Raw genomic sequence first — 144179 nt, 5'->3', positions numbered from 1 at the left:
TTCCCTCTTGGGAGGGGCAGTGAGGCCTCTGCCAGATATCTAGCTCTGATTGGTCTTTTTGGGTCAAGAGTTTGCCACTGATCAGTCAGTCATGGGCAAATAGGTGGGGTTCTGTAGGGTGAATAAGGATGACACTCACTAGATATGTCTGAGGCAGAACAGTGAGGCATAGTCATTAAGGGACCCTTTTCCGAAGCCTCGGCACTTCTCATAATGTCATCTCAGAAGCCAGAGCCCTGTGCTGATAAAAGGTTTGGAATCCTGAGACCAGTCAAGCAGACAGGCACCGCCCCCTGAAAGAAGCCCCATGCAGGATGGTTGGTGCCAGACCCCTAGCTTCTCTCTGCCTCTGACTGAGAAGTGGCCCTTCCACGCCTGAGGAAGGGACTGGACTGAGCAGGGAGAGGCTCCCTGGAGAAGATGGACTTGAGTTTGGCCTAGAACTGGGAATCTCAACTCTTCATCCCATGATACCCCATTGGCAGACTGGTGAAGCCTATGGACCCTTTCTCAGGAAAAAGAAATTTAAATATATAAAATAAAATGGGACTACAAAGAAAATAAGTTTGTTAAATTTTACGTTTTTTTAATTGATGGTGTCCAACAGGGAATCAATTCTATTGAAGTACATTCTCAAATGTTACAAGTACTTGTGATCCACGTACATGTACAGATTCATTGTGGCAGTGTAATTACCATAATTTTAAAGCAGTGAAGACTAAATGATATTTTGAGATACCTGCTACAACTGTAAGAGGATATGGCAGTGTCTGATTTTAATAGGTTAAAAGGTCACAGGAACTGCTAGTGCTATTTTGGTTTTCTATATTCATAATAGAGATGCTATATTTTGCTAGGGTTAGTGAAAATAAAGAGGTAATTTTTTTTTTTTTCCTTCAAGATGAAGGCCTCGAATTCTGTGTAATCACTGATAGAGAATTCCTGGCCTAAGAGGTTAGGTAGTGCTGGGAGCATTGAGAAGGGAAAAGTGTTTTGGATGGGGGTGGGTGACATGAACAGAAACCTGAGGTGAGAAGTAGAGTGAGGAAATGGGCGACGGACCTGCAGGGGTAAGATCATGGAAGTTGGGGTGAGGTCAATGGGCCTTACTTTCTTAGCTTTTGGGGACTGGCTGGAGAGTTATCTGATGAGAAGAGTGGATGATAGAGTAATGGGGAATCACTAACAAATGGTGATACATGTTCTTTCATTGGAACAGGTCATTCAGATTCTAGGAGATAAGTTTCCATGCACTTTGGTGGCACAGAAAATTGACCGTATGTCTCTATTTTGCTTTACTTTTAAAAAGATGGTTCTATTTCTTGATCTCTCCATGATCCGATTCTCTGTTTGTTTCCCTGATAAGTGCCGGAGTACCAGGGAGAGCCTGATGAAATTTCCATACAGAAGTGTAAGGAGGCGGCGCGCCAGGTGCTTGCTCTGCACATGTCCTGGGACTCAATCCTCTTGTCCTGGTAGCTTCTGGGGCCTGTGTCTCTAGGGGATGGGCAGAGAGCTATAGGGTGGGCACAGTTTGTCATGTCTTCAAGGACCTGCTCAGGAATAGCTAGGCTGGGTCAGTTCATGTTGCCTCTGGAATAGTAATACTGCCTTCCTTTCTCAAGCTAGCCTGCAGAGTGTCTCCCAGACCACCATCAACCCCCTACCCCACACAGAAATTTATTCCCTGGTTTTCAGATCCATACATCCCAGCCCTTATATTCTCCCCAGACACATCCACCCCGCACTTACACATCCCAGAGAAATAGAGCAAGAGCACTTTATGAAGAGTCAGCCTTCCTGAGTATGAATCCCAGCTCTCTTGCTGTATCTGAAACAAGCTTTAAAATCTGCCAAAATGTTGGTGTCCCTACCTCTAAAATGAAGATGAGAATTAGTCGAAAGCTGTTCCCTGTGGCAGATGGACATCTTGTTGCTGCTGCTGCTATTGTAGATCCCAAATAGCTGTGGGCCTGACCCCAGCCTGGACAGCGTGGGAATTCAGGGCAGGGAGAGTGTCTGCTTCTGCTGACAGGTCTCAGGGCTACCTGTCCTTCTGCTGCAGGTGCAGGGGCCTGTACTGGTGGAGGACACCTGTCTGTGCTTCAACGCCCTTGGAGGCCTCCCTGGCCCCTACATGTGAGTGCTCCCCCACTCCCTTGCAGGGCCCTGGCCTGAACCACCTGAACTTCAAAATGATTGGTTACTTGATACTGCGGGTCATTCACTATCTTGGTATCAACGCTAATCTTACAGATTGTCCTGAGGAAGGATTAGAGATGAGGGAGAGGTGTACTTTTGTAAAGTGTGAGAATTTGATTGTGTAAGTGGAGATGGGCAGGGGGAACCCACCCTTTGGAGAGGTACGTTTATGGGCAGATCGATTTCAGGAAAGAGGAAATAAGCAAGTTGAGAACTGACAATGGATTTCCTTAAAATTACCCAGTACCAGGGCCTCCCCGGTGGCGCAGCGGTTGAGCGCTGGGTTGCAAAGCTGCCCGCAGCCTCTGCAGCGCAGTTTCCATCCCTGGCTGCTCCCCGGCCACCGGAGGAGGGTCCCGCATGGCGCGCAGACTTCTCCTGCCGCCTGCTGCTCCCCTCAGCAGTGTACTTCAGTCAGTCTGCTTGTTCTGCTCTCCGCTCTGGCTCTGGTGAATTCTCTCACCCTCCCGTGCTTCTGACTGTACCCAGTGCTTGTATATATAAATAAATAAATCTTTTTTTTAAAAAAAATTACCCAGTACCATAGACCCTTAGAAGGTCTTTGTGTGTCTCTAGAGTTCAAATAACCCTGATTGGATATCCCTGCCTGCAGTTGGAGGAAATACCCACAGAAGCACTGTTGCTGGGTGTTGGTAATGTGTATCTCTAACTTTTGGGTGGCTAGTTTCCTTGCCAAGGCAGTAGCACCCATATACACTTATACTTAGAATGTGTGTTGCTCCCTATGTTCACCAACACTGAGTATTAGGACTGTAATGTTTTACACTGTGGGGAGTGAAAATATCACATGCAGTTTTAATTTGCATTTCCCTAATTACCAGTATGGTTGAGACCTTCCTGGGTTTATTGATTCTCTGCATTGCCTGTTCACCTCTATTTCCTTTTTCCTGTTGGATTATTTCTCTTCATTTTGAATTGAAACATTATTTATCATGTACCCATGGCTGTTGGGGCTGTATGAAATCTGGTGGGGCACAGCCCAAAGTACAGGATAGGAAAGTCCATGAGCTGCTGAAGTCTGATTCACTTTTGTTTCTCTTGCAGAAAGTGGTTTCTGGAGAAGTTGAAGCCTGAAGGTATTACCCCTTTCTTTTCTGTAGGAGAGAATCTGGGGGAGGGTCCCCAGCTAGTAATCAGGAAACTTAGATTCCAGCCCCTACCATGGAGCCTCAGTTTTCCCATCTGTAACCTACAGTTTACACTTGCCCTACACATCTGACGCCAGGAAACCCTGAGATGTGGGAGAAGTGGCTGGCTGGGTGTGGAGAGTGGGAGTTTGAGGGACACAGGGATTATAGTTGATTCTGACTCTGAGTGGGACTGCTCGCTTGTCCTTGCCTGAGGCTGGGTCTGGCTGGGGCTAGCAGGCTCTCCCTCTTGGGCAACAGCAAAATGCATACTTATCCTGTCACCCACAATTGCCAGCCAAAATGTTTCCTCTTTAAGTGCTTCTAAAAGCCCTTTATATTATGGAATACTTCAGACATGTACAATAGAATAGTATAGTGAGCCCCGTTAGTAATTTGGTTCATTACTCAAACTTCAGGGTTATCAGCACAAGGGCCATCTGGTGACACAACCCCCACAATTTGGTGCTGCACCGCTTTCTGGTGCCTGGGGTGGGGAGGAGGTTGGGGGGAGGTATAGAGCACACTGCACTCTTCCGCAGGTCTCTACCAGCTCCTGGCTGGGTTTGAGGACAAGTCAGCCTACGCCCTGTGCACGTTTGCGCTCAGCACTGGGGACCCGAGCCAGCCGGTGCGCCTGTTCCGGGGCCGGACTACGGTGCGTACCCGCGCTCGTTCCCCCGTGCGCCGCCAGAGGGCGCCGCGACTCAAGCCCACGGCCCAGGGTCTACTGGGCTGCTAGCCCCAGCCAGACCCAGCCTTCTATTGGAAGGGGGGTGGCGGGGAGGGCGCCCCAGGCCAGAGGTGCTTCCTGGGGCTGTGCCCACATTTGCCCCCGACACCACAATTAGAAGTGACGTCAGTCCTGAAACCTGTTTCACTCCTGAGGCTGATGTTTCGGGGAAACGCACAATAGCTAGCAGCTGTTGAGAACGGTCCAGCCACAGAGAGCTCGGAGCTGTGTGCCCTCCTGAGAAGCAGATGTGGAGACTGAAGGTGACAAGGCCCGAAGCTACATTTACAGCCCAGTTTCTCCAGGCTCTGCTCTCCGTTCTGCTGCTGAGACTATGCTTCCTTTTTTGTGTGTTTTTTTTTTTTTAAAGATTTCTTTATTTATGCATACAAGAGCTTGGGTACAGGCCAGAGATGCAAGGGTGAGAGGATCCACCAAAGACAGAGTGGGGAACGGAACAGGCAGACTGACTGAAATACACTGCTGAGGGGAGCAGCGGGCGGGCCAGGAGAGTTCCGCTGCGCCATGTGGCCTACTCCCTGGCTGGCCAGGGATTGAACTCGTGCTTCAGAGTCTGCGGATTGCTTCATAGTGCTGTGCTTAACCCCTTGCGCCACCAGGGAGGCCCGACTATGCTTCCTTGAATAGCTGTGGCCTAGCCAACTTTTCGCATTTATTTAGAATCTTACTTGTCCTCACCTCATTCCTTCCTCAGCTCCCCTTCAACACTCCCACATCTACATACCAGATCTTAAGTTCTGTTGCTTTTCACAGGTCCAGACCACTCTCTGGACTGGCCTGTTCTTCCCACAGCCCAAGCTTTCTCCTTGTGACCTGAGTGTGCCTTCTGGCACATCACCCCTTGCTTAGTCCCTTCTGCTCAGGATAAAATGCAGAGTCCTGACGCAACCCACAAAGCCCGACCCGAGGCTGCACCAGGAGCTGTCCACAGATGTTTCCTGTCACCCTGCCTGGTTAGATTTCTTTGTAGTAGTAAAAAACACAACATCAAAATCACCATCTTTGCCATTTTTAAGTGTGCAGTACAGAAGTGTTAAATACATGCGTACTGTTATGTTACGGACCTGTGGAGCGTTCTCAATTTATGACTTAAACCACCCAGTGAACAGTAACTCCCCACCCCCAACCCTGCTCCTGGCACCCACCATTTTACTTTCTGCATCTAAGTGTTAGGACTACTCTGGGCACCTCGTGTAGGTGAGATCGTGCTCTTTTTTTGCAGCTGGGTTATTTCACTTTGTGTAATGTCTTCAAGTTTATGTTGTAGCAGATGACAGAATTTCCTTTCTTAAGAGAGAATAATAGGGCCTCCCCGGTGGCGCAGCGGTTGAGCGCTGGGTTGCGAAGCTGCCTGCAGCCTCTGCAGCGCCGGTTTGATCCCCAGCTGCTCCCCGGCCACCAGAGGAGGGTCCCACATGGCGCGCAGACCTCTCCTGCCGCCCGCTGCTCCCCTTAGTCTGCCTGTTCTGCTCCCCGCTCTGGCTCTGGTGAATTCTCTCACCCTCCCGCACTTCTGACTACCCAGTGCTTGTATAAATAAATACAAATAAATCTAAAAAAAAAAAAAGAAGAAGAATCCATTATATGTGCATATCACATTTCCTTTATTCCGTTATCTGTTGATAAACATTTAGCTTCCATATTTTGGCTATTGTGAATAATGCTGCTGTGAATGTGAGCGTGCAAATATGTGTTTAAGATCTTGTTTTTAGTTCTTGGAATTACACACCCAGAAGTGGGGTTACTAGATCATCTTGCCTAGTTAATTTTTAAGTTAGTTAGGGTTGTCTGCTTCTTCACAGAAATGTTACCCCATAAATCTGAAGCTTGAATAACCACAATCCCAACTTCCTGCACAGTGGCTCACAGGTCACTGCAGTTCCCACCATTTCCTGTTGTCTCCCCAACTTTGGTTGTTTTGTGCACTTTGTTGTTTGAGAGCCCCCACTTTACCTGAGGTGGCTTTGTTCCTTGTTCTGTTCTTGCTTGTGCACTCTAAGCCCAAACCACATTGTCCTTTCATCAATGAATATGCCAAGCCCTTCTCCATCTTAGAGCCTGGCACCAACTATGTCCTCCACCTGGAATTTTCTTTATGTGACCAGTGTCCCCTCCTCACTGAGGCCCTTCCTGAGCTCCCCATATAAGCCACTCTACCTGTTATTCTTGAGCCCAGCTCTCTGTTTTTTTTTCTCTTTAAGGCACTTTGCATTTGGTAATCATTAATTTGTTTACTGGTGTAATGCCTGTTTTGTTTAAGAGGTCCATTCTCTGAGGGTAAGGCTGGATGTGCTGTGGCCAGTGCTGAAAACACTACCTGCCCACTGTTCAAAACAAATATATTGTGTGGGTGAGGTTCCGAGTGGGTCAGTAATGGCCTCAGTACCATCTCTTCCCAGAAGCAGGATCATTTGTTTTTGGCCTGAATTTAGCGTGTGCATGGCTAATTCCCATCCTCTGCTGCTTCTCTTGCATTTTTCTTTTTTTTAAAGAGCCTACCTTGTATTTTGAGAAATAAGGTAGTATCTGGGCAGGGCTGTTGGCAGAATGAGGCAGCAGGCATGGTACTTGTCTATTAAGTTCAGGGCCTTGGACTTCTTGTTAGGAGAAAATGTTTTCTGCCAAATTTTCAAACTTGACTCTTCAGTGACATTAGTTGTTAGAGGTCAGGAGAAGGGGTAGCCCCAGGGGCATAGGTGGACCAATCAGGTGCATGGTTCCTCCATGTGAGGAGACAGCTTTCCCACCTTGCACTTAATTTATGTGTTCAGCAAACGTTTGCAGGCACCATGAACCCCTCGAAACTATGTTTTGAGTAAATAGGTGTTAACCAGATTCATAAACTAACCAAGCTGCAACTCTGCCTACTGCCCCCCCCCCAACACACACCCATGACACACCTGTCCCCCATTTCCTCTGGCAGGGCCAGATTGTGGCACCCCGAGGCTGCCGGGACTTTGGCTGGGACCCCTGCTTCCAGCCTGATGGATACGAGCAGACGTAAGGAGCCCCAATTTCTTCCAGGGGTGTGGGGTTGGGTGAGCAGTGGTTTGGGTTGAGTCAACACCCCGCCCGAGTGCAGGCACGCGGATATGGCTTGAGGGTGCCGTTCTAGCTGAAGGCAGCTCTGCTGGGGTGATGCTAGGAATCCAAGTGGCTCAGTCCACGGAGGAAGGCAGCCAGGTGTAGCTGGGAGTCCTAGGCTCTCTGCTCCAGCTCACCTCAAGTCACTATGAATTCAGCAACTTCCCCTTTCTGGCCTCAGCTGGTCATATAAAAACCTGACAGTGGATGACCTCTAACCCCGTTCTGGGTTGGAGAAATGTTAACATGTTGGCAGCCTTTGGTGGGCACCATGTTGACCTCCCACAGTGCTGGATGTTCTCAGTATTTCACTCTTCATTAAACAGGACATGTTGCCCATTATTTGAATGAGGCATTCTGAGCTGGAGGGCCCTTTCGTGAGCTGAGGCTTTTTAGTGCCCAGACTGAACTGAGGTCAGTGAAGCAGCTCTGTCCAAGAATGCTTTTTGGCGACAGGAATGTTCTGTAGCTGCACCATCCAGTTTGGTAGCAACTCACCCTATGTGGCTGTGCAGCATCTAAAATGCAGTTAGGGCCACTGAGGAACTGAAATTCTTTTTTATTCATTTGTAATTGATTTACATGTAACTAGTTACACATTGGGCAGTGCCTGCAGGCCACGCCTGGGTGTGAGGTTTTCACTGCCTGGAGTCTTGGTGTAGAGGAAAGCCACTGACTGCCTGTCCCGCCCCCCTCCTCTTCCCGCCCCACTCACCCCCCTTAACAGTGCATTAGAGGAGACTGTGTTTGTTCTATCAGGCCCCACTGCTTCCTGTCAACAGATGACAAAGCTGATCAAACATGCAGCTCATCCCCCTGTTCCTGGCTTCCCTTAACGCCTTTTGGGCACACCAAACAACTTTAATGTCCTTCCACACTCATTAATATGGATCTCTACCTACAGGGGAGTTTCACGCTGATTTTTAAAATATTGACTTTGGCTGCCAGGAGCTGGTGGCCCCTGCTGCTCGTTGTCAGGGACCCCCCGAGCTTTGGGTCCTGGATGGGGTGGGGAATGCACACCCTCCCTGGACTTGGGCTCTCCTCTGAGCTGCTCCTTGTTGTTGCCCCTCAGGTATGCAGAGATGCCCAAGGCTGAGAAGAACACCATCTCCCATCGCTTCCGGGCCTTGCACGAGCTGCAGAAATACTTCAGCAACCTAACTCCTCCTGGGGCCGGTGATGACCACTGTGGCCCGGGGTCCTGAACCCCTCCGGCCCATCAGACAGACATGCCTCCAAGGACTTCCTTCCGGGGTACCACTTCCTGGGGGTGAGATCAGCCCTGTCTGGAGGAGCAGCTGGCTCTGCTTGGAGAAATGTAGGACAAGGGACATTATTCTCTTGCCCTTGGGGATTCAGTGGTCTTTCCCACAGCCTCCAGGCCTGGGGCCCTAAAAAGACCTGGCATGTTAAACTGGCCCTAGGCAGGAAGAAGTTTTGGGGAAGAACCATACAAACAGCCTTAGGTGATTTTACAATGCAGCAAATAAAGTTTGTAAGGTACTTGCTTCCAAAATAAACGGGATATATCTGTGTTGAAACCTGCTCCAGGCGGGCATGTCTCCTGAATCCCCTTCTGGAAGCCTGTTGAGTGGGATGGTGGCAGGGCCAGGGCAGTACTGTATAGAGTGTTCACATGCTGGATATTACATCTTTCCTTTAATCCTTCAACACTCAGATCCTGGCCTGACCTCTTCCATGCCAGCTCCTGGCTGCCCACCCACCCTTTGATGCCACTGCCTAACTGGCCTCCATGGTTTTTGCTGTGGTGGGGGGTAGGTGCTGTGCGATAGTGAATGCTTTTGCTTTATCATTAGAGCAGCTAAAATGTTGGCTTGTGGTTATAATGGCAAGTTGTTTATGGCAGGGCTCACCCTAGGGCCTGCAGGGCCCTCAGGAGGCCTGGCTCAGCAGCCCCAGGCCCTCATTGTCTCTGGTGAAGCCATCTCCTGGAAGGGACTGTGGGGACCTAGTCTAGCTCCTTGTCTTTCCTGCACATGTTTCTCTGGTAAGGAGGTGCCCAACCCCAGGACTCTCAGAAAAGCTGAGTTACTCCCAGGCAGCTCTGGAAAAGGGCAGCATGGCCCTGGCCTGGACTGGACAGTTGTTTTCTCTTCAGCTCTATCAGTGCATCTGGGCAAAGTCACTTCTTTGAGCCTGTCTTTCGTGCAAGGCACAGCTGGGGTGTTTCCTCAGGAAGTGTGGGTGGCAGGGCCCAGTCTCCTCTGAGTACTTGGTGGTGGGTGCTGTCTGACTGGGATCAGCTGGGGCTGCCTGCTCCTTGCCTGGCAATTTTTTTTTTTGAAGATTGATTTATTTATGCATACAAGAACTGGGGTACAGGCCAGAGGTGGGGGGGTGGGGAAAGGTGAGAGGATTCACCAGAGACAGAGTGGGAAACAGAACAGGCAGACTGACTGAAATGCACTGTTGAGGGGAGCAGCGGGCCAGTCAGGAGAGGTCTGCTGCGCCATGTGGGTGGCTCCCGGCTCCCTGGCCAGGGATCAAACTCGCGCTGCAGTGGCTGTTGATAGCTTTATAGGTTGCATCTTAACCCCTTGCGCCACCAGGGATTGCCTGGCAATTTTAAACAGGACCCTACTTGTAGGGAATGCCCAGGCTTCTGGGGAGGGGTCCCCAAAGAAAAATCACACACCACCTCCGTGAGGTGGGGAAAGGAGCTGGGGGCAGGACTGCTCCCCCCTTCCTTAGAGCTATCGTGGGCACACAGTACACTTTGCCCCACCCTTTTAAATTGGCTCCCCATCCCCACAAACAGCACTGTGGAGAAGCTGCTGGTACCCACTCTCAGCTGCCCAGGAGCAATTGCTTGGAGGGTGAAGTGTCTTGATTGCACCCCAGTCTCCCACTCCAGCATCATCATTCCTTTTGACCTGGCAGTCTGTGGGTGGAAGGCCCAACTCCCTTGCCTGCCTTTCTCAGGTTATTAGGAGTGTGAGCCTCTCCTGCTATTCCTGTTAGTACTTTGGGTTCCCATTCCCCCTGTTCACTGCCCTTGCCTCTTTGGAGTTTCCATCTTTCTGTTGGCTTGCAGGAATTCTGTGTCTCTTCTAGCCACTTGTCCCTTTTCAGTGAGCTGTGGGTGATGTGCTGGGGTGTCTGAGCCAGGAGCTCTACTAGGACTACTGCGCCTAAGTATGCACAGGGGTGGCTCCCCTGAGCCCCAGATCTGTATTGCCTGCTGCCGTTGTCATGCACCCTGGCCAACCACCAAATTTCCAAGCTTGAAACATGGCACCTTCTCTCCGCCACCAAACCAACCCCCACATCCTGCATCTGGACCCCATCCTACTTCCTTCCATCCCCACAGGCACGGTACGCTCACTGCCACGGTGCAGGGTGGCCCTACCCACACCTCCTGCATGTAAAACCTAAGACCCGCCACAAACAGGATAACGAGAACGTCTGCTCTGACCCCTGCACTCCGGTTTTCCACTCGCCATCAGGCTGCTCTGCAGCTCCCCAGGCAGTCGGCCCTTCTAGCATCACCCCCCACCCCGGGCTGCTGTCCCCAGCTGCGGCTCTTCACTGGCCCCCAGCCCTTGCCCTGTTCAGCCCACTTCCCCTGCAGGTCTCTGGCAACGGGCCTAGATCTTCCGCTTCCCCATTTTGGGCTGACATCACACACTCGACAAATATCCGTCCCTTTGATTCTGCTTCCCCAGGGAGGGATTTCCCCCTCCCCAGGGTCCTCAGGTGGCCTTCCAGGGGCATGGGATGGGTCAGCAGGGGTGCAGGCTCACAGAGACAGGAGCGTAGAGACAGAAGCTTTATTCTCTAATGTGCATACAGCGAGTTCCTTACACAATCAAGGAAATGGTTTCTCTCTCAGGCATCTCTTTTATCAAAAGAAAATCCGCCCTGTTTAGCCCCACCCTGGGCAGAAGCTGCCCTGAACAGTGTTCTTAGCCCAAAGCTAGGGGAGAGGGATGGACATACAACTTAACCCCCACAACGCCCAGATGTCCTAGGCCAATCAGGAACTGTGAAGGGGCACAGCACAGGGCAACACCCCAAAGACAGTCACCCCCCCCCCCCACATAGTCATAGAGCCAGCCTGGGAAGGGCCCGAGGGACAGGGGGGCAGATGTGGCCAAGGCCTGCCAGTCAGGGTCTCAGTGCTCAGCATCCATGGCGTCCAAGTATTTGGCTTCAATGATTTGGGGCAGCAGCTTGTAGCTAGGGTAGGGGGAACAGGTGGGGAACAGGTGGGTCCAGATGAGTACTGGGCCATGGAGAGGACACCCCCAGCCCTGGCCCACCCACTCCTCCCCCCAGCGGGGCCCGCCTGCCCGCTGGTACCGGATGGGGATCATGGCAATCATGATGAGGGGGAAGATCATCTTCATGTAGGGCAGGCTGCTCACGCCGAAGGCACAGAGCAGCAGTAGCTGCAGGATCTGTAGGCCCGTGAAGTAGTGGATCTTCCTCTGGGGCACGTGCCGGATGTAGTGGGTGGGTGGGTATGAAGTCTGTGGGCAGCAGGGACCACGTGTGGGTAGGTCTGCCTCCCCCGGCCCACCCCCTCGCTCTCAGGGCCAGACCCTCACCTGCTCCTTGAGTAGCAGGGCCATGCGCTCAAAGAGCTGGTTGCTGTCGATGGAGGTAAACGCGATGTAGAGGAAGAGGCCGTAGAGCACCGGCTTGGGGATCCACTGCAGCGGGAAGGGCAGCAGCAGGAGGGAGAAGCCCACCAGGATGCTGGCGCCCAGTGTGGTCAGCCGTGTCTCCTTCACACTCACGATGCTGTGTAGTCACAGAGGGCAGGTCACCTCTGTCCGGTTCATGGTGACATGTCCTCCCTGGGTTCCACATAGCCCAGGCTTGCCCACCCTTGGTCCACATGACTGGCCCCTGGCATACTCACGTCTCATAAATGTGCCCGTTCTCCACACGCTCCTCCACCAAAGCCAGTAACCGCACATGCAGCGGGGAGTGGGGGTAGGCAGCGTGGATCCAGGGCAGCCCAAACAGAGACAGCCCCGTGTTGATGATGGCGATGAGCAGGAGGTCCCAGTGGTAGGCAGTACCTTTCACCAGCCTGGGCAGACAGGGGCACGTATGGACAGGGCCCCAGTGGCCCCTTGGGGGTTGGGCACACACCCCTCCCCACCTAGCCCTGCAAACCTGTTCTCTGGTGCATTAGCCAAGGCGGCCACCAGGTTCTGCTCAATGAAGAAGAGCAAGGAGAGCAGGAAGCCAAGGCCCATGGCACCACCAATGGCCGCCAGGGACAGCGAGTGCATCTGGGCCATCTCAAACAGGCTCTTGCTGGGGTTGTAGCGGAACTTGCTCACTGCAGAAGGGTACAGCCTCTTGCTCAAGCCTGCAGCCACCCCAGGAGCAACTCTGCACACCCCCCCTCCAGCCTGGTGGACTTACTCTTAATTTCCCGGAAGCCATAGGAGCAGATGAGGGAGAAGATGAGCACCGAGATGGGCAGGGCGCAGTCTGACAGGATCTCACGCATGTAGGGGTGCAGGTAGGGGCTGGGACACAGGTCAGTGTATCAGCATAGCTGGGAGGTTTGTGTCCCCTTCCCCTCGCCCCTTAGGCTCCCCTCACCTCTTCTTGAATTGGTAGAGGGTGTAGCCCAGCCACAGTGTGCCCAGCATGATGAAGAGGCTGAGCACTGCAGTCTCTCGGCCTGCGTTCTCAGGATGGCTGCCTCCTGGGGTCAGCTCCATCGGGCTGGCCAGGAGGCTGGTGTTGAGGGAAGTGTGGAGGCTGGTGTTGAGGCCCAGCAGGCTGACCAGGGAAGTGCTTTCTGCATGGTAGTTCCCAGTGTTAGGGCCATAGTAGTACTTCTGGAAGACTGTGGATACAGGCCAACAGGCCTCAGCCATCTGGGCTGTGCAAGGCTGCGCCCAGTTTCCTCCTGGATGTGGGTGGAGGGGCCCTGTGGGGAGAAAGGGCTTCTGGGGGAAGGAGGGGAAGCAGTGGGGTGGGGCCTGGCCTCTGGTAGCCAGGACCCCATCAACCTGTCCATCCCACCCGCCATTCCCACACATTGACGTCATCCATCTGCTGTATGTGACATCCTGCCTGGCCTGCTGCCTGGCCCGCAGGTCTGAGCAGACCTGTTATCCTGCAGTACATGGAGCTGCTGCCCTGTGCCAGTCATGACTCCCCAGGACGCTCTGGTTCCTGGGGCAACTAGCTTGAATACTTGGCTGCCTCAACCATGGCCCATGGCCCCCCATCTTGGCTCAGCTGCCCCTACAGCAGGTGGCCAACAGCTGTACACTCACTTTTGACCATGCCCTTGACAGCATCCAGCACGAATGTGATGGAAATAAACAGGGCAATGATCTCCTCCGTCGACCTGCCAGGGAGTGATATGTTTCATAAGATGGGGGTGGCTGGTCCTTTTCGGGGGCACAGGGAGTCCCCTCAGCTTCTGCGTGGCTTCCTCCTATCACAAAGAGGACCTGGGTTCCAGGCTTTACCCCAGGGGCAGTGATTTGGTGGGCACCCCATTGCTCTAGGGCTATAGGGTTGAGGAGGCTGACCCCAATCCCTGGCGTTGGTTTCCCTGCTATTTTGAGGGTCCTCGCAGCAAAGGGAAGGCCCTATCACCTCTTGAAGAGACTCATGACCAGGCTGAGGTTAAAGAGGGCATAAAGCGTGAGGAAGAAACTGTTCCACAGGCCCGTCCATGCATAGAAGGCATTGAAGTCCAGATGGTAGTCGTCACAGATGCCACGGATCACTGCAGGCAGTGGGACAGGGGTGGGCAGTGAGGCTCAGCTGGGACAGGGACTGCAGGAGCCACGTCCCTGCCTCAGCCACTGCACCTTGGATGTAGAGGGCCAGGGGTGCGGTGGTCAACAGCACGACCAGCGGCTGCCCGGAGAAGAGTGCATACAAGAGGCCACCAATGCTCTGCCCAGCGATGGTCTTCTGCACATCTGAGGAAGTGGGGAGGTCAGGAGAGCCCGCAACCCTGGGCCCTGCCCAGACACACCCCTGCCGTCCGCCGTCCCTCACCGATGGCCCCGTTAGTGTTCTCATCATTGAGGGACCCAAAAGCGATTGTGGGCAGGAGGCAGGCGAAGTAGAGGAACAGGGTGGTGGTGATGTATTTACCCACACTCTTGTTCTTCCCAATAATGCCTAGGTGTGGGGCAAAAGATGGAGGGTTCGTTAGACGGGCAGGACAGGCAGGGCCTAAGCCACAGGCTGGACTCTGTGCCGATAGGCCACAGGGCTACGTACCATCAGTGAAGTCCAGCGGGTACACAGGAAGCCTGCGGGCAATGTCCTCCCGGATGCCCTTCCCCACGGGAAGAAAATCCTTGTGCTGTGGGGGCTGGGAGGACAGTGCCTGTTAGTGCCCCTGCCATGCCCCTCACTGCCCTCCCAGGCCTACCTCTCCCTTGTACCTGAAGGGGTCTTTGCACGCAGCTGGAGTTCATACTGGGTACCATCATTGGACACTGGCTCACCCGGGACAGCAGGTGTCTCTGATGTACCAGGGCCTCCTTGAATTCTTCCTCTGTGCGGGTTGTTAGGAGCTTCTGGCGGAAGGTGATGTCCAAAAACATGGTGGCGAAGGTGCGCCCCACTTCTGACGCAGTCTTGGTGCTTTTCTGGGGGATGAGAGGGTTATATCTGCAGCCCTTGCAGAGTAGAGGGACCCTGCCCTGCCTTTGCCATTCCCAAGCACGGAGCAGGCACTGTCCCCATAAAGTAGAAGCAGGGTGTGTCCCCCAATTCCAAGGCTGAGCATGTCCCCCAAGTGCAAGCTCGAGCAGACCCTGTCAGGATTGCCACCAGGTCAGCAGATCACTCAAACATCCATCTAGCATTTTCATAGACTCCTGAGTTTTTATAATCTCAAGGACTAGTCTTGTTTACAGAACATAAGTCTGCAATCATGGACCGTGACATGGCGGTGATGGAGGAATGCCTGCCCAGCTGCCCGTCACAGTGCTGTCCACACTGTCTGCTGCTTTGCCTGATTTGCAGGGAGCTTCCAGTCGCCCCAGGACTTCTCCCTCTTGTCTGGCCGAGGTCAACCCTGCCTATGAACTCAATGTCCAACCTGCCCCTCGGCAACCTTTCTTACCTCCCCAACCTGGGTCACTGAGCTGCACCCCCCCTTCACACTGTGTTGTTGCTAAAAGAGAAGATCTGAGAAGGAAAAATCTGTAGCTATGTGTAGTGATGGAAATTAACCAGAGTCGCTGTGATCATTGCACAAAATATCCAAGTACTGAATTATTATGCGGTATAACTGAAACTAACACAATGTTATGTCACTATACCTTCATTAAAATAAACAAAGAAGGAAATGCAACCTTTTAGGCATTTCCGGGGGAAACTAGGGCCTGCCAAGGACCTAGCAAGCACCCTTCTGAGGAGCTGAAGGAGTAGGGTGAGAAAAAGGAGAGCCTTCAGAGGACAGCTCTCTCTGGGGCCCCACACATGTGGAAGATGAGCCTCCAAGGAGTACAGCGTAACCTGGAGCCCTCCTCCCCAGGAAACGGTGGCAGCCCACGCCCCTACTCACCATCTTGGGTGGGGTGAGCACCAGAATGACGAAGCGCACCTCGCAGGAATTCTCCCCCCAGTTCTGCGGGCGAACCAGGCGGCTGATGCACACGTGCCGCTTCACCAGGGCCTTGGAGGTACAGCTGCAGGGCCGGGGAGCACACACAGCACACGGCTGCCATCCTTGGGAGCTGGGGTGCTCCCACCCAGAGCCCACAACTTTGACAACAGAACCCCTCACAGTGACCTCTGTGAGGGAGACTAAAAACCACGTGTTGGGGGCCTGTTCACCCCTCTCCCTGGAAGCTGGGTGAGTCAGCCTCTGCAGGGACACAGGCCGCCTGACTCCCATGTGAACACCTGGGGGGCCAAATGTGGAGGGCTGGCAACTCACGTGATGCAGAGCCACGACTGCTGGTATTGCAACCCCGTGACAGTGGCAGTGACGCCTTGGATGGTTTCCGACAGCAGGTGGACTGAGGGCAGAGTGGAAGGGGGCAGGGGTCAGCAGCCCCCTCCCTAACCTTCCTAGCCAGGGGGAGATAGGCCTCACCTTTACCCCCCATGGGGGTCCCGGCGTCTGTGAAGAGGATGGCCATGAGCAGGTCCAGGTTCCAGTTGGGCTCGGTGTTGTGGGGGTCGTGGGCTAAGCGGTGCAGCATGGCCCGCAGCACGTCGTCCAGCAAGGTGGCTGTCTCGTTCAGGATGATGCTGGCCCGGGCCAGGAAGCCGTCTAGGTCACGGTGCGCCCGGATCTCTTCCTCGAAGTTCTTTAACTTCAGGTACTGCGGGGACCCCACGGGCAGAACCACGACTGAGACCCACTGTCACTGCCTGGTGGTCTCAGGCTGCCCCAGGACCCGCTGCCGGAGGGAAGGCTCGGGCTGGCATGACAGCTCTCAGGAAGCAGCCACCTCCACCTGCAGCGAGTGGCCGGGACCAACGGCCTGGGGGGGGGCACTCACCTTTCGGGAGGTGTGCAGGAGCCCGCAGCCGCCGGACGATTCACTGTCAGCTAGAGAAGAGCGGGAGGGTTCAAGGGCCCACCTCTTCAGGTGTCTCTTGGTGGAGTGAGGCCTTCACTGCCCAGTGCCCTGCCCTCCCCCGAGGGCTTGCTGCAACCAACATACCAGCCTGGGTGGGCGGCACCTCCAGGTTGACGTTGACAAAAAAACGGATGCTCTCAGCAGACACAATGGAGGAGTTGACCGTGTCGAAGACCTCATCCCCCAGGCTCTCACGAGTCTCAGAGTTATCATCGGTGTCACACTTGAAGTAGCCTAGACACCCACCGCCACCAGGAGAGACCCGAGACCAGGAGGGCTTGGCCGCCAATGGCACACACGGCAGGGAGACTCCAAGCCCAAGAAGCCGGGACCCCTGGAATGCGCCACTTGGCACTCTGATTGGTGAGGGGGGCCGGGAAGGAAAGCGCAGGCCCAGCAAGCAGGTTGATTATCTAGTTCTAGCTCAGCACAACATTCCTCAGCTGCAGGAGCCAGGGCCTGGCACTGTTCCGAACCCTGCACACCCTCAATTACATTCGTTTCACAAACTCTGGGCCAGCACACAGTACAACGACTCAGCTAAGATGGCCTGGTCCCTGCCCATGCAGATCCCCCAGATTCCAGGGTCCAGACCTGGCCCCCTCCCTGTCTTGCTGCCCCACGGTCTTAAAGCACCTTTCCCCAGGGATGGTAGTTATGGCAAAACACAAAGGCTGAAAGACCCAGGGCAGGTATTAGACAAGGCTCAAGAAGCAGGAGAGCCAGAAAAATAGAGCCAGGGAGTGACAGGCAATAGGATCCCCAGAAGGAGGCGCCATCTCAGGCCTCCACACATGGTGGCTGAGGGGTATGTCATGGTGTCTTGGGGAGTCCTGAGCACAGAGCCTGCTGCCCCTTTCTCCTAGTCTGCCCCTTTGTTCCTGCACCTTCCCCAGGCCACAGGTCCCTCCCATGGGAAGGCTTCTTAGTAACTTGCAAATGTTCCCGTCGTCTTCCCAGAGCCTTGCTGGTTCGCCCCTGTGGAAGGACCTGCTACTCCTGTTCCCTGGGGCCTTATCCCATGCTCCACTGGAATCTCTCATCCACAGGCCTATCAGGCACACCTGACCTCCAAGCTGAGGGCTTCCTCCTGGGTCAATAGATCCCTCCTCCTCTAGGAAGTCCTTGTAGGGCTCTGCCTCACGCTCCATCAGCCAGCACCTCTTCCTAACTGTCCTGTGGGTCTTCTATGATGCACCACTTGGGGGCATTCCCAGGAAAGGGGGCCCAGACCTCACCAATGTCTAAAAAACACCTGTGCAGGGACAGGGAGGGTCACAACACGTCTCCGCCGCCAGGCAGTGACTCGCCCTGACTCACTTCCATAGCTGCCTGCCAGTTTCCTCTGCACATCCAGGCCCTGTCCCCCCAGTGCCTGTCCTCAGCCAGGCCCCCTTCTGGGCAGGAGGCACCAGGCAGGCCCCTGCTACCAAGACTCCCCAGCCCAGAGTCCAGAGAAGAGCTAATTGAAGTCAAAAGATTTAATTCCCACTTTGATCATGGAGTTCGAGTCTATAAAACTCCTTCCTCCCCAACTGCAGGCCTGCTTTGCTTAAACTGCCTGCGTCCCCAGTCCTGACCTGCTCCACCTCCCTTGTCACCCCCACCAGCACCCACTATTCCCCAGCACGCCTCTCACAGCGCTCCCTTTTCCCCACCCTGGGCTCTAGCTGGTCAATTGTCCAGCTGACACTATCAGGTTCCCACAAATGTTCTGGGGTGCCATACCTAACATGCCTCGGGGGCTCTGAATAAGAGCACATCATCACTCTGTCCAAGCACTGTCCCACTAAACACCCGCTGCTGACCAGGCCATTTCTGGGGCCAAGGTATAGCATGGGTGGCATGAAGTCTGCCTGGAGTCATGGGGGGGTGGGGTGGGGGGCTAGCCTGATGCAAACAGGGAAAGCTAAAGCACAGAGAGTTTATTTAGAGGTTCAGTGGCAGCACCCCCCCCCACACACACACACGGGGTCAGAAGGCCAGGAACTGAGGGATGTGGCCATACCCAACACTTGGCTGAAGCCCGCTCAGGTAACCAGGGCATAATGATGGTGAGCCATGGGAGATCACCAGGTGGAAAGGGCGTGCCTGCTCCCCCAGGACTGGAGACTTGCTAGGACAGTGCCAACTGCCCCTCTGCCCACACCCTACTTCAGGGGAGGATCCAGAGGCAATGAGCATCGGCAGAGGACCAGGCAGGGCAATGCAGGGGACCCAGGTGGATGGACCAGTTCCCAGAGAGACTTTTGACCAAGGAGCTCTCTTCTCTACGAACACACCCACACTGACACTACTGACCTGTATCCTCCAGGAATCTATTCTGCGACATGATGGGCAGGTGTTCTGCAAGGGAAGCCAAAGAATTGTCACCATGACCTGTCCTGCAGTTTCCAGGTGTCCATCTGCTTAGGAGGTGGAGAACCACCTCCCAGCTGCTTCCTTCTCACCCATCCCAGGGACTTTACCCAGGCCACGCTGGGAAGGAAAAAAGCAGAGGATAGTCCTAGGGAAGGATTTCTTAAGGAGCCGGGGAAGCCTGCCTGTTACTTCTCAGTGCATCTGCTAGGCGCAGCCCAGGTGGAAAGGGTAGAGGAGAGAAGGAAGATTTTCTTTGCATGTTTTCTCCAGGAGTTAATAACAGTATCCTGAAAATTTCTGCAGGATTTCCTGACTGTAGAATTCAGCCATCAGGCCCGGAGGAAGCAATCCTGCCAGGTGAGATGGCAATCCTTTGTCTCTCCCTGTAACAGGCAACCACCCTCTCTCCAGCCTCGGGCTCCGGGCTCCGCTGCCAAGTCCCGGTCCTGGGCTGGAGCCTCTTCCCAACACCTTGCTCCTTGCTCTCAGGTTGGTCCTTGGGGCCATTAACACCATCACACGCGCATTCGCCCCCAGCCTCAAGAGCCAGGGTCGCACGGGGACAGACCCAGCAACTGCCTCCTCCCCTAGGTGCCACCCACGTTCCAGGCCTCCCGGCAGGAGGCGTGGTTGGGAGAAGGGGGTGGGGGTCAGCTCTGCGTGCTCCCCACGTCGGGCCCCGAAGGTTGAGCCGCGAGGAGCTAGGAAGGAAGCGACAGGAGGGGCCGCGTGCGCGAGAGGAAAGCGCCTCCATGCTCCGAGATCCTGGGGTGCGGGGTGGGGGTGGTAGAGGATGCAGTCCTACGCGAGCGGCAGGATCCAGGGCTGCACCCAGAAGGGAGGGGTCAGGGCAGTAAAGCTGGCAAGCGGGGCCGCAGAGGCCACAGGGCTAGGGCAGCGAGGGCCTGGAAGGGTGGGGATGGGGCCGCCCTACCCCCCTCCCGGGCTTGCCGCGTGCAGGTAAACGGTCTTACAAGCCCCACCCTGGCCCTCAGGTGTCACGGCCGCAAGGGAGAGACCACTCGGCCACACGGAGCGAGCCAGCACCCCGGGGTCTGCTAAGCGTGGGCAGGTCCCCCGGGCAGGGCCAGAAGGCGTCCCGGCTGACTGGGACAGGCTTTCCGCGGCGGCCGCGGGCAGCAGAGCGGGCGCCGCCGGGGGTAAGACGCGAGCGCCCCGCCCCGCCCACCGCCCAGCTCCGCACCCCGCCACTCACCACCTCATTTTTTCAAAAACTCAAGAATTTCAGGTCGGCGAGAGCAGAGTATTAGATCAGCGCGCAAAGCCCACGAAGCCGTCCCAGGTCCCACAGACACAACCGCGTGCCCAGCCGGACTCGCGCCCCTCCGTCGCCAAATTCACAGCCGAGTCCCTCGGCCCCAAGAAGGAAGCCCCAGGGCCTCTCGCCGCCGCCCCGCCCCGCCCCGCCGCGCCCCGCCGCGCCCGCCCGAGGCTGAGCCCCGACGGCCTCCCGCTCGCCCGGGGCTCCCGCACCCGCCGCACGCTGGAGACGCGCCGTGCGCCCGGGGGCCGCGGGGGCCGCCGCACACGGAGCGCCCACTCCCGGGCCCTCACCCCGAGCTCTGGGACCCCCAGCTTGGAGCCGGCGACACACCCCCGCGCCCGCCCGGGTCCTAAGGCCGCCAGCGCCCCGCCCCGGGCCGAGCCGCCGAAGGCGGGGTCCCGCCGGGCGCTCACCGCGCTCCTGTCAACCCCCGGCGGGCTGCTCCTGCGCGCCCGCGGCGACTCTGCCGGACTGTGCGGACCAGGCGCCTTCGGGGCCGCGCGCCCTCGCAGGCGTCGCCGGGCTGGAGGCGGGGCGGGGCGGGGAAGGCTCTGGGAAGGAGGTCAGTGGCCCCCGGACCACGCAGCCGTGCCCCGCCGCGGGTCGGGGGAGGCGGCCCTGGCGTCCGCTTTATGCGCGCGGTGGGTCCCCGCCCCCTCCCCTCGGCCGGGCCCGGCCCCCCGCCGCCCCGCCCCCTCCATTCATTCCCGTCGCTCGGCGGCGAGCCCTCCTCTCCCCGCCTCCTCGGGACGCACGCCCCGACTCACTAGACGGGCCGGCGCGCATTCCGAGGCCACGCCCGGGCCCGCCGAGCCCGCGGCCCTCCCACTTCGGCGGCGTCGGGTTTGCTCGCTGCGCGCCTCGCGGTTTGTCTCCTGGTCTCGTCGCGCGTTCGCCTTCTCTGGGGTCTAGGTCTTTGGTCTCCGTGTCTTCCAAGATGGCTCCGGAGCGGGGCGCTGAGGTCGCGCCTTCTCGGGCGCCTCGTTTTCTTCGAGTGGTGCGTGCGTGTGTGGCGGGGGCCGCGGTCGTTTCTGCAGGAAGGCACTGGGGCGCACGGGTAGGCGCGCGCGCTGCCATAGGTTTTGGCAAACACTGTGGTACTGGTGACTTCTCGGCAAGTGACTCAACGTCCCTGGGCCCTGAACTGATCAGGAGCTCGCCGCTCCCACAGTGTAAACCCTGCACCGCCTCCACATTGGCAGCTGGAGGGCTTGGAAAAGGGTGAGCGGGACAAGGAGAGCAAGAGCCCGCCTCGGCAATCCCAAGAGTTGACCGAGTGAGCTGGGCAGCGATTTCCCCTCCCAGCAAGATAAGAGCGCGTTAGGAGGGAAGTCCCCAGAGCTGGGGGACCGCTGAGCTACACGCTCCCTACTGATCTCCAACGAATAGCTGGAGGTTGGAAGTTTGCTTCTTTCGTGGAGGGAGGGGGGCGAGCAGGGCTTGGAAAAAGATGGAGTCATCCAGGCAACCCCTCCATTCTGCTCTTGGGTCTTTTTAAGATTTTTTTTTTTTGCATAGAACTGGGGTGTAGGCAAGAGGTGCGGGGGTGGGGGTGGAGATGGAGGGGGGGTAAGAAGATCACCAGAGACAGAGTGGGGAGCAGAACAGGCGGATCTACTGAAATACACTGCTGAGGGGAGCAGCAGGGAGACAGGAGAGGTCTGCTGCTGCGCCATGTGGGTCAGCTCCCTGGCCCAGGATCAAACTCATGCCCCAGTGGTTGGTCATAGCTTGATAGCTCTGGGACTCTAACCTCTGTACCATTAGGGGGGCCTCTTGGACCCTTCTTTGGACATCCTCTAGCTAGACACCTGGCCAGGACACTGACTCCCTTAGTCACTAGGGGTGGAGGAAAGTTAAAGGGGGGAGGGGAATGGAGGTTGAGGGAAAGCTGCAGAAGGACAGGGGACAGAGCAGGATGGGGAGGGGGTGTTGCAGAGGGTGGACTTTTGAAAAGCCACCCCCTTGGCCTGCTCCCAGCCTCTTCCATCTGGGAATGTCTAGGCTTCTGGGTCTACCTCCCTGCGTCAGCTGGCAAATCCCAATCATTTGAACCTTCTTAGCCACCTGGTTTGGAGGGGCGGCACCTTGCCATTTAGCTTACTGAGCACACCGAAGCCCCCAGCCAAGGCCTCCCTCAGTGATCTATGGACCTGACTCCCAGAGAAACTGACACTGTGACCTACGCTTTCTAGCGTCCCTTGCCAGGTTGCCCCGAAGTGAGCCCCTGACCCCCACGCCTCTGCTGCAATGTGAGAAGCTGGTTCCTTCAGTGCTCCACCCACCACCTTCCCTCTATGGCTCAGAGGTTGAGGGCAAACACAGGTCCTAGGATGCCCCACCTGTGTTCCACTGTGTTGTCAGACAGACAGTTGAGGACCCACACATAGGTGGGGACTTCTGCTCTCCTTCCCTCCCTGGGGGCTGACTTCACTGGGCTTGAGCAAAAACCATGGGCTCTGTGTTCCAAAAGGAACTGCATAGCTTTCCAAAGTACTTTCACCATTTCCCCTTAATCCATTGATGCCTGTAGATTTTAGAGTCTGGAGTGAGGTGTAACTCTATAGTATCTCATTAAAAATAAAACCCTCCCTTAAATGAACTCCCCCCCCCCCCCACTCCTCAGCTACCCTTCAGAGTCATTCTCCAAAGCATCTCTCTGTTCTGGAGCCTCTTCCCCACACAGGCCCAGCTTTTGTCTCCACCGCTTTCCCGAAACTGCTCTTGTCAAGGCTGCCTTGCCTCAGTTTTCTTGCCAGTCCTTGTCCTGCCCCCTCGGCAGTGGCTAGCACTACCAATCCCTCCTTTTTCTTGTAACCTTTGCTCAACCCCATGAGTGAGGATTTGCCACCTGTTACTGCTTATTTGTGGAAACTCCATGTCGGCTCTGAGCCAGGCTGTGGCTCAGTTGTCCACTAGGTCAAGTCCCTGATGCTCATGGTGGTGTGAGTGGACAAGGCAACACGCCAGTCTCTTACTGACTTCCAAACATTCGTTTGGACTGTCTTGCACCCTAAATACCTCTCCCCTTCTTCCTTTTGCTTTTGATGCAGGGGAGCCCAGTATGAGATCGGTGAGTTTGGTGGGGGTTAGGGGAGGGAATATGGCCACTTCTCTCTCCTGGGGGACTTCTCCAGACCCTATAGTTGGCACAGAGGAAGACTCTTTAACGAAGCATTAAGTCTCTACCAGTTGCATCTATCCCTATTGAGAAAGCCCCAGGTTCGTTTAGGTGCAGCCAGGAGGGCAAGATGCCCAGTGGAGGGCCACCAAGGAACTGCTCCCCTAGGATGACATCTCTCTACGCCCCCTCCCCCAACCCCAGTCAGAATTTAGCATTGGACTGAGGTTTATGGCTCTCAGCTCACTGGTTCTATGTGGCAGGGAGATTGTTAGGCAGGAAGGTTCTGGGCTGCTCCATGGCCTTCACATGTCAAGCCCTCTGCCCTCTGACCTGGGTTCCAGTTTCAGCTTCTCAGCCAAGAAAGTTCTGGAAGTGAGTCACCAGCAAACATGGGCTGACCTTTGCCTGTCCCCCTCCAGGGACTGAAAGAGCCACTCACCTACCACTCTGCTGTGTGTGTGATGATGCCCGATGGCTTCCCCAGGCAGGACCCCTCCAGGCAGACACACATCATATTATCCCCATCCTCCTAGAAGCTTGCTGAAATGCAGATCTCTAGGCTAGGCCCAAGGACTCCACTGAGTAGGTCAAAAATCTGTATTCCCAACAAGCTCCCCAGGGCATGCTGAGGAACTGGACAGTCTTGGGACAAAGGGCTCAGGGCTGGCTCTACAATGCCCCACCCCCTTCTACTCCCAGGCATTTAAATCCCTTTGAATCCCATCACAGTCACCTAAGGCTTTCTGGCCCTGAGTCCAAGCAGCCTGTCTCCCTCCTAGCCTTCCTTGCTCTCCTTGGCTCTTCATGTACCTTGTGTCCTCCATCCATGTCTCTGTCCCTGGGTTAAGGAGCTACCCAAGATCTTGCCTGAGGTTCACCTTTCAGGGCTGACACTGCCTGTGGCCCATTTCAGTCCCTCCCTCAGGCTCCAGGCAGGGCAAGTTAGAGGCAGGCACAAGGCAACACCCTCAGGCAAGACCTCCAGCTCCTTTGGGGGGGGGGGGTCTCATCATTTTTATCTATAAAACAAGTCTAAGTCTGTAAGCTAGAAAATTCCATGAATTTTTGGTTATCAAACCATCTTTCCTTTTCCTGTTGTCCTAATCCTGCTATTATTTGTACAATCACTCAGGCATGACATTTCAGAGTGAAGATGTAAAGTTTCTTAAAAATTTGAAGCTAAGAATAAATTTGAAGCCAATAAAACATCCTTATTGGAAAAAGAAAAGCAGTAGTAACTGTGGGATAAAATGAAAATACATTCATACTTGATTTGGTTAGCATTTTAATTTTTACAGATTGAAAGTCACTTATTAGTTGGACATAAAATTGATTATCCCTGATGCAATTTTTTTAACCAAATTATTTTGGCTGGTCAATTTAGCAATGCAGAGGCCTGGGAAAAAGCAGGAATCATTTGTGGCTAAAGAAATTTATTTTTCTTCAAATTTTTGGAGAATGAAACAAAAAACCAGTTTTTGGAATTGTTTCAAACGTTGGGGTTTTTTCCACTTCGGCTTTTTCCACTTCTACCTTGAGGTCATCCCCTTCGCTCCTGTCTAGTTAGTCATTGGGTCTTGCCAATTGTTCCTTCAAAGCCATTCTCTAGTTGGTCCGCTTCTAGCCCCACCAATGCAAAGCAGCAGTGCACCCCCACATGACAGTCTACGTGATCTTGCTTTTTGTTTAGGCAATAAAGAGATTCTCAAACAGGCTCCATGGAATGCTGGTGTCCCTGCGTGCCAGAGGCTCTCCAGCAAATAATGGGGACACCTCTCAGTCTGCAGAGGGAAATGATCTTGGTGGACAGGATGTTTTCGACTTAAAGTGCTTCTTCCCTTGGTTAAAAGTCACTACGCCACAACAGAAAAACAGTGCTTGCTGTATCACTTGTATTAAAAAAAGACAAATAGAAAGCAAAAAACTTAAACAAAAAAAATCAAGTAAGTGTCTGTAACAAAAGCTCAAAACAGAACCAGCCAGGAGGGTGTGCAATGCTGGTCCAGGGGAGCAAGCCCTTCTTTAGGAGACCCAGCTTCTCAATGAGCCTGCTGCTGGGGGCCCTTAGAAGTGCAGTGGCCTTGGCTAGGTCAGTCAGACACCTGTCCCCGCCACTACTGTTGCTCCAGTGGGAATGAGTCCCCTTCCCATAAAGAACTTATAGGTTCCTTTAAGTCCTCCTATCTCTCAAAAATCGCCCAGCCTGGTAGCAATTCTTTGCGGGCTATCCTCAAATCTCCGGTTTCCCAGAAGTGCAAGAAGTTAATACCTGGCCCAGCAGGACGGGAGGCAGGGGGCTGGGGAAAGAGGTTGGGGGTGGGGGGCTGCCGGCTGCCAACCCGCGCCTCCAGTTCTGCCCTCCCCTAGGATGCTGCCTTGCCTTTGGTTTGTACATTGCTAAGTGATCACATAGAACCTCCAAACCCAAGACCACCACCACTCGGAGAGAGGCTGCCTGTAGTGGCTGCACCCTCCCCCTTGGCCCGGCTCCCACATCTTCCCAGTGGGGGACTTCCCTTATCCGGAGGCCATTGCGCTGAGCCTGGGACAGGAAGCAGGGTCTCTAAGAACTGGGGGCCTCATGTGGCGCCCCTCCCTATTCTGCCCTTTCTCCAAGCGCCAGGGTCCTCCTCCCAGCACCAGCGTGGGATGTGAGCGGCGCCCTGCTGTGGACGCCACCTGCGGCAGGAAGGGAGCCCGCAGGCTCGGGGGCGTCCGGCACCACTTGCCTACGGAGTGAAACCTGCTCGGCTCCTTTGGGGCTCAGGTGCTCGGTCAACCTCGCCCTAGGAGTGCACGCAAGTGCCCAGGTGGGGGCTATGGAGAGAGGTTTCGGAGCCAATGCAGGTAGGGGCACTTACTGGACCCGTTGAGCCCTGGTTGTCCCCCATTTGTAAAGCGGGAGGAGCGGCCGCCTTGCAGAGCTGTATTCCTGGGTTACAAGAGCTGATCAGCCTGTAAAGCAATGGTTGACATCTCAGCCTGGCCATGAACCCACAGGGGAGCCCCAAAGTCTGGCACCTGGGCGCATAGCGGCTTCGCACAGGGACCTGTGTTGTAAGGGTGGGCTTTTTCTCTGGAGTCTGGGGGGCACCCCCCCATACCTCTGCACACCCCCGCCCCCCAGCATCTCATATGGGGCTCATGCAAGCCTCTCCTTGGCCCCTCTGGGACCCCCAGAAAATGCCCACCGCCAACCCAGGGTGATTTCAAGTGAATTTTATTCTTCGAAGGCTGCTCTCGGGCTTGGGGAGGGGAATGTGAGCCCCAAGGATCCTTCTCACAGCAGTGCCTGCAGAGGTACCCCGGGAGAGACAGAGTCCCAGAGGCCAGCCTTCTCACCAGGCCCTCTTGGGAAAACTCAGGTTCTCCCAGTCTACAGGGACAGGTAAGCAGCAGGCCTTGCTTGTTCAGTGATAGTTTATTGGTCCTTAGCATTACAACTCAGTTACCAAGGTAAATGAACACACAACTGCAGGTAAAAACATGTAAAATAATATAAAAATAAATTGAAAGCTACTTTTATATATTTACTGAAGTAGTGTAATAAATACTATAAGCAAAAAGCTTCAATCACACAATTCAGTTTCACTGAAGTTACAGTAGTGTTTGTAAATGTTTTAAAATTTAAGTTACAAATATTAAAGCACTGAAAAACTATTATAAAAGTGAATTTTGGCACGTAAGTGAGCTCTTATGTCATTAGTAGTTGACAACCTGGGACAATAAGGAAGTCATTTCTCACCTACTTTTTGAGGTAAAACTATCCAACTAGGTCAGCAACACAGCTGAAATACTTCATATATTTTGTTTATAATCTTTGAGTTTAACATTTCCCTTTTGAGAAGCTCCAAGAGCAACCCAGAGCTTATTACTGTGCAAAAATTCTCCAAAATCCTAATGAAATTTAGGAGGAAATTTTTCTTGTGACCTGCAGGACCCACTGTCCATGGCTCAGGTCACAGAGCCCCCAGGACTCCAAGGAGCCAACTCGACTTCTTGCCTGGGACCCCTTCCTTGGGTAATCCCCTTTTCTCCAATTTCTACCGCCTCCTTTCAATTACAAAAAGAAAAATCCCACATCAAAACGTAAAAGAACCCATAACTTCAGCGACTTCAACATTATCACACTCATTCTGGGTGATATAAAACTGAAGCTGCTAATAGGAAAGTTGGCAAAAAGCATGTAAGCCCCTGGAGGACTTCTGCCTGTCCTGGGAACCTTCACCTGATATCGTTGCTGGGTCCCTGGTACATCCACCTTTAAGGTCAAATCTAAAACACGGTGTCATGGCCCTACGCCTGGAGACAGCCTAAAACCCTGCCCTCCACCGGGAGCACCCACTGGAGGAATCAAGTGGATGGTCTTCTCAGTCAGAAGACAGAGGGCCCTCAGGTTCCGGAAGGGGCAGTGCCAGGAAGGAGGAGGCATCCTCCTGGCTTCAGTCCTCAAAGAGCTGACATTGCACACTACTAGTGTGTCTCTTCACCAGGGGCACCACGTGTGCCCTGAGGAATGCCCTTTCGCCAATGTGCCCCTCTCAGACTCCTGCGCAGGCTGAGGAGCACCTATGGAGGCCTCAGCCAGTTTTGTTTTAGCTTTGAAACTTTATAACGTTTTGATTTTTCTCAATCACAGTTTCATATTCAAGTTGAGGTAATCACAGTTTTCCCTCTGAGAGGAGGAATTAGGACCGTGGGGCAGATTGGTGAGAGAGCATTTCTATGAATAAAACGATCAGAAACCAAGACCACCACGTAGTATACAGCCCCACGCAGTGGGAAAAGACCCGCTTTTACGGGCGGGCTCCGACCCCTCTTTAAAAACTCTTTTGTGCAGCAGCCAGGTAATGGCTCCAGCTCCTAGATCTGGAGCATTCACTTACAACTTCACAGCAACCTAGAGGAAATGGCCTATGGTTCCCCCTATCCCCACCCCACCCCCCTTTTCTAAGGCTGCTCAAGTTCGAGTTTTTAGAAAGAGCTCGGTAGAGCTAAAGGAAGCTACAGTAACTCATTGCTTATTTAATCAATTGCACTTAAGATCTATGTTATTGATTCTGAGGCAGAGGCAGGCGCTGCAGATTCAGCCTCTGGCCAGCCAGAAGTGAGGGGCAACCACACTGGATGCCACAGCTGGGCCCTTGTCACCAACACCTTTGGGTGCTGGGACTGGAGCACACAGGCCTTTTCAGAAGCCTTTCTTCACACAAGATTTCTTATTCAATGGTATTTGGAGTTTTGTTCATTTGGCTTTAAATAAAACTGTTGTGTCTAATACATTTTACTGACAAGCCTTCTCCTCTGCTCTGCTACTTGCATGCAGGCCTCTGCGTGACCAGGCACACACACAATACCTGTGCTCCATCCTTCCTGTCTGTCCTCTGCTTCAGGGGCCTTTCTCAAAACCCCTTTACATTACTAGAAACTTTGCTGGTTTTGCCTATGTGCTTTTTCCTAAGGCATGCAAAAAATATGTGAAATTCAGAAAGCATTTACAATCTAGGCAGCTAAGGCGCTAAAGTCCTAACAGACATCACCTAAATATCAGTACTTATGACCTCCTCTCCCACTAATTCTGGAGGTCAGGCATGGGACACACTTCTGCTTTATGGCCCAGCTGAATACAAAGTCCCTGGAAGGAATCTAATTTGGATATTGGAATTCTTTGAAATTTCTGGTCCTCAGCAGCCAAAAAGTCCATGACCAAGAACAATGCTTGAGGAGCATGTGTTTCCTGAAGTGTGCCTGAAAACCAGACCTTCCCTGGCTAAGCTGAAGGGAGGGTTGAGAGCTAGAGACTGAACTCCCTTCAAGGAATCCATGAGCGATTATAGCCTGGGCCTAAGACTAACGAGCTGCAGAACTCTTCTCAAATGCAGGCAAAGCGCTAGCAAGAGGCCTGAGCAGCAGGTCTGCACTTGTCCCTGAATTAGGCAAACCAGAGTGATGCCACTAGGGAGCTCAAGCCCAATCCCAAAGGGGACTGCTTATGTCAATTCAGAAGCCACACACTTCTGGAAAACAACATGCCTTCCCTCAGTTTAGTCTGCTAGGAAAATGGTCTCATTTTAGAAGCAGCTGTTGATCTCAGCCCAAGCTGCTGGCTCTGTGGCTGGGGCTTGTATTCTCCATCCCCAGGCTGCAGGGTCCAGCTCCTTCAAGGAAGGGGCCTGAGCAGGGAGGCAGGGACTTCACTGGGAGGAGTACTCTCCTGGGGCTATGTCTGAGGCGTGTGGCCTGTGGTGACCTAGCTACCCAAGGGCAGACAGAGTTTGGGCAGCCAGGGTTCTGTCCTGCCCCAGCAGCTCCTCTGTGCAATCCAATTGCGTCTCCCACTCATACAGTGCCTCAAGAGCTCAGAGATGCGACACCAGAGACCCAGAGGTCCTGGTCTCCCAGTGCACACAGGATAGTCATTCCCTAAACCCCCCTCCCCCCCCAATCAGTGGTGCAGGTGATGTTCTCAGAGCTGGATAGAGAATAAAGACGACATGCACTCAAGTCAGCACACAAAGGCCAAGGAGAACAAATGATGGTCCCTCCAGGAGACTGGGGTTAAGACACCCATTTTGTCCATCTCCAGGGTGGACACTCTGCAATCTTCCTTTAGGGCCTCTGCTCAAAGAGGTCGTGATATTCCTGCTGCTCCAGCTCCCGATTATATTTTTCAATTTCCCGGTTGGCTTCTTCCACGTAGTCATTCATGAACTGGTCCATGACTGCCATCTCATTAAGGAAGATAGCACTGAGCCTTGAGGACAAGAGGGACTGCCCAGGATCTGTGGGCAGTGAGGTGGGGGGACACTATGAGTGTCCAGTCCACACAGGGTACCTGACCGGCAGTACCACAGCTATGACAAGACCAGAACTGATGCACCCTTCCTGAGCCCCTCTGCACACAGCAGCACCCCAACTCACCTTTTCAGGCCCAATCTCTAACCTGTAAATTATGAACCGTGACTACAGAACTCAAGATGCCACCACAGCTGTATCTAAACTCATTAGCAGTAGCAGCAGCAGCTCTCTGTCCGCCTATGACTATGCAGGTGAGACGCTTTCTTTTGCCTTTTCCTACTAAACCTGTCCTTTTAAAATGTTTTAAAAAATAAACTACAGCTCACAGAGTAATATCAAGATATCAATAAATGAAGGCGATATCTGATTTTAATGACTTTAAGAGGCCAGAATGAAAAGTCTGCCTCTCTGTGCCTTCTTGTGTGTTCCCAGAACCTGGCCTGTTCCAGGGGTTCACACTTCCCCAGATTCCAAGGATACGTGGGTGAAAATCAGTCTTGTCACCAAAGAAGTTAACAAACTGGGTGCCATTATAAAAATAGCCTGCAGGTAGGGGGTCCAGGTGGCGTTTTACCTGTAGGAAAAAAGAGTCCTGTTAGAGTTATCTAACCACTTTCTATCACTTGCTCATTCATTAAAAACAAACAAGTCTATTGCCTTAGTCAGACAGCCCCACTGTGCCCAGTGAAAGGCTAGATGTGCCAGGGAATTAACACCTCCCTGCCAGCAGGCCTCAAGCAATGACTGACGGAGGTTCCCCACCTCCCCAGGAGGAAGTCAGGAGTCCCTAATAAGATTAAGCTCCAGTTGCCCACAGTGGTACTGGTTTGATAACACACCCTTTGTTGGCTGTCTCCCCTTCCCTTCTCCCTTACTTTCCCACTTCCCTACTAGTATCTTCTAGAATCACTTCCAAAATAAGCTCCCTGCACTCAAATCTTTATTCAAGGTTTGCTTCTGGGAAATATGCATTAGGATTGTCTTCTGAAGTGCCCATGTTATCCTCCCCAGGAACACCCTGCAGATGTTCCTCAAGTCCAAAGCAGGTGATCCTGAAGTCTCAGACTCCTGTCCCACCTGCTTATTCCTAGGACTGGCTGGCACAACCTCTGCTGGGGCTGGGACTTCTGTGCCCTTTAGCCTTTACCACCAAATCTGTCAGGACAAGTCCACAGTGGGGATAAGGACTGGGGTAGAGTCCTCAGATTTGAAGGGCTCATCAAGGGGTTTCTTGTTCTGGCCTAAGGATTTCCCCACTGCCTATGAGCAGTTTCTGGATTGAGACAGTTTTATACTGGGATATCACTGGTTTAATTGTGGTTTATCTAGGATAGAGGAGTGGGAGGAGAAAAGGACTTGTGCAGTTAGTTGCTTGTTTGAACAGAGTGGCAAAGCAGGGCTCCGTGTCAGCAGTTCCTCCCACAGGCACTGGTTCTCCTTGATTTCACACCCAGCTCACACCGGAGGTCACCCCACCCTCTTCCTCACTGAGGCTGCAAGGTCAGATGAATTGAGGTTTTTCTTTACTCAGCTTCCCTCTGTGACCTGACAGAAAGCAAGGCCTCCAGCATGCCCTACCACTGTCCCCTTACTCATGTCATCCTGAAAGACAGGAGCTGTGCAAGCCCAGAAGGACAACCTTGGGAAGAGTTTAGGCCCCCTGTGCAGAGTACTCACGTGGATGTTCCTGATCTCTTGCTGGGTCAGCATCCCCCTGGTTTTCAGGGCTTTCCTCTGAGGCTTCTGTGCAGAAATAGGAGGAGTCAGGTCTCATCAGAGCTGATGATATACACAACACAGGGGTGGGCTCAGGGCCAAGGGCCAGTTACATGATTAAGATCCCAGCTGAGGGGAAGCACAAATGCTGACATGGCCTAGACAAAATATCCTGCCTGTGTGCCCTTTGGGAAGACCACCTTCCATCACAGAGCTTGCATGCCAGGATGCATGTTGCCTCTTTGCAGATCTTAATCCTAAGTGCTACCAGTGACAGACATGGAGCAAAGGGACAACCAGAGGTCCACAGCCAAGTGCCATTTAGGTGATCATGCAGGAGATTATTCTGTTTAAGAAATATATAGCCTGCAGACAGCCAATTCCCAGTATGAAAGAAAGGACCCTATGAAGGGCCTAGACACTATCTAACTCTATTTTAGAGTTCTGGATGAGCTTAAACCCTTGAGGCTGTGCTGAGAGAATTAGTACCCCAAGCCTGCAGAATATTGGAGGCCTTTAAGTCCAGTTTGTTTTCATTTTCTTTGTGGTCTTGAGCTAAAGATGCTTGTGTGAGATGCCTCTCCCCAAGTTCCTGTCTCCAGGGCCCTATGCTCACAGCCCTCCAGGCCTGGGAGTCTTGGTTTGCAAATAGCTCTAAGCATATCTTTGTTTCCTTTCTAGAGAGAGAATGAACTCAAGCACAGGAAGATTCTGGGCTCAGAATAGAGGACAGTGTTTGTATTGGGATCAGTCAGGAAAGACATCTTGAGTTTTATTTATTTATTTTTTAAAGATTTATTTATTTTATTTATACAAGCACTGGGTACAGACAGAAGTGCGGGAGGGTGAGAGAATTCACCAGAGCCAGAGCGGGGAACAGAACATGCAGACTGACGAAATACACTGCTGAGGGGAGCAGCGGGTGAGACAGGAGAGGTCTGTTGTGCCATGTGGGACCCTCGCTGGCGGCCAGGGACTGAACCTGCGCTGCAGAGGCTGCAGGTAGCTTCGCAGCCCAGCGCTCAACCACTACGCCACCAGGGGAGGCCCCATTTTGAATTTTAAACACCGGGTTAACCCAGGGTCCACATAGAACAACTAGGTCTTACCTAGGTTCTAGGTAGCCACTTAATAACTCTAGTCTGCCTTGGGAATAAAACTGGAAATGGGGGGCCTCCCTGGTGGCACAAGGTGTTAAGCACCGTACTATGAAGCAATCCTCAGCCTCTGCAGCACGAGTTCGATCCCCGCAGCTGGCCAGGGAGCAACGCACATGGCGCAGCAGACCTCTCCTGACTCTCCCACTGCTCCCCTCAGCAGTGTATTTCAGTCAATCTGCCTGTTCTGTTCCCTGCTCTGTCTCTGGTGAATCCTCTCACCCCCCACATCTCTGACCTGTACCCCAGCTCTTGTATGCATAAATAATCTTTAAAAAAAAAACCAAAGAAAAAAAACCTGGAAATGGTTATTAAAACAAATCGGCCTTAAGTGGGCTGCCTCCCACTCTCAAGTGTCCCTGAAAGCACTGGCCAACCCCATGAGGAGACCAGTGGGGAGGTACCAGGGAAGCAGTGGGGGGCTTCTACCATAGGGCCATTAGCTTCCCCAAGGTGTGCTGGTTACATTTGTGCCAGGTCTACTTTAGCTTCAGAAACTACCTGCTTGGCTGACTGACGTAGCCAGTCCTTGACACTCTCTTCTTTCAGGGAGCAGCCAATGAACACAAGGTAGCACTCCTGCTGTCCACTGCTGTCTTGAGTTGTGCTTCTGGAGTCAGGCGGTGGAGTGGGTCCCTCCAATACTGGAATGATGCTCAAGGAGTTGGCCAGAGTGTTGTGGCAGACCTCCATGGTCCTCTCAGAGTCTGCAGGAGAACATGTTACTCCTGAGATCCTGACCCAAAAGGGTAAGGTCACACTAAGACTGCAACAGTGCAGGTGGCCAGGGATGAACTCATGAGACACATGCAGGAAGGAAAATTGACACGACTAGCTGCAGGCTGGAAAGGATGAAGTAAAAGAGGGAGAGCAATGCCCATTTCTAACCCAGAAGGTGACTGCAAATGAAATCTAGGAGCTAGAGGGCAGGCCATGAGGGGAAGTAGGCTTGGTCCTTCACTGCAGACCAGGAGAACCCATAGAAAGGTGGGTCTCTGGCAGAGAGGGGTGAATGCAAGAGCCCAATGGTGTAAGATTCAAAAGGGAGGGTTTCTGAGCATCTGAGAGGCAGCCATTGTCTGCAGGGCACCAGTGGAAGCTATGGATGTGAATCATGAGATGTGAGCACTCCACAATGTAGGGCTCACCAATGCAACCCCACAATTACCTGAAAACTTCACTTTGCCCAGGATATGGTAGATGTTTCCAGAGAAAGGACTTGGCTTAATGGAGGACTGAATTGCTGGTGGAGAAAGAACAAAAGGCTGTCACCCACCTGGGAGCAGAGGCCAAGTTAAGGGCAGCACAGCTACCATGAGTTAGGGACAGGGAAGGCCTTGCTCTAGGATCCAGGCTTCACAGGTTCTATTCCCTCCAGCAGTTTCTCCCCAGTGGCTCTGCCACTCTCCCCAGGATAGGGGGAAACGTTCAATCAAGGAGCAATCAAACCCTATGGCCACCCAAGATCTGGGATAGGGTCTTCTGGGTTCTTAAATCCCCCTGCCTGCTTTCAGACTGGAGACCACACACAGAACACTAAACTGGGGCAGGAAGCAGGGACTACTCTGGAGCACTATTTACCAGTCTACTTACTCTTCTGTGATATGTTCCAGTCAAGGAATTACCTTTACACTTGGCCACAAAGCGGTTCTTCTCCAAGGGACGACCAAACCATACACAGATCTGAACCATTAGTGGAAAGACGGATCCAGCATCAAATTTACCTTCATACCTTAAGAGATTTCAAACATGTTAAGTACAAGTAATTGGGACTTGGAGAGTTATTATAAGGACAACTTTGGGTTGAACTAAACTTACCATTGTATTTGAATTCTCCCTTACTTGTATGCCATTTTGGGTACAAAACGCTTATTTGTAAGTGGTGAGTGAGACTGGGAAGAAACATGTTTGCCTCATTAGAACAGGGCTTTCTGAGAATGCAGGTCTTACCGCCTTTAGACTAGCTGTTCTTCTAAGTCAAAGACCTCATCTATCTTTGGTGGTTTGTTTTTTTTTTTAAAGATTTATTTATGCATACAAGAGCTGTGGTGCAGGCAAGAGGGGCGGGGCAGGGGGTGAGAGGATTCACCAGAGACAGAGTGGGGTACAGAACAGGTGGATCTATTGAGATATACTGCAGAGGGGAGCAGTGGGCAAGACAGGAGAGGTCTGCTGCACTATGTGGGTCACCTCCCTGGCTAGGGATCGAACTTGTGCTGCAGTGACTGCAGATAGCTTCATAGTGCTGTGTCCTAACCCCTTGTGCCACCAGGGAGGCCACTCATTTATCTTTGAAGCCTAGTATCCAGGGAGTTCTTCCTCAGGATCTCCTCTTGCTCCCTTCAGGGTTCCAACTATTGCCCATCATCTTGCTGATGGCAGCTTACCAGACCATATATTTGTATGTGTACTCTCTCTCCATAAGGAACTGATGGGTTTTCTTTTTCTTTTTCTTTTTTTTTAAATAGAGGCATGTTTTATTTATTTATTTATTTGTTTCTCTGTTTTGTTTATACATGCACTGGGTACAGTCAGAAGCACGGGAGGGTGAGAGAATTCACCAGAGCCAGAGCGGGGAGCAGAGCAGGCAGAAGGACCGAAGTACACTGCTGAGGGGAGCAGCGGGCGGCAGGAGAGGTCTGCGCACCATGTGGGACCCTTCTCCGGTGGCCAGGGAGCAGCCGGGGAATCGAACCAGCGCTGCAGAGGCTGCGGGCAGCTTCGCAACCCAGCGCCCAACCACTGCGCCACCGGGGAGACCCGGGTTTTCTTTTTTTTAAGTAATAAAAAATTGTGTTTACTTAGAAGCATTCAGAATTTCAACAAAACAGTTGCAACTTTTTTTTTTTTCAATTACAGAGTGGCATTCACTTAACAGAACAATTTTTCATATAAACTGCATCAAAGACAACTGAAGCTGAAAAACTACCATTACCAACTATACATAACTCATTTGTGCTGTGCACCAACAGAACATGCTCTACATTCCCAGGCCAATTTAAAACCTCTCTAGTGAGCCAGGCAAGGTTAGTGGCTACTGAAAAATACCACCAGGCCAGGGATGTCTAAGCACACGTTCCGTGGTGTATTAACTAAACAAAAAAAAGACAGTCTACAGTTTAAAAACAAATCTTATGCAGACCTACACTTCATTTTTGTTTCTTTAAAAGGAGTGAGTTGCATACAGAGTGTTAAAAGCTTTATAGGCAAGGAAAAAAAATGCACTAGAACCAAACCAACTATTCATCATTATTATCTTCTTCATCTTCCTCCTCTTTCTTGCTTTTTCAGCCTAGACGACTCCTTTTTTGGCCTTGACAGGTTTTCTTTTAGCCCGGTATGTAGTAATATCCTTTTTGTAATTTTCCTTTAGCTTAGTGGCCTTCTTTTCATAGGGCTGCTTCTCATCTGCAGTAGTGTTAGTTTCAGTTTCTTTGCAGCATCACCAAATGGATAGGCCAGGATGTTCTCCTTTGGTTTTGTTGTGTTTTTTTTTTTTTTTTTTTTTTTTTTTTGCTATACTCGGAGCAAAACAAGAAAAGGGTAATGGAGGCCTTGGGGAGCATCAGGATCCTTGAACTTCCTTTCTTGTTTTCCCTTTAGGAAGGTATATGTTTTCATTTCTCTTCCATAATGGGCCTTGCCCACCTTTGCCATGTCATCAAGCTTTCCTTTCTCTTTAGCAGACATGGCTTTCTACCTGAGCACTTCTTACAAAATTCCAAGAAATTGAGTGACACATCTGGGTGCTGTTTCTTGTGCTCTTCCTGGCAAAACTGCACTAAAAACACATCTGATGACATTCTGCCTCTCGACGTCCTAGGATCTCCTTTTGTCCATTTTTAATTATTTTTCCTTAGCAAGGCACAGTGTTGCCCAGTGCCTAGTGACTCTCAGTGTCTCTACGGAGCTCAATGTACTGAAATTGATATTTTTTCCCCAATTTTGAGTTATAATGCTTGTCACACACTCATAAAAACACAACCATTATTTGGAGCATTTAAAAAATTAACTACTGGGCTTCCCCGGTGGCGCAGTGGTTGAGCGCTGGACTGCGAAGCTGCCTGCAGCCTCTGCAGCGCCAGTTTGATCCCCGGCCGCAGGCGAGGGTCCCACATGGCACGGCAGACCTCTCCTGTCTCTCCTGCTGCTCCCCTCAGCAGTGTACTTCGTCAGTCTGCCTGTTCTCTCCCTGCTCTGGCTCTGGTGAATCCTCTCACCCTCCCATGCTTCTGACTGTACCCAGTGCTTGTATAAATAAATAAAATCTTTAAAAATAAAATAAAATAAAAAATACTTCTTATGAAAAATTTCAAATATGCAAAGGTAGAGGACAGTATAATGAACTCCCATTACCAGGCTTCCAAAGTTATGGTTTTGTCATTCTTCCTTCTGAGATACTTCCTTGAGATGAATCCCTAAGATCAGAATTCAGTCCAGAAGAGGGTATAGCCATCACAGGTAATAACTTACACCAATCCCACTAGTAGGTGAGTATACCAGCTTCACAACAGTTCTCCCAGTAATGAAAGCATCTATATTTTTGGTGAAGTGTAAGAGGTGTGTAAGAGGTGCTTGTCAAAAACAGCAGTGAGCCACTGTTTAATGTTTCTGAATATTAGTGACATGAATTCTGTTGCCATGGTTGCCATTTACACTCTTAAATCAACTGTCTCCATCTATACGGACTGATTTACTTTTCTTCAATATCTAAACGAGCTGCCCAAGTATATTAACCCTTTGCCACATTTGATACAAACATTTTCCTCCAGTCTACTGCATTTTTTTGTTAGTTTTCCTTATTTTAAAATAGTACTGTAATTTTGATTTTATATTGTTGAAATTATTTTATTCTTTGTGATTTATTTAAAATAAAATTGATGATATAAGTTTTGAGATTGACATTCTTTTCATTCTCTCCCCATCTAAACAAGTTATGTGGATATCAAGGGCTTCTCTGACTGCTCTGCTCAAAGCCCAAGTCCTTGAAGAAATTTGGAGGGACCAAGGAAGAACACAAGGTTTTCTCTCAGACTAGAAACAAGTCCTTCTACCAAGGAAGGCAGAGTGAGGTCTATGAGAATACAGGACTGTGGGAGGGCAATGGCTAAGTCTGTACATCACTGAGCTGAACACATCCTGGAACAAAAACCTGTTCACTACAAGGTGGGAGGAGAGTAATACACAGGATGAGTAGGAATCTGATGACTGCCATATTGCTAAGATTAAATAATCTGATTCTTAGGCATGATCTCAGAAGGGAGTGCCTGTAGGGTGATTTTAAGGCCCCACCATTTCTGATTCTCTACAAGGACTGATCTTCCAGATAAAGGGAATGTTTCAAACTCACTCACAGAGCTTTCTAATAAACCTCTCATACCTGCTCTCTCCTGGATCAGCCTGCCTCCAGGAAAGTCTGTGCCCTGAGCCAGGTTCACTTGTACCATGGCCAGAATGAGTCAGTATGGAATGGAGAAGGGTTGCTTCCCTAGGCACCAGGTGGAGTCTTAGAATCACACCTGGAGGTGTGGGCAGCAAAGGATTAGTAGCTGTAGATACTGAAGAGGAGGGTTTCAGCCCAGAAGTTCCATTTCTTTTTAGTTAATATATAGCTGTCTTGCTCAGGTTAATAAATGGTCTACTTACCAACTGTTTAAGCAAGCAAATTGGAGGTCCCCTCTAAAAAAGTGCCTGAAAACCTCCAATTTTATGTATTACCCTGTTTGTTTTTTTAAAGCATAGTAAATTCCAGTTTTTTTGTTGGTACAACATACTGGTGATGGAAGGGGTGTTGTGGAGGAAGTAAAGAGGTGCCTAGGGGAAGTGAGTAAGGATAATAAAGATATCCCACATCAACATGAGAGATTAATTTTGGCTAAGCTTTACTGATTGTGTTCCTCTGAAACTCCAACAGAATAGTTACTAGTTACCCATTCTATACAGGGACAGGACAAAATGGTGGTTAAGAGTATAGGCTTTGGAGCCACATGTCCTGGGGTTAAAATAAAGTTTTCATTTACTAGCTGTGTGACTCTGGTCAAGTCACTTAACTTGCTATTTCAGTTATCCCTAAAATGGAGAAAATAATGGAACCCGCCTCAAAGGCTTGGTTTGAGGATTAAGGATACATATCTAGAACCTGCAGAGTGGCACTGTCCAACAAAACTTTCTGAGATGATGGAAACGTTCCGCCTCTGTACTGTCCAATGTGGTAACTATTAGCCACATGTGACTACTGAGCATTTGAAGTGCGGCTTATGTGGCTGAAAGACTGAAATTTTTCATTTTATTTAATTTTTATTAATTTACATTTTAGCAAATAGACCAATGTGACCAATGCACTTCTTACCATACTGGAGAGTGCAGTCTTAGAGCAATGTCTAGTACACAGTAAACATGCAAGTGATGCTGGTGTGGTATGATTACAGTGTACTCTGCACTCTCTTTACTCGTCCGCTCCCCTCTAGAGGCGAGGTTCATTGGCTGGGAGGCAGCCAGGAGAGAAAAGACACTGTATGGACAAGAGACACAGGGAACCAACCTATCAGTCAGGAACCTAGAGGACTGACAGTATTCTTAGGACTGACTCTCTCACCTGGGAAGGTATAAATCCTTGGTTTCACACTAGCCACCTCATCTTCACTAGAGGCTGGAGGAAACACAGGACACCATTATGCTTGGTGCTCACATGATGATCCCTCACCTCCACACCCTGCCCCCACCAACAACCAGCAAAAGTCCTAATTTGGAGCTCAAGACTTGGAGCACTGGGCTCCTGGAAAGACCAAGACATGGTAAGACCAGGTGCAGGGACATGGCAGGCTGTTCTGTTGCCACTGTCAAACTTGCAGGGTGCACGTGGTATTTTTACTTTTTTCCCCCTTTCACTGTTGTTAAAGAAATCACTGGGTATACAAAGAAATCTTAACTACTTTTCACTGATGATACTTGCCAGCCAGGGTACATTAAATATCGAGATCGTAGCATCGGCGGACTTGAAAAACTATTTTCTGAGAGAATCAGCTCAATATCTTCATTCCTTGGAAAATACACAGAAAAGCCCAGGTTAATTAGGACTATGTATCTTAAGCTACCATTCTGCCTCCTCCCCTTATCCTCTATAATCACATACAAGCACACATGCATGTATTTCTTCCTGTCAAACCACATGTAAGTAGACTGTATGTTCATGTTATTTCACCTCTAGATACTTCAGTGCACTTCTCTTTTTTTTTAAAAAAGTTTTATTTAGTAGAAGGCCAGAAGTGTGGCAGGTAAGAGGATTCATCAGAGACAGAGTGGGGAGCAGAACAGGCAGATTTATTGAAATACACTGCTGAGGGGAGCAATGGGTGAGACAGGAGGGGTCTGCTGTGGCATATGTGGGTCACCAAACTGGTTGGGGATAGAATCCAGGCCATAGGGGTGATAGCGCTGAGACTTCACCCCTAGGTGACCAGGGAGGCCCCTTTCAGTGCACTTCTTCAGAACAAGGACATTCTCTCACAGAACCATGATATTACTGTGACATCCAAGGAACTTCATTGTGTATGCTAGCAGTACTGGCATCACCTGGGAGCTTGCCAGAAATGCAGACTCACAGGCCTCACTCCAGATCCAGTGCCACAATTTAATAAAGCCCCTTAGAGATTCCTGCACACATTAATGTTGGGGAGGTTTGACCTAATATACATCCTTTTTTTTTTTTTAGATTTATTTATTTATTTATTTATATAAGCACTGGGTACAGTCAGAAGCGCAGGAGGGTGAGAGAATTCACCAGAGCCAGAGCGGGAAGCAGAGCAGGCAGAAGGACCGAAGTACACTGCTGAGGGGAGCAGCGGGCAGCAGGAGAGGTCTGCGCGCCATGTGGGACCCTCCTCCGGTGGCCAGGGAGCAGCCGGGGATCGAACCGGCGCTGCAGAGGCTGCGGGCAGCTTCGCAGCCCAGCGCTCAACCGCTGCGCCACGGGGGAGGCCCTACATCCATTTTTTAATTTCCTCCTTTTTTTTGGGAGAAGGGGTATAGGAGCCAATCAAAGATTGCACGTTATAGTTGCAATCTTTATTTTCTTTTAATCTGGAACAATTCCTCCAACTGTTTTGGTTGTTTCTCATAGCATTGACTCTTTTGAAGGCTATGAGTCAGTAAGCTGTCATGTATCCCGCAACATGGGTAGGTTTGATTGTTTCCTTATGATTAGATTCAGTTAAACATTTTTGGCAAGATTAACAGCCAGGTAATGTTGTGTCTCCTACAGCATCACATGAAGGAGGCACATGATGTCAGTTTTTCTGTAGTGTTCTTGCTAAGTCTGATCACTTGATCAGTGACCTTGCCATTGTGAAGGTACTTTCCCTCTTTGTGAACAGTCATCTATGAAGTGACACTTCGAGATTGTGAATGTCCCTTTCCACAATAATCTGTCACCCACTGCTTTTAGCATCTACTGATCATCCTTGTCTAAATCAAATATACACTGAAGGTTACAAAATGGTGACTTTCTACTTCATAAATGTTTATTTATGAAGCATTTATTTATTCATTAAGCATATTATTAAGCATTTTTCTGCAGAGAATAGTCTCAGTTTTCTGCCCTGCCCATTTTATTTTTTAAAAAGATTTATTTATGTATGCATACAAGAACTGGAGGGTACGCCAGAGGTGCAGGAGTGGGCGAGTGAGAGGATTCACCAGAGACAGGGTGGACAGCAATGGGCAAGACACGAGAGGTCTGCTGCTCCATGTGGATTAGCTCCCTGGCAGAGCCAGGGATCAAACTCGTGCTGGCAGTGGCTTGATAGTGCTGTGTCTTTAACCCCTGAGCCTTCTGGATGGCCCTGCCCTGCCTATTTGAAAAAAAAAAATTACAATGGACTCATTTCACTCCTTGCGCTATAATCCATTATCATCATTGCTCTCACTTATGCTCACATTGTCCCAAATTTGGCTAATGGGAGCTTCTTAAGCTGCCACTAATCTTTAAGCACTTCCTCACTTATATGCTATAAAATGTGCCAGGCTTGCCTTATCCTTTCACTGGTATCTTACAATGGGGATTGGTACTTAGAAACCAAGATCTAGAGGTTTGGGTGTTTATTGCTACTGAAGTATTTGTATTTCTGGACCCCTTCAATGGAAAAAGCAGGGAAATAACATTTTTTTTTAAAGATTTATTTATTTATGCACACAAGATCTGGGGCACAGGCTAGAGATGCAGAGCATGAGAGAATTTACCGAGACAGAGTGGGGGGACAGAACAGGCAGATTGACTGAAGTACACTGCTGAGGGGAGCAGTGGGCGCGACAGGAGAGGTCTGCTGTGCCATGTGGATTGCTCGCTGGCAGGCCGGGGATCGAAATTGTGCTGCAGAGGCTGCAGATTGCTTCACAGAGAGGTGATTAACCCCTTGCTCCACCAGGGAGGCCCCGGAAATAATATTTTTAAATATAACGAGTTCATAATGTCCTCCAATTCGAATCCTGTATTTGCAGGTTTTCCACTCCCCTTTCCTATTTCATATTTACAATCTCACTTCTCTAATCATTAATATTGGTTGGAATCAGGGTTCCAAGAAATTTTTGAAAAGATTTTCGAAAGTGAATCAGGGTTCCCACAATTTTTTTTGTTATATATATAGATGGATTCACTGTCTTGTTTATGTTTAATTTTTTCCCTCCTTATAGTTGAAATATAAAATATTGTTGAAATATAAAATTGTTGAAATATAAAATATTCCCATTGTTGAAATATAAAATATTCCCATTACTTACAAGTAAAAACCATATTAAAAGTAGACACCTTTGGGCCTCCCTGGTGGCACAAAGGGTTAAGTCTCAGCACTATGAAGCTATTAGCAGCCACTGCAGCACGAGTTCAATCCCCGGCTAGGGAGCTAACCTACCTGACGCAGGAGATCCAGTCTCCCCACTGCTCCCCTTGGGGCAGTGTATTTCAGTAGATCTGCCTGTTCTGCTCCCCACTCTGTCTCTGGTGAATCCTCTCACCCCTCCCCTTTCCCCTGCACCTCTGGCCTACATCCCAGTTCTAGTATGTATAAATAAATAAATAAACCTTTAAAAGTAGGCACCCTTTAGCATCTTTTTTGAGCAAACAAGATGATTATGATCAGATAGTTTTTTTAAACACACACATACACACACACAATCACTCATTCTCTAATTTCATCTTGTAATTTGGACCTAACTTTAGGGAGTAAAAAGATAACATCTATTTTTTCTGTGCCATATCTCTCACATCTTAAAACAAGAAACATTAAGTCTTGACTTCCATCTATTAAAGGATGAGAATGTGAATGGGTATCCCAGAACAATAGGGGATAGTGACACATGGGGTCCTCTTGGTGATTTTTACATATAGCATCAAAAGCATTTCAACAACTGCTTAGGTCTTAGACACAGTAGAAAGATTCTGTGGGTCATAGCCAGAGTTCTGTATCTGAAAAAGTGGTTGGACATGCAGAGTAAAGAGAACTTGGTAGGTTTACCTGGTGACGATCCCATTTTCTGCAAGAATGAAGGCTGCAGTAGGATTCGCTGCCCTGATGAGGCTCTGCAGCTGGACAAGAAGAGGGTGTCTCTGCTCTGTGGTGTGACTGGTGAAGACCACGTTACTCACTAGGCCTGGGGAATAAACAGAATGAATGGTCCAGTCTTCAGTGTCCTGACTGGGGTTGATGGCTCACATAAAAACATGGGCTCTTGCTCCCTCCCCTGGTCATCCTTTCCAGTATGTCCCTCGTGTAGCAACTCTCACCCTCATAGCCATCATTCTGTTCCCCTTTCTGTCATTACCATCACTTGGGGTAAATGGTCTCAATTCTGCAGCTGCCTCATTTCTGAAACGCCTCTATCTTCTTAATCTGCTTTCTAGTGGATAATGGAGCTTCTTCAATAAAAGACCCTTTCCGCATCCCCTGTATTTAACCTAATCAGTCATGCCCCTGACCTTTATCAATTCAGAGCACAGACATTTAGCAAGCACTAACCATATGTCAGTTGCTATCCATTAGATTCTCAAAGAGTGCACAGCGAAGGAGGAGTCACACACACAGACCCACAATTCCAAGTAAGGCCTTATAAAGATATTCACATAAAGACTAAGGAAGAGGGGCCCATATAATGAGAGGTTGTAGAGATGGCCGTAATCACTCCCAACTTTTTTGTGAAAATATATTAGTAAAAGCCATAAGATAACAGAGAATATAGGAATCAGGGAAGTTATGTCACCCCCTTTGCTAACTTAATTATAATGCCTCTCCCATGCCCCCATTCCTATTTTCACAGTTATGATCATAGTGTATATACCATTTCAACTCTAAGATCACTTGCACTTTTGTTATGCAACCTCTTCTATACACTGCTTAACACTGAAAATTACAAGCATATCCAAAAGTAGGAAAAATAGTGTAGTGAACGCCCATGTGCCCATCATCTGGCTTCATGATGACTGACACCTGGTTAACTTGGCTAACTACATTCCTTTCATACCACACCCAGCTTTTTCACTTTTCCTCTCCTCCCACACTGGATGAATTTTATCCCATACAAAATATTTCAGTGTATCTTCAAAAGATAGGGACCCTTTGGGTCTCCCCAGTGGTGCAGCGGTTGAGCGCTGGGTTGCGCTGGGTTGTGAAGCTGCCCGCGGCCTCTGCAGCGCTGGTTCGATCCCTGGCTGCTCCCCGGCCACCGGAGGAGGGTCCCACATGGCACACAGACCTCTCCTGCTGCCCGCTGCTCCCCTCAGCAGTGTCCTTCGGTCCTTCTGCCTGCTCTGTTCCCTGCTCTGGCTCTGGTGAATTCTCTCACCCTCCCGTGCTTCTGACTGTACCCAGTGCTTGTATAAGTAAACAAACAAACAAATAAATAACTCTTAAAAAAAAAAAAGAAAATAAATTTAAAAAAAAATAAAAAAAAAGATAGGGACCCCTTTAAAAATATTAATGATCAACAATAAATTTTTAAATACAAAAACTGTCTAGTACCAAACTTCTTGGCCTGTCTACCGGGCTGCACTTCCTCAGTGCCCTGGAGTGTTCTGGTCACCATCAGGTCTTCACTCTTGCTGTTCATCTGCCTGGAGTCACCCTTTCATTCCTTTTTGTTTGGGCAACTCCTTCCTTAGGGTATAATTTGTATAGTGCCTCTTCCAAAAAATTCCCTAATCCCCCAAGATTGGATTAGAGCAGGCATTGGATAAAGATTTGCTGTATAAATAAATGACTGAATCAAGTGTAATAAAAGATACATGCAACCTGACCTCCCAGGCAGTTGCCTTAGTAAGTTGTGGGAAACTGCATGCCAAAATTTTTTCCCACTTACAAGTTTCAGCAAATCTCATTCATCAGCCAGCTATCTGAAAAGGCCTCTACAATATGAAGCATATGCATATTTTTGGTACAAAATCATAAGGTATGAAAGGATAATCAGTAAGTTTCTGCCTCTCCCCTCTGGTACCCTGAGACCTAGTTCTCTTCCTCAGATACAAACCAGATTTTGAGCATGCTTCCTCCAGCTAACCATATACAAGTGTATAGGAACAGACAGAGTCAGGTTTTCTTAAGAGCTTCTCCCACTCTCAAAACCTCTATGTATGATTTAGTTGTGGTAGCAGTACATGGCAAAGGAATTCAAATGGAAACTATATCAGTGATTTGCTTAATTTTATTTTTTAAAAGATTTATTTTTTGCATACAAGAGCTGGGGTGCAGGCCAGAAGTACGGGGGTGGTGGTGGTGGTAAGAGGATTTACCAGAGACAGAGTCAGGAAAAAGAACAGGCGAATCTACTGAAATACACTGCTGAGGGAGAGCAGCGGGTGAAACAGGAGAGGTCTGCTGCACCATATGGGTCAGCTCCCTGCCTGGGATTGACCTTGTACTGCAGTGGTTGCCGACAGATGCCCAGTGCTGAGACTTAATCCCTTGCACCACCAGGGAGGCCCTTGTTTATTTTTAAAAGGTTCCTCACATACCCTTTCTGTTCAGAAGCTTTAAAATTAAGACAGACCATCCTCAGCAGTGTCAGAGTAGCTTCCTAATAAAGTTAACACTAGCAATGCCTGTGCTGCTATTCCAATTTAGAAAGGTCACCTTGGAGGCTGCCAGAGAGCAGTGAGGACACCTTGGAAAGCCCTAATGCCAGAATCCCACACCTATATGCAGCCACCAGAAGTGACTGGGGCTTCTGGAAACTGAGTATAAGGCAAGGGTAGGAGGCCAGGCTCAGAATGTGGCACAGTGGGGAAGCAGGCAGGATTCTAAAACACGCAGCACATTCCAGAGATGGCAGAAACAGGAGTAGGACCCAGTAAGAGGTCCATGAAATACTCAGGGGTGGAAGGCAAGAACAGTGGTGGATGGTGCAGAGCCGAGAAAGGCCAAGTGAAGACCTATAAAAGTCCTAGGACTCAGTTTAGTATCAGCTTGGGCAAAAGAAACCATAGTGTCAGACTAGTGCAAACATGCCAAGCTGAGCAGTGTGCCCCAAGGTCACAAGCATGGGCCTGGCTTGCTTAGGAAGACTGGGGGTCTTAATTTCTGACAGATATCTTGTCCAAAGTCCTGTCTGCCTCATGAGTACCATACAGACAAACTCTATGGGCCTGGAATTCTAGGTCAGGAATGGGACAGATAAAAGGGGCTTTGCTTTACAGGGAAATAAGCAAAAGGATTATCCCCAACATTCCTTAGGCCAGCTATGCAAACTGCCACCTGCCAAGAGGAAATGCCATCTTTGAGGCAGGTACTGCAGTTTCTGGAGCAGAGGGTGAAGAGGCCACAGCAGAATTTCCTCTTGCTTGGGCCAGCAGTTTTATTCTGTGTTAGGAGTCGGTATCCACATTTGGCCATGGCTCACCAGTCTGGGCTATGAGTAAGTAGGCAGCCTGGCCTTGGTGGTCCATTCTCAAGAGCAGAGAAACATCCCTGAAATTGGTCTAACCATCCCAGTGCAGGCTAAAGGCTTCCATCAGCCTAGGAGAAAACAAACTTTTCTGTATATAAAATACTACTACTTTTGTCTATGGATAGGTGCTTCTAAAAGCAGAGCAAGGAAGTAAAATATCTCTACTCTGCCTCCAAGCCAGCATTATAATGAGCCTTGCTTGCTATTTAGGCAGTGAGATTACGTCCTAATCCTGGGATTTCTATAATACATATCATCTTGAGGCTGAGACATAGTCCTTTTCTCATCGTAAAATAATCCTCTTTTGTAAAAGCAATATACCAGGGAGTCTGACTCACGAACAGGAGCAAAGGAAGGCAATATGGCCCCTTGGGACATGAAGTGTTTGTCTACTGGTGGTGGATCCCACATCCAAGAGAGCCACCAAATCTCTGAGGAAAAAAAGATATATTTGCCTTTTTTTTCTCTTTCCTCTCCAGACAGCCCATGTCTATGGTGAGCCAGGTCAGATCAATCCATAAGAACCCCAGGCCCAAATGCAAAGGGAAAATATTTATCAAGGCACTGTCATTTTACAAGCCTCTCAGAGTTCAGAAAACAGCACGTGGCCTCAAGGTCATCTGCTCCCATCTGATCATATCCCTTCCTTTATATAAGCACAGAATTTGATACAAGTTGCTTTTGGATGATGAATTGGAAGGACAGTGCCAAGAGAATGCAGTCTGTCTTGGCCTAAAAGGACTTTCCTCTTGTTATAATTTTGGTCACCGTTTATGGATAGTGAGGACAGCATACTTCCTCAAGGCTCTTTACTAGGGTAACCCAACTGTCTGTGCTTTTCCCACATGCAAAAAAAAAAAAAAAAGCAGAGGGGCAAAGAGGGAGAAAGTGCCAAGGAACCAAGGTACCCTAAGGTGGTAAAAAGCACATGGGACAAGAGACTGACTATAGTTGATACCTTTGACTTTGGCCATGATTTCCAAACCAAGGAGGACCAGAGGGTTCTCCTTGGTTATTTCCTGGACCTATGTATTTTCTGCTTTCTATTCCAAGGATAGGTACTATCGACCTCCCCAATCTTTGAAGTTAGGAACCTAGAAGTTCCAATTTATGCCCTACAGCTAGTCTGTCACCAGATTCTATTGACCCAACCACCATAAAATGTCCTGAATCTACCTGGGTTGTATACTGTGGTAGACCCAACCAATCTCCATATACTCTGCTTCTGGGCTGCAATGTCTGGAAAGCAACAGAGTCTAAAAGCTAAACATGAGACTCCCTGGCAGAACAGTCCAACACAAATCCCTCTCTCCAGCTGCAGCGCCTCCTGCTCTGTGCAGCACCCAGCTCAGCTGTTTCACAAGACAGCAGCTCTGGGATGCTCTCTTGTCTTCACTCCTCTGGATGATCAAAGGGATCAGTAGGGCAAAACTGTGCTGGGGACACGCCAGTTATTTTCTTCTGTCTCATTTCTACTTGCTGGGGTGTTCAGGAAGTCCAGACCCATGTCTTCTGACAACAATGAGCATTTTATCACTACTGCAGCAACTTCAGAATTTATTCTGGGTCTTCAGGTACCATAATTAATATGACTAAAAAGTGCTGCTTCCAGGGTTGCCAGATTGTAGGAAAATGCAAGATAGAGTATAGAGAGGATGGGTAGATTTTTCAAATGTTATCAAGGAGGTGTGGAAAGGAGGGAACTAAGAGAGAGGCCCTACTGGGCCATACTCTGTACTCAAGGGACAGGAGAAATGCATCACGATCTTGCCAATGCAGGGGCTAGGAGTACCTATTTAGTCCATTCATATTTCCAGGGCAGGCTTAAGCCCAGATCAGAAGGGGTGTTGACAGGGCAACTGATCATCATTAAGAGACAACTCTTTGGAAGTAATCTGCTTATCAAATATGATAAAAGTGAAAGATGTTAGTTTCCCCTGGACCAATTTTGTTTTAGATTTCAGAATGGTAGGTCAGAGCAAAAAGATAAGCCTGTTACATTTACACAGAATTTGAAAGGCATGCAAGCAGGAAGTAAAGCATATTGCTTACCTTGTGAACATTGGTCAAGACACTTAGGAAAGAGAAATCTGGGGGAGGAAAGAGAAACATTTTGAAACCATTAGTGTCTGATTTGTCATTAGTTATTTCCCACAAAAAACATGAATATCATTGATATTCAAGGTGACTAAGTATGGGGCAAGTGGCAGGCAGCACTGAGCATTAAGGATAGTCATGGCTATACAGAAGGTTTTCAGAGCTTTTAGGCAAAGTGCTCTGAGCCAGGAACTCCACAGAAATAGTAGAAGTACCTTTGTGGTCAACTCTTAGTAGAATGTTGAAGAAGGGGGGATGATGGGGGCAGGGCAAGTTCTTTAGACAAGGGGAAATGGAGAAAGAGAACCGCGTTTTCGTTTTGTTTTGAAAGAAACACTGTCCTATAAAGGGGAACTCTCAAGGGAAAGTGAAGAGCACTGCACTCGCGTGTCAGGGGCCTGTAGCACCAAAGTTGCCATGCCCTTTATGTGCACCTTGGAAGCCTGGCTCCCCTTCTGAGTTCAAATGGTGAATAAAACACAGAAAATTGATTGGATCACAAATGAAGTAAGTGTGGGTGACTGTGCTTTAGAGTTCCTAAAACAACAGCATTTTTCTCAGGGAAGAAAGTTAACACTAGTGAGAACAGCTGCCTTTTATTGAGTTTCTACTATAAGCTGGGCACTGTGGAGGCTGTTTACATTACAATCTTGTTCTGTTCTCACATCCATTCTGTGTCCTGGGTACTTACAAGTTAAGAAGGGGTTTATCATGGCTAGTAGGCTAAGTGCTTCTTTGCTCTAGGTCTTGCACACAGCTAGGAAGTGCTAGGGTTTATAAAGGGACTAGGGTTTATAAAAGGACTTGGGTCTTTCTGGCACCAGAGCTCCTGTGTTTTCTTCCACTACAAGTGAGGTGCTTGCTAAAACCATCTTTCTAAATTGTTGTTGGGCTGGCTGGCAGGTATTAGTACTGTTCAAAACACTGGTGTAATTTCTCTCCTCCAATTTCCCTAAGGGTAGCAAGTCCCCATCTTTTTATTTGATTTCTGAAAACAGCCAGACACATATCATCTGGAATCAAATTTGGTGGATGAGTGAGCTGGATGAAAACCACCTTGGGTTGTGACTCTGGTTCTCTTGTCCTACTCCCTCATGGCTTCTGAAGGAGTCCAAGGAGGAACCCCTATGTGCCCTGAGCAAAGTCGAGAGTCCTGGATCATGGGAAGTGACAGTCACACCATTCTTGTATGCATAAATAAATAAATCTTTAAAAAATAAATCTCTGATGGAGATGGGTCACTGACTTCTCTGCACTCACAGTCTACTGAATGGCCCACTGTGCATAGAATACATTTCTGGAAAGTGTCCTTCCCATTGAGCGCCTGTGACTGGAGCACCTGCCCTTCAGGTCCTTCTCAGGGCCCAGCTGTTTCCTCACTGCACCCCACCAGATGTAGGAATTCACACCAGACATCAGACAATGATGAGCAAAGTTCCCCCTGAAGGCATCTTATCTAGTCATAGGTTGGACTCTCATGTTATAAATCTCTGATGGAGGGGCCTCCCTGGTGGCGCAAAGAGTTAAGTCTTAGCACTATGAAGCTATCCCTAGCCACTGCAGCATGAATTCGATCCCTGGCCAGGGAGCTACCCACATGGTGCAGCAGACCTCTTCTGTCTCGCCTGCTGCTCCCTCAGCAGTGTATTTCAGTAGATCTGCCTGTTCTGCTCTGCACTCTGTCACTGGTTAATCCTCTCACTCCCCGCACCTCTGGTCTGTACCCCAGCTCTTGTATGCATAAATAAATCTTTAAAAAATAAATCTGATGGAAATGGGTTATTAAGTTGCTGACTTTAGGATCTAGACACATGGACTTGGACATTTATGAGATTTTCTAATACGAAATGCAATTTCTCCTATCTTGGCATCTTTGGCATCCCCGTCTTTTAAATTCAGGTGTTGGCTTTCTTCCCTAATTCAATTAGAAATTACTGTTGCTGCCTTATGATTCTTATAAAATGGTATGCATCTTTTATCATGACACTTTTTACTTTACATCATAATTATACATGCAATCGGTGTGGCATTTGGAAAATTATTTAAATTTATGAGCATCAGCTCCCATGGTAATGATGCCTACGTTAAAGGGGGGATTTTTTTTTAAAGATTTATTTTATTTATTTATGCATACAAGAGCTGGGGTGTAGGCCAGAGGTACAGGGGGTGAGAGGATTCAGCAGAGACAGAGTGGGGAGCAGAATGGGCGGATCTACTGAGATACACTGCTGAGGGGAGCAGCAGGTGAGACAGGAGAGGTCTGCTGTGCCATGTGGGTTCATGGGTTAGCTCCCTGGCAGGGGATCAAGGTTGTGTTGCAGTGGCTGCCAATAGCTTGATAGTGCTGAGATTTAACCCCTTGCACCACAGGGAGGCCCCTAAAGGGGGCATTTTTAAGATTAATTGGAGGGTAAAGCATCACTATGCCAGAGAAGACAGATATGGTAGTGTGAAAATGAGTAAGTACCTGATTTACTTTGATTTAGTAATTTAAAATTCTTGTCAATCAATAAATGAGAATACTGACCTAATAGGATTAAAAATAAGGGGCTCACAAATTCTGTGTGCACAGACACAAAAATGCAGACAGAGGATAGTATCAAGAAAATAAAAGATAACCCACAGAACAGGAGAAAAATTTTGCAAATCAAATAGTTGATAAAGGACTTGGATTCAGAATATATGAAGAACTCTATTATCAAAAAAAGAAAACCCAATCAAAACGTGGGCAAAGAACGTGAATGGACATCGCAACAAGTGAGACATACAAGTGGCCAATAAGCAAATGAGAAGTCGTTCAACATCATTAGTATTAGGGGAATGTAAATCAAAACCACAATGAAATATCATTTCACACCAAGACAGCTATAATAAAAAAGCAATACTAAGTATTGGTGAAGATATGGAAAAATTTGTACCCTCATCCACAGCTGATAGAGATGTAAACAGTATAGTTGCTTTGGATAATAGTCTTCAGTTGCTTAGAAAGATAAATCTATAGTTACCACATCCAAATATGTAGAATAACCACATTAGCTCTTGCACGCAAATCTTTATTATAGTATTATTTATAAGACAAAGGTGTAAGCAATCCAAACATTCATCAACTGATAAATGGACAAATAAGATGTAAGATCTTCATACAGTGGAATATTATTTGGTTATAAAAAGGAATGAAGTACTGGTATATGCTAAAACATGGATGAACCTTGAAAACATTATACTAAGTGAAAGATGTCAGACACAAAAGGCCATAAGTTATATGATTCCATTTGTATGAAATGTTTAAAGTAAACAAATCCACAGAAACAGAAAGTAGACTGGCAGTTGCCATGAGTTTGGAGGAGGAAGTAATCAGGAGTAACAGAACTGTATACTTTTATGGTAAATGAGTTATATTTAAATGAAGCTATCATCCATTAAAAAAGCAATATACAGGGCCTCCCCGGTGGCGCAGTGGTTGAGCGCTGGGTTGCGAGGCTGCCCGCAGCCTCTGCAGCGCTGGTTCGTTCTCTGGCTGTTCCCCGACCACCGGAGGAGGGTCCCACATGGCGCGTGGACCTCTCCTGCCGCCCGCTGCTCCCCTCAGCGGTGTACACTTCAGTCCTTCTGCCTGCTCTGCTCCCCGCTCTGGCTCTGGGGAATTCTCTCACCCTCCCGCGTTTCTGACCGTACCCAGTGCTTGTATAAATAAATTTAAAAAATGAATGAATAAATAAATAAATCTTTTAAAAAACCAAATAAATAAATAAATAAATAAATAAATAAATAAATAAATAAGCAATATAGATACATAATATAAAATGTGAAATGGTTTCCCCATCATCTAACATTTGTTTCCAAGGACCTGGCCATTTCCCACAAGTTGAAACCACTATTAACATTTTGGTATATATCCTTCTAAATATTTCCTATGCATATATAATTAAACATTAAAAAAATACATAGGGCCTCCCCTGGTGGCGCAGCAATTGAGCGCTGGGTTGCGAGGCTGCCTGCAGCCTCTGCAGTACCAGTTCCATCCCTGACCACCGGCGAGGGTCCCATACACACACACACACACACACACACAAAAAAAAAAAAAACACATAGTTTTGGCAATTTGCTTTTCTCACTTCACAAAATATTGTGAATATTTTCCCATGTTAGCACATAAAAATCTACTTAATTTTTAAAAAATCCTGCATACATTCCATTATAGGGGCATTACAAACATTTTTTTTAATACAGATTTTTAAAAGATTTATTTATTTATGCATACAAGAACTGGGGTACAGGCCAGAGGTGTGGGGGTGTGTGTGTGTAAGAGGATTCACCAGAGACAGAGTGGGAAACAGAACAGGCAGACTGACTGAAATACACTGCTGAGGGAGCAGCGGGTGAGTCCGGAGAGGTCTGCTGCACCATCTAGGTAGCTCCCTGGCCGGGGATCAAACTCGCACTGCAGTGGCTGCGGACAGCTTCATAGGTTGCGTCTTAACCCCTTGCGCCACCAGGGAGGCCCGACCTTACAAAATTTAACCAGTGTCTTACTAATGCACATTTGGATTATTTCTGGTTCTGTTTGATATTGTCAACAGTGTTGTTTTTGAACAATGCAGAGCACATTTGCCATCTTTCAGGCTTCCTAGGGCCTTCTGAAACACCTTTCTTAGGTCTAGGCTCGGGAAGACAATTCCTCTTGCAAAAGGCAGGAAAATGCATGCATTGTATGTGACCTAATTTCTACCAATCAGATGGACCACAAGACTCCAACTGGCAGTGAGGAAGGTCAGTGAGGGAATGTATGGTAAGCAGACCCCATTTTCTGGCAGAGGAAGTAGTTGAAATATCCCCCTTTTCCACCTTATGGGAGGTTTGCGTGTTGCTCCTGACTGTTTACTCAGTACTGGCTGAAACTCTGGGCCTCCCGGAGACTCAGCAAGCTTTTTAATGCCCTTCAGTAAATCCTTTCCCATTTAAACATACTGGAGTATGCTCTACTATTTGGAATTAAGAATTCTGCCTGAAACAAATACTCCTATAACTATCATTGTCCATCAGTACAAATATAATTGTATAATAAAATTCTAGTACTGGAATGACCAACTGTGTCTCCAAAGAGATGGTATCATTTTACATTCTTACCAACAGTGTATAAATATCCCTACCTTGTTGCTTTGTAATAAACCAAGTGGCTTAAAATAATGATGATTAATTATTTTGCCTGATTTGGTGGGCAGTTATTTTGGCCTGGGGTAGCTCAGCTGGGGCTGATCATCTAAGATGGTCTCACAGGCCTAAATGGGGGTCTCAGCTCTGATAGCAGAAATGGGGTGGCTAGGCCTCTTTCTCCACATGATCTCTCCCCCTCTCACAGTCTTATCCAGGCTTCTTCAGACAGTGGTCTCAGCCACCAGAAGCAAGAGTGGGCAAGCCCCAATGTGTAAATGCTTTTCAAATCACTGCTTATTTTTTCATGCTTCTTGATGTCCCAGTGGCCAAAGCAAGGCAGATGCCCAAGACCAAATTCGAAGGATGAGAAACAGATTCAACTCTCCAGTTCCCGATGGGAAGGGCTGCTTTTGCTTTTACCACAGTTGACCATGTAAGCATTTCTCTCTCTCTATTTTTAGCACATGGGCTGAAGAGTGGTCGCTTAATTTTTTTAGTGGAATGGGCATAACTTAACCTAGTAACAAATAATTTAATAACTTTCCATTCTTTTTTTTTTTTTAAACTAGCAACAACAAATGTTGGTGAAGATATGGAGAAAAAGGAACTCTCCTGCACTGCTAGTGGGAGTGCAAAATGGTCTAGCCACTATGTAAAGCTGTGTGGAGATTCCTCAGCCTACTAAAGATAGAGCTTCCATATGATCCAGCAATTTCACTCCTAGCTATTTACCCAAAGGACACAGAAACATTAATTCAAAAGGACACCTGCACTCCTATGTTTATAGCAGCACTACTTATAATAGTTAAGCTATGGAAACAACTCAAATGCCCAAAAATAGATGACTGGATCAAGAAGATGTGGTACATATATACGATGGAATATTACTCAACAATCAAAAAAGATAAACTCATGCAATTTGCAGCAACATGGATGGAGCTGGAAGGGACCATGCTCAGTGAAATAAGCCAGAAAGAAAAAGAAAAATACCGGATGGTCTCACTCATCGCAGGAATTTAGAAAACCTAAACAAGGGACCAGGAAAAAGACTAATTATAATAAAGAAAAAATAAAAATCAACAAGCAACTGTAGACCAGAGACACACTAATGGGACGGGGGTGTGGGGAGGAAAGAAGGGATTAGGGTCAAAATAAGGGGGGTGGGAACTGAATGGGGAATATAACCCAAATGAAAATGCATATATTGTGCAAAAATGAAAAACGATATAAGAATTACATAAAATGAAAAAAAAGATTTATTTATTTATGCATACAAGAGCTGGGGTATAGGCCAGAGATGCGGGGAGTGAGAGAATTCACCAGAGACAGAGTGGGGAACAGAACAGGCAGACCGACTGAAACACACTGCTGAGGGGAGCAGCAGGCGGGTGAGACAGGAGAGGTCTGCTGCACCATGTGGGTAGCTCCCTGGCTGGCTGGGGATGGAACTCATGCTGCAGAAGCTGCGGATTGTTTCATAGTGTGGCACTTAACCCCTGCATCACCAGGGAGGCCCAACTTTCCATTCTTGATCTAGGTCCCATAATTCTCTTATTTTAGTCCATATGCACCCCCATGCAATAGAACAGTCCTGTAGCCTATGTGCATGGGCTAATAAATAGTTTATCAATGGAGGATTAGTAAATCACTATAGTCAATTACTTTCTGGAAGTCAGAGTAAATTTGAAAATTTGTCAGTAATACGTATAATTTGAGAAATCAGTAATTTTGATTTATTGATATTTTTGAGCTCCCAATATGAAAAAAGAAGGATGTACTCACAATTTGTATTACTTAATCTTGATTTTGTTACTTATATTTTATGTATCAGTCATAATTCACACAATTTTAATCTTATTTCGATATTTAAAAAGATTATCTTCAATTCTTGCATATATTTGTTATTAATTAACGAGTTTAAATTTCCTTTAGGGAAACTTATTGCTCACATGTTGATGGCACCTATATATTCAACAGATATTTCATCAGCACTTAGTATTTCCTAAGCATAGAAATGGTTTCTATACAAACAAAGGCTAAATCTGTAGCCTATAATTCCTCTAGTGGTTTTCATTTCTTTGTCTATTTTCTCTTCATTTTGTCATTTTCTCATGCTTGAAACTCTGACACAGACTTAAGTATTAGCAGCGATTATTTCTTACCGCTTGGACAGATTTTCATTTTCATAGTGATTTTACTATAATCTTTATTTTCTCCCTAGGGCTCTAAAGTTCAGTTTCTACCTGCTTTTATTAAATAAACTCATTCCCCCCATCTTTCTTTTCTATTTAACAGCTTTATTGGGGTATAACTTACATGGCATAAAATTTATTCATTTTAAGTGCACAGCTCAATGATTTTTTTCAGTAAATTTATAGTTGTCAACCATCCCACAATTCAATTTTAGAACATTTCCATCACCCCAAGAAGATCCCTCTTACCCATTTCCCCAGACCTTTTTATATCTCTTCCTTATTAAGCTCGCCCCACAACCCTGTTAGTTTCTCTTCCCTTCATATTTTTCTGACACTACAGAAGAGTACTTGTCTGGGCTAATTCTTTTGGAGCATAACCTTTGCTAATTACTGCCTTTCCCTATTTTTCTTTATGGTAGTGTCTCTGGTAATACCTAATCATAAATGAAACCTCTTCTTACTATTAATTCACCTTTAAATAAAAACTTGAGAGACAGAATAGTAGAAAGAGTGGCATGTAAGAGTCAATACGAAAGTCCAAATGTGATGTAACATGATGCTCAGCATCACTTGCCTAACATATGTCAGAAGGGGAAAAAGACTACCTTGGCTTTTTTATGGGGAAGCAGAACCCAGGTCACAGCTGAAGAGAAGGGAGAAATAATGAAGACATGTCTTGGGACATAGAGGTGATTAGGGAAGTAAACTCTAATGTAATTTATATGAGAAGTCTGAAGATATCAACTTGAGACTCATGAAGGGAGTTTTTCAAATGAAGATCTAAAGAGCGATCAATTAGCCAGAAAGACCACGTGATTATAGATGTGGGTTAACTCCACTAGGCGAAAGCATTTGCAAGTCAAATAGCTCCATGAAGGGGCAATGAAATGCTTACAACTCTTCCCTAGTGAAGGGTGCTGTAATGACAAATAGGTACTTTCAGATACCGCTGGGGCAGTATAAACTGTAAAAGCACACTCAAAAAGCAATTTGGAAATGTGACTAAAGGATGAAAAAACCAACTGTGCAATTAATATCTTTCAGGTATCTAGTCTAAGGAAATTATCTGAAATCTGAGAAATCTATATGGATAAAGAGGTTCCAACAGCATTATTTATAATAGGAAAGAGCTGGAGACATTCAATGTTAGTAACAGTGGGGAAATGGTTAAGACAATTAGGTCCATCCATACACATAATGGTTATACAACCAATAAATATGTTAGTATCACTGTGATACATTTCAATTTTTGAAGTATAACCTTCATTTATTGTTAGCTAATTGCTACCTTTCCCTACTTTTCTTCATGGTAGTGTCTCCGGTAGTACCTAGTTGCATGTGAAACATATGAAACCTCTTCTTACTACTAATTCACCTTTAAATAAAAACTTGAGAGAATAGTAGAATATGCTAACTTACATAATGTTTGTGTTAATCTAAGAAAAAGTATGTAAAGTTATGCGCACCACAACTGTAAAGAAACATGCACTAAAAGGATCATAAAGTAATTCACAAAAATTATAAATACATTGAGTTATCACCCAATTTTCTTTGTTACTGTTTTGTTACTTCCAAAGTAAAAAAAAAATGTTAGTAATGAAAACGAGTGTCATAAGTTAAGTGAGGTAAGATGGTTTTTCGGTGGCTTATCCACATGCAAAAGTATCTCTGAGATATTCCAAGTGCCTTGGGACAAGGCCCTTCTCTAGCAGTCAAGAGGAAAATGAAAGACTACCATTCTTTCTTTCTGGGAGAAGCTATTTCAAGTCCCACTGACCTAGAAGTGCAATATCTCAAGGCACAAAATAAAGTGGAGAGAGGTTTTCAATCCAAAGGGGTCTTTCTGAAGACCCAGCATGTTAACATTAAATGAGGACTGATGCACTCCAAAAGACAAACACATATAAAGAAGCATCTTGTGGCAGGTAGAAGAAAACTGCTTTCTTTACACTTAAACCACATCCTGTGGCTAGAGATGGTCCCAAGTACCCACCTGTGCTCCATGTAACAGCTTAGGGGCTCCACACACACCGTGATGGCACCAATGGTGAAGGAGGACTTGACATTTGAGTCTGGATGGGTCTGCAGGGCCTGGACAACGTCAATGACATCAGTGTAGCTGGAGGCAAAAAGGGAAACAGTTTACTGACTGGGACTGTAGCATGGCAAAAGACATACTGAGTGGCTAAGTGAGGAATGGTGGGAGAAAAAACAAAAGGGGAAATATGCAATTGGATTCCTTGGGGTCACTCCACCTCATGATTTTTTTTTTCCACATTTTAGAAGGACAGGTTTATTAGGAAAAAGAAAGGACAAGATGCCTGCACAGATATAAGTGGGCAAAAAGAGCTTCCATTTCATGATTTAGAACCCCTGCTGTCCACCGTGTTCCTGAATTTCCAAGGTTCATTAGTCCTCATAACTGCAAGAGGAGACGAGTGAACTAGCAATCACCCTGCACAGACTCATGGCCACTTTAAGAGAGGCCACTTTATGTGTGGAGGACATTGTTCTGATTGACCTAGCTATCACTAAAAGGTCCGTTCTATGGAAAGAAGGCAAGTTCGATGGGCAGCCTTGCTTAACATATGGGCCTGAGTCCTAGCCTGTGCCTCTGAGAGCCAGTGGGGTGGCTGGGGTATAGGAACAATTTATTTGAGGTATTTTCTGAGTTCCTACATGCAACTCATCTGTAAAACAGCACTTGGCTTTATCCCAGATTACAATATTAGAACCCCACTCCCAGGTCTGCCTCAGTGCTGACCAACCAGCAGTACTTCTACCGAGAACAAGGTATGCTATGTTGAAGATCTCCCCCACAGGGCCTGGTAGTCAGAGTCTTCTGCTCCCTGATTCTCTCCAAGGCTTCCCCCACTGCTTGCGCATAGTGTGTATGACCACACAGGATTTGTCCCACTGGCTCTGTAATAATGAAGGTTCTGCAGTATCCAGGTGGGCCTGAATGCCGGAAGAGCCCCCATACCACAGTCACTGCCGGGTCTTTACAGCTATATACCTGTTAAGTGGGTGACACTCATATACTGCTTCAAATCTCTTTGTTGTCCTATCTGATGGACTTAATTCTCGTGACTAAGTGTCCCAATTTTGTTCTTCAGCATTAGCTTTTCCGCTCTTCTAAGAAAACATTTAGGGGCTTTCACCCTCCATGTTTTATATGAGGGGTAGACACTCTCATTTCTTGAGGTAGAAAAGAATTGAAAGATTTATAAACCAATCCTGAGGATTTGGGTAATTTTAATACAGTAGAATGTCCTATATAGAGAGTGGGGAAGTCCCAGGTTTTTGGAGCATTCCATTAATCTTCATTAATTTTAATGGGAAAAGGTTAGACTGAAAAATAGGCCCCGGGCTCCTCTGTGAGGCCAAGGCATCTAGGTGACATCGCTGGGTTCTGCAGTGGAGGCCCTTGGACATTCAATTTATTTGTTAAGGGGGCCCCAGTTAGGTTCGCCCACTCTTCTCAGTCTCTGTCTGACAATCATCCTCAGTGTGACCTCAAGACAGAATGAGGTTGCAGAGGAAGCCATGACTCCAGCCATCAGAGCCTGTACCAGGTCACTTTAGCTAAACTGCTAAGCTGCATGACGAAGGCAAAAACCTTCATGTTTGCTTCTCTTTTGTAAGCACTCTCTATTAAAAATAACAACAAAACAAAAAACCAGCAGGATTCTATCTTTCTTTCCTCTAAAACAACAGATAATCCATTCAAGTGTCCTTTGGCTCTGTGTTATGTTTGCAATTTAAGCCTAAAATTTGGCCACCTGTTTTACATTAATTCAATTTTTGTTTTGAGAGATACTTTATTTTAAATGTAGATAAAGAATGAGTTTACAACAATCCAGAGTATAAACAAATACAGCCCCTCAAATTCCTTAAAATTAATTTTGAAAATTCAAAATTTCTTGGAGTTTACTTATTTGTGTATGTGCACACACTAGGCACCTGTATAGCTTCCCATAGCCACCACCACAATCAAGCACTGAATAGTTTCAATACCACAAGGATCCCTCATGTTGCCCTTTTATAACTACACCCACCCCTTGCCTGCACCCCCCCCATCCCTAACTCCTGGAAATCACTAATCTGTCCTTTGTTTCTGAAATTTTATAAATTCAAAACATACTAATTCAACTTTTAAAACAACTAATAGCTCCACTTGATGTCCAAGCTCAACACCATTACCCTCTCTGCTGTGATAAATCATAATGGGACCAGGTCCCTCCAGGGGCAAAAGAAAAACTACAGGTTTCCCCTCAAAGACTCCTATATATGAAGATAAATGTCTCAGTCAGGGAAAAAGGTCATCAACTTGAGAAGCCTTGGCTATGTCCTTTTACCAGCAACCTCAATACTGGGCTCCCAAGTCCAGCCCCAAGGAGATGGATATGCTGATGGACATGCTACAAAGGCAGGTGCATGTGTTCCTGCTAAGTCGCGAGAGTGGGCTCAGTTATAAAAGTAGTTTTTTTAACAAGACCCATAGCAATTAGTCGATATTCTCAACTAGATATACTCAAGCTTGACTTGAGTCATTCAGGAAATTTATCTGTGGTCCTGAGGTCCCTAGCATACTACGGTTGCAAGTGGGCAGAGGCTTGGTGTGAGATTACAAATGTGGGTGAACCATACACTACCATGGCGGTCCAGAGCAGCCAGGAAAGCCAAAATTTTTACTGAATCGTAGAGTCAGAGACAAGGAATATCAACATTCCTTGAAGTGATGGAAGACAGAAACAAACCTCAGCTGCACGTCAAGTTGCCAGTTTTGACTCCAGGTCCACATCTCCAATGATTCTCAACTCTGGCAGAGTTGATGCATCCTAATGATGGTGTTGGGCCAATCCATTCCTTTCCTTTGACCATTAGAAGTGATGGAAAGCCAGAAAAAAACAAGTAACTTCAAGCCCAGACTCTTTCTATGAGGCTTCCATGACCTCAGTCCACAAGTAGGACAATACAGTCGACAGAAGGGAAGCCCCTGGCAGGTGTGAGAAAAGATCTGAAGATCGAAGGCCTGGTAGGTGTGTACACTCCCGCCTCCTCCTGCTTCAGGACCACTGGCTGGTCTTCCTTCAATGCTCACCATCACCCTACAGAACTTTGGATCTGGGCCTATTCTTTACTGGAAACAATTAGCAATTGAAAATACTCATTATTACTAGCACAAAAAATGTAGCATAACACAAAAGCACTTTGTGAAAATGCCAGAAGCTTCTTTATTACCAAGCATAATGACACCAGTAAAGAGCACAGCCCATGTATTTCTGACCTGGCCACGTTCTCCTGTGGACTCAGGGTGGTGATGGGCCTCCTTCCTTGGAAGCCCTTAGAATAGGTCAAGGGAAGATGCTTGCAGCCAGAGTTCCTGGAGCAGTGTTACACATTCTGTCAATCTTGACAAGGAGCTCCTTGCCAACTGAACTTACCACACTCCTCACTGAGAGGCCCAGGAAACCCCACTGAGCCAGCTACCTGGGGTTGGAGATTGCAGCATGGGGGCTGGCACTGCAACTCCATAGGAGGATGAAACACATGAAGATCCCTTGCCTAGATGGTAAAGAAAGAGGTTTTGGGGCCTCTATTGTTATGGGAACTTATAAAAGAAGTTTGTCCAGAAAACCTCCTCCCTAATCCCCTACCTTTTAGAGATATGATGATGTTGAAACCAAACTAAAAACCTGTGTGCAAGTTACCGCAGTCTAGGCCACAGGAAGGCAACAGGAATCCTTGCTCATCTAATTTCTATCTGTGTAGCACAGACACTGCTCATGCATATGTGGAGGTTGTTCTGTACCCCAGATTAGCCACACATGAATAGTAATAAATAATAGTAACAGCAAAGTCATCACCCTACTCCTCTGTCCCAAGAAGACTTCCTGTGCTCACCCTTGTAATATCACCAGCAGTCTGGTCTTCTTTCGGATGTAGACTGACTGGCGGGCAGAGCGGTTCTGTTGGGCCTCCAGGGCGCTTGAAAGGTATCTCTGGAAGTGGGCAGCATGAAAACACTCGGAGCTGTCCATGACTTGGCGGTACACCATCCACCTAGAAATAGCAAGTGCAATTTTAGCTTGGGGGCCACCTGATGACCTGCCCTATGGGCTCAGCCAGTGGATTTACTTTTGACCAGTGTTCACCCAGACATTCTGCCCAGTGATCTGTACAGGAGAAAGCAATCCTGGCACCAAAGAAAAAGGAAGAGGGCACTGGTTGGTTGGGAGCCCCATATCCTGAAGCCACATCTATCACAGCTTTTGACAGGGTCTTGCCACTAGACTTCAGCGCTGAGAGCAACTTCTGACCAGTCACTTTCTGAAGCACCATTCAATACAATGGCTTCAATCTGGTGCGAGGCAATTTTTTGTAAGAATCAGAAATGGGAGCCTCCCTGGTGGCGCAGCAGGTTGAGCACCACGCTATGAAGCTGTCCGCAGCCTCTGTAGTGTGGGTTCGATCCTGGCCGGCCGGCGAGAATCCCACATGGTGTGCCAGCCCTCTCCTGTCGAGCCCGCTGCTCCCCTCAGCAGTGTATTTCTGTCATCTGCCTGTTCCCCTCCCTGCTCTGTCTCTGGTGAATCCTCTCACCCTTCCGTGCCTCTGGCCTGTACCCCAGCTCTTGTATAAAAATAAATAAATCTTTAAAAAAAAAAAAAAGGAAACAGAAATGGACAGGGTGAAGGATTCAGCCTGTTTATAGAATAGCAGTAATGGAAATGGGAGAGGAACCAGCTACCTATTTAGTTCTTAATACAATATTTCTCCAAAATTCATTTACTCAACCCCCCAATCTCCTACCCTAAATTCCCAACTTGTTAGTCAATTTCCACTTTTTTAATTTCTCTATGACCTCCCACAGGATGTGTTACTTTTAGACCAACTAGATAGTAAATGCCTGGATCCGTCAGCAAGGATTGTTGAATAGTCCACCATCCAGGTGGAAGTGCGTAAATGATTTCCTCAGGCACACCTGAGCCAACATGGCCCAGCTGCACCTGAACTTCTGCAGTTCCCTTATGGTCAGGAGAGGATCATGACACATCCACCAGCTCCAAAGTTCTTCTAACCCCTGTGGTCCTGAATTGCCCTGCTAAGTAGGCCCACTCCCAGGTCTCTGTCCTGGTCTTGCTGCTACAATGTTCTTTCCTAGACATCCAGAGGGTTCATTCCCCAAATTTCCTCAGGCCTTTGCTCAATGTCTCCTTCTCAGTGAATTCTTCCCTGAGTACCCAATTTAAACTGGAATCCCTTCCCCAACCCAGCACTCTCACTATCCTCTCATTTATTTTCTCCATTATCTTCCATTTCTTCATTTCAGGTCACTTGTCAGTTTTTCCAAACTAGAATGTAAGCTCCATGAGATTTTCTGTCTGGTTTGTTCTCAGATGTATTCCCCCACACTTAGAATGGTGCCTGGCACACAGGAAGGGCTCAGGACAAATGTGTCAAATGAATGCATAGATGGGTATTTACTGTATAGACCAGGTTCACCAAAGGTCAGTACATGGTGAAGGTGTCCCAGTACCCAGGCAGTTCCACGCACAGAATTCCTTTCCCCAAAGCAAGGGCAGCAGCCATACTAACCTGCCATATTCTTTATGCAGAGTGACCAGAAAAGCACAGAGTTCACTAGCGCGACAACCCGGGAGGCCGGTTACAATGCTGATAATTATCTACGAGGAAGAAAAGTAGCATGGCTTTGCGATTCAGCTGAGAGGCAGCACTGTGTGAGAGGTTAAAAGAGGTGACTTCTGGACTAGGTTCTCTGGGTTTGACTGACTTTTTCTTTATCCTCCTATCCAAATTTCCCCATCTTGGTTCTATTTTTCAGCACTCCGTCTCTCAAATCACAGCATGCTTGCTTACAGTCAGCTACCTTCTTACTTTAAGGTGACTGCTATAGCACCTTTTAAATAAAATATAACATGATCATTTTCAGGCTTTTTAAACTCTTGCCTTAGGAGAAAATGATGTTTCCAATTGTTTAGTGCTTTTATTTTCTTTTGCAGCTGTTGTCTAGAATTGCTTGGTAATAAATGACTTCTTTGAGTATATTACAACATACAGTTCCAAAGAAATGGGAGGGGTCAAGAGGAGGGGAGAGGATTAATATCCACTCTTGGGAAGACAGTGTTTATAAAGTATCATCTTACCCTAATGATGCCAGCAAGGCCTGACTAATAAGGCCCTTTCCTTATTAAGCTCAGTGTGTCATCCACTGGCAGGTAAGTCCTTGTCACAACCAGAAAGAGCCAATGACATGAGAGCACTGAGCAAGAGTTTGAAGAAGCAAGGGGGCGGGAACAGCAAGATGCCAGGGTTTCATCAATCCCAGCTTGGCCAGGGTTAATGCAGACACCTGTACACAGTCATTGTACAGCGCAGGTTTCATGTATATTGTTACATCAGTATCCAAGGAGGTGGAGAGTCTTATAAAGGGACTCCGCCTGAATTACTTTTGTTAACTGACACCAAAGATCCAAGGGCAGGGTATCAGGATTATCTGCCTATGAATTCCCAGCATATTTGGTGGGCTCCTCTACCTTTTCGTTTTCTACTCTGTGAGGAGGGTTGATTTCAGCTTGCTGCAGCAGGACAGGAAGATGGACCCTCATTACAGGCTCCTGACTAATGCTGCTGATGGCAAAATGCTGGAGAAACCTAGAAAAACAATGACAAAGCTATTATGTTACCATTACCAGCCTCACCTGAATGTGCCTATTCACATGAAAAACTTATTCAATTGCTGAAAAATAAACCTTAGAGAGATTCCCCTTAGAGAATAAAATTGTACATGGTGTGTCACTACTATCTTTACAGATCCCTGAAAACCTATAAAGAAAAAAAAAACTTAGAAAAGAGTAACACCAAGTTTTCTGACATTTTAAAAGCTAGATCATTAAATACTTATAAACAGAAAACCAGAGCTTACCAGTCCAATTCTGGGAGTTTGGCTGAGAGCAGCTTAAGGGGACTCTGTTTCTCCCCAGCAGAATGGCTGAGGACACTGAAGAGTTTCTGTGCACTGGAGTGTCTAGATTATCAAAAGTTCATATATTAGAACTCTACCTCCCTACAGCACACACATACTTTAACTTAACTCATTCTGATGCTTGCAAGCCAGAGTTCCGTGACAGAATCAGCAATTTCAAAACAAGCAACCGCTGACTTAAACAAAAAGGTGGTGTTAGTGTATGATGACTGGTGTGGCCACACAGGAAGTTTGGCCTGAACCCCTTGGTAATACATGGCACTTCTTATTCATGGTGGGCTTTATCTCTTTTGACTTCTATTTCCCCAAGGTCACTGGCTACCTGCAGGTTGTTAGCACTGAAATGATAGGTCGGCCCTTTCAGAAGCCAAGACCCCTATGTTACATAACAAGCCATCCTGCAGAGAGCAGACACACAGCTTAGGGAAGCAAGCACAAACACTGAAGGCAGTCACTTACAATCTCTTTTGTTCCACAGATAATCCATCTCCCTGGATCACTTTTAAAGAGAGCACTGAGTTAGCCTGCTGTTGCCAAGGGGAGAAGACCTAAACAAAACAGAATTTGAGCAAAGAACACTTTAAACCCAACAACAGGATATGGAATCCACATGGGGATTTGATGGTTGTTGAAAATCTAGACTGTCAGTACTGAGAAAAACCATCATAACAAACAAGTTTGCTTCAAAAATAGATGCCCGAAGCAATTCTGTTCTGTATTTTTCAAAACCAGAATTTCTTTCTGAGTTCCTCTCCCAGGGATTCTGCTCCTTCAGAGGCCAGGAAGCATAGAGGATGGTGTCCAATAACACTGTTCTGGCAGCAGGGAAACAGTCTTCCCAGGTACTAGGGCCAGAGAGAAGAAATAGTTCAAGCAACTCCTGTCTAAAGGCAGAAGAGAATCTAATGGGCCGTTTCTAGGTCCCTAGACTGAAAGGACAAGCACAAGGAGGTAGGAAGGACCAGTAGGCAATGAGACACATACAGACTGGCCTGATATGCCACTCTACAGCCAAGCCAGTGTTATCTCCTCCATGTTCTGCAAATTTGTTTTGAGGGAGCAACACTGTCACACCACTCCAAACATTTCTACTAGTCATGAGGGTAGGCATGTGTTTGACTTTTACTAGTGTTTGGTCTCAAAGTGGGTCATACAATTTTTGCTAAGTCACCTCATTCATACAGCTGTGCTGAGTGCCTATAATGTGCATGCAGCCTGCCAGACAGGACTATTCAAAGGGCAGGGTCTGTGAGGGAAAGCCTGGGTGGGGTACACGGCTCTGATCCAGTAGATAGGGCCCAACAATTCAATAAAGGAGCTAAAAGGAAAACGAGTCTAATTAGGATTTAAACGGAACAAAGGTTTTTCTTAGAAGCTAGAAGTCTTTTTGTTCAGTTGCTTTAGGCTCTCACCCTGCAATGGTAAGAGCACCATTCTAGTACCCAAAGGGACTAGAAGCAGTTACCCCATCATCCCTTCCAACTCTTCATCACCTCATTATTAGCCTTGAGACACTGCCTTAAAATTGCTAGGGTAAAAAACAGTAGTTATTTTGCTAAAAAATGATTGGTATTACCTCTGTGTAAAATGCTTGGTATATCTTTGATTTGGGGAAAAGTGCAATCATCAGAAAATTGCTTGATCCATGGAATTGAACTGGGAGATGGGGAAGCAATGAGCTTTTGAAGTCTATCAGAAGGGCAGCAACAATACTGGTGGAATCCTAAAGAGAGAAAGAGGGAACAGTGGTGAGAAAAGTCATTTGCATGATACCAACCGCACAAATGCTGTCAAAATATGTATGACGAATTCAGTGTAATTATTTTCACATTATGTGGTTTACTGGGATTTAATTATAGATGCTTTTTTAAAAGATTTATTTATACAAGATTTATTTATTATTTTTATTTATTTATACTAAGATTTATTTATTTTTTAAAGATTTATTTATACAAATATTTATTTATTTATTTATTTATTTATTTATACAGTCAGAAGCGCGGGAGGGTGAGAGAATTCACCAGAAACAGAGCGGGGAACAGAGCAGGCAGACTGACGAAATACACTGCTGAGGGGAGCAGTGGGCACGGCAGGAGAGGTCTGTTGCACCATGTGGGACCCTCGCTGGCAGCCAGGGATCGAACCTGTGCCGCAGAGGCTGCGGGAAGCTGCAGCACCAGGGGAGGCCCAATAGATGTATTTTTCTATTACCACTTACAGATGACATAGGAAAATACAGGTGTCTTTTTCTCCTAATCTGAACATTTTATCTCAAAATTCTTTCTAGGGTATTAATCCCTTTTCAGATATATGATTTGTGAGTATTTTCTCCCATCCTGTATAGGTTGTCCCACTGTGTGCTTTAATGAACAGAAGTTTTTAATTCCCCCTGTCCCCCACAACCTCTGCCCCAACATTGGAAGTTTCAATTTTGATGAAATACAATTTATACATATTTTTTTCCTTAAAGACTTATTTATTTATGCATACAAGAGCTGGGGTGTAAGCCAGAGGTGTGGGGGGAGGTGAGAGGATTCACCAGAGACAGAGTGGGGAGCAGAACAGGCAGATGTACTGAAATACACTGCTAAGGGGAACAACAGGTGAGACATGAGAGATCTGCTGCACCATGTGGGTCAGCTCCCTGGCCGGGGATCAAACTCATGCTGCAGACGCTGTGGACAGCTTCATAGTGCTTTGCGTAACCCCTTGCGACACTAGGGAGGCCCCCATATTTTTCTTTTTTACCTGTGTTTTTGGGGTCATATCTGAGAAAAGGATGGAGGGGGTCAAGTGGTCTAGGGAAAGGATGATGTGTGCTTTGATGGTTGGAGTGGTATGGCAAAATACATCTGAGGAGGGATGAACCTTTTCCCTTAAATCACATACAGAGTTGTCAACCAATGTTACGTCAATAAAGAGAGAAAAAAAATGAAAAGGCTCTCCTCTCCTCATTGAATGGTCTTCACAAAAATCATTTGACCATACATACAAGGGTTTATTTCTTATTTCTTTTTTTTTTTGTCAAGGGTTTATTTCTGAGCTTTCTTTTTTATTCAACATTGGTCTACACGCCTGATCTTAGGCCAACTCCACATTGTTTTGATTACTATCGCTTTATAGTAAGTTTTGAAATGAGGATGTGTTAATTCTTCAAGAACAATTAAATTGTTCTTGAACAACCCTGAATTCAAGAAAAATTTCCAAGATTGTTTTGGCTATTTGTGAGTCCCCTGAGATTCCATATGAATTTTAGGATGAGTTTTTCTATCTCTACAACAATTACAATTATGACTTTGGTATGAACTACAATGAATTTGTTCTGTTGTCTTAACAAAAAATAAATCTTCCAATCCATGAACATATATATGTCTTATTTAAGTCCTCTTTCTATCTTTAGCAATGTTTCATAGCTTCCAGTTTACAAGTTTTTAACTTCCTTGATTAAATTTATTCCTAATTATTTTACTTTTTTTGATGTCCCTAGGAGGTCATTTCTGAGGTACCACTGAAGGCCTTCTTCAGCCTAGTTTCTAGTCCCCTGTGGGATGAGTTAATGGGACTGGGTAGCTGCTGGGATTTCTGACCCAGAAGCCCTTTCTAGCAAAGCCCTTGACAAGGTTGACAAGGCTTACAAGAGACCTGAGCAGTTTCTCCATGACTTTCCTGCCTGCTTCAAGCACAGTTCTGATTCCAGACATCCTGACTCATGGCTTTCCCTTCAGAGAGTATTTTTTTTTTTTTAGGGTCCACCTTTAATTTTTTTTTTTTTAATTTTCTAGAGGCATGTCTTATTTATTTATCTATTTGTTTGTTTGTTTGGTTTATACATGCACTGGGTACAGTCAGAAGCCGGGAGGGTGAGAGAATTCACCAAAGCCAGAGCAGGGAGCAGAACAGGCAGAAGGACCGAAGTACACTGCTGAGGGGAGCAGCGGGCGGCAGGAGAGGTCTGCGCGCCATGTGGGACCCTCCTCTGGTGGCCGGGGAGCAGCCGGGGATCGAACCAGCGCCGCAGAGGCCGTGGGCAGCTTCGCAACCCAGCGCTCAACCACTGCGCCACCTGGGAGGCCCTAATTTTTTTTTTAATTTATTTTTTTAATTTTTATATTCCCCATACAATTGCAACCCCGATTTTGACCCCAAGCCCTCCTTCCTCCCCCCACCAACAGTGTCTCTGGTTCATAGTTGTTTGCTGATTTTGATTTTTTTCTTTCTTATAGTTATTCTTTTTCCTGGTCCATATTTAGGTTTTCTAGATTCCTGTTATGAGTGAGACCATCCAGTATTTTTCTTTTTCTTTCTGGCTTATTTTGCTGACCATGATCCCTTCCAGTGCCATCCATGTTGCTGCAAATTGCATGTGTTTATCTTTTTTTGATTGGTAAGTAATATTCCATTGTGTATATGTACCACATCTTCTTGATCCAGTCATCTATTTTTGGGCATTTGGGTTGTTTCCAAAGCTTAGCTATTGTAAATTGTGCTGCTATAAACACAGAGGTGCAGGTGCTCTTTGGAATTAATGTTTCTGTGTCCTTTGGGTAAATACCTAGGAGTGGAATTGCTGGATCATATGGAAGCTCTATCTTTAGTAGGTTGAGGAACCTCCACACAGCTTTCCATAGTGGTTGGACCATTTTGCACTCCCACCAGCAGTGCAGAAGAGTTCCTTTCTCTCCACATCCTCGCCAACATTTGTTGTTGCTAGTTTTTTTAATATGTGCCATTCTCACTAGTGTGAGATGGTATCTCATTGTAGTTTTGATTTGCATTTCCCTGATTGCAAGTGACGTTGAACATTTTTTCATATGCCTGTTGGCCATTTGTATTTCCTCTTCGGAGAAGTTTCTTTTTAGCTCTTCTGCCCATTTTTTGACTGGATTATTTTCTTTGTTTTTGTTGAGTCTCATCAGCTCTTTGTAGATTTTTGTGATCAGTCCTTTATCATTAGTGTTGGGTGCAAAAATTTTCTCCCAGTCGGTGGGGTTTCTCTTTGTTTTGGTTATTGTCTCTTTTGCTGTGCAGAAGCTCTTTAATTTGATGTAGTCCCAGGTGTTGATCTTTGCCTTCACTATCACTGCTTTGGGTGATGAGTCTGTAAAGATGTCTTTGAGGTGCATGTCATTTAGTGTTTCGCCTATATTTCCTTCTATGTATTTTATGGTTTCAGGTCTTATGTCTAGTTCTTTAATCCATTTTGAGTTGGTTTTTGTACATGGTATGAGGTAGTAGTCAAGCTTCATTCTTTTGCATGTAGCAACCCAGTTTTCCCAGCACCATTTATTGAACAAACTTCCTTTGCTCCAGTGCATATTCTTTGCTCCTTTGTCAAAGATTAGTTGACCATAGATCTGTGGGTTTATTTCTGGGTTTTCTATTCAGTTCCATTGGGCCATGTGTCTGTTCTGGTTCCAGTACCATGCAGTTTTGATTATTATGGTTTTGGAGTATAGTTTGAAATCTGGGAGAGTGATGCCTCCATTCCCAGAGGGTATCTTACTGAACATCAAAGTCAGCAATTGGTAAAACACTTACCCCATCATAGAACGAAATGGAATTCATGTGATGCTTGGAAATGATGATACTTCCATGATGACGGTGAGAAAACAGAAGGCCACTAGAGAAGAAATGCACTTTCCCTGGAAGGGAAAAAGAGCCAGTCAGACATGGAGAGTCACATCCTCGGGGTGGGAAGGGAGGGGTCAGATCCCATTGTCATTCCTGGAGGTATGAGACATGCTAGAGAGGTAACTAGAGATCAGTGTCTGTAGAACTTAAGTTACATGATTTTTATGCTTAGCCCTGTGCTCTGGAGAAGTCAATGTTCCCTCCTGGAGCCTCGAAGAGAAATGAAGTATTAGACAGTTTTTACGTAAGACTTAAAATGCCCAAAAATAGATGACTGGATCAAGAAGATGTGGTACATATACACAATGGAATATTACTCAGCATTCAAAAAAGATAAACACATGCAGTTTGCAGCAACATGGATGGAGCTAGAAGGGATCATGCTCAGTGAAATAAGTCAGAAAGAAAAAGAAAAATACCGGATGGTCTCACTCATAGCAGGAATCTAGAAAACCTAAATAAGGGACCAGGAAAAAGAATAACTATAAGAAAGAAAATATCAAAATCAACAAATAACTATGAACAAGAGACACTCTATGGGGGGTGGGGGGGCGGGGAAAGGAGGGCTTGGGGTAAAAATAAGGGGGTTGTAATTGTATGAGGAATATAAAAATAAAATTTAAATTAAAAAAAAATAAAACAAAAACAAACAAACAAAAAACAGTGGATAGTTATTAACTGATGGGAAGAGGCAAACTTCACATTTCCTTATGGTTCTTCCAAGGAAACACACTAAAATGACTTTATGTCTGTATGTCTCCTTCATTACTGAGTTTGTAGATATTTCCTTCTTTTTTGGTAGAGGCTGATTCATCTCTAAAGGGACCACATCTTTCTCTTAAGTCCTAAGAAGGAGCACCAGTGTCTGGTGAAGGGAGCCTAAGGATCCTTATGCCCAGTGAAGGAGCATCTGAGTTAGCAATAAGTGGTTTCTACAGATGCTGGGAGTCTGTGGTTCTATAGTTCATAAAAGCAAGATGTATGGGACATGGAGGGAACCAACATTCTGGACAGTTTTATTATACTCATGGTATCTATGTATATTATCTTATCTGCTGTACCTTTATAAGACAGAATCCTAATAAATGTGCTCTTCTGTGACGTGCTTACTTCTCTCAACATTCTGTTCCCTAGTAGCCCATGCTGTAGGTAAGATGCAGCTGTACAGTTCATTTGTGCTCAATGCTGCAGAGAACATTCTCTTTAAAAGTACCCCTCTACATACGGCACATGTGGACACAAGGGAACATGTGGATGATGCAGAATGAAGGCAGCAGACAGCAATGACCACTGGAAGGTGAAAGTCAGCTTGGTCACCAGAGTCTCTGGATGAGTTCCCCATGTATTAATGGGCTGGCACCCCTGTTCCTCACTTCTGATAACCTCTATTCAGTAGTGGAACGGAAACACTATAGAAGCTATAAATCACTTCAGGGAGAATGAGTAAGCTGCCCAAGTGCCAACCATTTATTGAAGCCTGCAGGAAATAGCAGATAATGGTCAACTGCTATTCAATAAAGGTGCAAAGACAATTCAAAGGAGAAAGGAGTGCCTTTTCAGTAAACAGTGCAGAAAAAGAAACAACAGCCTGTTTTTCATATGGAAAACAATGAACATCTATCCACACCTTGTACCAGACATTCTGCCCATTCCTACCAGCCACAGTGGAAAACCTCATATTTCACAGGGATGCCAGGCAGAGAACTCAGAAGGACTGCCTCAGTTGTGGGTTAAAATTAGGTCTAAATTAAAAGTTGCTCCTTCCAAATAAAGTTTAAAAGCCCAGATAACAGTACTAGAAAAAAATGTGTATTAACACTATTAATATAACTCATCCCACATGTTCAACAAGCTAGAAGAAAGATTTGCATATTAACCAGAGAAATGAAAGACGTAAAAAAAAATAGCTAAATCAAACTTCTAGATATGAAAAATATAACGTCCGAGGAGAACAATACATCCGATGAAATTAATGACATTAGATAAATGCCGAGAGTTTAGTACTCCAAAGTACTACTGCTTCTGCATTCACCTAGCTTGCCCAAGTGGCTTGCAGGAACTTTAATCTGACATGGGCCCCCTGCATAAAAGCTCAAGCCCTAGATAAGAGCCCACAGAGTAACAAGCGAATATAAATTTTTAATATGACTTCCCCAATATTCCTTGTGATCAACAGTTTCCCTGCCTTCCCTGTGTACCCCTTAGGTAAGATCCCTGTGGAACTTATCAAAAATCCTACTCTTTAGGGGCCTCCCTGGTAGTGCAAGGGGTTGAGTCTCAGCACTATGAAGCAATCTGCAGCCACTGCAGCATGAGTTCTATCCCCTATCAGGGAGGTGACCCACATGGCACAGCAGACCTCTCCTGTCTTGCTGCTGCTCCCCTCAACAGTGTATTTCAGTCAGTCTGCCTGTTCTGCTCCCCACTCTGTCTCTGGTGAATCCTCTCACTCCCCTGACCCTGTACTTCTGGCCTACACCCCAGTTTTTGTATGCATAAATAAATAAATCTTGAAGAAAAAAATCCTACCCTTTTGATCTGAATGGATCAATCTGGTCTTAACCTGGGAATTTTAGCAACAGACCCTAATAAAGATATGTGTCCTAAAGCCCTGCTCCTCTCTCCACCTAAACCCTGGCTGACCTTCCTCTTTGGCCCCTAGAGGCTTGCTTGCATGTACTTCTTCTAGCACTTATAATAAATTTCTCTACTTCAATTGTTCTCTAGGCCTCTTGTTGAACCTGGCTCACCACTTGGCACTCTGTTCTACTTTATAAATGTTAACATTAACAATGCAGAAGAAAAGTTTAGTAAGTAAAAATACACAGAAATAGAAACTGCAAAATAACACAGAGAGAAAAGATTGTGGAACAACTTCAGGCAGCCCAAATATATGTAACTGGGGTTTCCTAAATGAAGAGAAATACTAAAGAAATACTGGCCAAATTTTTTTAAATTTGGGGAAAACTATACATCCATCATTCCAAGAAGCTAAATGAATCAAGTACAAGCAACATGAAGAAAACAACATGAAAACACATAAAAGTCATCGCTTACCATTAGTGATAAGAGGAATAAAAGATCAAAGTAGCCAGAGTGAAAAAGATTCCTCACAGTGAAAGGAGCAAAGATAAGGATGGCAACAGATTTCTACCAAGAATCATGCAAATGACAAGACAGAAGTATGGGATATCTTTGAAGTACAAAAACAAACTGTCAACCTGGAATTTTTGCCAAGTGAAAATATCTTTCAAAAATCCCGAGAGGTGGGACTTTTGAAGTGGCTTTGAGGAGGCTGGCAAATATACTACCTCGAAAGCAGCAAAATGAAACTGAACTAATGGCCAAAAATAATTGTTAAGGGATCTGGGAATGAACAAAACTGAGAAGCATTTGAGAAATATTGAAGCTTGGTGAGAACAGTAGAAATCTGGTGTTCTGGCCTGGGGCTGTTCACAACTTCCCTTCAGCAACATGGCACAAAAGTCTTTAATTTTTTTATTTTATTTTTTTTAGATTTACTTATTTATACAAGAACTGGGGTACAGGCCAGATGTGCGGGAGGGTGAGAGACAGAGAGGGGAACAGAATAGGCAGACGTACCAAAGACACTGCTGAGGGGAGCAGCGGGTGAGGCAGGAGAGGTCTGCCTTGCCATGTGGGTTTCTCCCTGGCCGGCCGGGAATCGAACTGGTGCTGCAGAGGCTGTGGACAGCTTCACAGCGCTGCGCTCAACCCACTGTGCCACAGGGGAGGCCCAGTACATAAGACTTATGAGGGAGAGGGGCAGGCCTGCAGAAGGCAGGAAAAACACAGAAAAATCTATACTAAGGGATGTAAAAATGATGGCAAAGTGGCAAACATTTGGGAAAGATCAAAATCCTAACTAGCCAGAGAGGTGAACGCTGGCAAGCAGAAGTGGCAGACCTGGCAGAAATGTAGCAGTAAAATCAGGGGAGACAACAGATGGCAATTATGGTTCTATATGCAGCAAAAAAGACATGTTGTAAGGAATCCTCCCAGTGCTATGTGTATGGAGAGAAGTGTAACAGTGTTCACGAAAGTATTTTATACAATACCAAAAGATTATAAACAACCCAAATGTCCATTAAGAATCAAAAGGATAAACAGCTCATTTTCATACAAAGGAAGCTATGAAGCCACAAAAGTGAATGAACTATATGGTTACATAGAACATTGTACGGTTACAATGAACTACATGGTTACATAGAACAATGTGGACAAATCTTAGGAACAGAACATTCAGCAAAAAAAATAACCAACATGAAAATGCATACGTTGTGCAAAAAATGAAAAATGATGTAAAAAAATATATAAAATTAGGATGGTCTCACTCATAGCAGGAGTTTAGAAAACCTAAATAAGGGATCAGGAAAAAGAATAAGTATAATAAAAAATAAAAATCAACAGGCAACTATAAACCAGAGACACACTACAGGGGGTTGAGGGGGAGAGAGGAGGGACTGGGATCAAAATAAGGGGCGTGCAATTGTATGGGGAATATAATAACTAAGATGAAAATGCATACATTGTGCAAAATGAAAATGATGTAAGAAATATATAAAAAATTAAAAAATATATAAAATTAAAAAAAAAGTAAGTCTAAGAAGAACACAGCAAGTATGATTCTACTTGGATTACAGTTTGGGATATGGGCAGATGTGGTGAAAGTCTAAAACATGCTACTGAGGATTAGGTGCGGGGCAGCCTGCCTGACCAACATCAGCAGAGTGGGAAGTGAAGGGCACACAAGGGGCAAGAATGAAAGGGAAGTTTCCTAAGAAGAAACCTGTGACAGTACATGTTAGTAACTGGGGAAAGGGAAAGGTTGCTGAATTGCAAGCATTTCAAAGTAAAAGTAGTACTATTTTTCTTATCCTTATGCAATTCTCTGCACTTTCTGCTGAAAATCAGAGGACATGGACTACCACTACCTTGCACTATGACAGGCAAGAGTCTATCTTGATGGGACACTGGATGTGAAGCTCAATCATAACAGTGCATGCCCAAGAGCTTTTTAAATGCCTTCAGGGGATGCCACAGATAGATTTCAAGGTCACCACAGTCTAAACCAGAGGCAAATTGGGTCTCCCTGGTGGTGCAGCGGTTGAGCGCTGGGCTGCAAAGCTGCCTGCAGTCTCTGCAGCACCGGTTCGATCCCTAGCCGCTGGGCGAGGGTCCCACATGGCTCGCAGACCTCTCCTGCCGCCCGCTGCTCCCCTCAGCAGTGTACTTCGTCCATCTGCCTGCTCTGCTCCCTGTTCTGGTGAATTATCTTACCCTCCCGCGCTTCTGACTGTACCCAGTGCTTGTATAAATAAATAAATAAATCTTTTAAAAAAAATAAATAAACCAGACGCAAATTCACCAAGATATAAATGAACTTAAGTATCAGGACGCCTTACCTGTTCAAGTCCCCTTCCAAGGCCCTGAGAAGAGCGTGAATCATTTGTATTATTACTTTTCCTTAAGAGAGTATTCAAGTAGTGTAAACTGCAAGTCCCACAAAACTGACATGAGTCCCAAAGTGGTGAAACACTTAAGAAATATAACCAGAGAGAACTCTTACTTAAATTCTCTGCTCCTGTTTAATTTTCCTGCTTCAGCAAACCATCTCCTAATTTGACTACATTTCCCTTAGGAACTAAGAAAGTATAAAATCTAAACTCTCAAAGAGTATGACTAACAAGGCCCCAGAAACCCCTGGCTCTGCCCTTTATTCTTATGTAAAGACCTCAGGATACAGTGAACCTTGTTGGATAACTCAATACAATGGAAGATTATTTTTCTAACAAGGCTATTTGCTTAAAAGGTGCAAATCAATTTTGGCAAATACCCTTGCTAAATATTACAACTGGCTCAACAGAGCCAGAGACAGAGCACAACCCCCTCTGTATTGTGTCTGTTTTCAAACACTATGCAATCTTGCCAAGGCTGGCAACACTGCCGTACACTCCCTTGCCTTCAGAGAATAGTTCCTAAGTGCCTGGTTGGAAATGCAGAGGCCACAGCACAGGCCTGATAACATAAGCTGTAACCACCCCAGCATTTTGTAGACTGAAAACCAGAACTCTTTGTGCTTTGTCTTCTATGTGAATGAAAGAGCTGAAGCTGAACCAATGATCTTAGAATAGGGAGAAGAATTTGCCACCAGACAGAATATTTTCAAGAATAAGTTACCCAGAAAGAGGATTTGCTTAGCAGAGGTTGAAGAATTTATGGAGTAAGTCACAACCCCTCCTCCACAAAAAGGCTATGTCCAACAGGGAAAGAACAGAACTCATAAGAAAGTGTTATTTTGAGGAAACCAAAAAGGAACATGGAAAGAATCCCCACTAAATCCATATAAGACTATCAAGGCTCTTGATAATTTATATCAGCAGAAACACTGCCAACTTGAACTGAAAGGGACAGAGTCTGACATGAAAGCAGACTAGCAGACCCTCCGAATTCTAGTGGAAAGCAGCAGTCTGAAAAGTTATTTAGCCACAGACAAAGTACCACCTTCATGAAAAAGGAAGGATAACTGAGGTGAAAACAAGAGCCCACAGGGCAAAACTAAGAGTTTAGAAGGCAAACCAAGAGCCCAGTGGGCAGATCTACGGGCCAAGGGGGACTACTTCCAGGTCTTGAAACCTAATCCTGAACTGGAGTTTGCCCACCTGAATTTCAAAACTGCCTTGGGGGCCTCCCCTGGTGGCTCAGGCGGGTGAGTGCAGGGCTGTGAAGCTGTCCACAGCCTCTGCAGCGCCTGTTCGATCCTGGCCAGCTGGCGAGGGTCCCACATGGCACTGCAGACCTTTCCTGTCGCGCCCACTGCTCCCCTCAGCAGTGTATTTTGTCAGTCCACCTGTTCTGTTTCCCGCTCTGTCTATGGTGAATCCTCTCACCCTCCCGCACATCAGGCCTGTACCCCGGTTCTTGTAAAAATAAATAAATAAAATCTTAAAAAAAAAAAAACTGCCTTGAGCTGGTAAGTCCCTTTTGTCTTTAGTTTCCCACCTTATTGAACCTGGCTGTCTGTAACCATTATCCTATGCCAGCACCACCTTATATGCTGGGATGGTTGGGGGCAGATAACTTGTCTCTTTAATTCACAGATGGGAAAGAATTGTGTCCAGGAGCTGTATTTAATGGATTAAATGAAAGCTTCATCTATACCTGATTTATGATATTGATGACGAGATTTTAGAGTTTTGAGTTGATGAGATTTAAGACTTTGACCTGTTACCTTCATAGGATGAGGACCTTGGGGAAGGGGGTGGGGGTATGATTGTATCTTACATGTGGGAGGGACATGAACTGCTGGGGCCAGAAGAGACTGTGGTAGGTACAAATTTCACATGTCCCATATGACCTTCATCTCCTGATGTTACTCCTGTATACATGTAATGTTATAAGGCAAAAAGGAGATGATATGAGCGGGCCCCTTTGAATCAGACTAGTTCTCTGTAAGCAGAGTTTTCTCTGGTTGGTAGCAGAAGAATTCGAAGAGATTAGAAGTGTGAGAGAGATTCAAGGCAAGGGAAGTTCTTCACTGCTGAGATGCAGGGGGTCAAAGGGAAAGGACCTTTGGGAGACACTAAAAATGTTCTAGCTGACAGCCATAAAATGGGGGCCCTCAGTCCTACAGTCCCACGTAATGAACTCCACCAACATCCTGGAAGAGCTTGGGAGCTGGTTCTTCTCCAGAGCCTCCAGATAATCCTGGACTGATTTTTTTTTTTTTAATAGAGGCATGTTTTATTTATTTATTTGTTTGTTTTGTTTATACATGCACTGGGTACAGTCAGAAGTGCGGGAGGGTGAGAGAATTCACCAGAGCCAGAACGGGGAGCAGAGCAGGCAGAAGGACTGAAGTACACTGCTGAGGGGAGCAGCGGGCGGCAGGAGAGGTCTGCGCGCCATGCGGGACCCTCCTCCGGTGGCTGGGGAGCAGCCGGGGATCGAACCGGCGCCGCAGAGGCCACAGGCAGCTTCGCAACCCAGCGCTCAATTGCTACGCCACCAGGGAGGCCCTGGACTGATGTTTTAACATCAGCTTTATGAGACCCTAAAGCATGATTTGAGTCCCACCTTCCTGGAGTTCCGACCTACAGAATTGCGAGGCAATAAATGCATGTTGTTTTAAGCTATTAAATTTGTGGTCATGTTACAGAGTGATAGAAAATTAATCCAGATTTTGTTTAGGTCCATTTCTGTTTGATGTTGGGGCTGGAACCCATGCTGAGGGCAACCCTCGGCAGCAACTGAGGACCAGGTGGAGTTCTGGGGCCGGCCCTTCTTAGCACAAGTTTCCTCATCTGCAAAATGGGTGGGTCAAAGGAGAAAAGCTAAAAGAAAACAATTCTACACAACAAGGCTTTTCAAATATGAAATGTGCAATTAGTCAAAACAACCACCTGGATACGTGCAAAGGAGGGACCCAGATACAGCCTAGAATAGAAAAATCATAGCTGCTCACCTTCCTCAGGCCAGGACTGTGGGTTGCTGGAATAAAGATATGCTCCTTCTCCGCCTGTTAGAAAACTGCCCAGGAAACATTCATCCCCCTTTAAAAAAACAAACACAAAGAGCAGGTGATTCACAGCATAAATATTTATGGAATCAAAAGTTCCACCCAAGTTTGTCCATCTACAAAAGCTGCTGAGTTAGTCTCAGATACCCAACTTCTTCCACGGCCTTGGCAATGCCTGGCTCTTTGCTGGCATCCTTGACTTGTGCTCAGAAAAAGAATGTTAAGATTCTCTTTCTCTTTCTCTCTCTCTCTCTCAGAGCTCTAGTGTAAAGAGGAAGAATTCTCAAAAGGGAATTGAGACAATGGTACAAATCCTTTAAGTTAGCTCTAGGATGAAATACTAATATAAACTGTTAACATTTTATTTGGAGGTGATGTTAACATTAAGAATAAGAAGGCTACTTACCTTCACTGCTTGCTGGGTTTGCTCAGACAATTTTACTTCATTTTCTTCCACCTGTTTCCAAAAGGAGTATGGATTTTTAGGTTACTACTTCAAGGGCAAAACTCAACTAGTTTTCCCTAGGTTCAGATATTTCCAGAAGACTTAATCGGGCACTTCTTCCACCAAATCCAGTACTCTTAGGCCCTGACAACTGGAAACCGGCTCTTGGTCATTAAAGCTTAGGCTCCAGGGTCACAGGAGGCTCACTTACTAGGACCTGAGATTCACTTAAATGAGCCTATGATATGCAGAGAGGATGTATTAGTCTCCACTTACATTTCACTTCAGAAAATAAGGACTGTATTTTAGGGATAAAAGAAAGAGAACATTCTAAAATATTTTCAGTGTGTTCTCATTTAAACATGTTTTACCAGAAGATGACTTTTATTTTCCCCTATCCACATCAGAATTGAGAAACAGAATACAAACAGATTCTACAATAGGTAGCCCATTAGTAGATTCACTGCTATTAAGACTTTCTGGGTCCCAAGGCACCAGGAGTTTCAGACTAAGTTCCACCGATGAAGATGGGACCTTTCTACATGTAGAGACACTGCTGTAAAAATTCAACAACCACCATTCTGCAACAGAGAAGGGAGCTATACAATTCATTCTTTATTTTTCTATGTGACGTTGGCCAGGTTGGTCCATTTCTAAGCCTGCTCATTATCTGTAAAATGAGGTTTTAATTTCTTCCTTCCACAATTTAAGAGGGACCCAAGTAATTTAGTTCTTTTCTTTTGGAACTTTTCCAACAATATGAAAGAGTTAAACTAGATTTGTTTGTACAAGAAAGAACTAAGATTAAAAACTACCATTCCTGAACAACAGCTAGTTCAGGATCTGACACCCGCTAAGGTACCCAATGAAGAAGCTCTTCCTCAAATGTTCTTGATTTCTCCATGTTTATGTCCACTTCTGCCTGATAATGACACTAACCAGCCAGGAGCAGAATCTGGGGATGGCGGCTGTCAGGACTATGGAGCTGGTTTCTGTAGTAACAGTGCCATCTGTAGGAAGACCACAGAGATGCAGGTTACCATCCACCACCTGAGTCTACCTTGCAGGCCCAGATTGCCAATACTCTTCTGAAATTTTCAGGCTTCTCTTGTTGGCAAAGAGTCAGAAAATGAAAACTTAGGTATCTGGGAACAGGGATAATAATGAGGGGCTGAAGAATGGCTTTCTCATGATTAACTTTATCATTTTTTACAACAAATAGAAACATCTACATGAAGACTTCTGGGGACTAGTCCTTTTGGTATTACTTTTAATTTTTTTTTTTAAGATTTATTTTATTTGTACAAGGTGCTGGGGTACAGGCCAGATGTGTGGGAGGGTGAAAGGATTCGCCAGAGACAGAACAGGGAACAGAACAGAACAGGCAGAATGACGAAATACATTGCTGAGGGGAGCAGCGGGCGAGACAGGAGAGGTCTGCTTTGCCACGTGGGAGTCTCATGGGCTGGCTGGGATTGAACCTGCACTGCAGAGGCTGTGAACAGCTTCACAGTGTGGCGCCTGCACCACCAAGGAGGCCATACTTTCAATTTTTTATCAAAGTAGTACAGGTGTACATCAAACAGAACATTATCAGGTTCTCCTACCACAACAGGGTATTGTCACTTTTTTGCCAACATAATGGGGGTGGAGAGAGAGGAGGAACTGATCTCATCACTATTTTAAGTGGCTTCTTGACTACTAGTTAGGGTTTACATATTCGTATATATGTGCATGTGAAGAGATATAGACAGATACATAAATATGTATGTAATTATTTTTCTACTCTGGTGAACTGCCTGTTCATAATTTTTGCTCGTTCTACCACTGAATAGCTTGTGTTTTTCTTATTAATTTGCAAAAGCTCTTCATAAATCTGGATATATTTCCTTTATTATAAGTGTTCTAGTTTTTTTTACCAGTTTACTATTGACCTTTGACTTAGCTAAGGTTTATTTTGTCAAAAACATAAAATGTTCAAGTTTTGCTTTCCAAAGATGGCATACACTTACCTTTTTCTTTAACCAAGATCTGAGATGTCAAAAATGATTCTGAGAAGACCACAGAGCCTAAGCATCCTCTTCCTCCCAGCAAGTCAGGAATGTCATAGACAGTCATACAAGCCTGTTTCAAATGAAAAACCAGAGTTAGACCAGTTGATAGTCATAAATTTTCAGGGCGAGACTCCCTAAGAAACAGATCACAAAATCTTGCTTTAAGATACACAGCAACAGAGAACTGGAAAGTTTTAGAAAGGAAGACCCATTATCCAGAAATCCATCTCAGAACTGGGAGCTGACTTCAGGACCACCCAGGCAGCAGGCATGCATTTGGCTAAGTTACCCACACCAGCCCAACCAGCTTCCTATGACCAAAAGCTCACTGAAATTATGGCCTAGGCAGTAGCCACAGAATAGACTCAGGCATTACTTGAGTCTGTCCACACATACAACCAGAATGCTGGCTAGATGTCCACCATTCTCTCCCCATGTTCTTCTCCGGAGATTTGCTAATTTGATGCAGTTTGAGGGCACTCAGTGAAGTGACTTTGTGGAGAAGGGATGGGGCTCTATGTGGAGAACTGGACTTGGAGACTTTTTTTTTCCAATGCCTAGTATTGTTCCTTATTCCTCTCTCCAGCTACACTGGTACACAGCGACCTGGGATTGGGAGATGGTCTGCCCTGGAAAGGCTGGGGGGCCTGGTAAGCAAAGCCTTGAGGAAAGGAGGAATGGAGCAAGTAACAAAAGTAACAGAGAAGACCCCACTGCCAGAATAGCTACCATTTACATGCCCAACCACACTACATGGTGGGAAGAGGAGGAAACACGCAGAGAGCTTCTTCACATTAGGATGCAGTGGGGTAAAATGGAAGATGGGGTAAAACAGGAAACTTAGAAACTGATTTTCCGAGGCAATGCCATCCTACCCCAGGGACCAGTATTTCGGCATCTTGAAACCATCCCTGTAGCCCATCAACGTGCCCTTTGCACATGGGTCAGAAAGCTCTGCTCTGAATACTCCACTGGAGACTGAGGCCCCAGTTTTATTTGTCTGTTTATTTTTACAGGTTCTGTTAAGGGCATCAACATAGGTGTTAAAACACAGAGAAGCCACTGAAAATTCATCGTTTTGTGTGGAGGTCGCTTGCCCTCAGTTCACATCAGAGCAACCTCAGTCACATGGGGGAAAACTTCCCCAACCCCTCCTCCCACCCTCAGCTAAAACTCTGGACCTGGGCGAGTCTAAGCATGGAGCAGGGACATGATGGGTCTGGCACAGGCTCAACAAGGCTGCTACTGGGACAGTCCTGAGAATAAACCAGTTTCCTCAGTTAAGGGACAGGCTGCACAAGACTCCTACCTCACCCATGTACATGTCTCTCTAAGGACCATTACTTGTCAGCTGATGTGTAACAAATTTGCTTACCGTTTTCACAAAGTATAAGCTATCTTCACTGTCCAGAGGCACAATTCTAGAAAAGAAATAGGATTTTTTTCCCCCACAATACTCTTTTTTTCTCCCCCGTCACCCCAACTCAGCAGCAACCCACAGACCCAGATTTCTCGTGGGGATTTACAAATCAGAGCTTCATGTATGCAAAGTAAGTATGTACATTACTTGGATGAAATAATGGCCACCCTCCATCCCCATTCCTGAGTCTTTCAGTTGGAAGCACTAAAGGTAGAGGGGCTCAGCTTAGCACAGGCAGCGTTTGCTAGTCTTGGGCCCAACCCTGGAGTGATGCCACTGCCAGATGTGGAACTGTGAGAAGTCATCCCTGCCAGCAGTTATAAGGTAACCTCTCTTTTCTTTTTGCTCGTTAAACTTGCCCCAAATGTGGATGCAATACAATCATATACTTACCTTCCCTGATTATTCACAGCATGTATATGAAAAGACATCTTGGAACTGTAGACCAAAAACAACAAAATATAAGTCAGTGTGTGATGCCAAGAAACCAAATTCCTAGGCCGTCTAGACCCTGAGAAATGGCCAGACTCACAGTTTCTACCATGTGCAAGCAAGATGAGGCCTGGAGTAAGCCTCTTCTCATCAGTGACTGTCTTCATATGATCAGGGCGTCTGACCCTAATGGCCTTAACATTCATGTCCCCAGCTTCACCTTTCTATCCTCTGAACTGGAGTTTGTCAGTCTTGGAGGTTCTGGTATTAATCTGTCTCCCATTCAGCCTTAGGGTTCCTCTACCTTTGGCTCCTTGGCCTTTCAAATAAAGCCCTGATCATGAATGATTCTTCTTCTATGGTTTTACTGGCACATTTTCTCAAAGGGAAGGCAGAATATAACACACAAGAAAGAAAAAGGTCTTTAAAAAACAAACTTTAAAATAATTGCAGGAAATATAAGTCACTGCTTACCGTAGGGCTGCCTTAAACTGCATCAACTCAAAGGAATCTAACCCAGATCCCAGGGCCTGTTCTGCCTCCTCCTTGGCCTGGAAAAACAATCACAAAACAGGGACAATTAACATTCACAAGAGAACACATCACTGACAGAGGAGCCCCCGCTAACACTTGGCCAGGAGAACACTTACCCTTTCATCTACATGATCACTTGGACGATATAAATTGATTTAAGTGAAAACACTGTATTAAGAAAAATAGGTGCCTGTTTCTTCAGGCTGGGTTCACAGGAAACATGTTATTCAGGCAAGTGGACACTAGAACTTGATCTGCCAGTGAGATGTGACCAGCTAGGATGGTGCCATTGTGAGATCTAGGAAAGTGCCTTCTTTTTCCCCTTGACCCTGGTGCTGGGGGAGGGACTACTGCCCACAGAATTTATTCTACTCAAATAGCTAGAGTCACAAAAGATGAGTAAAACACAAAGGTGTGAAAACTGATATTGAAGGATTAGTAAAACTGATTTTGTTTTACATGTTTTCAGCTAAAGGATAGAGAGAACCCACTTCAGTACCAGAGATTCAAGTTCAGTGAGAAGGTGAGATGGCAAGGAGCTGGTGACTATAGCTACAGTCTCTGTCATATCTACATCATACACAACCTTTCTAATGTCAAATGGCTTCCTTCAGGAAAGGTCCTATCGGCATTGGGAGGCATCAAGCCGACTCTTCTCATCTCCTTATTGAGTCAGATATAGGAATGCAACTCAGCAGGGCAGGTTAACCGCAAAACAGCAAGGAAGATAATGGTCAGAGAACAAGAACACGTGCTTGTCTAGGAAAGGCAAGTCAGATCTTCTCATCTTTAGCTGTTTTTTTTTTACACTGAATTATAGGAAATCAAACCATGTAGCTCAAAACAAGCTTTTCCTAACTTTATTAAAATTCATAGTAGAACCTGTATTTTTCAACTTAAAAAAAATTTATTTATGCATACAAGAACTGGGGTGTAGGACAGAGATGTGGGGGAGTGAGAGGATTCACCAGAGGCAGAGTAGGGAACAGAACAGGCATATCTACTGAAACACACTGCTGCGGGGAGCAGTGGCGAGATAGAGGTCTGCTGTGCCATGTGGGTCAGCTCCCTGGCCGAAGGATCTAACTCATGCTGTAATGACAGCCAATAGCTTGATAGTGCTAAGACTTAACCCCTTGTGTCACCAAGGAGGTTCCATTTTTTTTAAACTTTTAAAACCTTAAAAAAAACTATTGAGTAAAACAGTATGCTATGGAGTGATTTTTTTTTTTTTTAAACACATCCAGATGTCTACAAAGAAGTGCTGATGAGCTGTCATTCAGAAGACAACCGCAGCTCGGTCACAGGCAGCACAAGCTCAGAGTTCTCTGAGGCATCTCTGTCTGGTGCCAGCGCACCAGCCATGAGGCCCAGGCTCACACAAAACTGAGACTACAAAATGCCCAAAGGAAAAAACAGATGCATAGGAAGTCTTACATTAAAATAATTACTAGTACAAAGAGAGAAATGTGGTATTTAAATTACCTTTGTTAGACTGGAAGTTTTAGCATAACATGCAATGCCAGCCAAAACAGCCTCAATAACAGCAGCATATACCTGAGACAAGAGCCTACTTTAGAAACAAAAAAAAAAGGGTTAACTACAGCATCACAAGGTTTCACCAAAAGCTGCATGCACATAAATGACATTCCCTTAGAAGCTGATCTTTAAATAGAATGAGGAAAGTGATAAATGGAACTGACTGATTTCTAAACCTTTAAAAAGCCATGTGCTCCATCTGATTTATACTTTGTTCTTGCTAATTCATGATAAGAAAAGTCATGATCCAGAGAGAAAAGTGGTGTGTGCCCCTGGCCACGCTGTGTGCAGGAGCAGCCCCCAGGGAACCTGATCCTTTCAGGGCCATGACACAGACTTGCCCCTTTTCCAGGGACTGACCCCACCACACCTCCCTGTCATCTCCACCTCAGGCCTGCTTGTAATAAAGACTGGGGCTGCTGGAATCTCGGGTGGCAGATCTCAGGGGCCAAAAGAGATTACCTGGTTGGGAAGTTGGGTTCCACTACATTCATATTAACAGCTGCTGAACATGTCCAAGCAGTTTGCCTGATCTTAAGAACAGAGGTTTCTGAGGGGCTCTCTCCCTTCTCCCACACCCATAATCTTGCTCTTTCTCTCTGACTTCTTACTTCCCAAAGTCATTTCAGGAAGGTTCTTTCCTATGCCATACCGGGACTACCATGAACATCCTTAGAAAATCTGAGTCTGATTCTCTTTAGGGCAGGGTTTCTTACTTGGCATTCTGGGCCAGATAATTCTTTGAGGCGGGGTCTGTCCTGTGCATTATAGGATGTTCAGCAGCACCCCTGGTCTCTATCCATTGAAGGCCAGTAGTATCTTCTAGCTCTGACAACCAAAATGTCTCTAGACATTGCCAAATGTCCCTGGGGCTAGGGGAAACGGCAGGAGTAGTAAGACTGCCCTTGGTTAAGATCCCCTGTTTAGGGGAAGAATCCTGGGATCTTATTAGGATAATTAGATAGAGAAGAAACCATCCACAAGGCCCTGAAAGGCAAGGGAGGTGCCTGGCAAGGAACTGATAAAAGCCTCACCTAAGCATATATCTTTTTAAATCTGTAAGAATACTGTAACAGGTAAAGGAAGGTGACAGGAGTTTAATGCGATTGGGGACGTTCAGATTGGTATGGCCACAGACTTGTGACAGGAGTTTGAAAGCAAGAAGGAACACAGAAAAATCTGGTCTAACCCTCTCATTTTACAGAAGCATGTAGGACCTCTGGAGGGGGACTCAATTGTCAGGTCACAGAAAATACTGGCAGACTCAAACTCAGGTCTGCTCTCGGCCTGGTGCTTTTCCACTGTGCCCTATCACAACGCTATCGCCTCCAATTTCTTCCTTGGCTCTCATACTACACCTCTACAATGTAAGCAAGAAATGTGAGTTGGGTAGAAGAAAAAGGGAGAGAAAAAGTATACGTAACAAAGTAGTATTTCCAAGGATCAACATATCCTGAAGATTGTTAGGGCAGAGGGGTGCATCCTGGCAGTAACAATGCCAATGAGCTTGGTCACTTCCACATGAGACCAAAATCCTCATCTGACAGTAGGGGTGAAGCTTTATAGAATCCAACCTCAAAGACAAAAGATATTTCTCTCCCACTCAACCCCCAGCTTGCTCTAAATATTACTCAGCACCAGCATTGGTCAGTTCTCCCCTGCTTGGCCTTCTCTTATACAGAACCTTAGACAAGAGTGCAATACACTCACCACCTGGCTACTGACTCATAAAAGGCCTTGATGGAAGGCCTGAGACCCATAAAGAAGGGACCCACTCTATGTGTGGATCATACTGCTGTATAAAATAATTTTTAAAAACCCAGAAAGACACACATTAATATACTAATGGGTAGTATCAGAGAAGAGGAATTAGGGCCGATTTTCTTTTCTTCATCTTCCAAATTTTCTGCAGTATGATTCTTTCTATCATTCACATTATACTTTTTTCTAATATAGCTTCATGGGTCCTATCTCAGATTTAGATTCTGATTTAAATTTGATTTTGAGATTCTGATTCAGTAGTTCTGGAAATTACTATAGCCTGGTAAACCTACACTTTAAAAGAGATCCTTAGATGATTCTTTGTGGCCTGTCACTGCCAGCCCTTGAGAAGCACTAGTCTAGACCCCTCTAGCTTATGCTGGGATATTTTATTAGATAATAGAATTTACTGTTTTCATATTTCTGAAGGAAAATTTCTCTTTGGAATTCAGTAATTCTAGCATTGTTATGGACTGAATTATGTTCTCCCCAAATTCATGTTGAACCTCTACACCTCAATGTGACCACATGTAGAGATAGGGGCTTTCAAGGAGGTTCTCAAAGTCAAATGAGGCTATAAGGGTGGCGCCTAAATTACTACTACAGGTGTCCTTTTAAGGAGGGGAAGAAACACTAAAGATCTCTCTCTCCAAGTGAAGAAAGGCCAAGTGTGGACAAGATGACAAGAGATCTGCACCTCAAGAGGAGAGGCCTCACCAGAAACCAACTGAACCTTAATCTTGAACTTCCAGCTTTCAGAATTATGAGAAAATAAATCAATCTGTGGTATTTCGTTATGGCAGTCAAGCAGATTAATACAAGCATTAATAAGTTTGTACCTTGCTGTATGTGGGGGACAGGAGTCAAACTAGGACCTTTCTAAGGTTGCACAGTTCGTGTTCATATTATAGGTCTATTCCAGCTGCCTGAGAGTCAAATCCAGAGGAAACACTCCTCAGACCAGATGGGGTTACACAAAGATTCTCCCACCGGGTTTTAGAGTATTCTACATTTAGGAAAGCCCTAAGAAAACATGCACTACGTAGAAAATATATTAAGAAGAGTTGTGCCACTTAAATGCATGGACATGCAGGAAGGATGTTTCTAAGATCTGCAGAGAAGAACAGATGGCAAAGCTGGCAGGGTCCCTGGCCTGGACTCCAAGCTGAGAGACATGGACTGGGAACTGCCTCAGTAACTACACAGCTGTGCTCACTTCATAAGCCAGATGTCCCACCCATTGCTGATCGTGAAAGGAGGTAGACAGGATAGTCACACCTTTGAATAACTCAACTTTGAGAAAGAAAAATAGAAATGTGAACTTACATTTGTTCAGTTTTCTTGGGTAGCTTGTTGTCATCTGTGAAAAAGGACCATGTATTAAGACTGTGAGAAGATCACAGGGGATGCAAATCCTTTACAAAGAAGTTAGAATTTTTCTATTTCATTTGAAGGAGATATGAAGAACTACATTTTTCTTTTAAGATACCATACAAGAACAAAGAACAGTAAAACCTAGCTTTTCCCAATATCCTCCTGGATCTTCACTCTTGACACTTCCCACTTTAGCAACCCACTCAGCATTGCAATTAAACACCAGAGAAGGTGTGCAGAATCATAGGTTCTGGAATGTTTTTGCCTTTCTTTTAATCTGTTTTTAACTCGATATTATAAGTAAGCAGGTTCAGTTCAGCCTCATTCTTCATCTCCTGAATTACCTGACTCAAAGTCTATTTTAGAGCTTCCCAGTTTACAACATCCAGGAGAAAACCTGGTTTCTTATTTACTCTGTGGAAAGTGCTGAGACCGTCACTCATTCCAGAGGTTCTTCTCCATGTCTCCCTGAATATCTGTAGCTTCTGACTCGTTCAGGAAGAACAGGCTTAGTCAGCCATTCTGGAAGGGCCAGTAGCATAGAGCCCTTGTTTCTGTGAACCGCCGCAGGCCTGGATACCTTTCTGCCATGGCCTTTCTTTACTCTCCTCACAGAAAAACTCAGGCAGGCACCTGGATAAGTCACCCTAACTCCCACCACAGCCCAAGCCTTCTCCTAGCTCCAGCTCGAACTTACTCATTTTTACTTTTTTTCACATAGAGTACATGGTCTTAACACATGAGTAGACTTAATATACACTGATACTTTTTCTTCCTGAAATACACTGTGAAAAATGCATTAGGCATATCAATTTGCGGTCAGAGAGGAAGTCGAAGACCTACAACTTGAGCATGAGGAGCTTCTGAGCAAAGCAGTAAATTGGAGTCGACTGCTGGTTTATGGAAAAGAAACTGTCTATATGTTTCTCTTTGATAAGTTGATGAGAGGATGACTTATAAGGACTTACCCAAATAAGGACTGTGGGTAGCTCCAAAAAAGTATGTTCTTGAACAAGCAAGGGGTCCCTTTGGTGAGACACACTGTACTACCTGGATGTCAGAAAACACAACAAAAAAGGAGCAACAATCAAAGTTAAAAGTAAGTGCCATTCTCACAGGTGTGAGAAGTATCTCACTGTGCTTTTAACCTGCATTTCTCTTATTAGAAGCGGCAATGAACAGTTTTCATGTCTTTTGGCCTTCTAGATATCCTCTTTGGTGAACTGTCTCTTCATCTTTGCTGCCCATTTATTGTTTTCTTTTTACTTCTTGCATTGTATTTTTTTAAATACATCTTGCCAGGCCTCCCCAGTGGCGCAGCAGTTGAGCACTGGGTTGCGAAGCTGCCCGCAGCCTCTGGGGCGCCGGTTCGATCCCCGGCTGCTTCCCAGCCACCGGAGGAGGGTCCCACATGGCGCGCAGCCCTCTCCTGCCGCCCGCTGCTCCCCTCAGCAGTGTACTTTGGTCCTTCTGCCTGCTCTGCTCCTTGCTCTGGCTCTGGTGAATTCTCACCCTCCCGCGCTTCCGACTATACCCAGTGCTTATATAAATAAATAAAAATAAATCTAAAAATAAATACATCTTGCCTATTAATCCATTATCAGTTACATATTGTATATTTTCTCCATTCAACAGGCTATTTTTTTAATCATCTTATATATTCTGCTATACAGAAACTTTGTTTTCTTCGATGTATTTTATTGTTGCAGGTCTTATATCTAAATCTTCAATCCATTTGGAGTTTATTTTGGTGCGTAGGATTTAGCAAGTGAGTCAATCTGGTCTATAAAAATTTTTTTTTAACGCCTGATGAGCTTTTTAAATGTTTCTTTATTTCTTCTCTGCTCTTCCCACCCATTCCTTTTAGATAACTTTGCTAGATCTTTCAGTGCTTTATCTGTATCACTCCATTCTCTTCTTGTACTCATGGCTTTTAATAATAAGTCTACTGTAATTTCCAGTCTTGCTCTTTTATAGGGATGTTTTCCCTCTGGCTTTTTCAAATTTTTCTGTCTTTGATCTTGTAATTATAATCTTTTTGAATGTGATTAAGCCCAGGAATAGATATTCCAGTATTTATTCTGTTTAGTGTTCTCTGAGTTTCCTGGATCTGCGATTTGTCTTTAATTTCTAAAACTTCTTGCCCATTATTACCTTAGATATTTCTGGTGTTCCTTGTTTCCTTTCTTCTCCTAATATTCTCATTACAGATATGTTATACTCTTTGAAATTGTTGCACAGTTCTTGGATATTCCTCCTCTTCATTTTTGATTTCCAGCATTTCCTTTGGATTAACAGTTTCCATCTTTATGCTTACATTAATTATCTATCTGTTCTTACATGTTGTCTACCCATTAGTCTTTAACATATTAATCATAATTATTTTAAGTTCCCTATCTGAAACATCTGAAAATGAATCATATCGAGAATCTGGTTCTGATGGTTGTACTGTCTCTTCAAACTGTTTTTTTCTTGCCTTTTAGCATGTTTTTTTTCACAGACATGATGTATCAGGTTTTATGTTAATCTGGCTGGGAGATGGGTCGTGTTGTTCAATGCATTCTCTATCTGCAGAGGCCAGGGGGCTTAAAATTCCTCCAGTAATACTGCATTTGTCTTTCTGTTTTATTTGTATTTTCATAAGAATTTATCTTTAGATAGTCTGCACTTTGAAGCTCGTTTAGCAGTAATCCCCTATCATTATATTGAAGACCTGTTGGAGTGGTAAGGTAAGGGAGTGAAAAGATTCTATAATGTCATAATTAAATCTTAGTCTGTTAAGTGGCTAGCGACAGCAGGTTTTCCTTGGGGCTTTGAATGTCTGTGCCTATTGACATTTCCAGGTTACAAGCTTCTTTAGTGCCCAGTCTGGAAAATATAGGCAAAAAGAAACATCAGAAGACTTAGTGGCATTTTGTTCTTTGGCCCTGAGGTCATTAGACTAGTTTTCCTTCTCCCCTTTTAAGTTTTCCTATGTTAGTCTAATACGTAATGCCCAGTGTTTTTAGTTGTACTTAGTGGGAGGAATAGGGAAAAGTATGTTTACTCCATGTTCCCAGAAGCAGCAATCAGATTGTCTCCTTTAGTTTTGACTCACTCGGTATATTCAATCAACAAGTAAATGACACAAAAAAGCCTATGCCATTTGGAATTCTTTTTTTTTTAATATATATTTTATTTTTATATTCCCCATACAATTGCAACCCCCTTATTTTGACCCCAATCCCTCCTCTCCTTGCCCCCCATCCTATATAGTGTGTCTCTGGTTCATAGTTGTTTGTTGATTTTGATTTTTACTTTCTTATAGTTATTCTTTTTCCTGGTCCCTTATTTAAGTTTTCTAGATTCCTGCTGTGAGTGAGACCATCCGGTATTTTTCTTTTTCTTTCTGTCTTATTTCACTGAGCATGATCCCTTCCAGCGCCATCCATGTTGCTGTAAATTGCATGTGTTTATCTTTTTTGAATGCTGAGTAATATTTCATGGTGTATATGTACCACATCTTCTTGATCCAGTCGTCTATTTTTGGGCATTTGGGTTGTTTCCAAAGCTTAGCTATTTAAATTGTGCTGCTATAAACATAGGGGTGCAGGTGCTCTTTGGAATTGATGTTTCTGTGTCCTTTGGGTAAATACCTAGGAGTGGAATTGCTGGATCAGTGGAATTCTTTGTAAATTCCAAGACGGGAGTGGTTTTGGAAAAAGGGAGGAAAGAGGAACAGGTGTATCTTTAAAATGAGGCCTGAGCCTTCCCTTTTCTGGTAGGAAGATCCCAATAGGACATCTGTTCAAACAGTCCTTCATCCTAGACTGTCTTGGACCCAGTCTGGTGTTTCAGTCCAGACAGATTTGGGGCTCAGTTTCCCCAAATCTAAACTGAAAAATAATAGTACCTCTCTCCCCAGCTTTCCTGCCTTTCAGGGACATTTTGAAAATACTTAAAAATTATTTTTACAATCATTAGACTCTCGTATTCCTGTTTAATGTTTCCTTTAAAAGAATGTAGCAGACAATATATCCAGTGCAAAAATCTTCTCCCTGGTATCCTTGATAAAAACACAGTGATCCTCAAGGATTATGCCTTGAAACATAATACTCAAGGTATAACAACTGGCTTAGAGTGACTGTCTGTTTTGAGTTAATTTAAGATTCTTAATCTACAGATGATCCTATTCTGACAATTTAAGAGTTTAGTCTGTGAATTTTTTTTAACCCTTCAAATATTTTCCTTCAAATATTTAAGAAAGTAGACAAAATGTTTTCAAATCATACCTGGTACTTGCACAGACATAGCAGCTCATTTTATTGTGACTCACTTCAGAGAGCCTCACAGGTAACTGTGGTTTCTTTTCTACATGATCCTCTACCAGCAAAAAGAATATAACTCACTGAAGGTTCAGATGGGGTTAGCACTTTTTAGGAAAAAGTATTTTTTAATTAAGATCAATACATTTTTTAGATGATGCTGTAGCACACTTCACAGATTAAGGTACATAGTGCATATAACTTTTATATGCACTGAGAAACTAAAAAATGCATGTGACTTGCTTTATCACAGTATTTGCTTTATGGGGCCTCCCCTGGTGGAGCAGGTGGTTGAGTGCAGTGCTGTGAAGCTGGCCGCAGCCTCTGCAGAACCGGTTCGATCCAAGCCAGACAGCGAGGGTCCCACATGGCACAACAGAAGAGGTCTGCTGTGCCTGCTCTTCCCCTCAGCAGTGTATTTCATCAGTCTGCCTGTTCTGTTCCCTGCTCTGTCTCTGGTGAATCCTCTCCCATCTTGCGCATCTGGTCTGTACCCCGGTTCTTGTATAAATAAATAAATTTTTTAAAAACCCCAATATTTGCTTTTTGGCACCAAACCTACAGTATCTCTTAGGTGTGCTGGTGTAAAAATACACGCATTTTCCAATTACATCTTTTCACCCCCAAACAAGTTCAAGGTTAAATCAAGTTCAAGGTTAAATCAACACACTAATTGGAAAAAGTTCTTTTCCCCAGTTCCCCTCCTCCCTATTTAATCATAAAACAAATTAAGCACCAAGCAGTCAAGCTACTCACCATGTGCTTGGCAAAGCTCCCGCTGGGACCAGTGTTGCGTACCAGGTGCCCTTCAGAGGGGAAGTTAAAGTTGCCAGCATTCAGGTTTTCACGTGTGGAATGGTTACCAAAGAGAACGAATGGCTGCCTATTAGGGCTAGTGTCAAATCAAAACATGTGATTAGGAAAGAGGTTCCTGGCAAGAGAAACTTCCTAGTGAGGGAGTGCTCCAGTTTTTTAAAATCATCTTTTTACAGTGTGAGCAGAGTAGTCAGTACAATCTACCTAATTTCCTTATTGGTTGGGAAGGGACACCAGATGCCTGATTTCTCCTACTGACCCACAGAAATCAGTCATTTAGGGACATAACAAAATCCATGCCAGGCTTATATTCTCAGCTTGCCTCACTTCTTGAAAAGAAGGTTCTGTAAATTTGCTATCCCTGATGCACAGATGGAGCTAAAGCCCAGTTTTATAAAACAGCATTTTAATAAATACATATTTTAAGGAATGATAGCAGTTGTGACACCCAGAATACACACAGACAGCAGAGCTATTAGCCATTCCTGGGTAGCTGTTGGGGAAGTGGAAAACAGGGCTGAGAATATTCTCATCAATACACCTACCTACCTCCACATCCTTTTCCTTCTTCCCTCCTTTCTTGGCTGGATTTCTCTCTTTAATTCTGCTTTTTCTCTTCCTGCTTACTTCTCAGCCTACTTCAATTAACCCCCTCCTCAGTCATGTAGCATATAGCAAATCCAATGGCCAGTCTTCAGCTTGCCCTTTCTAGATCTCTCAGAAGGATACCCTCCCCTGCAAGAATTGTTGCTCCTCAGTCTCTTTTTTGTCAGTCATCTTTCTCTTTTACTGGGCCTCTGAATATTCTGGGTTTTTTTTTTTAATTGCTATATTTTACATCTCCTTTTACGTAGAGTCACCAAAGCACTCCCACCATCAAAGTTCTCAAAGTCTTCCATCACAGTCCACTGTGCTTCCCCTTACTCACACTCCCCACCTTGATTCTCCCGTCCCCTCAAAGTCACAGATTGATGGTCAGCTTTAATATTCCTAGGGTTTTACCTTCAGTTGTCTGCTCTCTCCTTTCTTCTCTTATCTCAAGATCTTGCCCCTAAAATTATTCCCTTTCCAGTTGCTACAGTAAATAAATGGTATCATTATACATCCAGGGACTGAACCTGAAGCCTCCCTGACTTCTGCTCCCTCATCCTCTAAATCCAATCAGTCTTCCAAATTTCACTCTATTGTCCATTTCCTTCCATTCATAAGGTCACAATCCTAGTCCATGCCACTATCACTGTTTTGCTAGACACTTGCAATGTTTCTTTTCCTGTTACTGATTTCACATGTTTCTGATTTTAATTCTGAAGTATAATTCAAGGTAAGTGACACTTTCGGCAGAAAAAGATGACTCTGAGTCCCAAACTGGCTTATCACCCTACTAGATGGGAGGGGAACTAGTGAGGAAAGACTACTCTCATCTAATCCAACAGAGGAGCTATTTTTGAAAGGCACTGCTAATTATCATGACAAGAGTATTACTGAAGGAAACACTTAAAGAAAATAACACAGGGACCTTCACTATTCCCCTAATCTTTCACTGGGCTGGAACTTTATGCTCAATCCCTTTTACTCCACACAAACTAATGTTGCTCCCTGCCCAGTCCCTGGACACTCTGCTTCCTTTCCTTTCACTGGGCTAGGGACAGAATAAAAACATTTCTTTCTTTAGATTTCATCAGGTGACAGTATTTCATTTTATTTTATTTTAGGGAGATGCTATATTTTAAAAGCTAGTTTACTATGAATTTTAAAACTATTTTAGAAATATAAAAGCAACTAAACAGACTATTATACAGAATATGGATTGCTTACTCTGAGATGACTTAAGTCAATCCATATTTTCCTAACTCTGACTTCTGGACTTAGATGCTTCCCCACATCCACTCCCCCGTCAACTCCATTTTCTCTATTACCATTCACCTTTCTTCCCCAAGAACCTTACCTGTTTTCAGTTATATGGCTGGAAATCATCCCATGACTGAAATAACTTCTGAATGGCTAAAGAAGAAGCAAAAATTGTATATATTAAGATAACTTCTAAAACCATCATAAAATCTCCTTGTGTGTGGGGGGGGTATGGAGAGATTGAGAGGGGAGAGAAGGGTAGAAGTTTGTGGATTATTATAAGAACATGGATGAACACATGTGATATGCAGCAACATGAATTTTGGGCGGCAGTCAGCAAAGAAAAAAAGACAAAAGACTTAAAAGAAAAACAGAAAAATTAAGGTAAAGAAATTTTTGTCAAATTTTATAAATTTTTTAAAGGTTTATTTATTTATGCATACAATAACTGGGGTGTAAGGCCAGAGGTGCGGGGTGAGAAGATTCACCAGAGACAGAGTGGGAAGCAGAACAGGCAGATTGACTGAAATACATTGTTGAGGCCGCAGGCAGCTTCGCAAACCAGCGCTCAACTGCTGTGCCACCGGGGAGGCCCTATTTCAGTATTGTTTTAATTTGTATCTTTTTAATTATGACTAAATTTGAACATTTTTTGTATATTTGAGGGCCATTTTATAATTCCATCTTTTTCCCATTTTATTTTATTTTTTTTAAAGATTTATTTATTTATACATACAAGAACAGGGGCACAGGCCAGAGGTGTGGGGGGTGAGAGGATCCAGCAGAGACAGAGTGGGGAACAGAACAGGCAGACTGACTGAAATACACTGCTGAGGGGAGCAACGGGTGAGTCAGGAGAGGTCTGCTGCGCCATGTGGGGTGCTCCCTGGCCGGTGGGGGGATTGAACTTGTGCTGCAGTGGCTGCGGATTGCTTCAGAGGTCTGTCACACCATGTGGACCCTCACCAGCGGCCAGGGATTGAACTGGCGCTGCAGAGGCTGTGGGCAGTTTCGCAACCCAGCGCTCAACTGCTGCGCCACCGGGGGAGGTCTGATTTTTACTTTTAGAACCACAGTAATAACACAAGGAAAAAGAAGCTAAAAACAGAAGGTACTGGATGTAAGACAACCTCAAGTGGCCAGAGAGGTAATTGGAGTCTCTGAAGGAAAGGAGAGGAATGGGAGCCAGAAAAATTTATTTGAATATACAATGGACAAAAATTCCCCAATTTTTTTTCAAATTTGGAAAAAAAAACCCTATAAATCTATAGAGCTAAGAAGCTCAAAAAACCCAAGCCCAAGAAATATGAAAATTACAGCAAACCACAAACTACTGAAAACCAGTAATGAAAGAGAAAATCTAAAATGTTGATAGAGAAAAAAAATGTTATGATAGAAGAAACAAGGCAAGTGAAAAAGTGCAACAGCCCTCAGGTACTGAAAAAACTACCCACCTACAATTCTATACATGGCAGAATTGTTTCCAAATTAAAGGTAAAAATATTTCATTTTCAGACATATAAAAGCTTGAAGAATTTCGCATCAAAGACATCCTCTGGGGAGAGGGAAATCATACCAACAAGAAATTTGTATGTACACAAAAGATTGAAGAACACCAGAAATAATAACTACATGGGTAAATATGTAAGATTATTTTATCATTTAAATCTTTTCAAAGTATTTTAAGATAATTGATCATTTAAATAAAAATAATAGCAATGTATTGTGGGTTTTATGACATATGTAATTACAAAATACATGACAACACGTATCAATTTCAGCTGCAGGGATTAGAAGTTGGGCTTGTTTTGGCCATTGGGGCCAGGGAGAACTGAGAACTGACAGTACAAACCCAAGATCATTCTTTTTATCATTCTCACTGACCACTTTTGGGGGTTGTCTTATGGCTTGGTCCCTGACTGAGATAACCTCAATTTACTCATGGAGTGAGTTTTAGCATAAACCTGGTAACTCTACTGCTGTTTGCCTGGAAAAAAAAGGTTGGCATTACCTGAAGGTTCAGCTGACAAAGATGTATTAATGACATGTGGTAGACTATTCCCAGACTTACTAACTGGGGCCCATTAAAATTCCTCACTGACAGGACTACCACACTAAAAAATGAGCATCCCTGAAAAGAAGCTGACATAGAAAAAAGCCAACTTTTTATATCAGTGTTTGCACTGAGGTTAAAAATTTCTTTACAGCATACAACAAAGCTTAAGGAAAGGATAACAAACATAAAGTAAGATTGGTAGTGTTGTTTTTTGAAGAAAAAAGTTTTTAAAAAGGAACAATTGGGCCTCCCTGGTGTGTGTCAGAGAGATCACCACTATGGCCTGAGTTCAATCCCTGGCCAGGGAGCTGACCCACTTATGGTGCAACACATCTCTCCTGTCTTCCCACTGCTCCCCTTAGCAGTGTATGTCAGTAAATCTGCCTGTCGGCTCTCTACTATCTCTGGTGAATTCTCTCCACACCACTGCCCCCACACCTCTGGCCTACCCAGTTACTCTACACCAAAAGAAGGAACAATAAATAAATTATGTAATTTTCTTGTTTATTTGACTCTTCCTTTACATACCTCACCCGCCTGAGATTCGGAAAGTTCCAGCAGGAAGGGAATTTCTGTGTCAAAATTAGCAAAGAAGTTAGACCACTGATGTTCAAAAGCCACCAAATCCTAGGGAGAAAATGAAAAAGATAATGTATAAAGGAGATACTTTAGAAAACCAGAACCAAAACTGCATCTGATTTCAAATTACCAGACCAATTTAAAAATGTTGCTTAAAAGGTAATCACAATATGTATTAGTAGATACACAGGTTATCACAGGGATGAATCTCAAAAATATTATGCCAAGTGAAAGAAGTCAGCTATAAAAGACCACCTGATATACGGCTTTATAGAAAACATAAAATACCCAGAAGAGGTAAATTTATAGAGCAGAAAGATTAGCTTGAATAAGGCAGGGAGACAGATTACAATTGAGCACATGGAAAATTTTATGGGTTGATGAAAATGTTCTAAAACTCAACTGTGGTGTTGACTATACAACTCTATAAATTTATACATAAAATGTATAAATTTATAAATGTATAAAATGTATACATAAAATGGGTAAATTTTATGGCATATAAACTATACTCCAGTAAATATGTTTTTTAAAAAGGGCAGTAATAAAGGTTCCTTGCTTCACTCCCCAGGGGATCGATTATCTAGGTTAACCAACAGGGTATTGTACCCAGAGAACCCTATGGTTTGGGGTGAAAACTAGAACACCTGAACACCAGAGACCAAGTACACTGCACCTGAAGGAACATGGAGGAGATTCATTCTTCACTGAACAAGAGGTGGATGCAGAGAGACACCTAGAGGCTGTTGTCTGGGATAGGAGGCTGCGCTACCAACTGAGGCACTGCCACTGGAGCAGCCACTGTCAGTGGTGCCAGGGAGGAAAGAGTTGAACAGTGTGGGGATACACACCCTTGACTGAGGGAAACATTACGGAGAGCTAGGGTACTTCCAGCAGGCTGGGTCCACAGTGAAAATACAAGGACAGTATACTGAGTGTGCTAAGGAAATAACCTAAGTGCCTAATGACATACAAATGGATTAAGAAGACATGGTATGTGGAGACACACACACACACACACACACACACACACGGAATACTACAGAGTTACAGAAAAAGATGAACTCCTGCCATCTGCAACAACATGGATGGAACTGGGAGGGATTATGCCAAGCAAAATAAGTCAGAAGGAGAAACACAAATACCAAATGGTTTCACTTATGTGGACTATAAGATAGAGCATCTTAACATATAAATACTGAACCCTTAATAAATCTTACTTCATCATAAAATATTTTTTTTACGTGACATTGGGTTCTGTCTGCTAATATTTTACTTAAAATATGGGCATTAATATTCACCAGTAAGACTGGTCCTGTATTTTCCATTTTTGAGGGTTTTTTGGTTGCTTTGTTGTTGGGTTTTGGTATCAGTCATTTTCATTAAAAGGCTACAAGCTGCTTTTTTTCCATACAAAACCAATCCATGGCCACTGAGAGACACTACTGAGCTGCTTAACCACAGTACCTATTCCCACAGTTTTAGTTTTGTTTGTTGATCCTTATTGCAAATTGCTCCACCCACCTTAACTTTTTCTTCAAAGTTCAGATGAACAATTAATTTCTGACCTTCTAATCCAGAAGTCAGCAAATTATGTTCTGTGGGTGGGCCACATATTTTTATAAATAAAATTTCCTTAGAACACAGACACACCCAATCGCTTCAGCATTGTCCCTGGCTGCTCTCAGGCTATAATGGTACTGATGAGTAGTTCCCACAAAAAGGAAAAGCATACAGAGCCTGAAATAATCATATCTAGTCCTTTACAGAAAAAGTTTGCCTTAATCCTTGATTTCTTTTTTTTTTTTTTTGTAATAGAGACATGTTATTTATTTATTTATTTGTTTGTTTGTTTGTTTGTTTTGTTTATACATGCACTGGGCACAGTCAGAAGCGCGGGAGGGTGAGAGAATTCACCAGGGCCAGAGTGGGGAGCAGAACAGGCAGAAGGACCGAAGTACACTGCTGAGGGGAGCAGCGGGCAGCAGGAGAGGTCTGCGCGCCATGTGGGACCCTCCTCCAGTGGCCAGGGAGCAGCCGGGGATCGAACCGGCGCCGCAGAGGCGGCGGACAGCTTCGCAACCCAGTGCTCAACCACTGCGCCACCGGGGAGGCCCAATCCTTGATTTCTTTACGTCATATTCCATCTTTTTTATCTTTCCACGTCAGAGAAACAGTGCAAAAAGACACCTTCCATATTGTTTCTGAAAGTTGAGCCCAACAGAAAGAACGTTTTTAAGTGAAAATCTAAACTCTGGACCAGGCAGGTGGCCTTGGTCTTGCCTCAGATGAGGTTTCCTCAGAGTTGAGTAGAATAGCTTTTCCAGGTCCCATTCCATGCCCAAGGAGTTCAAAGTATACGGGAAAGAAATCATTCAATTTCTGATAAACCAAATTAAAAACATATCTTGTGTTTCTTCAAAGTATATATCATTAGTGGATAACTGAGCTGGCTGTAGGGTTTGAAAGTTAAAAATAAGTTGGCTCCTTACTTCTGAAAGCAAACTCTCCAGAGACATAGCATCCATCTTGCTGTAGACATTCCAGAGATTCAAACTCACATCCTGCAACTGCAACACAAGGACAAAAACACTGAAACAATGGAGACAGTATCAGGGCAATTAGGATTCTTTTCTGAGGTTCAAAAATGATGACCTTCATGAAAACTCAATGATTAGAATAAATCAAATTATTAATTGTATTAGAACCTTTATATAGTAACAGATGCTTTATATATTAATAAATGCTGTTCCACTCAAGAAAATTATCTTTTCAAGATATCTGACACACCTTTACATCTCTTTAATGATGGGCTCTGCCTACTATCTCATTTTTCTTTTTACGAACTCTTAAAAAGTACAGAAAAAAATAATTTTCTCACTTTTTATTTGCTGGAGAAAAATCTTTTTCAAAAGCATTTATTCTTGCATGTAACATACTACGGTCGCTTATGTTTTGTTGTCTTTTCATAAGTCTTACTCTACCTTTCAATATGAAGATCTTAACTTGTGTCCATAAAAAGGTGAATGAATGGTTGCTCCATGGTTACTAACATTATCCAGATGTTTGCTATTAAAACTGTTTCCTTGGGGAGCTACTTGATATAAATTTATAAATTACCAGGTCACAGATGCTGGAGAGTAAGAAGGAAGGTGAAAAAAGAAAGCCCTAGAAAAAGAACTTCCCTGTCCACTTTCCCATGAAGAAAAGAGATCTCTTACACCCATAACTAGTTCGGCACACACTAAATACCAAGTAAAAGTTATTTGGCTTTGGCTACCATTCTCATGCTGGCACCTACCATATTAGGGATAAAATATCCTCTCAGGGGTCTCGCTGGTGGTGCAAGGCCCACCAGCCTATGAAGCACCGCACTATGAAGCAATCTGCAGTCTCTGCAGCATGAGTTCCATCCCCGGCCTGCCAGGGAGCTACCCACATGGCGCAGCAGACCTCTCCTGTCTCGCCCGCTGCTCCCCTCAGCATTGTATTTCAGTCAGTCTGCCTGTTCTGTTCCCCACTCTGTCTCTGGCAAATCCTCTCACCGCCCCCCAAACCCCCCATCTCTGGCCTGTACTCCTGCTTTTGTATGCATAAATAATCTTAAAAAAAAAAATTCTCTCAGTGACTTTCTTCTGGGTATGTCCATGCAATAAAACAAATTAAAAACTGAAATTATAAATCTCTGTAGTTCTCCTTCAAAGGAGGTTCAAGTACTCATTAGGCCTTCAATATGTGAATGAGAGTCAAGTATTGCTTCTTACCTTGAAAGACAGGGAAGGGCAGGGTAAGGAACAACACTGAGTGGGGAGAATGAAATGGAGACATAAGGAAAGTATGTGAGAGAGAGAAAATTAGCAGAGACAGAGAAAGCAGGATTTGGAGAAAGGAATCTTGAGCGAAGACTTACAGTAACGTTTACTACACGTGTGTTATTTCCTCATCACTGCCCATGCCACCCCACCCTAGAGTAAATATCTACATTACCTTACAAAGGTATTTCAGAAGGGGATTTTATTTCTTTTGGATATGACTTTCTTCCTAAAGCAGGAGTGCATTAACGATGGGCTGCATTAACCATGCAGCTTCCCAGGGCACTGATTTCCAATGCTAATCTAGCTGGGGGTGGGGGTGGGGTAAGAGCATAGAATTCTGAAGCCAGACAGCCTAGACTTGGCAACACTCCTTTCCCCTTCAGGTTAGAGGGTTACTATAAGAAATAAAGTCAATTCATATTGACTTAGACCAGAGCCTGGCATAAATGAGGCATTCTATAAATGCTCACCTTACACAATTTAAAATAAATATTATCACTAATGCTAAAAATTTTAAGGTTCCTCTCCACCTTCTGTGGCCTGCCTCCTTTAAGTCCTACACTCTTGTAAATTAGAGAGCATCACTTCCTCTCAGGGCCAGTCCCCACAATCCTACTTAGAGTCAATATGAGAAACTATGGTTTTGGAGCAGGAAGAGTGGCACGTACACCACTTCAGCTCTCTGGCCCTAAAGCCTGTGCTCCTCCACATTTCAAGGTCTGTCAGGCAAGTGTCCTCTCATTTCCTAGGGATGCTGCTACTTCTCAGGAGGGGTAGGAATTAGCCTTGCACTTTGCTTCCAAAGGTCCCATTTGTTCTATTCCTGATAGTATTTCCCCACTTCTAGCATGTCAATGTTCCCTCTCCCTGACTTCCTGTGCTGGGGGGAGGAACATCCCTGTGGGGGTCCTATGGAGGCAAGTGAATGCCTATGGTATTACTGATTAAGCCATCTTCCCTAAAGTGTACTCTGGATGGCCTCCTCCTGGACTGATTCATTAATCCAATGAACAAATATTTATTGGTGAACTATGAGATGCAGATAATGCTGAAATAAGACACTGTTCTTACCACAAAAATTAGCCCTTTATTCCTCTAGCACATAGTACATAAATTCTGCATTGTCCCCTTTTTTTTTAAAGATTTATTTTATTATGCATATAAGAACTGGGGTACAGGCCAGAGGTGGGGATGTGTGTGTGAGAGGATTCACCAGAGACAGAGTGGGGAACAGAACAGGCAGACTGAGTGAAATACACTGCTGAGGAGAGCAGCGGGCGAGTCAGGAGAGGTCTATTGCGCCATGTGGGTAGCTTCCTGGCCGGGGATCAAATTTGTGCTGCAGTTGGCTGCAGATAGCTTCATAGGTTGTGTCTTAACCCCCTGCGCCACCAGGGAGGCCCTGCACTATCCCTTTCATTGCTCTTGGATAGTTCTCAATTTTTATGAATTTCTGAGATACAAACAACAACAACAAAAATATTCTTATTCTCAAAGTCCTTCCAGTGCAGAGACTGGGCGTGGGTTGGTGGGTGAATGGGGCTTGTGATAAATGTATAACACTGGATGATAAAAACCATAAAAGGAGTCATCCTAGGGTGCAACAGTAGTAGACTGGAAGAACAGTGAACTGAAAATGGAAAGAGAAAAGAGGAGAGAGAAGAACTCCACAAAGAAAGCATACTGGAGCTCAGTTTGGGGACTAGACTTAAACAGCAACTATTTTCCGTTTCAATTCTTCTAACTTGCTCTATGCCCTTGGGAGGTAACTGCCAGCCTTTCAGAGTTTTATGATGCATGCCCACTTTGTGGGCTCTTCATAAAATCAGTCTAGTGGCAGACAAAAAACAGGCAAACTGCTTCTCATACATACCTCATATTTCATGGTAAAAAATCCATCCCCTCCAATGCCCTCAAGTGCAAAGGCCTGTACAATTGGCCATTTCTCCACTACAAACATATCAAATATCTGCAAATGACCTAAAGGAATAGAATACAACATGTATCAAATACCACCCTGGTTATAAGTCTAACTAGTATGGTTAGCCAGGCACCATTCTCACAAGTTTACCAATACCTAATCTAACAAAAGAAAACTGAAACAGATCAAATGGGTTAGATATTAAAACTAGAAAATACAAAATGCAAAGCAAGGAAAATTCAAACCATAAATAAGTTACATAAATTAAGATTTCTCTATGATTATATTTTCACATTTTGGTTTCCTAAGTAAATAATTAGTGGCCGATTACATCTGACTTGCATCACTTAGTGGCCATAATTATTAACAGACCCAAAGTTGGCTCCTCTTCCTTAAGAAACACAGCCAACTTCCTCAAGGGAAAATTAGTAAGTAAAAAATTTTCCTTTCTTAGAACAATAGCTTCAATGTGCAGAGTCTTTTTTCAATGTACAAAATTTTAACAAATAAGATACAAGCAGTGCTAAACATGCTGATTTTATCCTAAATTTTTACACATCATTTTTGAACCTCGATGTGAGTATATTTTTAACAGCTACCTGAATTACTGTTTTTTACTACCAAAGGTCACATATCTACATCCTATGTATTAATATAATAAGTGGCATAGACTAGATGACAGCTATGGTAAATTCTTATCAGTTCTTCTATCTAATTATAGGCATGGTGTATGTTATAAATACAAGCTTGCATAGGAAAGTCTTCGATTTTCCTTCTGCTCAATTCTTTGCCTTTAGTAAAAATAAATCAATGGGTTTCTCAGCAGAGAGCCTCCAGTGAAAGAAGTAGTGGGACACTAGACTCACACAGCCTCCAAGTACGCTTCTAAAATGGCTCACTGTAAGATACCTTGGGAGCTGTAAGGAATGCCAATTCTACTACAATCTCGAGTCATATCCACAAAACTGGCAATTTTAAATTCTTCTGCAGCTTCTTCATCTTCATACTAAAGAATGAAATTGAAAAGAAAACAGGCTTTGATGAGTCATCACACAAAGTCCCAATTTCCTCTGCATTTTATCAGAACTGTTCCAAATGACATTTATAGAGGACTGTCGCAAAATGGTGTTTCTGAATCAGTTTTTTGTATTTGCTGCTCAGAAATACTCATTTCCTTACCCCACACACCAAATATTATCTCAAAGTAGATAAGAGACCTAAATGCAAGAGATACAACTTGTTCTTAAAAAATCCCCCCCCCCACCCCCCAGGCTCAGGAGAGAAGGGTTCTTGAGTACTATTGGGTCACAATATCCATGAAATCTTGAATCTCAAATCCCAAATTGATTTCCAGCCAAATCCTTGAAAAGGACCCAAAGGAAAACAGAAACAGACACCAAGAAATCCAAACACAGAAATGTCAGTTTTTGAAGTTCCTTGGCACTGATCCCCTGAGAGAATGGATCCAGGCTGATAGTGAGGAAGTAGAACATGAAGCAGGTTCCCAAACCTACTGCCAGGTCCCAGTTTGAGCAGTTCCTTTGGTCTCCTTACCCCTACAATTGATCTACATGGTATCCTCATAGTGAAATATGAAATGTTCCTTTTAAATAACCTTTGTGGTGGTTTTATAATCTTGATTCTTTAGGGCATTCTTGTTCCAGATTTATACTTTCCTGAAAAAAAAATTTTGGAGTATCTATAAATGTCTATTCTAGCTTTTCTCCTCACCTCATTTTCAGTCATGCAGTGGAAATGCAGATTTCTCCAATGTGCCACATAGGGTAAAAGATAGCAATAGTTTACAGGATTACAGTATAGATGGACGCTATCTGATTTAATCAATATAATTACATCTGTAAGAAAAAATTAAAACACAAGATCATTAAAAGCATTTCCTTTAGACATTTTCTGCCCCTATAAGTAAAATCAATAAAACTACTTCACAGACAATGAAACAAAACTCTAAACTGAAAATTCTTTAATTAGGCAATGTGATTCAAAGTGACCATAGAACATTCTTGGGTGTGGACAACCAGGATCTCCTATTCCTCATGAGATGTTCCCCTCACTGTGGCCCCCAGTTGTGGCAATGCAGGCACAGAGTTAAGTCACAAGAGCAGCCTTCAGGGTGTTTCACAACATCAGCGGAGTGAAATCTGTGGTACTAAATTCAACTGTGTGCTTCACTGCAGAGCTAAATACCAAATGGAAACTCCACAGCTTAAACTCATGGAGGAAGAAAACAGCATCAAACATAGCCAAGGACCCACTGCAGGTTATCCTGGAGACACCAGTGTCTAAAGCTCTTGCTGTTGGCTCATCTGGCTCAAAGCAATCGTGTGCCTGAGGTCATTGTTGCCTGTCAGCTTTGGGGAGGGTTACTGTGTACTGGGGTGAACTCTGTACACAGGAAAGGCTGGGAGGAAGGAAGTAAAGTCAAGTGGACATGGCTTCTATAAATAGGTCATCAGCTCACATATTTAAGGAATAATCATCAATGCTGGTGAGACAAACAAATAAAGCAATCCCCAGGGTGCAAACAAAGTTAGGTAAACTAACAAAAGAGTATCATATGGAAGGGGGCAGGAACATTAAAACAGCTTGAACACTGAGAAAGAACGCAGTCTTACTTCCGGAAGAAAAACAGAGGCTACATTCTAGGGCTTCTCAGAAACCATAGCCATCAGGCCTCTCTGGAACAAGCTGATGGTAGGGAAGTTGCGGCAGGAGGTAGCTGCATGTGAGGGAGGGCATGGGCATGGGCAAACATCTGACGCAGCAGGTTTGGGTTAATGCCAATATAGTAATGTGGTATGACAGACCACATTCTACAAAAACATATTATAGACCAATGAATACTGACCAAAGCTGACCACATAGCTGGGTAGCCTCTAACATAAAGCTCCATGATGCAAGATACTGTGAGCTCCACACCTGGCGAGACCCGAGGTATTCCAGGAAACACCATGGACTCTCAGGTAAGCACTAAAGTCAAGGATGGTAAGGGGTGAGTAAAGGGCCTCCCCTCATCTCTACTCACGCTGGCCTTCCTCACACAGACCATCTAAAAGATTGTTGGCTGAGGAAGTCTGATGTCACCTGGAACGGCTGAAGGTTTCCTGTGCAGACTGCACTCTACACTAGTGTATAACATACTTCCAAGAATTAGGGTCAAATAAAAAACATTGCAATAGCTACTAAGCCTAATTAAGCATTCTCAGGATCTCACAGAATTGATGCTATCACTATGAATAAACACTATTAACAGAAAGTTTAACAGAATATGTAAGTCAAAGAAGAAAGAGAGATTTGTATGAACATGTAAAAAACTATTTTTGCAGTTTCTTTTAAAATAAATCATGGTGGGCCTCCCTAGTGGCTCAAGGGGTTAAGCACCACACTGTGAAGCAATCCACAGCCTCTAAAGCAAGAGTTCCATCCCTGGCCGACCAGAGAGCTACCCACACAGTGCAGCAGACCTCTCCTGTCTCACCCGCTGCTCTTCTCAGCAGCCGTGTATTTCACTCAGTCTGTCTGTTCTGTTCCCCACTCTGTCTCTGGTGAATCCTCTCACCCCCCGCATCTCTAGCCTGTATCCCAGCTCTTGTATGCATAAATAAATAAATCTTAAAAAAAAATAAAATAGGGCCTCCCCAGTGGCACAGTGGTTGAGCGCTGGGTTGCGAAGCTGCCCACAGCCTCTGCAGCGCCGGTTTGCTTCCCAGCTGCTCCCGGCCACCAGAGGAGGGTCCCACATGGCACGCAGACCTCTCCTGCCGCCCGCTGCTCCCCTCAGCAGTGTACTTCGGTCCTTCTGCCTGCTCTGCTCCCTGCTCTGGCTCTGGTGAATTCTCTCACCCTCCCGCGCTTCTGACTGTACCCAGTGCTTGTATAAATAAATAATAAATCTTTAAAAAATAATAAAATAAAATAAAATAAAATAAATCATGGTGGTCTGTTCTCATGTATTTTAGAGGGTGAAGTATAGAAATAAAAATATAGCAATCTTAGCTTTCAAACTACTTGGAGTTAAAAATGAATTCATTAATTTGGAAGAAATTGCTCATTTCATAAGCTCCATTGTGTATGGTGACAGATAAAGACCAAAAAACCACACCTTTGAAGATCTGAACTCTTTCCTTAATTTCAGCAAGCACTGTAATGTGCTTAGCAAATTTGCCTTCAGTGAAACATGTGACTGGTATGAGAATCTGTCTCTTTAGAGCTCTCTAAATGAGCTGCCAAGATGCATTTTTTCCAAACTAATAGGTGCCATACAGGGAGGGTAAGGAAGCATTTTTCAAATTAAATCTGAAGTCAAATTTGAATTCAAAGAAATTTAACAGAAGGAATAATTTCAGTCCACTATTTCTGTACTTCCCAAGAAAGGAAATCTTTAATCAATGTGTAAGGATTGATATTGCTAAGGGCTTCACCACTGAAGAATTTTCACATACAACAGACCACACACACACTTACCCTCATCACTACAGACAGCTTAGAACAGATAATTCTGTTACGGAGGCTAACCTGTGCATTGTATTTAGTAGCATCCCTGGCTACTTCTCCCCTGCTCAGTTGTGACAACTAAAAATGTCCTCAGATACTGCCAACGTCCCGAGAGATGAAACTGTCCGCACTTGGGAACCACTGCACTAGGCCCACAGAAAGATTATTTTAACATAAAATGTTTGCTTTCATGGATCCCCTAGCTGCTTTACAAGAGCTGTCTGTTTCTTGTTCAGTTTGCTTTGTCTATTCCTGTGACTCCGAACCCGTCTGGCAGACAAGTCACGGTCCTAAGTATGTGATAGCAGAGCTAGCTCCTGGGCATTAGCCCACAGCAGCATCAACACAGGCTGAGTGTCTTAGAGCTGAGAAAAGGGGAATGTAAGCAGAAAGCCTGCATTGTAGTCATGGGCATCGTCATGAATGAAAGTCACACAGAAAACAATCCCCAAAGACAAAGCAGGACAAAGGGCCTTTATTTCTGAACTGAAGATCCACAAGAAGTCTTCCTTGTAGGAGAAGCCTGCAGGCTCATCCTTGACTTGCAAGTGAAAGTGCTTTCACAGAACAGCAGCACATAATCTGAACCTCCCAGCACGTAGAAGCAGTGGGCAATTCAGATAAAACCAGTTCTTTGCCAAGAAGAAATACAGCCAAACAATGATGTTTACTTTTTTCCTAAAGCTGATTTACACAGTAAACATATTCTGAAAATTATTTGTCACTTGTCTCTTATCACTCAGCAACTGAACAGGAGCACATCACTCAATATAGCCACAAGGAAGAAACATTATTTTTCACTAATAAAGAAGCAAAATATTTCCTGGACTTGAGGTTATTGCAAATCTGCTCATATTTTTCCAGAAAAAAACCATGAAATAAGGACACAAAGAAATAAATCACCTACCCACCTCACAGTTTACCAATATATACTTACCATCTAGAACTTCTTCAGAAAATCCTGTTTTCTCAAAATCACTGGTATTCTGATTGTACAAGCCAAACAGAAGATAATTCGCCAATTCCCTGCAGCCTTCATTGTACCTGCTATCGATTCCTGCAAGGCAAAGGCAGTGCATATTAGCTCTACTACACTACAGAACATATGAGCCCCAATAATTTGCCCCACTCAGCAAAACTATGATGGTTAAGTTAAAGGCAGAAGCTCATGCCAGTTTTGTGCCAGAAACCAAGTTAAGCACCTCTCTGTGAAAGAAGTAGGTCTAAGTATCAAGTGTCCTTACTTGGATTCAAGATCCATATAGTTGAGAGTCAAATAGCAGAGATTATTGTAGCTATTAATTCCTCAAAAGCAATTCTTGAAGATAGAAGGAACCAGACAAAATGGTCCAAGTCCTGTTACGGCTGGCAAAGGGGCTGGTGTACTTCTAGTTGGAATAGGAATAGGGTCAGAAAAATATTAACTTCTCAAAAAGACCTTTACCAAAACATGTGGGATCAAATAAAGACAGATTAAGATGGGTTATAAAGAACCCAAAGAAGTGGAGAAGAGGAGAAGTAAATGGAACCACAAACATTCATCACTTCAAATATTTATCAAGCCCAAGGTCCAGCACTGTATTGGTTGTTGGAGTGTGTGGTAAACATGCCCGCAAAGGTCCTCACGAAGTTTACAGTCTATGGGGCTGGGTCAGAGACAAAGAAAAAAAAAAAAAAAACTAAACAATAATGCCTTCACTACCACCTCTCAATGCCACAGGAATTTATCTACTTGGCTCTGGGGTATCTGTGAAGGCCCAGAGGTATGGCTTTGGGCAAGAGGGACATGTCAAGGACAAGTGGTAGCTGTCTGTATGATGCAAAGAGGAAGGGTATAGGCAGGAGGAGTCACAAAAATGAAAATATGGCTGGAGCCTGGAAAACAGGACTGCCAATAGGCACTCAGACCAGTGAAAATAGTGGTCATTCAGAGCAGAGGGGCCTCTGACTGCCCATCGAAGATTTCTAATGTGGAGGTCTGTTGAGTCAGAGTTGCTCAGAGGGGTACTCTAGGAGTTTAGAAGGCTGGATTATACCAATTATCCAGTGAACAGTGAGATGCTATGGCAATTCTAATCACCTGGAAGAATATAATTTACTAAACTTCAGGAGCTGTTTAAAAATACACGAGTCTTTCACTGATTTTTTGCTTCCCTTTCACATAAAACTCTTTGTCCTAGAGGTTTAAGCTTTTACCTCCATACCCAAGTCCAAACACATCAATTTCTACTTTTGTGCTTTTGTTAAAAAAAAAAAAATGCATATATTCTGGTCTCATGATATCCTACAAAGTGGATTCTTTTTGAAACCATTAGCATTCTATATTTAAGTCGTTCACCTCATCAATTTTATGGTGTCTATTTTCACTAGGTTGGGGCTTATCAGAAATAGTAATATATGTGATAGGTATTTTTTTCCATAGGTTACATTCATAGCAAAGAGAGCCTCCACCCTCCTGATGGCTGCATCTAAAGAGAGGATCTAGTCAGTTTTGTTTAGGTGTCTGAAATCTCTGACTGGAATTCCAGTCAGAGTATATCTCTATGGAGACTTATTAATCTCTAGGTGAAGTGAGTGAAACCAGGATTCAAACCCATTTCCAGAGTTCGTGCTTTTAACCACTCTGTATAACATCTAAGTTTAAATGCAAATATTGTTAAGTGAAAAAACTGTGCACAGAATAGCTGAGAAAGGACAAAGAAATTGGTAGCAATTTGCTTCTAAGAAAAAAATTGGTGTTGATGTACAAACCAAACCATCTGACTAACAATTCCATTTCTCAGACTCTATATTATGGATATAAATAAAAATGAGGGAAAGGAGATCAATCTGGTAATTAAAAGCCAAGATAAACTGTCAAAAAAATTTTAAATTAGGTTAAAGCATTATGCATAACATATTCAAAAAAATTAAACAAAAACATGTTCCCATTTTTCTTTCTCAATAAAAAGAAAGAGAGTTGACAATGTTACCTCTAGGGAGCAGGACTGGGTATCTGGAATGCTCAGGAAGCTCCATTCATTATTAATAATGTAGTGCACAATTTTTTAAATTATGTGATATATTTTCACAAAAATATTAAAAAAGAAATGTACCATTCTTGCCACCCTATGATCTGAAGCAAGTCTGTTGTATCTCCTAGAGTCTGTTTCCTCTGTAAATAAGGGATAACGCTTCTCCATTGTCAGGTCTCTGTGAGCAGCAGTGAGATAACACGTACCAGGTGCCTGTTCTGCACAGGGGATCCCTGTCTTCCTCACACCTTTCCCGACCTCATTAAAACAGCAAGAGATTTCAGGGGAATAAGAGCTGGGAGAAAGACACTAATTCACAGCTTATCTCACAGTGACACCATATAATCTTTCTGTGAACAGATGCCAAGTTGCCCCAGCCCTCAGTCCCACCTTTTTAAAAGCACTGACCTAGGATGCAGAGAATCCCATCAGGCCGAGACTTGCTGCTCTGGGTCAGGATACTCTGAACATGGCGGAGTCGGCTACAGCTGTAACAAGAACAGAAAATACTCCCTGAGTACCAGAATAAGAAGGCATGAGGAGAAGGAGTGATTGTTAGGACAGGAAACTGATCTTGACTAGGCTTGGTGCCAGAACTATAAAACAGGGAAAAGTTTCTTTCTCTTCTACTTTCCAGAAGTGATTATGTACAACTGGTCTGAAGACTGAACATGAACTGCTGATTACAAACTAGATGGTCAATGGTTCTCTCTCTCAAAAGCAGGAGCCAAAGCCCTTTCTTGGCCATGCTGCACAGGCCCGGGACTCAGCAGATGCTCCAAAGACCTATAATGACTTCTCATTTTTGAGGATTATCGGAGTTTTCACACTTATTTATGCCCTGTGGTCCGAAAAAACCTGTCAAAAACAAAAACAAAATACCAAACAGATAAACAATAATAATTGGTCTAAGAACCTAGGAAAGTTCCGGTTTTTTATCACAACTACCCGCGTAGAGTTTCAGCAGAGGGGACTTTCAGTTCTGTGCAGATCTGTTATTCCTTAGGCCTTAAAATTATCCCCCTTGTCCCAAACAAAATGTGAGAAGAGGTACTCCCAGATATTAATATCACTTCTAAGGAACTCCATTCTGTCCATACCAACCCTTGCTCCAACCCAGCAGTTCCAGAGAGAGGGGCTCAGTTTCCTACTTAAGATGGATCCTTCTACCTATTTCCTTATCAGCAACATGTGAAGGATTTGCCGCCACTACTCATTCCTTAATTCTCCAATATTTAATGATTTCCCTATAATCAACATATCCCCAGCCATACCACATCATTATTAATTGAGATTCTCCACAATCCAACTACACGAACTGTTCCATCCATAACAATCAGACTTCATACCCACCGTCACTGAGTAAGCTCCAGGACACTGACCTACATCATCCAGCGAAACAATACAATCTCCGCCCCCTGGATTCTCCCTCTCACTCCTCCCTGCCATTCTTTCTGATGTTCCCATGCTCCAAGCCAACTGCTCCACAATTTTAGTGGTTATTATCACTAATTTCCTTCAAGATGTTCACAGATTTCCACCTAATACTAAAACAAAGACAGTGCCTACCCCTAAAATCCCTACAGATGAATACCCAGAAAAAAAATGTATATAAAATCCCCTAATATTAGCAAATAGAATTCAGCAACATATAAAAAGAATTACAAACATTGATCAAGAAGGGCTTATCCCTGGGATGCACGGCTGATTCATTATTGGTAAATCAATCAATGTAATCCACCACATCAACAGATTAAAGAAGAAAAAAAATCACAAAACCATATATTTACGGAATAGATTGAACAGACATTCCTTCAAAGAAGAGACACAAATGGGCAATAAACACATGCAAAGATGTTCACTAATCATTAGAGAAATGCAAATCAAAACCACAATGATACTACTGCTCCCACAGAAATTAGGATGGTTACTAACAACAAAATAACAAGCATTAGCAAGGATGGGGAGAAACTGGAACCCCATGATACTGCTGGTGGGAATGTAAAATAGTGCAGCCACTTTGAGAAATACTGTGATAGCTCCTCAAAAAATTAAAAATAGAATTACCACATGATCCAGAAATTCTACTTCTGAGTACATACCCAAAGGAATGGAAAGCAGGGACTTGGAAGAGATATTTGTATACCCTGTGCATAGCAGCATTATTCACAGTAGTCAAAAGGTAGAAGCAACTCAAGTGGGATAGATGAATATATAACTGAAATGTAGTATATACATGCAATGGAATATCATTCGGCTTTAAAATGGAAGAAATTTCTAAAATGTTTCAACATGAGTGACCCTTGCAGACACTATAGTAAGTGAAACAAGTTACAAAAGCACAAATTATGACATACCTAGCATAGTCAAATTCATAGACACAGAGTAGTGGTTGCTAGAGGCAGGATGGAGTGGGAAATTAGTGCTGAATTGGTACAGAGTTTCACATTTGTAAGATAAAACAGTTTTGTGTATGGGTAATAGTGGTTGTAGCACAAGAATGTGAATATACTTAATACCACTAAATACACTTAAAAATGATTAAGATGGCAAATTTTGTTATATGTATTTTAACACAATTTTAAAATTTTTAAGTTAAAAAAGTCAATGTCAAATTAAAAAAAAAAGGAAAGAGAACTCTTCTAAAGTTAAAGATTAATAAAAACAAAATGCAAAGTATGAACCTTACTTAGATTAAAAAAAAAAAAAGCAGGCCAAATAACATCCTTGTCATCTGGAAATATGTGAAACTGGGCTGGGTATTTGATGATAGTAGAGAATTACTGTTAATTTTCTTGAGATAATGTTATTGAGGTTATGTAGGAGAATGTTTTTTAAACAGATGCACAAAGCAGTACTTAGTGCAGTGACATGATATATGCATCTTGAAAAAGATTTAACAGAAAAGAAGCACAAGAAAAAGAAAAAAATAATGCACATATACAAAATGTTTTAAAATGCTGAATCTAAGTGGTGGGTATCATGAGTATTCATTTTCTTTTTTTCTGTACTGTCTGAACATTTTCATAAAATTTCTGAGACTCAGGGTAAGGGAGACATATGAAATAACTCAGGGTTTTAGAAAATGCAGAACAGACCAAGAGCAAAGACAGAAAACTTCTTTCCCTGAGAAATAGGTGTCCTGCCTACTTTTTCACGTTTAATGGAAGGCTGATCTTGCAATTACTCTCTGCACTAGAGCTATTTCAGCAAGTTAGTCCTTCGGCCCACTTCCCACCCCTTTGCACAGTGGCTGACCGACTGCCAACGTTACCAAGAGCTCTTTGGTTTTCAAACTTATAACCAGCCAGTGACAAAAAGCATGAATAGGTCATGTGACCACGAAACAAATAAGCCTCCCCTCTACTGCTGAGGGGAGCCCAGACAATACTGAAAACAAGAACAAAAAGAGCTTCTTTTCCACAAGTACACTGGCCAAATACAGTGGAAGCATATAAAAAGTAGACTTCCCCCTTCTCAGAATGAACCATTACCCTAAACAGTATCTCTTACTTTCATGTCAAATGGGTAGAACTAAATTCAATTCTTTTTTGCTTTGTACATTTTCTTGCTTCCCAAATTTAATTTTTAACCAGCAATGGCCTATTATTTGTTACTAAACCATTAAACTTGTCACTTGCTGAAATATTTACCTATTAAAAAACTATTTAAAAAAAAAAACTTTTAAAAAATAACCCTGGTAAGTATAAAGAAAACCACAATCACCTGCCCGTACTCCCAAGATCCAGAATGAGCCACATTCATGTTGCGGCATATTTGCTTTTCTCTATTAGTGCTTTCTTGAATTATGCGTACAAAATATTAATTTTCCTTTGTTGATGAAAAATGGAGTATTACATATAAAACTTGTCTTCATTAAGCATCATCCCAAGAAAGCACCACTATGAGTCTGTTGCCTATCCATTTTTTTTTTTAATACACTTTAAAAATATACTTCAAGCCTAGCAACAGCACTGCCTTCTAGCTTCCTGAAGCATGGCTGGCACCTCCTGTGTGGGTGGCCTGTGGTCACCCGTGACTTCACAAAGTTCCTCCTTCAGGCTTGGCAGATCCAATAACACAAATGTTTACATCAACTATGCTGCTCTAAATTATATTTTATTTCTGACTTTCTTTGGATTCAGACTCAGGATCTAGACGAGACAGATGACAAGGTGAAGAAATCAAGACCCAAAGGGCCTCCCTGGTGGCGCAGCGGTTGAGTGCCACACTGCAAAGCTGTCCACAGCCTCTGCAGCGTTGGTTCAATTCCCACCTTCACTCCCCCCACCCCCCATGGCCAGAGAGAACCCCACATGGTGCAGCAGACCTCTCCTGCCTCGCCCACTGCTTCCCTCAGCTGTGTCTTTGGTCTGTCTGCCTGTTCTGCTCTCCCACTCTGGCTCTGGTGAATTCTCTCTCTCACCCTCCCGAGCTTCTAGCCTGTACCCCAATCCTTGTATAAAATAAATAAATAAATCTTTAAAAAAAGGCCCAAACATGAGTAGTATACTCAAGATCACAAGGCTTAGTAAAGATTAACACTTCCAGAACCTGACCCTTCAGCTTTTTTTGCCTGTTACTCCTCCCTGAATTTTTTTTTTTAGTATCATTCATTTCTTCTTTTTTCTTTTTTTAAAGATTTATTCATTTATTTATTTATACAAGCACTGGGTACAGTCAGAAGCGCGGAAGGGTGAGAGAACTCACCAGAGCCAGAGCGGAGAGCAGAGCAGGCAGAAGAACCGAAGCACACTGCTGAGGGGAGCAGCGGGCGGGAGGAGAGGTCCATGTGCCGTGTGGGACCCTCCTGCAGTGGCTGGGGAGCAGCTGGGGATCGAATTGGCGCTGCAGAGGCTGCGGGCAGCCTTGCAACCCAGTGCTCAACTGCTGCGCCACCAGGGAGGCCCCCTCACTGAATTCTTGACACGTCAGCAACATACTTAATATTTCTGAATTCTAAACAATGTTCTCTGATCTTCCATTTTATATGGAATAGTTAATTCACTGTTCATTGCTTTTATAACAATTAATGGTAATTATTATACACAGTCAGGTATAATATCATGTTTATTGGTATTTCATTATTTTGGTTCTCTGGAAATGAAAAAAAACTGACTCTGCTTATATTCTTTATGCTTTGTGCTTTGACTATTTTACAAAGTGAATTCTCATACCAATCCAATGCACCTCATCACAGAAAAATGCTGTGAACAATTTGGTATGAATCTCTCAGTAATATACAGCATGGGTAGGTTTTTTTGGGGGAAGGTATGACTGTTTTTATACAAAACCATACTCATGAGAGACATAACTACTTAGCCACAGGCTTTTTTTCATTTAACATTATACCTTAAGATCTTTCCAAGTTAGTATATAGAACTAAATCTCATATTCAACTGCGGTACAGTATTCTTTTGTTTTTATTTTACCAACTACTATGATCGAACATTCAGGATTTATATATTTTTTGCTTACTAATGCAAACAATGCTTTAATGAGCAAGTATACACATCCACCTTTGCACAAATACAAAAGTTTTTGTAAGGGAGAGAATTAAAAGTAGCACTGCCAGGTTAAGAGGTCCTTATATTTTAAATTTTGACATAACTTGCCAAATTGTTTCCTTAAAACATTCACCAATATACCAAAATATCTATCACCCAACTTTCTGAACTACGTATCACTCTTCAACTAATGTTAATCTAGTTGTTAGAATTGTCATTGTTCGTTGGTGGGAGTGCAAACTGGTCCAACCACTGTGGAAAGCTGTGTGGAGATTTCTGGACCTACTAAACATAGAGCTTCCATATGATCCAGCAATTCCACTCCTAGGTATTTACCCAAAGGACACAGAAACATCAATTCCAAAGAACACCTGCACCCCTATGTTTATAGCAGCACTGTTTTACAATAGCTAAGCTTTGGAAACAACCCAAATGCCCAAAAATAGATGACTGGATCAAGAAGATGTGGTACATATATACCATGGAATATTACTCAGCATTCAAAAAAGATAAACACATGCAATTTGCAGCAACATGGATGGCGCTGGAAGGGATCATGCTCAGCGAAATAAGCCAAAAAGAAAAAGAAAAATACCGGATGGTCTCACTCATAGCAGGAATCTAGAAAACTTAAATAAGGGACCAGGAAAATGAATAACTATAAGAAAGTGAAAATCAAAATCAACAAAAAACTATGAACCAGAGACACTTTTAGGGGGCGGGGGCGGGAGGGGAGGGATTGGGGTCAGAATGGGGGGGCTACAATTGTATGGGGAATATAACAATAAAATTTATTATTAAAAAAAAATAAAAAAATAAAAAAAAAAAGAATTGTCATTGTTCAAATTTTTATTTTCCCAAATCACGAGGAAGGTTCTCAAATGTTTACCAATCATTTATATCTCTTTTCTATCATGAATATTCATGTTATTTGCCATATTCTACTGCGTCATTTGGGGTTTTTTTCTGAATAATTTATATACTCTTTTATATTTTAAAAGTTGTGTTTTGGTCATATGTTGCAAATGTTTTCTTCAAATTTCTAGACTTTGTTTTTCATGCATAAATCTTAAAATGTTATAGAAATAAATGTGTCTGTGTCTAGGGGCTTTATGTCTTCCCCGCTTGCTATTACTTAAGATAACACCAATGTTTTGTTTTTATTATGTGTGTTATACATAATTAGATCTTTATTCCTCCCCAAAAACCAAAAATGACTCTCCCAAGATCATATATTGATTCTTTAGTCCTTTGATGTGAAATGCCACTTTTTAGCACATACTAAATTGTCACAGACAGTTGGATCCTATTATTTCATCTTTATTTGATCTAGTTTTCTATTCTCACAGAAATAGCATACTTTAGGGCCTCCCCTGGTAGCGCAGGCTGTTGAGCGCAGCACTGTGAAGCTGTTTACAGCCTCTGCTGCACAGGTTCGATCTGGCCGGCCGGTGAGATTCCCACACAGCGTAGCAGACCTCTCCTGTCTCACCCGCTGCTCCCCTCAGCAGTGCATTTCGGTCGGTCTGTCTGTTCTGTTCCCCGCTCTGTCTCTGGTGAATCCTTTCACCCTCCCGCACCTCTGGCCTGTACCCCGGTTCTTGTATGCAGGAATAAATAATTTTTTTTTAAAAGAAATACCACACTTTAAAATATATAATTAGAGCTTTAAGGTATGCTATCAATTAAACTTTCCAGTATATGGATTATTTTTATACTCGACAGAGAAAATCCTTTTATTATTGTTTCAAAGATCCCAAGGCTTTCTTTCCAATGCTTTCTAAGATGAAGTATAAAATCAGATTGTCAAGTTCCACAAAAATTCTTAGTGAGGATTTGTATTGTGACCCTACTGAATCTAGACAACACTGAGTCCCTTACTCAGGAACACCGTGTCCATCCATCTACTCCTTTCCTGGTTAGATCCTTCTGTCAAATTTCATATTTTTATTTCTATAGGTCCCATACATTAGGTTGATTCCTAGATACGTTTTGTTTTACGGTTTTGTTCCCAGAGGTGCAGGGGGTGAGAGGATTCACCAGAGACAAAGTGGGTAGCAGAACAAGCGGATCCACTTAAATACGTTGCTTAGGGGAGTAGCCGGCGAGTCAGGAGAGGTCTGCTGCGCCACGTGGGTAGCTCCCTGGCTGGGGCTCAAACTCATGCTGCAGTGGCTGGGGACAGCCTCATAGGTTGTGTCTCAACCCCTTGCGCCACCAGGGAGGCCCAGTTTTATTCCCACTTTGAATGGCATCTTGAATTGTTACACTTTTCAAGCAACTTGCTAAATTCTTATCAGTTCTAATAGTTTTATCTATTGTCATAAGTTTTCCAAGCAGTGAAATCATAGCAGTTTTACCTCCTCCTTTTCAATATCTAGTGAGCTTTTATTCCAACTCACTAATATCAACTTTTTATTGAGTACCTACTATGCATTCTGAACTTTTTATTCAGAGCACTGGGGATCTAGCAATGAACAAAAGGGCAAAAACTTTTGGGATGAAGATCCTAGAACTCACATTTTACATTTTATGGGGGTGGGAAGGATACAGAAGGGGAAGAAACAATATAAACAAACACATTTGTCATATAGTGATAAGAGATTGTGAGATCAGAAAAGGCTTCATCAAGAAAATGATTTCCATGAAGATCTGAAAGACTAAGAGAGCAAGCTATGCAGCAAATGCAAAGGCCTTGATGCAAGAGTGTCTCTGAGATTTGTGGCTGGAGCAGACTAAATGAGGAGGCGAACAGTAGGAAATAAAAGGAAACAAAGGGCAGAGACCAGATTAGTTAAAGTCTAATCTAAGGTGAATGATTTGAATCTTTACTTTGTTTTTGGGAGCAGGGATGACTTATATGAGATGACCTACATTTTAATAAGATCACTCTACTTGCTGTATTGAAAACTGATCAAAGGTAGAGAAGAACTGAACCTGGGAGACCAATTCAGCATCTACTACAATAATGAAGGCAGTAGATGGTTATTTCTATAGCTTATATAAGCTGAGACCTTATTAAGTTAACTTGTTTAAATCAGGAACAAATGTTCAAACTTTAGTTTTTGGGGGGCATCTACTAGTCTTAATTTCATTAATACATAGTCCTAATTTCTTGCATTTCTGGGTCAAATTCTACCTGTGCTTGAAGCAGTACTGTTGTTTTACCATACTGTTAGCTTTCATAGACTACTGTTTCACTTAAGATTTCTGCATTTGTACTGTCAAGTACTAGGATCATGCCAATTTCAGATAACAACTGGAAATGTACTCAACATGCTTTCCATTTGTCTTTCCTGGTAACATACCTGTGCCTATTCTCAACAACAGCATCCAATCATGGTTTACCCAGGAGCAAGCCAACAGGAGTCCTTTCTCAGGGATCTCCTATTTTAGAGAGAGAAGAGAAATGGCCTCTAGGGTCACAAAACAGGAAGAATGTGGACTTGGGGCTACAACAGTCATCTTCTCTGCCTTGGGGAAGGAGAAGGAAGAAAATGAAGCCAGGTAATGCGAAGCAGAAATGCAAAGCATGAACAGAGGTGACTATTCTCATAGCAGTGTCTTGGTTATCCAATGATTTTACACCAGAATTGGCCTGCTTCTCTAGGTAGATATCGTTTGCAAGAGAGAAGAAACTCCAAAGCCAAGTCATTATTGTGAAGCATCTTTCACCAGCTGCCAAACATAGTTCCTAACTATAGGAACTTATCTAAAATGGTTAATACTTGTGCCCCACTGCAATCCATGTCCACACCTGTTTTATGAATTGGGATACATAAGACACTCTACAAACTAAATTCAAGACCTTTAAAAAATGCTACCCACCACAAGTGGAAAATGTTATTTGGAAGTCTGTTCACTATATTCCAGTTTAACAACATTTTATTTTCCATTTTCATCTTTCTCTCCAGATTTTCCTCACACAATCTGCTCTTTATAAAGTCCGTTTCACAAGTCTTCATTCAGAAACCATGTACAATTACTTTCCATCACTTCTTTGATTTTTGAAAGCATACCAAATCTAAATGCATGTGGAATTCCTGATGGAAGCTTGGTATACAAAAACACCATTAGCAGAAAACCTGGGGAAATCCAAATAAAGTCTGGATTATTAAACTCCAAGTAAACAAAAGTTTACTAAATAAACTATTAAGTCAATATTAATTTCTTAGTTTTGGTAAATGTACCATGGTTACATGTAAGATGTTAACATTAGAGGAAGCGGGCCAAGGGTTTTCAAGAACACATTCATCTATAAATCTAAATTTCAAAATAATATGGTGAAAACAGAAAGTGTGCCAAATGAGCTGACTTTTCCTCAAATTAGGGCTCAGAATCATAGATAACAGTTTAAAACACCCAAGTTGCAAGCTCTGCTTTTTCTTTCTTTTTTTCTTAAAGTTCAGGACAAAACCAATATTAATTTAAGCTATATAACTACTGAGCACATCTGCATCTCATGTACTACTCCCTCTCCAAAAGTTAGAACATCAGAGAAGAGTCCCAGAGCAGGAAATATTGTCAAGATACTATGTGCTATTTATGCCATGGTAGTTGCTAAGGAAGAGTCCTTAGTTCATCCCATGCAGAAGTGAAAAAGCAGGTAACTTGGATTTCTACCCCTGGGTCAGAAACAAGGTCAGAAGAGTTTAACTAGGCAAATCCTTTTTTGCTACTATAAGCACCACACCAGGGTTCCTGGGCTAGCATCCAAGCAAGTAAACTCGAGAGTGAAACTACATTTTCAGACATACAAGATAATAGTCTTGCTTTGCATTTTCAGTTTTCTTAAGGCAAGGACTATCTGCACAACAGCAATTATTACTTCCATAGATCTGTTAAACCAAATGAGAATGAGTATTGGCAATCAGCCAGCAAACATCACCAGAAGAGTGAATTGGCCTCTGTGAGGCTGTATTAAAGTGCTTCTCTCTTCTGAACTCCAGACTAACAAACCTACTTTTAGACTAACAAACTCCAGACTAACAAACTAATTGGTTTCTTGGAGAGTCCTTTTAATCTGGAAATTCATGCCCTCTGTTGTTTTTGGTTTTGTTTGTGTTTTTTTTTTTTTTTTGGGGGGGAGGGATGATTGCTTCATGCCACCAAACAATAACTACATGATATCTCTCCTGTTACAACTACAGATATCTGGGTCATTCAGTCCTATCCATTCCCTAAGGATTTTGGCTTCTGCATCACTGTCTCTTTTGCTTTAACTACTCCACCTTAATTCATGATAATTCAATAGGCTCTGAGATAATTCTTCCACTACCCTTACCTCTCAGGTCCTTTAGTCTTGTTTTCCAGCAATGCTGTCCCCCATCCCACCTCAGTCACTCCCTCCTTCAGTGCCGACATCCAAGCAGCACAACACAGATGAGGGAAAAACACACAACCATGTCAATAACTGCGGCTCACCTTAAATTATGACAACACCAAAAGGACACTTGGTGCTGCCTGGCAATCCTAACATGTTTGCTTATTTGACTCTTCATTCCCATGCTCTTCTTTCCATCACTTCTTTCCCCTCAAACTTCCAACACTTCCCCACTCTTCATTATTAGCAGAAGAAGTCCTTCTTCTTTAACAGAGTAAAGACATAATTGGAAGAGAACTTGTACTTTCTCCTGCCACCAACTTAACAACATATCAGCATTTGGGTCCATATAACCCACTGCAGATGAACGATCCACACATGTATCTACCCTGAAGTCAACACGTCCGTTTATGTCCTAGATCCCATTCCCTCTCACCTACTCAAGGACTTCACCCCTACAACTGTCCTTTCTCTTCAATCAGTTTGCTCTCTGTACTCCATTATTTTGATGACTTACAATATGCTATTTAATATCTGTCTACTTAAAAACAAGAACCCTCTTAATACTTTGGGCCCTTCCAGCCATAGTGCTAATAGTCAGCTCTCCCTTATAACAGTCCTTGAAACAGCATCACTTTGATTATACTCACTGTCCAATTCCTATTCTACTTTCTCTTGAATCCACTGCACCAAAAACTGTTGTCAAGGTCACCCACAACCTCCACAGTATCAAATCTAATAGTCTAGTCTTAGTCTTCATCAGTCATGACAGTATTTATCATTTGGTTTTCCAAGACTGTCCTTGATTTTTCTTACCTCAAAGATAAGAAACCATTTCTTCTCAGAATTTGGGGGACATCTCCATTTTTTTTCTCTTCTCATCATCCTCACCTCTAACCACTGAATAACCGAGGGTGTTAGATGTGGCCTCTTTTCTCTGTCTACATTTACTCCCTATATCTCTAACAAGCCCCATTGCTTTAAATAAAAATCTGAACATCATCAGCATATGGATGGCATCTCCAGTCCCAATCTCTCTTCTGAACTGCAGACTAACAAACTTACTTGCCTATTCAGTATCTCCTCTTAGATATCCATTAGGCAACTCAAAATGAACACGGCCAGAACGGAGCTCTATTTCTCCACAAACCTGTTATTCTTCCACTAGTCCTGATATCAGTAAATGAAAACTCCACCCTTCCAGCATGTGAGCCCAAAACTGACTATACTTTCTTGCATCATTATTCCTTCAGCCCTATTTCTTCCTCAGTACTTATTTCTTCACACTCTGTGTGATGATTTTTACTGTTTTTGTCTCTACTTACAAATGAGCTCTTTTGAGGACAGGGGTCTAACGTATTTGCCTGAATCCATAACGTAACAGCGGGTATATGTTGGATTATTTGTATAAAGAGGTAGTGAAATTTAACTGTTAAACTCCCAAGCAGGAATGGATTCCTCTGCAGAAGAAGACTTAAAGTAGGAAAACATACGTTAGCTATTTCCACAAGTTTCACTTGTTATTTCCACTTGTATTTCCTCAGTACAAGTCAATATAGCTACCTAGTTGGTAATAATTCCAAAATCTCAGTGACCTGAAATAACAAAGGTTTACTTCTTGCTCACCCTACACATCAAAAGTAGGTCACCTGGAAGATTGCTCTAGGTTCTAAACCGATAGACTAGCCACCATCAGGAGTACCATAGTCACCACAACAGAGGGAAAGAGATTGGGAAATGACACTCTAGAAGCTTTTACCATAAAGAAGATACACATTATCTTTGTGTACATTTCACTCACCAAAAACAATTGAGAAGGAAAATCCATGCCACTTCAAGGGGGTAAGCAAGTTCAACTCTAACACATTCCCTAGACATGGATGCCAGAGCTATTTGATGGACAGTACCAACACTACCACATCCTTAAAAAGAAACTCGTTCTAAGCAACAGTCCTAACTCCTGATCTCTATTTTCGATCTGTGAAAGTAAACCCACTGATAGGAGAGAACATACACTTACAAAGTACTATCTATCGGTCTTTAGGAATGTAACTTCACCAGTTAGGCCTGCCTCTTTCATAACTCAGAAGTGAGAGAACAGGAAAGAAGCCAAATACGGGTGACTGGAAAGTGCTGAGTCCAATCCTGGTAGCAATGTTCAATGCCAAAAGTCAGGGAAAAACATGAATGGGTGAGAAAAGCCTGCTCAGTTATGTAAAGGAAGAAGAACTTGCACCAAATTTTTTTACCAAAGGTATAGAACAGCCAGGCCTTGGGATTCTCCACTCCCCTTTGCCTGCAAGCTAACACATTTCACTTAAACCATTTGATGGAAGAATCAGTGTACAGTTAGTAAAGTCAGCTAACATTCATCTTTAACATAAAAACACTACTATTAAAAAATGAAAAAAGCACACCGCCAAGCTACTACAAACATGGAAGACAGTAATTTTTTAGAGATAGATTTTACTGGGGAAGAAAGTTGTGTGATTTTTTTTTCTCTAAAAGTCTCAGATTAAAGATTCCTTAACTCAAGATGATCTGGGATAAACCCCAAGTCTATACAGTGCCTAGATTTAACGGATGGCTACTCCAGATTCTAAAGTATCCTGTGCAGTTTTTGTTCTATATAAAGCTCAATATTTTCTAACAGTGAAACTGCCAGAAACGTTACCATAAGCAGCTAAACTCTTGAAACTGTAAAGCCCACAGGGAATTCCACTGAAGGGCAGTGCAGGACTTCAAACAAAATCACCTGCCAAATTAGAAGCAAATTAGGATTCCCAAATGCAACCCTAGGTATTTAACCCCACCCCATCCTTTATTCACTCAACAAACATGCATTAGTTGCTGGGGAGGGAAACAAATGACAGGAAGAAAGGGACTGGGCTCTAAGAGTTCTTGCTCTCCAAAAATGTGATTGAGTTAAAAGAATACAAAACAAAAAAAACTGATAGGCTGTGCAAACAAAAAATTTCCAATACAATGCCTCAAGTACCATAACCAGGATACAGAAAAAGCCCCTTTATGTAAGTTGACAACCTCTTTTCAAGGAAACAATACCATATTTGACTTGCTATGGGGTCACAAGAGACAAAAGGCAAAAGCAAAACAAAAAAACCCCCTCTTCTGGCTTAATGACAGTTTAGCAGCAGCAAAGCTTATTTCTCTCCTCCCTTCCTCTCTATGGTCTCTGCCGCAACTTCTCCATCATTCCAACCTCCACACTCCACTGGCAGCCCCACACCAGCTGAAACACAAAGCCCAGAATATCAAGGTCAGCCTCAAAGGCACACGGAGCAAACCGATATCGGACGGGGACCAGGAAACTAACCCCCCCTCCCCCCTCCCACCACCAAGATCACCCTCCCCTTACCGAGGCACCCTGGACCGTCTCTAGGATCAGGGGTCTGGGGTGTACCGCTTTCGGGGGGGCTCTAGGCCTCCTTTTTCTATCTATCCAGTTAGTTTTCCCTTGCATGTTCCTAATGACCTACACCTTCCCCAAACGTGAGCTCCCCATTGTGCAGAAAGGGAGAGTCTAAGCAGGCTGGGGCAGAGGGAGGTGGGCAAGACGCCACAGGGAAGACAACGAGTGTTGGGGGTGGGGGTGAGGGTGGGAGCGGGGAGTGTTGGGGCGAGAGGGAGGGAGGGAGAAGGAGAGGAGAGTATCCTATCCTCTTTAGGGAAGGCACAGCCAAGGGAAAGGTTCCAGCCGAGACCTACTAGATAGGGGGCGTTACAGATAAGCCGTTTCTAGGGAAACTCATTTGGGGATTCTATGCAGGGGAGCAACTGTGTTTGCTGGGTGGAGGCAAATTTCCATAGGCAGCCCTTTCTGGGAGAACATTCTCACGGGGAAGGCACGTTAGGAAGCCACGGTGGGGTTCTCTATAGGGGAATCAGGGAAAAACGCTCGAGAGGAGGGGTCTCCACAGGGGAGCCATTGTGGGAACCTCTACACAGGACGCCGTTCTGCAGAAACGTCCCTCAGGGAACCGTTCAGAGAAAAATCGCCCGCAAAGACGCCATGTCGGGCCACGCCCAGCGGCGGAAGACGCCGCCGGACCCCGACAGCCCGCACCCCCCGGCCCGGCAGCATCTCTTCGCCTCGGCCCCGCGTACCTGACAGAGGGCGCCCCGCGGCCGGGGCCGCCGGCCGACCGCGCGCGGGACAGCCCCAGCCGGTGCGGGGGGTACAAGTCCATGGCGGCGAGCGGCGAAGGCGGACGGTGCCCCCGCGGGGGTCGCTCGGGCCCGGCGGGCGGCTGCAGGCCCGCGGCGCTGGGCGGACGGCGGGGTGTGCCGGGCGGGCGGGCGGGCGGGCGGGGGCGCGGCGCGCGGGGGCACGTCGGGGGCGGGGCCGGGCGCGGGCTGGAGCGCGGGTGGGGGCGTCAGGAGTGCGGGGACTGGGGGAGAACGCGAGCAGGGCCGCGGGGCCGCCGCTCTCACGTCGCGCGGCGGCGGGGCCTGGCGGCGGGAGCGCCGCTCCCCAGGGCGAGGGCTACGCGCCGCCGCTCGGCCCAGTCCTCAGGCGCCGCATCGCGGAGCGCGATTCTCCGCGGCGCCCCCAGCCACGCACACGCACGCGCCCGGGGCGGGGCCTCGCTCCCTGACCCCGCCCCGGCCCCGCCCACCCCACCCGGCCCCGCCCCCTGGCCCCGGCCTCCAGCCGGGCCCTCCGGCGCGGTCGGGGTCCCGGGACACCCGGGGCTGGGCACGTCCCGGGAATCCTACTCGCTTCTTCGGATCTCCTGGGGCGGGGACCTCGCTGCTGTTTTTTTTTACCCGCTCTTAGCCACCCCGCTTTCCAACATCCAACCGAGCCTAGCAGGCCTAAGATTAGCAGTGAGTGCCCCGCCCCGCGCCGGGCAAGGCGGGGGGCTCCCGGGGGGGCCCCCAGGGGAACCCTGCCGGTTACTCTTAAGATTAGGGTTCGACCCGTTTCCGACGGCGGGGCCGTGTGCCAGAAGCGTAATCCCACCGAGCCTCACTGTTGTCGCGGGTGAAATGGGGGGATTTCTTCATTGTTAGGGGAGCCAGACAGTTCGTGTTTGATGCTTTTGTCCTGCGTCCTCTGTTGACTGTGTCGGGGTGTCTTAAATGTCTTGTGTTCATCTTTTTGCACCAATTGCAAAAATTACAGCCATTTTCCCAACAAGGTATTGACGCTTAAATCATTTAAATGGAAGCAGGAGGTGAAAATCCCTACAGTATATCCAGGTTTAGCTGAAGGAAGACCAGAAGAAATGACTATACATGAAAAGTACTCGTTTTTCATTTTTAAGAAAGGAAAAGTTTTTGGTGGTTTTTTTTTTGTTTTTTTTTTTTTGGCTTAAGTTCCAAGTCGTGAACAAATAACGTCCATTATTTAGAGATAACCTCACATCAGTACAAAGTCAGCCAATCAGCGACAGCCGCACTTGAGGGGCTGTGCTGGTGAAACCAGCCAGTCAACAACAACTTCACTCCAGTAACTATGCTTCTGGAAGTTAGTAAATCCATGACCGCCCCGAGTTTCTCCAATTCAGCCAATCACTGACAGCTCCCCCCTTCTCGACAACAGCCTATCAGCAAGTCGGTCCTCTGCTGCCTACTCCAGTGACCACCCTAACGGTGCTAGGCCCCCCTTCGGTCCCCGGTCGCTAGGCTTCCCAAAACTTTATGCAAAATCAGCTCAGGCTTTGTTCAGGGAGACTGCTCCTTCCAAGTCCAGGTCTCTATTGCAGGCAGACAAGAATTCAACTCTTTTTGCATTGGATATTGGATTCAGTTAGATTTTCCCAAGATCATAATGAGCAACCCCACTTAAGATTCAACTCCCACGTATGATTAGTTATGACTTTGGACTCGTGACAAACACAGTGATGCAGCCATGACATTGATTTAATATGACCTTTTTGATTCTTGTGATGGCTGCAATTATCAAATTTTTTTATGATTCTATGCATGTGCTGTCCCATGTGTCACATGTGCTGTCCCACCAAAACCAGTTTTAGAACATATTCATCACCCTAACAAGGAACTTTTACCTTTTCAACTGTCATTCTCCCCTTTCTTCGCAACCATTGCAACCTTAAGCAACCATTAATCCTTTTTTTCAATGAATTTTCCTATTCTGAACATTTGATGTAAACGGTCCTTTGTGACTGACTTTTCATTTAGCATAGTGTTTGCAAAACTCATCTATGGACCAGAATTTCATGGTTGAAGAACATTTCATTGCATGAGCCTGTCACATCTTTCTTACCCATTTATCAGATGAGGGGCACTTGGGTTTTCACTTTTTACTATGTTTTCCAGCTAATGCTGCCATGAACCATCATTCGTGTACAAGTTTTTGTGTGGACATGTGTTTTCAATTCCCTCCATATGTAAGGAGGGATGGAATTGTTGGGTCTTACTATTACTCTATTTTTAACCTGTTGAGGTATTTCCAAACTTTCCCAAAGCAGCTGCACCATTTACATCCCCACAGGCGCAGTATGGGAGTTACAATTTTTCCACATCCTTGCCAACACTTACTAACCATTTCTTTTATTGTGGTCATCCTCGAAGGTCAAAGTTTGCATTTCCCTGATAATGGTGTTGAGCATCTTTTCATGTACTTCTTAGTCATTTGTGTCTCTTTTTAAGAAAAGCGTTAGGGACTTTTGCCATTTTTTAAGTTGGGTTATCTGTCTTTTATTACTAAGTGATAATAGTACTTTATATAAATCTAGATATATAATTTGCAAATTTTTTCTCTTCAAATTCTGATAGTCCTTTGTAGTATGAATTTTTGAATTTTGACATTGACCAACATATATAATTTTTTCTTTTGTTGCTTGCTTGTGTTTTTGGTTTCATATCTAAGAAACCATTGCCTGATCCAAAGTCACAAGGATTTACTCCTATATTTTTTACTGTGACATAAGTATTTTGAGCTTGTACATTTAGGTATTTAATCAATTTTGAGTTAATATTTGTAGTTGATGTGAGGTAGAGGTACAACTTCATTCTTTTGCATGTCACCATCCAGTTGTCTTAGCATCATTTCCTGAACAGATTACTCTTTTTCCGTTGAATTGTTTTGGGACCTCTGTGTCCATTGAATTGTTTTGGCACCTTTGTTGAGAATAAATTGTGTTCCCTATTTTTTATTTGTCTATATTTGAAACCCAAAATGCCAAACTGCAAGTGTGAATTTCATGATGTAATTCCTGAACAATGGACATTTATTAAATGCAGGAAAACTTTTGAAGCTCTTTCTCTGTGCAGTATACAGGCAATCATTCAATATTTAAAATGATGGAAGTCAGATACAAATTAGAATACACTAACAGCTAAATCTAAAAAATGTGTGATCTTCAACTCTCCCAAAGAAAGTTGAACAACAAATTTTTTGATTAAGAGAAATTTAGATGAAGACAAAATAAGAAGTTGTGACAGCCTCCCACACTATATATTGTCATCAGTCTTTCAGCACAAATGACTCTTTGAATGTAGTGCTATCAAAAACATTTTCTAATGCCAAAATCACAAGCAAAATTTCAAATGCCAGGACAAAATCTACTGCAATAATTAAAAAATTTAATAACTCCGTTTACTCTTGGAGTGTTTATTAAAGCTCTAAATGCCTCATCTTTTTTTTTTTTATAGAGGCATGTTTTTTATTTATTTATTTTGTTTGTTTGTTTTGTTTATACAAGCACTGGGTACAGTCAGAAGTGTGGGAGGGTGAGAGAATTCACCAGAGCCAGAGCAGGTTGCAGAGCAGGGAGCAGAGCAGGCAGAAGGATCGAGTACACTGCTGAGCGGCAGGAGAGGTCTGCGCGCCATGTGGGACCCTCCTCCGGTGGCGGGGGAGCAGCCGGGGATAGAACCGGCGCCGCAGAGGCCGCAGGCAGCTTCGCAACCCAGCGCTCAACCGCTGCGCCACCAGGGAGGCCCCTAAATGCCTCATCTTTTTATGCCTCATCATGGGTGCAAGTAATGGCAACACAACACAAAAAACTTTCTTCCCTTTGTGCATAATTTTATTATAAAAAGACTTTCTTTTAAGCCTATTTAGAATAAAATCCCTCCAGATGAGGCTTCAGAAAGGAACAAATTTTTGCAGAGATTCTCTTGTTAAGAGTTAATGAGAGGGCCTCCCTGGTGGTGCAAAGGGTTGGGACTCAACCGCAGCCACTGCAGCACAAGGTCCATCACTGGCCAGGGAGCTGCCCACATGGTACAGCACAGCTCTCCTGACTCACCCACTGCTCCCCCTCAGCACTGTATTTCAGTCAGTCTGCCTGTTCTGTTCCCCACTCTGTCTCTGGTGAATCCTCTCACCTCCCACACCTCTGGCCTGTACCCCAGTTCTTGTATGCGTAAATAAATCTTTAAAAAAAAAGTTAATGAGGAAATTTATATTGTTTTTGGTTGAGGTAATACAAATATTATGTTGGTAGATATTTGTGTAAAGGTGCAAACATTATTCATTCAGTTATTATAAAGCATTATGTAATGTAAAGCATGATTCCATGGAAGCTGTTGATGGTCCTGCACACATTTTTTGCATATGCTGCTCAAACAGCATCTGATGTTCTTTTAACTGCCTTTGATGTAATTGTCATGAAATTTTTCTCTTACACCAGCATCTATATTGTTCAAACTGAGTAACTAAGGGATCTTTGTGAGTTTGTTGGCATTCAGTATTCTTCATTTCTCTTGCATTCAGAAACCTGTTGGCTCTTTTTAACAAATGGAGTTAAGAAAATTTTTAGTTTATTTGAAGCACTAAAATCATACTTTAATTGTAAAGAAAAGGTCCCCCCAATTCTTATTTACTCTAAAAATAGCCCATAAAGGGATTCTTATTCATAGTTTACAATATCTCTTTAGTACTAGGATTATACAATTGAAAACAGAGTGTTACTGAAGCAATCCATTGCTTAAGATAACTGTTGAATACACTGAAGGAGTAATTGGTGAAGAAAAATGGATTCCTTCAAGTATCAAGGCTATTCTTTAAAAGGACAATGTGACTTATGAACAGAAAAAGAGATTATGATTTGAAATGGATAATTATTAAAGCACTTGCCATGAATACTTTTGGAATGTACTTTACCTATGAGGAATTTTGTTCTTTTCCATGGATATTATTAAATACTCTTCTAGTATGGGGACAAGTGGAACCACCATGTGTAATGTGGAAGAAAGGATAAAAATTGATGTTCTTTTTTTGTCAGTTAAAGACAGTAACTCTTTAACAGTTACTGTCCAAGGGCCTCCCCTGGTGGCGCAGCGGTTGAGCGCTGGGCTGCGAAGCTGCTGGTAGCCTCTGCAGCAGCCTCTGCAGCGCTGGTTCAATCCCCGGCCACTGGTGAGGGTCCCACAGAGCGCACAAACCTCTCCTGTTGCATCCGCTGCTCCCCTCAGCAGTGTATTTTGTCAGTCTGCCTGTTCTGTTCCCTGCTCTGGCTCTAGTGAATTCTCTCACCCTCCCGCGCTTCTGAATGTATCCAGTGCTTGTATAAATAAATAAATAAATCTTTAAAAAAAAAAGTTACTGTCCAAGAGATGCAATGTAAAATTGAGAAATGGAAAAGCAAATCATACTATGAAAGACTGCAGGTGCTTCAACAAACCATATCTGAAGAGCGGTTTTCAGTGCAGTGCGTGTTCAGTACACTGACTCATAACACTGATGTTAGCATATTTTCTCATTAATGAATATTCATTATCGAAAGAACTAAAAAAGTTAAATGTGACCATTGTAGAAACTATATAATGCAAAGAAAATGAATATTAATTATAAGGAATGTTACAAGCATATTACACAAACTGAGAAACAAAGAGAACCAAATCATCAGAAAAACATAAAGGAAGATATGTATTTTAGGTATGTATAATTTATTTCCTATAAATAGCAAATACTTTAAAAATATATGTCCCATGCAATATTTTTCTTTAATATCAATGTACTGATGCATAAGTGACTAGATATAATTCAAATTTAACTGGGCCTCTACTTTTTATTTGCTAACTCTGGCAATCCTTATGGATGATCAGAGATGCTGTAAATAATTTACTTTTTGGGAAAAAAGATTTCCCCCCAATAATCTTTTTTTATGGATGTATAATTTCCTAACAATAGAATGTACAGTTCAATGAATTTTGACAAACGTATACAGTTGTAGAATCATTGATCCTTAATCAGGATACAGAACATTTCCATGACCATAGGAAGTTCCCTGGGGCCCCTATGTAGTCAAGTTCCCCACCCCAGATCCCAGACAACCACTGACTTGATTTTAATGGTCACTGATTAGTTTTGTCTGTTCTTGAAATTTATATAAATGAAATCAGCATAATGATTTTGGGATTCATTCACCTTGTTTTGCCTGTCAATAGTTTATTCCTTTTTACTGATAATGGTATTCCATAGCTTGAACATTTATCTATCCATGTTCTACTTAATAGACATTTGAATTGTTTCCAGTATGGAGTTATTATGTATCAACTCCTATAAGCATTCATTTGTAAGACTTTGTGTGGCTATGTGCTTTAATTTTTCTCAGGTACTTAGGTGTGGAATTGGTAGGTCACAAGGTACTTTTATTTTTATATTTTTAAGAAACCACCAAACAGTTTTCCAAGGTGGTTGTGCCATTTTCCACTCCCACCGGCAGTATATGAGAATTCCAGTTGCTATATAGCCTCATCAGCATTTAGTAGTGTGAATCTTTAACTTTAGTCATTCTCTTGGGTATGTAGTGCTATCCCATTGTGGTTTTAATTTGCATTTCCCTAATGATTAATTATTTTGGGCACCTTTTCATGTTCTTATTTACATCTGAGTGTCTTCTGTTGTGAAGTGCCTTTCAAGTATTTTTTCCTACTCTTTAAAATTGGGTTGTTTGTATTTTACTGCTAAGTTAAAGGAATTCCTTTTATCTTTTGAATATGAGTCTTTTCCAGAATATGTGCATTGAGAATCTTTCCCCCTAGTCTGGGGGAGTTGCATTTTCATTTTCTTAGGGGTATCTTTTATGGAGCAGATTGTATTCCTTTTCATGAAGTCTAATGTATTATTTTTTCATTTAAGATGTGAATGAGATTAGCTTTGGTGTTTGGGGGTGTGGGTAGAGGGGGAGGAAAGAAGGTCCAGACTAGCTAAGAGACCTTACCTGGGATGATGTCTCCCCTCAATGTTTCAAATCACAATTTGAAAATACCAAATGATAAAACTTGAACAGATTCACTTTTGATTTTTTTAGTAAGGTTATTTCAAAACTGTCTACAGTGGTCTGGAAGGCTTCTCAGCAGAAATGACATTAGTGAAGAAGGTCTGAAAGATGAGTGGTGACAAAAAGCTATTATTTGAAAGCACACTATATTCTAAGCACCTTACGTAAACTTTCATGGCAGCTAACCTCCAAGAAAACCCCACCACCCATTCCCTCTGCAATGAGCCTCACCTCCTATATTCATGCCTTTGTATAACCCTCTCCCATAATAAATCATTTGACAGAAGTATGAGTATGGCAGAAATCACAATGTGTGAGGTCCAAAGCTTGGAAATAAACAATGCATGAAGAGCTCACCCACTCTAGAGAAAGAAAGGCAGCTGTCCTGTGAGGATACTCAAGCAGCTCTATTAAGAGATCTGTATGGTGAGAAGCTGAGGCTTCCTGCCAAAACCCAGCACCAACTTGCCTGCCATGTGACTGTCATCTTTGAAACAGATCGTTTGGCTCCAGTCATACCTCAGATGATTACAGCCCTAGCTGACATTTTGACTGCAGCCTCATTGGAGACCCTGTGCTTGAATCAATCAGATAACCTGCAACTGAATTCCTGATTCCTGTTTAAGACAACAATTTTTTTTTTCTTGTTATAAGGTACTTAGTTTGGGAGTCAATTGTTACGCAAGAATAGATAACTAATACACTCTCACAATAGTTCTATAAAGTTAGAATTAGGCATAGTTCTATGATGCAAATAAGGAAAGTGAGCATCAGAAAGGTTAAGTGACTTGCCCCCATCCCCAAATATCACAGCTGAGATAGCCAATTTCCTGAGTTTTCCTTGAACTTCTTTTATTTTCCTCCAGTGTTCCATCATCTTCTCTCAAAAACCCTCAGGCCTGCCCAGATTTACACTCTCCTGTCTATATCCTGATATCTGTCATTCCCCACTAAGCAAAGTAAATAAAATGCTAGCTACAGCAGAACTGGGTTTTGATTCTAGCTTGATCTTTCTCTAGTGCCCTTGTTCCTAACCATTCAGTCTTCCAGAAGGGTTCTTCTAGGAAGAGAATAAGGGAAGGGACATTAGAGGTAGAGAAAACAACAAATTCAAGATGTGGAGTTTGAGTGACTCCAGCTGAGGGAACAGATGGACAGTGGTTCAGGATGGTTGCTGGGAAAGGAGGTGGTAGAGCGAGGCAGGAAAGGAATGGGTAGCTGGTAGGCAGAAACATGTAAGTCATGGCATTAATTTGCATTTCTTTAGCATAAAAGACTTTAGCCAGGGGAGAATTTTACACCTGAATTTTCAAAAGACCCTTTGGTGGTTTAGCAGACACTGTTGGTGCTTCTTGGCATTTATTTCCCTGCTTGCTGGCCCACTTTCCCTGTTGTCAGGTTGCAAAGGGTGGGAAATGAACGCTTGCTGGAAGCCCTTCATCAATGACTGAAGGGAACTGTTGAATGAATATCCCTGCTTCTCACCCCTTGGGGTGCTTCTGGAGCACACATTCCACAGCATTTCTCAGGGTTCTTCAGTAGGACTAAGCTCCAATTGCCCACAGTGGTAACATGCTTGAGATTGTTCACCTTGTTAACTGCTTTCTAGTCCCTGAATCTCTTCCCCATTATCTTACCGGTTCTTCCTTCCCAAATAAGGTACTTGCACTCAAATGCTTATCTTAGGGTCTACCTCTGAGTGGGGGAGGGAGAACTATAAAGAAATAGATGGAGGGGCCTCCCTGGTGGCGCAAGGGGTTGGGATGCAACCTATGAAGCTGTCCACACCCTCTGCAGCACGAATTCCATCCCCAGGCCAGCCAGGGACCTACCCACATGGCTCAGCAGACCTCTCCTGGCCAGCCCACGGCTCCCCTCAGCAGTGTACTTTGGTTAATCTGCCTGTTCTGTTCCCCACTATGTCTCTGGTGGATTCTCTCAACCCCCATGCCTCTGGCCTGTACCCCAGTTCTTGTTTGCAAAAATAAATAAATTTTTAAAAAATCATTTAAAAAAAAAGAAATAGATGGAATAAGAAGTAATATGTTTCATGTTTATTCAAATGCTCATTAAAATTTTGATTCTTCCCAAATTACTCTATGAATTAAATGTAATTTCCAACAAAATCTTAATAGGATGTTTTTAATGGAACTTATAAAACTATGATCATTAATATCAGAGGGAAAGAAGAACAAGGAGAGGAAACTTGCCCTGTCAATGACAGGATTTAATATAAAGTTATTAGTAAGTAAGATTTACTATGAAGCTATCTAAACAGGCACAGAAGAGACAACACCCTGAGACTTGGTTGTAGAATAAACATGCAATCACAACACAGTGGAGGCATTGGTGGACAAAAAATAATCCTGGGCAACTGACTATCCTTTGTAAAAAATGATTATTCTATTCTTTTTTTTTTTAAGATCTATTTATTTATGCATACAAGAACTGGAGTATAGGTCAGAGGTGTGGGGGTGGTGAGAGGATTCACCAGAGACAGAGTGGGGAGCAGAAAAGGCAGATCTACTGAAATACACTGCTGAGGGGAGCAGCGGGCATTGCAAGAGAGGTCTGCTACACCATGTGGGTTAGCTCCCTGGCCGCCTGCCGATCGAACTCATGCTGCACTGGTTGCCATAGCTTGATAGGACTGTCTTTAACATTTGGGCCATCAGGGAGACCCTCTTTGGTGTTTGTTTTTTTTTTTAAGATTTATTTTATTTATTTATGCATACAAGGGCTGGGTGTAAGCCAGAGTTGTGGGGGGTTAGAGGATTCAGTACAGACAGAATGGGGAGCAGAACAGGTGGATTGACTGAACATGTGCTGCTGAGGGGAGCAGCAGGAGACACAGGAGAGGTCTGCTGAGCTATGTGGGTCAGCTCCCTGGCCGGGGATTGAACTCCTGCTGCAGTGGCTGGTGATAGCTTCATAGTGCTGAGACTTAAACCCTTGAGCCACCAGGGAGGACCCTATTCTATTCTTCATAGAAAAGACTATGTTACATAGTACAAAATGAACTTCAGATGATTTAAACATGAAAAACAAAAACTTGTTATTATTAGACAATGTCTTTATGATGTAGGGAAAGGGAGGATTTCTTAAATAAGACAGAAAAACCCAAAATATAATGAAGACTTTCATATTCGATTAAATCAAAATGCAAACTATGTACAAGGACATGTAGCATAACCAATGTAGCCATCCCTACTCTAACATGGTGAAACGTGTAAACTTTATGCTAAGTGAAAGAAGCCAGTTGTTAAAACCACATACTGCGTGATTCCATTTTTATGAAAGATCCAAAATAAGCAAATCTATAGAGACAGAAAGTAGATTAGTAGTTTCCAGAGACTTGGAAGAAAGAGGAAATTGATGGTGACTGTTAATAAGTATGGGATTTCTTTGGGGGGTGATGAACATGTTCTAAAATTAGATTGTAGTCATTATTGCACAAATCTATATCTAAAACCCAATGAGTTGTGTGCTATAAATGGGCAAATTTTATGGTAGTTGAATTATTTCTCAATAAAACTGCTGTTTTTTTTAAAGCAAGTCACACACCAGGGGATAATATTTGCAATGAATATTACTGACGATCATATCAAAGAATCCTGTAAAGCAATAAAAGTGACAAATAACCCAATATAAAAATTCACAGAGAAATAGAATTGGCAATTCAAAGATGAAGAAACTCAATAGATGTACATAAAAATGCGTAATATCATTAGTAATGAAGGGAAAGAAAATCCAAATAATGAGAAACCATCACATTCATTAATTTGGAAAAAGAATTTAAAAGTTTGCATTTTTCAGTGCTGCCAGAATATGAAAAAAATGGGAATTCTCAAAAACTTCTGGTGGATGTATAAATTTATATAACCACTTTGAGTAGAAGATAGTTATATGTTTCTACAACCCAGCAATTCCATTTCTGAAGAACTTTTTCATATGGGAACATGTGAAGAAAATTCAAAGGTGTTTATGGCACATTGTAATAGCAGAATTTGGGAAGGATGACTGAATATACACCAATGGGGATCAAATGTGAAATACGAATCAAGTGTGATCTATTCATCTAATGTTATAAAACAACTAAATGAATATGGTTAAATCTCAGAAACACAAATTTCAATGAGCTTTAAAAGAATACCTGCAAGAAGATACCTGTATAAGGGGCCTCCCTGGTGGCGCAAGGGGTTAAGACTCAACCTATGATGCTATCCATAGCCTCTGAAACACGAGTTCAATCCCCAGACCGGCAAGGAAGCAATCCACATGACGCAGCAGACCTCTCCTGTCTTGCCCGCTGCTCCCCTCAGCAGTGTATTTCAGTCAGTCTGCCTGTTCTGATTCCCACTCTGTCTCTGGTGGATCCTCCCACCCCCCATGACTCTCTGGCCTGTAACCCAGCTCTTGTATGCATAAATAAAAATAAATCTTTTAAAAAAAAATACCTTAGGCCTCCCCGGTGGCGCAGCGGTTGAGCGCTGGGTTGCGAAGTTGCCCGCAGCCTCTGCAGCGCTGGTTTGATCCCCGGCTACTCCCCGGCCACTGGAGGAGGGTCCCACATGGCGCGCAGACTTCTCCTGCCGCCCGCTGCTCCCGGTCCTTCTGCCTGCTCTGCTCCCTGCTCTGGCTCTGGTGAATTCTCTCACTCTCCCTCGCTTCTGACTGTACCCAGTGCTTGTATAAATAAATAAATCTTTAAAAAAAAAAAAAAGAAAAAAAAAGAATTTAAAAAAAAATAAAAAATAAAAAAAAATACCTTTATTAGTCAGGGTTCCCCAGAAGACCAAACCGTTTTATACATACATATACATATGCATATACATATACATACATATACATATATATCTCCACATATATAACAATCATCTATACACACATACATATATTTAATACACATATACACATATATATCTCCAAATCTTATACTTTAAATCATCTCTACATTACTTGTAAAAACTAATACAAAAAACCCCCGCTAATATTATGTAAATACCATGCAAACAATTGTTATATTGCATTGTTTAGGGAATAATGATGGGAGAAAAGAAGTCTGTACCTGTTCAGTAAAGATGCAACAGCAACAGGACTAACTAAGTAGTATGTCTTTTTGATCATCTGATTCATTTAATAGGTACATGTGGAATCCCTGGAGCAGAGAGCTTCTTTCATTTCTTTCTCACCACCGTCACTTTTGTCCCCTTGCCTCTTTCTTGCTCCCCTCTCTCTTAACCTAAGTACCCTCACTTTGTTTACTAATGTCCACTAGTTTTTGTATTTTATTTTGTCAAATTGTCTACTATGAAAGCATGTCCTATTTTTGTCTTTGTCATTGTGACCTGCTTTACCACACTTAATTCCTTTAAACTCCGTCCATTTGGTTGTAAATGGCAGCATTTTGTCTTTCCTTTTGGCTGACCAGTACTCCACGGTGTGAATATACCATATCTTCTTGATGGGCATTTCGGCTGTTCGGTAACCTCACTATTATAAATAGTGCTGCAATAGGGCCTCCCGATGGCGCAAGGGGTTAAGCACAGCACTATGAAGCTGTCCACACCCTCTGCAGCATGAGTTCAAGCCCTGGTCAGACAGAGAGCTACCCACATGGCACAACAGACCTCTCCTGTCTTGCCCACTCCTCCCCTCAGCAGTTTATTTCAGCCAGTCTGCCTGTTCTGTTCCCCACTCTGTCTCTGGTGAATCCTCTCACCGCCCCCCCCCCACCTCTGGCCTGTATCCCAGTTCTTGTTTGCATAAATAAATAATTTTTTTTTTTAAATAGAGGCATGTTTTATTTATTTATTTATTCATTTGTTCGTTTTTTTGTTTGTACATGCACTGGGTACAGTCAGAAGCTCGGGAGGGTGAGAGAATTCACCAGAGCCAGAGCGGGGAGCAGAGCAGGCAGAAGGACCGAAGTACACTGCTGAGGGGAGCAGCGGGTGGCAGGAGAGGTCTGCACGCCATGTGGGACCCTCCTCTGGTGGCCAGGGAGCAGCTGGGGATCGAACCGGCGCTGCAGGGGCCGCGGGCAGCTTCGCAACCCAGTGCTCAACCGCTGCACCACCGGGGAGGCCCAATAAATAAATATTTTTAAAAAATAGTGCTGCAATAAACACTGTAGAGCATGTCAAATTTTTGCATTGATGGTTTCATGTTCTTTGGAGAGATCCACAAGAGGGGATTGCTGGGTAACATAGTATTTCTATTTTCAGTTTTTAAAGGGAAATCCAGATTGCTGTCCATAAAGGCTGTACCAGTTTACATCCCCACCAACAATGTAATTGGGTTCTTCTTTCTCCTCATCTTCTCCAGCACTTGTTGGGGTCTCTTTAAAATGTGCCATTCTGGGGCCTCCCTGGTGGCACAAGGGGTTAATTCTCAGCACTATGAAATTATCTGCAGCCACTGCAGCACAAGTTTGATCCCCGGCCAGGGAGCTGACCCACATGGCATAGCAGACCTCTCCTGTCTTGCCGGCTGCTCCCCTCAGCAGTGTGTTTCAGTAGATCCACCTGTTCTGCTCCCCACTCTGTCTCTGCTGAATCCTCTCACCCCTCTCACAGGCCTACACCCCAGCTCTTGTATGCATCAATAAATAAATCTTTAAAAAATTAAAATAAAATGTGCCATTCTAAATATGAAGTGGAATCGCATTGTGATTTTAACCTATATCTCTCTTATTGGAAGCCATGAATAATAATTTTTTCATATATCTATTGACATGGGTATAAAAAGATTTTGAAATTGAGGAATCCCAAAATTCGCTGTCAGTGAGCTGGGGACCCAGAAAGCCAATGGTATAGTTCCAGGCTGAGTCCAAAGGCCTGCGGACCAGGAGTGCTGGTGCAGTCATCCATATTAAGGAGGTCAATTTGCTTTCCTCAGTCTACTGATTCAAATAATAACTTCATCCAGAAACGCCCATATTATTTAACCAAATATATGACCCAGTCAAGCTGCCACATAAAATTAACCATCACAATACCTTTAATACAAATTAAAATAAACATACTTGAGATGACACTATGTACATTGCAGCAAGCAAGTATAAAAACATGATAGGCACCGGTGAGATGCAGCTCTCCTGCTTGCCTGTGACTGCAGTTGTCTGTCTTTTTCTTTCTCCTTTTCCTAGTAAACCTGTCCTTTTAAAAGGTAAATAAGTAAATAAATAAATACATAAGTAAGTGATTGTGGTTGTTTCTGAGGCTGGGGATGATGAATTTGGTTCGTATATCTTCATCTTCACCACCTAAAAAATAAACCTTTTATTTCTTCAAAAGATTTGATTCAAATATAACAGCAGATCAACATTTTCTCATTTAGGCAATGTGTGGTCAAAAAGGGAAATTGAGCTCAAACTTTTACTCCTGCTTCCTCCCCAAACCTCACTAAATAACAAAACTCACAAAGACAAAGGTTAATAGGCATTGAGGCAACTTGGGTTAGTGATATTAAAAATATTTTAGACATTCTTACCTGGCATAGGAGAGGAAGAGGAAATGATCCCATAATTGGAAAATGGCAAAATTATGATTGACAGATTCCTGGTATGACAGGAAGCACCTCAAGCCCTGTTTGAATGAAAGCAGAACTTCCTTTCCTGGAGAATGCAATTCTATTGCCATAGTGTATCTAATGAATCCACAGCATTGTAAGAACAGAAGTTTTATCCTATGTGGTTATAGTTTAACTTTTCAAACCAATAAGCTGTATGGTTTCATAGCCTGGTTGTACAGGTAAACACAGGATTTTATTGCCCAGTGGGAAGTTAACTGGTTATAAATCTTACCTAGTAAATTGTCTTTGGAAGTCCTTTCATTAACACAAATTCTGTTTGTACACACACACACACACACACACACACACACACACACACAGAGTCCAGTTTTTCAAGCATTAGCAAAGCAATTTTTTTGTCTGCCTGCTGTCTCCTTCCTTAAGAGTTAAACAAAATTTTGATAAATGCTCACAATTTCTTGGTTTCAGAGTTTCACTTTAATATTGCTTTCCATTTTCTCAGTTCTGCTAAGTAGTTAGGAGTGAGACAAAAAGAGGAAATCCAATTTGTGTCTCAGAACCCCAGAGATTGAAAATACCGCATCCCTCAGCAGTTGGGGTGAGGGTTCATGCTGGAAACCGAGAATATGGTTGAAAATCTTAGTCCTTCCCCCAAACAGAAAACTAGAGTTTGTCATTTGGAAAGAATGGGCCCCAAAGCTCCTAGCTTAGGGAGATCAGACACAGATGAGGGAGAGGCTACTGGAGTGGACACTGGGGATTTGAGAGAGGCCTGCATTTGAACAGAGGACCCTGGCATCATCACCTGCTCCAAGTCAGCTGATTCTACAGAGACCCACTCTCTCCTTTCTACTCAGATAGACACCCTCTTCTACCAGGTAGAAGAGAGGAAGAGCCTTCTTTAGAGAAATTGACCAACCTAGAGAATACCTAGAGAAATTTAAACTGGGGTGGGTCCCCCAATGAAGCTTCCAGGTCACTGCCCATCCCCCTTACTATGAAGCCACAATCAATAAACTTTTACCTACAAACACAAAACTTCAATTCATATTGTATATGAACAGAGATCCATGGGTCATGTAGCATGGAAAATTGCTAAGATGGAAATCAGAAACCTAAACAAACAGAAAAAAATGGGCCTTGAGGAAATAGAGACAATGAGAAAACAAAAATACTTTTTAAATATACTAAAATTGTGCCTCCTTGGTGGCACAAGGGGTTAAGCACCACACTATGAAGCAATCCTCAGCCTCAGCACAAGTTCGTTCCCTGGCCGGACAAGGAACAACCCACATGGCGCAGCAGACCTCTCCTGTCTTGCCCGCTGCTCCCCTCAGCAGTGTGTTTCAGTCAATCTGCCTGTTCTGTTCCCCACTCTGTCTCTGGTGAATCCTCTCACCCCGGCACCTCTGGCCTGTACCCCAGCTTTTGTATGCATAAATAAATAAATCTTTTTTTTTAAATAAATATACAAAAATTGATGTTCCTGGAGAGATTAAAGAAGATTTTATATCATAAGATGGCATGAGGATGTTATATTTAAGGAAGAAACATTTAATAAGCATGAAAAGAACCTTGAGAAATTAAAATGTTACAGCCAAATCTTTTTTAAAAATTAAAAATTTGGAAAGTGATACTGAAAATAATCTCTCTAGAAAGGATAAAAAGATAAGGAGGTAAGACAGGAGAAAAATATACAATAATTAGAAGGGTCCAGGGCCTCCCAGGTGTCGTAGTGGGTTGAGCGCAGTGCTGTGAAGCTGTCCACAGCCTCTGCAGCGCCGATTTGATTCCCGGCTGGTCAGGGAAAATCCCACATGGCGAGGCAGACCTTTCTTGTCTGGCCCGCTGCTCCCCTCAGCAGTGCTTTGGGTCCGTCCTTCTGTTCAGCTCCCAACATTGTCTCTGGTGAATCCTCTCACCCTCCCGCGACTCTGGACTGTACCCCAGCTCTTGTATAAATTAAAAAAAAAAAAATCTTAAAAAAATTAATTAATAAAAGGGTCCAAGAAGTCTAATTCCTGTCTTCCTTTTTTTTTTTTTTTTTTTTTAGAGATTTATTTATTTATGCATACAAGAACTGGGGTACAAGCCAGAGGTGTGTGTGTTAGCGGGGTTGAGAAGATTCACCAGAGACAGAGTGGGGAGCAGAACAGGCAGATGTACTGAAATACACTGCTGAGGGCAGCAGTGGGCGAGACAGGAGAGGTCTGCTGTGCTATATGGGTAGCTCCCTGACCAGGGGATCCAACTTGTGCTGCAGAGGCTGCGGATTGCTTCACAGATTGTGTCTTAACCCCTTGCTCCACCAGGGAGGCCCCTGTCTTCCTTTTGGATCAAAGTCCAGACAGGAAAGCAGATCCCAGGCAAATTAGTTCAGAGAAGAAAATTAATAAAGAATTCAACAAAATGGAGCAAAA

At 44.3% G+C, this 144179-nt stretch overlaps 3 protein-coding genes across 3 annotated transcripts in view; 1 reads left to right on the top strand and 2 right to left on the bottom strand.

Moving 5' to 3' along the window:
* ITPA (inosine triphosphatase) overlaps nucleotides 1–8545 on the top strand; it is a gene marked incomplete at its 5' end in the record, with an annotated part of 9219 nt that extends 674 nt beyond the window's left edge. Inside the window, 7 exons of the mRNA XM_084247871.1 lie at nucleotides 1220–1277; nucleotides 1367–1431; nucleotides 2066–2139; nucleotides 3268–3299; nucleotides 3893–4008; nucleotides 7028–7104; nucleotides 8264–8545. Of these exons, the coding sequence (XP_084103997.1) occupies nucleotides 1220–1277; nucleotides 1367–1431; nucleotides 2066–2139; nucleotides 3268–3299; nucleotides 3893–4008; nucleotides 7028–7104; nucleotides 8264–8396 (555 nt within the window). The 3' untranslated portion in view covers nucleotides 8397–8545. The remainder of the gene's footprint in view (nucleotides 1–1219; nucleotides 1278–1366; nucleotides 1432–2065; nucleotides 2140–3267; nucleotides 3300–3892; nucleotides 4009–7027; nucleotides 7105–8263) is intronic.
* Nucleotides 8546–11327: 2782 nt separating this feature from the next.
* Nucleotides 11328–19086, bottom strand: SLC4A11 (solute carrier family 4 member 11; the record flags this gene model as incomplete). The annotated part of the gene is made up of 19 exons (XM_084247316.1): nucleotides 11328–11391; nucleotides 11515–11684; nucleotides 11763–11958; nucleotides 12080–12253; nucleotides 12340–12508; nucleotides 12595–12701; nucleotides 12778–13027; nucleotides 13464–13537; nucleotides 13792–13924; nucleotides 14010–14123; nucleotides 14203–14328; nucleotides 14431–14524; nucleotides 14598–14804; nucleotides 15728–15851; nucleotides 16103–16184; nucleotides 16262–16493; nucleotides 16674–16723; nucleotides 16839–16988; nucleotides 19056–19086. The coding sequence occupies 19 exons, from the start codon at nucleotides 19084–19086 to the stop codon at nucleotides 11328–11330; spliced, it is 2547 nt and encodes an 848-aa protein (XP_084103442.1).
* An 11047-nt stretch (nucleotides 19087–30133) lies between these two features.
* Nucleotides 30134–127212, bottom strand: DNAAF9 (dynein axonemal assembly factor 9; the record flags this gene model as incomplete). The annotated part of the gene is made up of 37 exons (XM_084246686.1): nucleotides 30134–30246; nucleotides 30803–30896; nucleotides 32000–32065; nucleotides 33697–33902; nucleotides 34364–34438; nucleotides 34821–34927; nucleotides 40148–40234; nucleotides 43704–43839; nucleotides 49177–49214; nucleotides 58564–58689; nucleotides 62478–62636; nucleotides 64173–64261; nucleotides 65132–65249; nucleotides 65521–65622; nucleotides 66040–66128; nucleotides 67157–67303; nucleotides 71119–71222; nucleotides 79697–79784; nucleotides 80157–80207; nucleotides 81135–81205; nucleotides 82208–82319; nucleotides 83625–83670; nucleotides 84063–84107; nucleotides 84576–84652; nucleotides 86121–86208; nucleotides 89262–89295; nucleotides 90278–90359; nucleotides 94370–94505; nucleotides 96375–96430; nucleotides 98862–98960; nucleotides 101405–101482; nucleotides 104601–104707; nucleotides 105558–105654; nucleotides 106380–106504; nucleotides 110098–110217; nucleotides 112583–112662; nucleotides 127130–127212. 37 exons carry the CDS (start codon nucleotides 127210–127212, stop codon nucleotides 30134–30136), a joined length of 3531 nt encoding a protein of 1176 aa, XP_084102812.1.
* Between the last annotated feature and the right edge of the window lie 16967 nt (nucleotides 127213–144179).

The sequence above is a fragment of the Talpa europaea genome, assembly GCF_964194135.1.
Source record: "Talpa europaea genome assembly, chromosome: 11".
Taxonomy (NCBI): Eukaryota; Metazoa; Chordata; class Mammalia; order Eulipotyphla; family Talpidae; genus Talpa; species Talpa europaea.
Note: the sequence above shows the minus strand (reverse complement) of the source record. Positions and strands in the feature narration are given on the sequence as shown.